We start from the raw sequence: 112,871 nt of genomic DNA, 5'->3' as shown, positions 1-112,871 counted from the left end.
CCAAGAACACCTGAGGACCCAAGTTTGAGAATCACTGATCGAAAGGAACAAAAAAGGAGTGAAATGCACATGCTAGTTGGCACAGAAATTCAGTTAATGCAACTTTCCCCTGTCACTGCATGGAAAAAAGGACTAGGCTCTGACCCTTATAAGCTCAACTCACCATGGAGCATCTTTTTCAAGGATCATCACTGGCAGTTAGTGGTGTGCATGGAACCAGCACCTGCCGGTCCGAAGGTGGGCAGGGGGATAACTTTAACGACTAGGGAGGGTGCACTTACACACACACCCTGTCACACACGCGTGCTGGGTACTTCCAGTCCCTTCCGGTCCGGGGAGGCACCTGGGCAGCAAGGAGGTATGCTGCCACCCCGCTGGACCATTGTTAAAGAGAGCACTGGTGGGGAAAACACGGCGGGGGGGGGGGTAACTGCACCTTCCCCAGTCCTTAAAGTTATGCCGCCCCCGCGTTCAAACCGGCTCAACCGCCAGTCTTTTGAACATGTTCAGAGGCCTGTAAAAGGGCCTTCAAACAGATTCGTTCACATCTCTGTTGACAGCAGGTGCTGCAGATGAAGAGGAGGAGTATTCTAGGAGCAGAGAAGTAACACCAACCTCCCTCCCAAGCAGAGGGGACATAGATGTTACCTCCCCTGAGGAGGAGGTAGATGTCCTGAGTCTGGAGGTAAATGTTATTTTCCCCTCCTGAGCAGAGTTTAGCAGACCCCCATCACTACCACACCTGGGACTGAGCTCTTGTTAAATGTATTGTTTGTTTTGTTTCATGCTTTTGGGAACCCCTTGAGGACAGTGACTATTTTAAAAATGGCCACTCCAACCCTATAGATCAAACGAACAAGCAAATTAGTTTTATTCTTTTTAAGGCTGCCTTTTTAAATGCCTGGCCGTTGTGCACAGACATTCTACCTGAAATGAAATGTGGCCAGTCTAAAGAAACACTTCCTGTGATCTGTTTCCCCTTTATCTGGGAGGTGGGATTGCCAGCAGGGCAAAGGTTTGGGAGCTGGGGTCTTTGCCAAGTTAAATATGAGGAAATAGACTAGAAAGCTGGCAAATATTTCCAGTGCCTCCTCACCAATTTAGCTCCCCGGATAAGGGGCACACCCCCAGAACAGAGACAGCCAGGCACAGCAAAACAGCTGAGCGACATTCCATTCTTCAGCCTCTGCCTACTACAAAATATGCTGCTCCCTAGAGACCTCCCTTTGCTCCTCTTCCTGGGCACTGTGAGTGGATTCCGCCCCAACCATGAATCAGGGGGCATTTCTCCAGATGACTTCACTGATAAAAGCATCACGGAAATGGGGGTGCTGCGGGCCGTTGCCTGGTACATGGAAAGGCACCCTATCCCTGGAAAACCTATGATGAGACCAGGAGAGCTAGAAAATATGAAGCCACTGACTGCAACCAAACTATTCAAGGGTTATTACAAAGGTACGGGACAGAAGACAAAAACTTGAGGTCGTTTCTTCCTCTATACAATTCATTTTCAAATGCATTTGTCTTTTAAGTTGTATTTGCTAGGGATGTCCGAAACATTTCGGGTACAGAACGATCTGTACCCGAATCTGCCTGTTTCGGGCAATGGATGCACAAAACAAATCGGCCCTCTGCAAGTCCCGAAAGATTTGGCTCCAAAACAAATTGCCTGAATTTCGGAGCCGAATGTTTTGTTGTTTCGGACCTCCATTTTGTGGCGATCTCCATGTAGTCTCCATTTTGTGTTTAATGTCTATTTTAATTTCCCGCCCTTCCAAGCTTCAGATCGGTGAACGAAAGCATGGGCTGATCTGCTGACAATTCCCTCTTGGTTCCAGATTGCCTCTTTTGGCTCTTGCCACTCTTGACTGACCCCACATTGGCCAGGGAAAGGGTTGAAGAAGGGGCAAGGGTGGGGGGAGTTCAAGGAGGGATTTTTAAAAACACAAACCTGTCCACAAGCCCTCTGTGCCCATAATATATCAGTATTAATATTCTTTGCCCAGCAGCCTAAAGGTTCTGAGTGGGCAGGAAGGCATGGCCTCTAGCCTCCTCCCTGAGCCCATTTACCTCCCACCCCACACCCCCAACTGCAGCATTCTGAGGCCATGGCATTTTGTTCATTTTCAGTGACAAACAATGAATCCACTCTCATTTGCTACCAGAGAATCTACACTCAGAACACCTCAGAAACAACAAAACTTAGTACCCCATGGGCTTGTGGGTATGGGGGTGGTTGGCACCCTATGTGCAGTACACCACCACTCGCTCTGGGCCACCCCAGTGCCCCCCAAGTGGAGTTATGGGGCTGCTGAAATCCCCATTATTCCCTTGGGGGGGGGAGCTTAAAGACACGTAAACTTCAAAAATTCTTTAAAAATCACCCCTTTCATCAATTCCTTTGAAATCTGGATGGTAGCAGGCACCCATTGGGGCACTACCACCTGACCCACTCTTATGCCCTCAAAACCCCCTTTCTGCCCCGAATATGCCCCAAAGACATGCCAACTTCAAAAATTCTTTAAAAATCAGCCCTTTGCCCAATTCCTTTGAAATATGGGTGGTAGCTTCCACCCATATGGGTGGTAGCTTCCTTGCACCCATTGGGCACTACCACCCACCACACCCCACTCTGGGCCACCCCAGTGCCCCCCACGTGGAGCTATAAGGTTGCTGGAATCCCCATTATTCCTTATGGGGAAAATCTTAAAGACGCTAGTCACAGGTCCAGCACCCGCAGTTTTGCGTATCCACAGTTGAGACACCTGACCTCAGTATACACAGGGCGAACGGGGGGGGGGGGTTTAAACCCACATATCTGAGATTCAGGGAGACCAGAAATGACCTTGGAGGTAATTTCTGGTCACCATTTTTTGTTTAGGGGCCATTTTATGGCTAATTTCCTTTTTAAAATGGCAGGCATGATTTTCAGGCAATTTTTGGTGCTGTTTTCGCTTGTGGGTGACTGTGGATCATGGCAAGGCTCTTTATTTGGCCCATTTACTGGTTTGGGGGTGACAGGGCAATTTTGGGCAGTCCAGGAACGCACACACCCCGATTCCCATAGCCCTTATACTCCATTATTCACTATCTTGGGGGGCAAAACAGAACCCCCATGAATAACAGGGTTCTCCTGTCATTTGAGTCAGTATAAAGCAGCTTCCTGTGTTCCTACATAAAGGCCACTTATCTTAGGGAGCAAGCAGACATCTTTCATTAACCCAGGAGAAGATTATGAGTACCTTTAAGCCCTCTGTTGAGCCCCTCATATCTTGTTTCCTCATCCCTCCTTTATCACTTCACCATCACATTTTAGAATGTACTGTAAACTCCTGGGACCAGATTTGATGACGGTGTGATCTGCATGTGCAGATTTGATGATGGTGTGATCATCATAATTTTACCTTTCCTTGCATAGAGGATGTATCTCCCGCTCGATTCCTCAAAGCCCTGCAGGAAATTATTGATGGAAATAATCAAGTGGAGGTCCACCATGCAGGAGACAGTAGCTACTTCTTCCACTGTGAAGAGATTACCAAAAGTAAGTGGCACTGTGCCTTTTTAAGGGGTATGGGGTGAACTCAGTTCTGAATGACGTGGATGATGGGTATTGCCAAAACTCTTTTAATGACATACCAACATTTTGATGGAATGCTAACATCGGAATACAAACTCTCCTGTTTTCGCAAGCTTTTAATTAAAATTAATTTTATTAATTTTAAAACTTGTTTTAATATCTATTTTATTCTATTGCTTTTATTATGTATTTTAATTTGTAACTTTTATATTTAAAATTTTGTACACCATCTAGAGATATACGTATCAGGCGGTATAGAAATATGATAAATACATACATACATAGCTTTTGAGACATGTGGGGCTAGACCAGACCTGCTCAACCTTGGCCCCCCAGATGTTTTTGGACTATAATTCCCATAATCCCCAGCCACAGTGGCCAATACCCAAGGATTATGGGAACTGTAGGCCAACATCTGCAGGAGGGCCGAAGCTGAGCAGGCCTGGGCTAGACTCTCATGTCCTGCCAAATGATCTTTGGAAAAGGCTGGCTAACCTGTACATAGGTGCATGTGTGTTACAAATGGGGGAGACAGGCTTTCAATGCAAACCATTTAGCATTCGTTAAAAAACAATCAAAATACACAACTATATTGTTTATTGTCAGTAAAATAAACCTCTGATTGCAGTACTAGTAAACCAAATCATAAAAACTAGCTCATCCCGTGCAGAGCATCTGTGCTCTAGGACTCTATTGCTCATTCATCCCTTCAGCCGGTCTGTCCCCCACCCCCTCAGTCAGTCTCCCCTCAACCAGACTCTCCCCCACCCCCTCACGTCTCCCCCCCCTCAATCAATCTCCCCTCAGAGAGTCTCCCCCACTCCCTCAACCAGACTCTCCCCCACCCCCTCACGTCTCCCCCCCCTCAATCAATCTCCCCTCAGAGAGTCTCCCCCACTCCCTCAGCCAGACTCCCCTCAGCCAGTCTCCCCCAACACCCTCAGGCAGTCTTCTCCTCAGCCAGCCAGAGCAGCATCACGGCAGCCTAGATCAGCTCCTACCACCAGCCTCCATTGTGCCGCCCTGTCAAGTCTCCTTGCAAGAACGACAGCCAAGCCAGGGCTTCCCTTCCAGCCTGCACGGATGGCCTTCAGTGTACTCTTCCACCCTGGCCCGGCCGTCCTCCTTGCAAGAAGCAATGGAGATGGATGCCATTGCTCAATGTCTCTCTTTCTTTCTTTCTTCGCCTCCTCCTTGACCTCCCTCCCTCCTCGGCAGCAGCTACCCTTCTGGCAACTCTCTCTCACCGGAACTCTCGGATGATATGCCACATACTACCTGAGATTAGCCATGGACCACCTTAGCATTTTATATATATAGATGAGGAATTGGCGAGACTAAACTTGCATGCATGAATATCAATGCAGAAAAGTAATGCAGTCAGTAATAACTACTGAAACGAATGGGGAAACCAGAGTTTTGGAAGGTATGGCTCCTAGCAGGCCTCCTTGTTAAACTAGCTGCTGGCAAGGCAATGCTAAGTGGAGAGGGTTCCTGAGACAGGGAGGGAGGTAATTGACACAGGGAACAACAAATCAGAGGAAGAGGCTGGTTAGAAAAGGAGGGGATAGGCAAAATAAGTTAATGCAATGCAGCTGCTTTGGAGGTAGGCCAGGTGGTTTAGATAGGCAGTAGCTTCATGCTGTTTGAAAAGCAAAAGGGGATGTTAGGTTTTGAGGGAAGACTGTGAGGAGGTAATTCTCCTGAGTTAGTCACTACAGGGGCATAACTATAATAGGGCAAGGGGAGACAGTTGTCTGGGGCCCCCCCAGAGGCAAGTCACATGACTGACTCCTCCAGCCACGCACCCGCCCGGGCTTCCTTCAATTGTATTCATCCTCCAAAATTGATGCCAGAACAGCATGTCTTTCTCTAGTACCATTAAATGACCTGCATCATCCACAATTTACGAAACCTTTTTAAAAATAATTTAGGATGATGTTCTATTGTGGCACATAGGTTATATATATATATATATATATAAAAATTTTACTATGCTTTTTGTTACCACTATTCAGCCGCATTTAAGATTTCTTTACTTCATGACCTGAGCTTCAGTGAGTGAGGGTGGCATTTTAATATCTTGTCTCTGGGCTCACTCCAACCTTGCTATGCCCCTGAGTCACTAATATACTAGTGAAAGAGAGAAATAGGAGAAGAGTTACTGTCCTAAAGTGGGCAGTTGTGGGGGAAGCTATATCTACCTGTCTTGCAGCCTGTCTGAGCTGGAATGATGAGGTTGGAGGGGCAAGGGGAACTCTGAGCAGCTAAGCTAAAGTTGTAATAGGAGATCATGAGACCCAAAAACAGTGGTTTCAGCTCAGAGATTCTTAGGCTTGGGAATCTCTAGGGCTCATCCACAAAGTGTGCACTCTGTCTAGCTTTCAGTGGCGTAGATCAGGGATCCTCAACGTTGAGCCCCCAGATGTTCTTGGACTTCAACACTCATAATCTCCAGGCCCAGTGGCCTTTGGCTGGGGATTATGGGAGTTGAAGTCCAAGAACATCTGGGGGCCCAACGTTGAGGATCCCTGGCGTAGATGACAAGAATCAGTGTGGACCCGATCCCCAGGAACAGTGACATGAAGATCAGTGAAACTGTTTAATCTGTAATACTGTTCTTGTGGGTGGAATTATTCAAAGCACTAACTAAGAGGGTTTTTTAATATCCTAAAGACCAAGTATTTTAGGACAAAGCTCAAAAGGACTTTTTTTGGTGCTGTGATATAGCAATCTATTATATCTGGGAGATTCAGATAAGCTGCATAGCCCAAAGGTAAATATCACTTTTGAGTGTGAGACTCGCCCTTCAAGGTTGACCTAACCATGAGCTTCTAATCTAGGCATCCCCAAACTGCGGCCTTCCAGATGTTGCTGAACTACAACTCCCAGCATCCCTAGACACAATTTTTTGTGGCTGGGTATGCTGGAAGTTGTAGTTCAGCAACATCTGGAAGGCCGTAGTTCGGGGATCCCTGTTCTAATCTTTGGGGCTAGTTTAATCAGTAGTGGGAAATGGTTTTTGCACTTGAGGTGAAAGAGGGCTCTTTTGGGGAATTTCTATGTTTATGGTTTTAACTTCCTGAGGGAAGCTCCTTAGTATATGCATGCAGAGGCGCTCTTCCCCCAGACCTTGGGGCCCTGGCCTGCAGCCTCCAAGGCCCAGGGGGCCTCCTTCCACCACTACAAGCCCTTCCTGCGGCCGCCATGAGGTCGAACCACCAATATCCTCTCTGCCATATGCATGGCTGAGGGTTGGGGGGTGAGGCAAGCAGGTCTCCCCCCGTGGTGGCAGCAGAGCAGGAGCGGCTCGAATATCAGCAGTTTGGTCTCATGATGGTGGTGAAGAGGAGGGCTTATAGTGGTAGGGGGGCTTTGTGGCAAGACAGTCTGGGTGCCCAGATTGCCCAATTCATTGATTTATTCAAAGACTTGTTCAGCCCTTTTGTTATTGGTATCTAGTATGGGAGAGGGGCACTGATGCCAAACCTTCTCTCACATTCCATTGCCAAGAGTCTTTTCTGATTGGCCTCTGCTACTAGTAAACCCCAATATGCGGAACTGCTATTCGCAGTTTCGCATATCCACGGGTGTCAAATAGACACCCAACCTTCTTATCTGCAGATATGAAAGGATTAAAATCCACATATCCACGGTCCCTAGAAGGCCAGAAATGACCAGAGGTCATTTCTGGCTGCCATTTTGTCCACAGGAGCCATTTTGTGGCTCATTGTGTCCAAAAAAATGGGGGGAAATCTGACTTTTGGGGACTTGGGGGGCATTGCTGGATGCCAGGAGACCCATGGAGCATGGTAGGGCATTTCATTTGGCCCATTTTCCCTTTTAAAAATGTTTTAACCATTCATCTACCTTAGACTAGAACAACAGCTTCCAGGGAGTAAGATGTGATTTCCAGAAATGCTTCAGCCAGCCAGCCCAGGCATTTCTCATATCTGTTTCTGAAAGAGCTGGAAATGTTATGATCCTTATGGATGCACAGCCAGAGAACCTGTGAGCAAGAGGGAGGTACCAGCAGATCTGAGGAAATCTACAGAGGTAATATGTTTTAGAAAACCCTGAAGGAAAAAAACTTAAGGAGGCAAAACAAAAAATTAAAAAAAACCCAACCCCAGACTGTCCCAACATAACTCAATGGAGCAGAATGTTTGCAGTGTCAGAGGGCAGTTAACAGACAACCAAGTGGGTGGAGCTAATTGAACTCATGATGATGAGGAGAGGGGAAAGAAAGGTTGAACAAAAAGAGCAGGCAATTTCTCAGCTCTGTAAATTTCTCACCTCTATAAGTGTGCCTCAGATTAATGGACTATGAAGGTGCTATATAAATCAGACAATATAAAAATGTTTATTCATTTTTATGTAAGTATTTTTTTTAAACTTTAGATGGCAAATACTAGTTTAAAAGAGGCATTCTTCTCTTCTCTTAAACGGGAAGTAATGCCTGTTCTGAGATTACGCATACTGTGACACATACAGGCATCATTCTGAAAAAGCGGGCTTTTTAAACTGCAAAACTTATTTTATTCAGACACAGATATACTCAGATTTACTTTTAAAGTGAACACATGTACAATCATTTACACACAAAAATGTACATGTGCTGACAGACAGCTGTGCAGAAGGATAGGATAGAGGTCCCATGTGGAAGGTCCTCTGTACTTTAAGCCCCTCTTCCCAACATAAAGCCACAGCCACATGGGAGCATTACCAGGTAACTTCAGTATGACTGATATATCAGGCTTTCACAATTTCTTTTAATGTTACCTTTACTGGTATGGGGGCTTCTGCAACTACTTGCTGGTGGTGGTAGTCCAAGGTCACTTGAAAGAAGTCTAGGGCAGGGTTTCTTAACATTGGGCCCCCAGATGTTGTTGGACTATAACTCCCAGAATCCCCAGACATGGCCTTTGTGGCTGGGGATTCTGGGAGTTGTAGTCCAACAACATCTGGGGGCCCAAGGTTAAGAAACCCTAGTCTAGGGCAGAGATTCTCAATGTTGCGTCCCCAGGTGCTATTGGACTTCAACTCCTATAATCCCAGCCCCAGTGGCCTTTGGTTGGGGATTATGGGAGTTGAAGTCCAATAACATCTGGGGACCCAACATTGAGAATCCCTGGTCTAGGGCATGCCTTCTTTCCGCACCAGTACCATTTCTCCGAGGTACTGCAGCAACACTGGCATGGGAAGAAGCTGTGGAATGGACTCCTGCTCCTTTATAACCTTGGACTTCCAAACTTATTGAGCACTATAGGAAGAAACTACAGGTGAAACTCGGAAAATTAGAATATCGTGCAAAAGTCCATTAATTTCAGTAATGCAAATTAAAAGGTGAAACTGATATATGAGACAGACGCATTACATGCAAAGCGAGATAAGTCAAGCCTTAATTTGTTATAATTGTGATGATCATGGTGTACAACTCATGAAAACCCCAAATCCACAAATCCCAGAAAATTAGAATATTACATGGAACCAAAAAGACAAGGATTGTAGAATAGAACAATATCGGACCTCTGAAAAGTATACAGTGTACTGTGCTTGACTGGCCAGCAAACTCGCCTGACCTGCCTCCATAGAGAATCTATGGGGCATTGCCAAGAGAAGGATGAGAGACATGAGACCAAACAATGCAGAAGAGCTGAAGGCCGCTAATGAAGCATCTTGATCTTCCATAACACCTCATCAGTGCCACCGGCTGATAGCATCCATGCCACGCCTCATTGAGGCAGTAATTGCTGCAAAAGGGGGCCAAACCAAGTACTGAATACATATGCATGCTTATACTTTTCAGAGGTCCGATATTGTTCTATTCTACAATCCTTGTCTTCTTGGTTCCATGTAATATTCTAATTTTCTGGGATTGTGGATTTGGGGTTTTCATGAGCTGTACGCCATGATCATCACAATTATAACAAATTAAGGCTTGACTTATCTCGCTTTGCATGTAATGCGTCTGTCTCATATATCAGTTTCACCTTTTAATTTGCATTACTGAAATTAATGGACTTTTGCACGATATTCTAATTTTCCGAGTTTCACCTGTATGTTGAAATAGTTCTTCCAGGCCTGTTTGTTCAAACCTGTCCCTGATCTTAACTTGTCCAAACTGAATATGGCCTAAGGACAAGGCAAGGAAGTACATAGGAACATAGGAAGCTGCCATGTACTGAGTCAGACCATAGGTCCATCTAGCTCAGTGTTGTCAACACAGACTGGGAGTGGCTTCTCCAAGGTTGCAGGCAGGAAGTAGAAATTGTGTCCACTGTCCAGCATGCATGTCTGAGCAAGCAACGGCCCACATTCTTTATTCTGAACCTGAATCTTGAAATGTTGGGGTAGGGTGGTGTCTCAGAAGACAAAGAAAAAGTATATTAAAAATGGGAGGGGGGGGGCACCAGAACAAAATTGGCCAAGGGCGCCACAACCCCTTGAGCTGCCTATGATTAGATTTTCCCCCATTTTTCAAGAGTAAGTTATTTTGTGGCATCATCAGGCTGTATCAAAGAAACCTCATATTTTTGGGTGCTGTAGTGATATGGTAGGGAAAGATCCCCTTGTGCAGGACCATTTCATCCCGTGGAAGGAAAGTTTAGTGTCTGTGTCAGGATCTCAGCCATGAAATGTAGTGTAATACATGTGCCAGTCCCTGTGTAGGAAGCACAGGACAGCCATCTTGCTGGAGAGTTACTAGCTTGTATAAAGCATTCTCTCTCTCTCTCTCTCTCTTTCATCTCTTCTTGAGCCTGTTGTAGGGATGTGCGAACCGGTTCGGATCCGAACCGGTTCGGGTCCGAACCGGTTCCGGTTCGGAGGTTCGGATCGAACCGAACCACCCCTGGTTCGGTTCGAATCCGAACCGAACTGGGGGTGGTTCGTTTCGAACCGGTTCGGACCGGTTCGGATCGGTTCGGAAAGCTGAAAATTGGTCAGATGGTAGCTGGCACCCAGGGGTACCTGTCACCCAAACCCCAAAGCAATCGGACACTCGTACGATTTTTTATGAATTTTTGAAAAATATTTTTATTTTTCTCTCATAGGATATAATGGGACCCGAACCAGGCCATTATTTCTTATTGTGGAGCACTCATGCGTGCCAACAACCATGCAAACCCTGAAGCAATCAGACACCCCTATGATTTTTTATGAATATTTGAAATATTTTTAATTATTTTTCTCATTGAGTATAATGGGACCCGAACCAGTCCATATCCCCTGTTGTGGAGGACCTAGGAGCACAAAAGCAGGGTGGGTGGTAGACAGGCATGGGTGCCTACCACCCAAAAAATCTCAAGGCAATTGGACACTCCTCTGATTATTGGTGAATTGTTAAGTGTTTTTGAATTCCTCATAGAGAATAATTAGGATTGCAGCAAATGTATAGCTTCACATCGGGGGGAAAGGGGTGTCATAGAGTGCAGTGTGGTGGGTGGTAGTTCCTAGGGTGGGCAAGGAAGCTATCAGAATTATTTGAAAGGAATTGGGCAAAGAGGTGATTTTTAAGTGATTTTTGAAGTTTACGCGTCTTTAAGGTTTTTCCTCATAATAAGTTATAATGGAGCTTTCAGCAGCCCTATAAGTGCACATGGGGGTGCTGGGGTGGCCCAGAGCAAGTGGTGGTGTAGTGCACATAGGGTGCCAACCACCCCCATGGGTTTCTAACCCATGGGGTACAGGGATCTCTGGTAGGGGCACCCCCATGGGTACAGGGTTCTCTTGTTTCTGAGGTATTGAGTGTGGATTCTATGATAGCAAATGAGATTTTCAATGAGACACCATCAATCCACTCTAATATGCTATCATAGAATCCACACTCCGCCTCCTGCTTCTTCTCTGTGTGTGTGCTTAGTAGGGGTGTGCAATTTGGGATTTCGGGTGATTTGGCTCGGACCCGAACCGAATCACCCCTGTTCTGTTTTGTGCCCAAATCTGGGTCACCCGAATCACCCTTGATTTGGTTCGGATTTGGATTTAATCCGAATCTGAATCCGAATCGATTCGGGGGGGTAAAAAGGGGCCCAGGGGCAAAATTTTGGGGTGGGGTGGTAGTGCCCAATGGGTAGAGTCTACAACCCCAATTTCAGGGGGATTGGGCAAAGGGCTGATTTTTGGTGAATTTTTAAAGTTTTAGTGACTTTGGGGCAGTTCGGGGGCAAAGCATGGGATCTGGGCAAAAGGAGTGGGGTGGGGTGGTAGTGCCTAATGGGTGCAGGCTACCACCCCAATTTCAGGGGGATTGGGCAAAGGGCTGATTTTTGGTAAATTTCTGAAAATTTCATATCTTTGGGGCATATTGGGGCATATTGGGGCAGAAAGTGGGGCCTGGGGCAGAATAGTGGGGTGTGATGGTAGTGCCTAATGGGTGGAGGCTACCACCCCAATTTCAGGGGGTTTGGACAAAGGGGTGATTTTTTGAGAATTTTTGAAGTTTTAGTGACTTTGGGGCAGTTTGGGGGCAGAAAGTGGATCTGCCCCAAAATAGTGGGGTGATTGGGTAAATCCCCAATTTAAGAGTGATTGGGCAGAGGGGTGAATTATGGTGAATTTATTTGTATGAGGTTTGTCTTCATAAGGTGAAGTGTGCTAAACTGATTACTTCCTCATATTATTCATAGTAAAGGAAAGTGTGAAAAAGTGAAAGTGGGGTCATGAGAGTTGTTTAATTGAAAAATATCTCATTTGCTATGATAGAATGAGAATTCACACCTTTTCTATTCACCATAATTCACCCCTCTGCCCAATCACTCTTAAATTGGGGATGGGTGGTAGCCTCCACCCATTAGGCACTATCTACCAGCCCACCCCACTCCTTTGGGGCAGATCGACTTTCTGCCCCCAATCTGCCCCAAAGACACCCAAACTTCAAAAATTCTCAAAAAATCAGCCCTCTGCCCAATCCCCCTGAAATTGGGGTGGTAGCCTCCACACATTAGGCACTACCACCCCACCCCACTATTTTGGGGCAGATCCACTTTCTGCCCCCAAACTGCCCCAAAGTCACTAAAACTTCAAAAATTCTCAAAAAATCACCCCTTTGTCCAAACCCCCTGAAATTGGGGTGGTAGCCTCCACCCATTAGGCACTACCACCACACCCCACTATTCTGCCCCAGCCCCCACTTTCTGCCCCAATATGCCCCAATCTGCCCCAAAGACATGAAATTTTCAGAAATTTACCAAAAATCAGCCCTTTGCCCAACCCCCCTGAAATTGGGGTGGTAGCCTGCACCCATTAGGCACTACCACCCCACCCCACTTCTTTTGCCCAGATCCCATGCTATGCCCCCGAACTGCCCCAAAGTCACTAAAACTTTAAAAAATCGCCAAAAATCAGAGGAAGGTCCAATCGACTTGAAATTTGGGTTTCAGGTAGAACACAAGGTCCCCTTTCAAACCAGCTATTTTTTGAGATCCGAACCGGTTCGGTTCGGATCCGAACCGGTTCGGATCCGAACCGAACCGGGGGGTGGTTCGGCAAAACCAAAACCGAACCACCCTGGTCCGGTTCGGACCCGGTTCGGATCCGAACCGAACCGGGAGAACCGGTTTTATGCACATCCCTAGCCTGTTGTTTTAGCTAGTGCTATAATTAGCTGCATCGCCTTATCAGTGTTCTGTGTGAGAACCTTGCTCATTATTTATTTATTTAATACATTTCTATACTGCCCAAAATGCAAGTTCTCTGGGCGGTTTACAAAACAATAAAAACAGCCATTTCAACAATTAAAATTAAAAAGTTAGAACTATCAAAACACAATTAAAACAGTATCTAATTAAAAGCCTGGGTGAACAAATGCGTCTTGACTGCCCTTTTAAAAGCTGTAAGAGATGGCAAGGCTCTTATTTCAGCAGGAAGTGTGTTCCAAAGCCTCGGGGCAGCAATGGAGAAGGTCCGTCCCCGAGTAGCTACCAGATGCGCCGGTGGCAACTGCAGACAAACCTCTCCAGATGCTCTCAATGGGCAGTGTGGTTCATAGCAAAGAAGACGTTCTCTTAAATACCCAGGGCCCAAGCTGTTTAGGGCTTTATAGGTTATAACCAAAACTTTGTACTCGGCCTGGAAACTTATTGGCAACCAGTGTAGTTCTTTCAACACAGGAATAATATGGTCTCTCCGAGTTGACACAGAGACCAATCTGGCCACCACATTCTGGACTAACTGCAGTTTCCGGACTACATACAAAGGCAGCCCCGCATAAAGCGCATTGCAGTAATCAATTCTGGAGGTGACCAGCAGATGTACTACTGTTCTAAGGTCATTTATCTCAAGAAATGGATGCAGCCGGAGTATCAGCCGAAGCTGATAGAAGGCACCTCTGGCCACTGCCTCAACCTGGGACACCAGGGAGGGTTTTGTGTCCACAAGCACCCTCAGACTGCATACCTGTTCCTTCTGGGGAAGTGTGACCCCCATCCAGAACTGGCAGATCATTATCGTCTTATACTGTCTCTCTGTGCACCTGTGGTGGCCATGCTTTTTTCATGCATGTCTATTTGCCAGCAAGTGAATCAACTATAAACGGCAGCCCTTTTACAGTGCTAATTGGATCTCACCAATGCACTAGCATGCAAGTGCCTCAGAATACCACCAAGAACCACATCCCCTACTCCAATGGGATCCCCAGTAGTGTGTTTTGAGAGATGTAAGTCTTTTATCCTTTAGCTTTCTCTGATTAAAATGACATCTGTTCACCTTCCATCTCTCTCTCTCTCCCTCTCTCTCTCTCTCTCTCTCTTACCCAAGCAAAGAACTGTGCTTGAATGGCACAACATATGCATCTGAGCTGGCAATCCTAGTAACTGGTATTTAAAAAGTTCTTCTATATTTTTGATTATCAGGTGTTGCCCAGCTTCGAGCCCTGCGGAAATCTATGCTCTCCAGCTTGAAAAAAAATGCTTTGGAAGCAGCACGGATTAGTGCCGGAAAAGCTCTCCATGTGCTCCAAAAATTCTACAGCAACACCAACTGGGTTGAACTAGGAGAAACCGAGCCTTATGAATTCCTGAGTACGTCACAACAAATGTGGAAAATGGAATAGGCTACACCTTTGCCTGGTTCACACGATCATTCGAATCTAGGTTAATGTGGGTTACCTACGTTAGCATGATTACCTAAACCCATGCCAAGGTGGGAATCTCAGATTCATCTTGGGCCATAAACCGCCCTGGTGTGGGTTCACACATAGGAACATAGGAAGCTGCCATATACTGAGTCAGAACGTAGGTCCATCTAGCTCAGTATTGTCTACATAGACTGGCAGCAGCTTCTCCAAGATTGCAAACAGGAGTCTCTCTCAGTCCTATCTTGGAGATACCAAGGAGAGAACTTGGAATATTCTGCTCTTTCCAGAGCAGCTCCATCCCCTAAGGGGAATATCTTACAGTGCTCACACATCAAGTCTCCCATTCATATGCAACCAGAGTGGACCCTGCTTAGCTAAGGGGACAAGTCATGCTTGCTAGCACAAGACCAGTTCTCCTCTCCACACAATCATGCTAATGTCAGTAACACACATTATATCTGATGTAGCGAATTGTGGGTAGTGGAAAATTCCTTTCCTGACTCAGGCCAGATTACCTGATAATCTCTCTGACTGGTCTAAACCAGTTCTGCAACAGAGGGAGACTTTAGTGCTGAGTCATCCCTGTCCTGTTCTCTGAGACGCAGACTGGCTGGTTTAAAAATCTGTAACTTTCAAGACCTGAAAGTTAAGAAAAAGGTTCTGGGAAAACCCAGAAGTTCTGGTAGGTTCCTGCTGCCACCAAGCACTCTAAGACTTGCCTAGAACTGGACCATTAGATTGAGTGCTTTAGTCCAAGGTCCCTCTATAGCTGGGTACTGGGCAAATGCAAAAATGTGCTCCCACTTTTTGCTAACAGGCAAGAGTAAAGGGGGGGGGAACCTTTCCCTCCCATGCATTTTGCCTGCACATGGAGCTAATTATTAATTTGGCCACGCTATCTTTGAGATGTGTTCCGCACCAAAGAAAATCCCCTTCCTCCTGCTGGGTCAATAATCAACCCTCTGAGGCTTGTAAAAAGAACAGAGAAAAACCTTTATTCAATTACTACAGACTAGTTCTGTCTGAGGTTTTTAGCTTTTTAGAAACACTTAAAAATACTTAATTGGTTACAAGAATACTTCAAAAGCACCTTGAATGATGCTGGGGCAGCATACTTTAAAATCTTAGTTACTCCATTGCAAAGAACAGATATTTAGGAAAACGCAAAGCACACACCAAAGAAACACAAATTCTAACACAAATTCTTACTAAAACACTTTCTCCAACCCTAAACTTCCAAAGCCCCTAGCCTTGGCTTCCTGTTCCCTTGAACTCACCAAGCTTCTGATGAGAATCAAGACTCCTGCCAATCTCTCACCCTGAGAGATTATCCTGCAGCTCCACTGTGAGACATCTGACCTCATGCTAGTCTGCATTCTCCACACAGACTTCCTTTCTTGTTCCCCAAAATCCCCACAACAGCTCTCTAGTCTGTCCTACCTGTTGGACTGATTGGGTGAGCCCTGGAGTTCACCAGCCGCTCAGTCAAGACAATGGTTCACTTCCTGTTAACTCTTTAGAGGGAGGGGAGACTGATCACTACACCTGGATTAAAATGATTGTGTGAACCAGGCCCTTGTTTTCTGTAGTTCTCCGACCATTCCTGTAAAGATAATCATCCCTTTGTTTAAAAAAAAAATAGTTTTTAGTATGTTTGTATTTGGTTTTCTGCCTTACAAACACGTACAAAAGTCTTACCTGCTCTTACACAGAAATAAAAGAGAAATGTGCTTGTCTTTATGTCACCAAGGTCGATGAATAATTGGAGGTGGTGTCCAAGGTACAGAGGCTGACATTCAGACTTACTGATTAGCACTACTCAGGAGTTACTCTAAAGGACTACTTAATTTCAGTACGACTAACCAGGAATAATTTAGTCTGGATGTCAGCCAGGGGTGGCCCAAGGAATTATGGCACCTGAGCCAAGGTGCCAAATCCTGCCTTGCCCCATACCCCTCATAGGGCCAATCCCACTTTTAAAATTGACCCTTGCGAGCTTTGAAAGTGGCATGAGAAGTGAGGAGTAGGAAAGAGTAAAGGTTGCCGGGAGCCTCCTTTTCACTCCTTGCAGACATTTCCTATTCAATGGCTGATGAACAAGAGCCAAAAAATTCAAAAGTAATACTTGCATTTTGATTTGTCTGTTTTCTAAATATATACTCCTTCCCATTTACACTCTTGATGCAGCTTACAGTGTAATAATAAAACTTACTGAGGCGGTTCCCACGATCAGTGGGAGCCACCTGGGGAGGGTTAGCAGGGAGAACGGGCTTAGCACTCTCTCCCAGCACATGAGCAGGCAGTCTGCTCTGGGAAGCTGCAGCCGAGCGGCCGCCCACACAACTGCCGGATCCATCATGGAGCCGGCGGGGGCTGGGAGGATCGGGGGCCGCGTGGCCCCCCGGAAGCGAGCGCACAGGGCATGCTGGAGACTCTCTTTTCAGCCTCCCAGTCGGGGGTCTACACATGAGTTGCCATGGTGTGGAGCCACACCACGGCAACACATGATTGGAAAAAACGGGTTTGCGGAGCACTCGCTCCACAAACCTGTTTTAAGCACCGGGTTAGTTTACCGGGTTACCCGCTGAAGAACCACCGGGCTCGCAGCCAAGACCGGTAGTTCTCACGATGGGAGAAAATCGAGCTAGCCTCCTCTAGCCCGATTTTCTCCCATCGTGTGAATAGCCTCACTGAGTTTCAGATTTAGATAGAATTCAGTGTGTCTAACATGAAATCTCTTCCCTCTTTGTTTTCCCTGACAGTAAATGAAGAGAGTGATGCCTACCCTATTGCATCTCCCTCTGAGGCAACCTGTGATGACTGCTTCACACAAATACTGTAAGACCACAACAGGTCTAATCTGAAAGTGCACTCGTAGGTGGTGGCAGTTGGGCAACTCCAGACATTCTTGGATGATGTTGATTATCTGGACCCATTCGTTTCTCCATGGGTAGAAAAAGTTAAACTAGAGTCAGGGACTATTGCTTTCTTCTCTGTCTTTTCTTCTCTGACTTGTTTTAAAAGAGGCACAATGAACTGTTCTTGAGGTTTCTTTGTTTAATTTTTGGTGTTTTTTGATCTCCCAAGTGTAGGCACTCTTTTTGTTTTAAAAACAAACTTGTATACCAGTTACTTTCCAGCCCTGTTTTGTTTTACAAACCTGCAGTTACCCGTTGCTGTAGAATGTAGTCCCATGAGTTTCTGCAGGCAACGTTGTAGTTTTAGTGAAGTGTTTCTGTTTTATAGCTGCTTCTCTCACAAACACAAAGTAATCTTATATAGATTTAACTAGTTTATTCAGAAACAACTCCATTTTCTCCTGCTTTCCCTCCCTTTTCCTTTCTGACTCTACCCTCCACACTCTCTACAGGATCCCCACTAGGACAAACTTCTAAACAACAAAACATAAAAGATACTGGATAGAATACAACGGGGCAATTCTCACGATCGCCGTGGGCAGGCGGGGAAGGCGCAGCGAGGAGGACGCGGAGGGAGGGCGTGGAGAGGATGTTCTTGTACCCTTAACCCGGCTACCGGGAATCATCGAGACAGACGCATAAAGCGCCAGTCTGAAGGGGGAATCCCCAGTGAGTGCCACGCACTAAATTGAGGGATGCCTGGAGAGCAGAACAACGTTCCGGCCCCAGATCCCTCCGCCCTGCGCCCTCCTTCACGGAGCTGCATGGAGCAGGGCTGTCCATGAGGACGCGCTTTGTTGACATCCAGATTGAACAACTGCAATGTGCTGTATGTGGCACTGTCCTTGAAGATGGTTCAGAAGCTTCAGTTGATCCTGAATGTAGCCACAAGGATGCTTATGAACGCCAGTCACTTCACGATTATTATACCCATCCTGCAGCTTCAGTGGTTACCCATTTGCTTCTGGACTAGATTCAAGGTGCTGGACCCTTGACCTTTGAAGTCCTACATGATTTGAGGCCGGGGTATCTGTCACACTGCATCTGCCCATATGATCCTGTCAGGGCCTTCTGTTAAACACCCTGAGCCTTTTAATGGCCCCACCAATTACAGAGATCTGATTGGTGAAAAGCAGAGACAGGGCCTTTTCAGTTGTGGCCCCTCAACTTTGAAATGCCCTCCCAGAAGAGCTTTGCCATGTTCCCTCTATCAGCATTTAAAAAAAAAAAAACCACCTACAGACATATATCTTTTTCGAGAGGTGTTTAAATATTTTATCAGCTGCTTATATCGGGTAGATCTTTTAGCTTTTAGATTTTTATCTATAACTTTTAATTTGTAACTCTTAAAATTTGTAGCTTTTATATGTAGTTTTAGTCTGGGTTTTGTTAACCTTCATTAATTTTTTATTTTTTATTGTAGTTATTTTATTAGTTTTGTGAGTCGCCCCAAGCAGTTGTATACTGGAGGGGTGGGGTATATGTATTTTTAATAAATTAGTGATCCTTAGCACGTTGGTTCAGTGTGGTTTGGGACCAGAGCTCTTGGCCCTAAAAACACTCACTTCCATATCCTGGGAATATTAATTCCAAAGCATTCATGTACAATTTCTCCATTTAATAGTGGCCGGTACTCATGCAGAGACAACATCCTAGTGCACAACCAGCTCACAAGCGGGTACAAGATAACAGCAACATGCAAGAGCAAGCCAAGAGGTAAGATCAGCTTTCACAGGAGCATTCATTACCATTTATGCTTTTTGTTATCTTTTAAGACAAGGGTTCCCAACAATCATAGGTCCCCAGATGTGGTTGGACTACAATTTCCCTCATCCCTAGCCACAACAGCTTGTGGCTGGGGTGATGGGAGTTGTAATTCAACCACATCTGGGGACCTACAGATGAGAACCTCTGTTTTAAGGGATGTGATCAATACCTGGAGACTAGAACAATCAATGGAGGCCAGACCTGAGAGGCAATCTCTCTGTTTATAGAGGGTCTGCCTCTGATTTCTAAATGCTGAAGGCTGGAGAGGTTAGAAGCTTGCTCCTCCTCTGTTTTCGCATCAGTACTAGTAGGAAGTTCCCACTGCCATTTATTCAACCTTTGGATGAACAGCTCCTCACTAAAGGGAAGAAGAGATTGGTGAGTTCTCTCCTACCCTGGCCAGTGACCACTTCTTCACTCTGGCAAGGAGCTTCCCTTTCTGAGGGTATGCTTGTGATCGCTTGGGCTCTTTCTTGACTGAAGTATAGGGAAAGGCAAGAGTCAGAGGAGCACTTGAAGGCCTCAATGGGGGTCTGAAGTAGGGGGCAATGAACCTCCTCCTGGGGGTTCAAATTGGTCTCAAAGTAGGGACTTTGACAGAACCACTTTATTTTCTGCACCACCACAGCAGCTCCCAGGCAGCAGGAGGCATTATCAGCCTGCTCTCTGGTGCAGGACAGTGCCACCCCTATAATGGCCAATGCAGGTACTGCAGCCCAGGTGGCCTGGCCCCTGATAGCAGTCGTGGTTTGGTTGCTCAGGCTGAGCAATGTAACCTAATGGAGCAACCGCATAGCCTTGCTTTGTCCTCCCTGCCCTGCCCTGCCTGCATAAACTATAGTGGTGTTGCGACCCTTGGACAAAGGGAACAAATGTCCCTGGGCAGCTAGGGACTGGAGGCTACAATGGTGCCAGCTCATCCCTTTCCCCGGGGCATCTTCCTGCCCCTCTCCCACACCCAGCTGGCAAACAAGTGCTTGCCAGCTGGGAGCATGAGGCACAGCCCTTCACCCCCTCCCAGCCAGCACTTTGTTCACCGGCTGGGTGCTTTCCTTCTCTCCCTTGCTCAGAGCAGAGGAAAAAACATAGCATTAAAAATATATATCCTAAGTGTTTTGTTTCTTAGAGCACTTATTATGTTTGGGTTTCATACTAGTCCCTGCTAACTGGGCAACGAGGCATCTTTTAACGTGGTGATTCTCTTTATTGAGCAGGGGGAGAGTAACTGGCCCTATCCACCCCCAGCACTGTACCTCCAGTGACTGTTGCTGGTGTCTATCTTATGTTTCTTTTTAGATTGTGAGCCCTTTGGGGATGGGGATCCATCTTATTTATTTGTTATTTCTCTGTGTAAAATGCCCTGAGCCATTTTTGGAAGGGCGGTATAGAAATCTAAATAAATAAATAAATAGTCTGGAAGTTCCACCCCTGTTTGTTCCATCATGATCCCCAGCCTGAACAGAGACCCTGAGAAGAGCAAGACGCCCTGAAGAGACCCTGAGAAGGCAAGCCGCTGGAGCTCCCGAGTCGAAGCCCCCGCCAATAGCACCCTCAGAGCCTGAACTCCCTGAGACAGCAACCTCAGAACCCGAGCTCCCTGCAGAGCTGGCCCCTCCCACAGCGTTATCTCCACATCTGCACTGTCTAGCAACCAGCTAGGCAGGATCAAAGGGAGCAGAGGAGGAGGAATGCCAGATCCCAGAAGGCTACCCCTTCAAGGCTTCCATTACCAAACAGGTAATGGAAGGGAGCCTAGGAAGGGTAGCTTGAGCTCAGAAGTATGTAGAGTTCAGTCTACCTCTGTTGGATCAACTTGTTCCAAGTCCCTGTGGGCTCTTGTCTGTGGGACAGGAAGGACGGCACCCCTCCTTCACTAAAGGCCAGTTTAGATGACCCCTTACTAGTCCATATGATAAGAAAGGGGACTCACCAGGAGCATGCCTGTTGTGACATGCTCTGTGGATGTCCCAACACCCTCCCAGCATGTCCCTTTATTGCATGGGGCGGGGCTGTCTATCCAAATGGCCCCTCTACACCCACTCCAAATGCTTGCATTTAAAGCATGGGTAGAGCGACCATTTGGCTGAACAGTCACCCGACATGATAAAGGGACATGCCAGGAGGTCATCGGATCATGACAACTTCCGAGGACATCACAACAGATGTGCTTTTATCTGAAAATGATCAGTAGTCCATTGAGACATCTTGCATTGTACACCCCAGTTTAGTTGACACTGGTCCAATCCAGCCCAGCAGTTCTCATGACTACGGCTCACTCTTCCCCCGTCTTCTCTCTTCAGGCAAATGTGGACACGGTGGGAAAGATGATGTGACCCAAAATCAGCCTCCCACTGGAGGCATCAACAAAGAGACCTCTAGTGCCCTGTTCTCCCCACACCATTACTTGCATCAGAAAGCAGCGGAACTCGCCATTCTAGCCACAAGGAATTTCTTTGTAAGTGATGGTAAGTCCATAACCTGGTGCTTTGCCATTTTGTTTTGTTTTTCTAATGTGCAATTAGATACAAAATGTGCCATTCAAAAAAAGGGGGGAGAGTGTGTAGTTCAAACGTTCAAGTCATGTAAAAGTTGCATAATGTTTGATAATGTAAAAAGTGACTGATAACGATGAGAAAAGAAAAGCAGCTAGTCCTGGCTCCTCAAGAGCCCAGACCCTGATCAAGTGTATCTCTTTCTCCTCTCCCTGCCAAAGATGCTTCCTGCAGACTCCACTGCTTCTTCCCGCAAGGTCTTCAGGCATTAATATAATATAATACTCTTCTCAGCAATAGCGCTGTCCGATCCTCAGTGCTAAGTAGGCTTCGAAATGTCATGGAATGTGACTCTAGGCAGCAAAGTGCACAGCCAAGGAAAATGCACAGGTGTGTGTTGTAGCGGTGCATGCTACATGCACCAATTACACTCACAAACCATTGAGCAGCTCTGAGTGTTCCTTTTAAAAGTCCTGGTGCTTAGAGAGATGACCTACGACAGAGAACATCTCTGGCCACTGCATATTAGGAATGGCTCTGTATAGGTGCATAGGAAGCTGCCTTATTCTGGATCCAGAGGCTCAGCTAGGTAAATTCAGGGTCTGGACCGAAGGGTATTATCCCTATCCTCCGTTACAGGGCCCTGGGCAGACTTAATGGTGTGCATGCTGCTTCCTCTGTTAAGAAGTCTTTGCACATGCTCAGAAGGCCTCTCATCCTTGGTATTTGTTCAAACCTTCCCTGTGATTGTGTCTCCAAACTGGAGAAAACTTAATCTGATTAACTTCACCAGATTAAATAGCCCCTGCAACAGTAATGTGCATGACTTCAATTGTGAAGTGCACAATGATATGTGTGTGCGCATGAGGTGGGGGCAGGGAAGAGGGAGAGAAGGATCTTCATGGTTCCTGAACAGTCACATATGAGTGTCCTTGGTGCGTGTAGTGTGGATATGAAGCAACTATGAAGTTGACTTGTATATATGCCTATTCAAGGTAAGACATATGCCTTACCTGATCATTTTCTTGGATCATCTTTCACCACTCTAAAAAAGGCAAGGAGCTCAATCACTAAGATCTTCTTAAATGTATGGCAAGAGAAAATTATGGGGGGAGTACTGCCCAATATAGGAAGATGCTGAAAGGCATCATCTCATACTGCGTGGGAGGAGGCAATGGAAAACCCCTCCTGTATTCTACCAAAGAAAACCACAGGGCTCTGTGAGTGCCAGGAATCGGAATTGACTCAATGACACACTTTACCTTACTGTTTTTATAAGAAACTGAAGATTAGTAATGCTCACACACACGACCAGCCACAGCTAAATACAATACACTTCATAAGACTAGGGGTGTGCACAAAATTGGAAAACCCGGTTCTATCGAGAGAAACTGAACCCAAACCAAACTGAGCCCGGTCCAGTTCTAGTCCGAACCAATTCGGGCCCAGCTCAAGGAGGGTTATTATTATTTTTAGAGGAGAAAGGCAGACTTACCATCATTGTTGAGGGCGCCATGGGTCTCCACACACAAAGATGGGCACCTAGAGCGCACATCTCATGGGGGGTATCTCCCAATGCACTGCGTTCATTGAACAGTGCATTGTGGGATATCTGGAGGTCTGGACACAGCATCCCGGCCTCCGGAGATCCATGCTGCTTACAGCAGCATGGACCGTGTGGGTGCACAGTTCACACACTGTAACACAAGCAATCGTCTGGGGAAAAGGTAGGTTGAACCCTGCCTTCCCCCTGCCCCAGTATTAGTCCATAAGAATGACCTTAAAGAAAACAATTAGTGCATCTAGGATGCAAGGAGGACAAGCCAGCAACTCTGTAAAATACTTGCAGGAAATAGGCAGCTGTCTATTGTGTGTGTTTTAATTGGGTTCTTTCATATTAATTAAACAATGGACTTTTACCCAAAGATCCTCTCTGAACAGCACCACTGACCGGACCAGACTGTTGGTCCATCTAGCTCAGTGTTGTTCACACTGTTGGGCAGTAGGCCTCCAAAATATCAGATGGTGATTTTCTTTCCCAGCCCTACCTGGGAAAGGTACCAGGGATTGAACCTGAGACCTTCTGCAAGTAAGGTATGTGCACTTCCACTGAGCTACAGATCCATCCCCTATAGAAGCCTGGTGGTTCACAAAATCATTTGAATCTTGATTTAATTTGGGTTGCTGTCATTAGCTTGATTGCAGGAACCCACACCAAGGTGGTTCATGGCCCAAGATTAATCTGAGATTCCCTTGGTGTGGATTCACACAATCACACTAATGTTGGTAACCCACATTAAACCTAGATTTGAACAATTGTGTGAATCAGGCCATAGTCTGTCTCTGGTGGAGAGCTATGCTAAAAATGGTTAGGCATTTGGGCAAAAACTATCACGGCCCCCACAGCTCATGCCAGTAAAAGCCATGCACCCTATCACCACACCAGTCTGAGACAAACTAAACTGTGCTAAAGATGTAACTTGATTTTACTCTGTCATTGCTCAGAAGCGAGTCTTCTGTACCAGTTGGAGGACCGCAAAATGTTTCAGAGGTTTTTCAGTTTGGAAGGCTATTCCCTCACCTTCTCAATCGACACAACTGGCAGTATGAATGATGATATCGAAGCTGTCAAAACCACTTGCCTCAACATCATCAAAAAACATGAGAGCACTCCTGACAAGCCTTTCAACTATATTCTTGTGCCCTTCAATGATCCAGGTAAGGAGGAAAGGGGAAATGTTGGAGTGCTCCCACGCTACACTACCCTCTTAGCCTGAAATTGTCTTCTTTAGTTCGCTTAGGAAAACCCACATGATATCATTGCCAGCTTACTGTATTCTAATGTTCTCTGTTTATCCGCTTGTCTTTTTTCAGAACTGATTTCTAGTGATGGTTTTGCCATAAAACACAAAGCACTAGCCTCTCTGGCAAAAGCACTATTTATGTTTTTTCAGGTTACTGCATCTTTAATTAAAAGCATATTCCCTGTGGCTTCTTCCTCTGTAATTGTTCCTGTTCAGCAGGGAGAGAATCACTCTTTAATTCTGTGCTAATGACTCCATTCCTGTTCTCTGTAGGGGCAAGGCTTTAATTACTGGTTTCATCTTTGCAGCCAGAGTAATCACACCTTAATATTTAATGCATTTTTATGGGCTCTGTTTTGCAATAGTGCCATTGCGATTATTTAAAAAGAATGAACATTTGTTCTTGTTGTAATTGCTCTGGAACCAAGTACTTAATCCCCCTTCACTGAAAGAACTGGCTGATTAAGGAACATTTCAGCAATGCCACGTCCCTGCTGAACAGGAAGGAAGCATTATGGGGAAGAAGCTGCAACAAGGAAGCTTCTAACTAAAGGTTGAGTTGCTGAAACCATATGCTGAATGGGACTTATTTCTGAATAAATGTTATGGTAGGCTCTTGACTATAGGGCATTGCTAGATAAAAGGGCTGTGCACTGAGCAAACTATTGATATAATCTGATACCAATTAATTTGCTTAGTGTTGCCAACATACAGGGTTTTATGCATCAAATCGAGCTGATATATTGGATCAGTTTGATGTATGGTGGGTAGTGGGGTGGAGGGTGTTGTATTCTACTCAGTAGCCTTTTGGAGGTTGTTTGTGTTGGGAATTCACTGTGGTAAGAGAATCCCTTTTTCATTATAGCAAAGTGCACAGAGGCACAACACAGCGGAATTTACTTAGGCATGCCTGTATGCTGAGAGTAAAGTAACTTGGAGCCAATACATAGTTTCAAATCAATATATAAGGCATTTATTAAGGAACTCCATTCTAGATAGGAAAGTGAGGAGTTAGGATCTCTAATCTATCTATCTAGCTGGATGCAGATGGATTCTGCATCTTTTCTGCACACATGGTGCCGGGAGAGGAGCTTGCCATATTGCAAGGTAGAAGGAACAGGTAGGGAAGAGAGAGAGGAAGTTAATCCCTAAGAGTACCAATCTACACTTCAAAAGGGATAGTGTCAGAGCAGTAGAGAAGGGATGACCAATGTCTTGACCCTCTAGCCCTCTGACTCACTAGTCTGTCCTCCACTGTCTGAGACAAGAGACAACGCAAAGTCCTTAACTTCCAACACCCCCTCTCGATGTCTCGTGACTCAGTTCACAAGATTCATTTTTTCTCTCAGCTTTTCAAAGCAGGGTCTTGGTAGTGGCTTAGTGAGTATGTCTGCAAGCATTTCATTTGTTGGGCAGTAGATCAGCTTGATTAGTCCATCTTTTTGCAGACTTCTCACTACATGGTACTTCACATCAATATGCTTGGTATCCCTCTTTACATCTTCTTGTTTGGAGAGTTGAATGCAGCTTTGGTTGTCTTCATACACTGGTATGGGCTGTGGTAGTTGACACAGCCATTGTATCTTGTGACAGCCCTGTGCAAGTGATACATATTCTGCTTCAGTGGTTGACGATGCCACTATGTCTTGCTTTGTGCTTGACCCGCTTATGGCTCCATCTCCATAGAAAATTATGTGAACAGGATTTCCTTTCTGTTAGGTGGATTTCCTTTCTGTTAGGTCTCCACCCCAGTCTGCATCTATGTTTGCTTCTGGTTTTGGTTGACTGTTAGCTGGCAGCTTGAGCTTAAAGTATGCAGTACCCTTTAGGTACCTAACAAGTATCTTAATTGCATTCCAGTCCTTGACTGTTGGTAATGCAGTCTTTCTGCAAAGTAAGCCAACTGCTGTACTAATATCTAGCCTAGTGAGTGTACTAATGTATAGAAGCTTACCCAATACTTCACGATATCTATGGTTGTCAGATAGTGACTCAGTTTTATCTTCTTGCTTTATGTAGTTCACTTCCATTGGAGAGCAGGTTTATCAAGTCTTTAATTTTCTGTTCTTGGTTGATGAGGAAACTTCCATCTTTCTCTCTTTGTACTTGAATGCCCAAGTAGTGTGCGATGTTGCCAAGTCACTTGACTTCCACATCTCTGTTCAGATGATGCACTATTTCTTTGTTGTCATCTGGATTTTCATAGGCAAGAATCAAATCATCATCATACACCAAAATGTAGGTCCATTTGCCATCTCTGCATTTGGTGTACAGGCAGGGATCAGCTTCACTTCTTTTGAAGTTTGCTTGAAGCAGCATATCATTTAGTTTTATGTTCCATGCTCTGGCAGCCTGTTTTAAACCATAAATGCTCTTTTGCAGTTTGCATACATAGGCAAAGAGGACTATGGCAAAGAGAACTAAGAAACCTGGTGGTTGTTGCATGTAAATGTCCTCTTCTAGTTCGCCATGCAAGAATGCAATTTTCACGTCTAGGTGTTCAACATGCATTCCTTTGCTAGAAGCAATACTTAACCAAGTCCTTACTGTGGTATGTTTAACCACTGGTGCAAAGGTTTCATCATAATCCTCTCCATATTTCATTGAATATCCTTTTGCTACTAATCTGGCTTCGTAGTGCTGAATCTCACCATCAGCATCATGTTTGAGTTTGAAAACCCATTTGCAGCCCATAACTTTCCTTCCTTGAGGTAACTTAGTAAGAGTCCAGGTTTTGTTTTTCTGTAGAGCCTCAAGCTCTTCAAATGCAGCTTGTTTCTACTTCTGGGCTTCTGGTTGTGGTAGCTGAGATATTTCCTCCCATGATGAAGGTTCTGGTTGTTCCACCATTCTTGCAAGGTAGGACAGTCTCGGGGCTGGAACACCTCTGTTTGAGCGCATTGATCACCCCACCCGTCGTCTCTCCCATTATCTCAGGTGTGTCTGGTAGATCTCTGGGGGTCTCTGTGTCAGGCGTGGTTGGTTCTGGATCTGCTGTCTCCTCCTCCTCAATTCCACTGAGATCAGGGAGCATAATCCAGTCATTGGGGTGTTTAGTCTGGTTGCTTGCTTCGGTGTAGGCCCCATCTGAAGACGTAGCTCTTTCATTCTCATCAAAATACACCAATCTGCTTATGGTTATCTTGTTAGTGTCAGGATCCAGAATTCTGTAGCCTTTGGATTGCGCTGAGTAACCTACAAAAATCCCTTTTGTGGCCCTAGCCCCTAACTTAGTCCTTTTTTCCTTTGGGATGTATGAGTAAGCCGTGCTTCCAAAGACATGCAAATGCGTCATGGACGGCTTATGACCATGCCAAAGTTCATATGGGGTTGTTCCTACAAGCTTTGTGTGCATTCTGTTTTGTATGTATGTAGCAGTCATGATGCCTTCTCCCCAGAGTTTCTGTGGGATGTGTGTGTCAGCAAGCATGCATCTTACCATGTCCAGGAGGCTTCTGTTCTCTGACACTTCATTCTGCGATTGGTTGGAAGCTACTTTGGTTTGATGCACGCTTCCACGTTCTCTCAGGAACTGCTATGTGGCACTGGACATATATTCTCCTCCATTGTCTGTGCACAGGATCTTCGGCTTCCGCTCATATTTGTTGCTTGCCATGGCCACGTAGTCTTGGAGTTTCTCAAGCATCTGTGATTTCCCCTTTAGTAGAAATACAACTGATTATTATGTTTAATTGTCAGTGATTGTTAAGAAATATTTGTGATTACCTATGGTAGCTGGCAGTGGTCCAGATATATCGCTGTAGATCAGCTCCAGGGGTCTTCTGGTCTTCCTTTCACTCTGCTTAGGAAATGGCTTGTTAACTGCTTTGGACTCAAGACAACAAACACAGTAAGTCAAAATGTCACATGGTACAAAATCAATGCCATCAGCTAATCCCTTTTCCTTTATGTTCTGGATTGACTCATAGCCCCTGTGTCCCATGCATCTATGCCACAGTTCCAAGCAGTTTTCATGTGAACATGACTGAGCAAGGTTCACTTCATTGGGCTGGTATGCTTCAGGTTTGGACCAGGCTGGTCTTTCTCTGTCTGTCTTTGATACAGGTTGCTCCTGCACGCTGTACAGGCCTTTGCATTTAGAGCCTACAAGGCAAACTTCTCCATTCTGGGTAACAACACATTGTCCATTTCTAATATACAGTTCACAGCCTTGTTTCTCTAGCTTGGATATTGAAAGCAAGGAGCTTGAGAAGTCAGGGATATACAAAACATCTCTCACAAAAAACTCATTAACTGATCCATCCAATAACTTGCAATATAAAATTCCTTCTCCTTTCTTCTTTGCTTTAATTGTAGTATTATTGCCCAAATGAACAATCTCTTCAGGAATACCAAACAGTTCAGTATAGAAACTTAAATTATTCAAGATATGAACTGTGGAACCTGTGTCCAGAATAAACTTTTCATTGCCTTGCATCAGGGAAACACTGAAATTCTTATTTGAATCATAAGCACGCTTAAGGTCCTTATTTAAATTTCTCTCAGTGAAATCAACTCTTTTTGTCTGATTCTTGAGACAGTTCACCACCTTGTGGCCAAATTGGTTACACAGAAAACATCTAAAGGCATTAGTCCCAGTTGGCCTCATTCCAGGAGCAGTCTCCCTGCTGGCAGACATGCGACCTCTCTCTCTGGACTGAGTTTCCTTGGCAACAAAGCCAGACCTCTTTGTATGCAAATGTGAGGGGCCCATGCAGTTTCCTCTTGCAACATTCTCTCCCCACCTTGGGTTTCCTCCTCTGGTATGGCCAATTGTTGCCTTAAGAGCATCATTATTTGCCAATTCACCTTCATAGCTAGAATTCAAAACTTTCCTTCTGCTTGCCTCAGAAGATATGGTTTCCACTGCTCTCTCAAAGGTTAGAGTGGTGTGGACTTCTAATTGGCCGATTATATTGCTATAGCTAGGCAGCATGCTTAGGAACAGAGCTTCCAATTTCTGACTCTCTGTAAATTCCTCCTCTGCAGCTTTAAATTGTGCAAAAAAGTCCCATAGTAGTCCAACATGTGTGGCAAAACAGCCCCCATCTTTATACTGGAAATTCTGCATTTTCTTTCTCAAGTAGTTGTTATTATTAATTCGATTTCTATACCACCCTTCCAAAAATGGCTCAGCAATAGCACTTACATTTATATACCGCTCTATAGCTGGAAGCTCTCTAAGCGGTTTACAATGATTTAGCATATTGCCCCCCAACATTCTGGGTACTCATTTTACCGACCTCGGAAGGATGGAAGGCTGAGTCAACCTTGAGCCCTTGGTCAGGATTGAACTTGCAACCTTCTGGTTACAGGGCGGCAGTTTTACCACTGCGCCACCAGGGGCTCAGGGCGGTTTACACAGAGAAATAAATAAATAGGATAGAACCCTGTCCCCAAAGGGCTCACAATCTAAGAAGAAACATAAGATAGACACCAGTAACAGTCACTGGAGGTACTGTGCTGGGGTTGGATAGCAATAGCAATAGCACTTACATTTATATACCGCTCTATAGCCGGAGCTCTCTAAGTGGTTTACAATGATTTAGCATATTGCCCCCAACATTCTGGGTAGGGATAGGGCCAGTTACTCTCCCCCTGCTAAATAAAGATAATCACCACATTAAAAGGTGCCTCTTTGCCAAGTTAGCAGGGGTTAAAGGTGTATGCCCACCCTTTCTTCATATGCAAGGAATCTGGCTTGCTTAGCATTTCCTTTGAGGTCTCAAGATCACATATAGTAGTAAGATAGTTTTTACTTACAGAAGCAGCTATTAGGACTTGAGCTTTCGCATCCTTGAGCAGCCATTTCTCTCTAGCAGTTTTCTCAGCAGCTGTAGTTCCATCTGCAGGGGGGTTCCTCTTCAGTTACTTTCTGGAGTCCTTCTGCTCTCAATGCAAGCCTCAGTTGGGTTTTCCATTCCAAGTAATTGTCTGGGTTCAGGAGTGTCAGCCTGAGCTTTCCCTCTAGGTAAGTAGCCATCCTCACTGAGCTCCAAGAAAGGGCAGCTGCTGTAGATTAGCAATTAAATGTGTCCACGGCTAGATCTCACTGGATCTCCTGGAACAAACTTAACTCTTCAGTTGCAGTACACGCAGCTCAAAATACTGGGCTCCCATAACCTATTGGGAATTCTCTCTGGTAAGAGAATCCCTTTTTCATTATAGGAGAGTGCACAGAGGCACAACACAGTGGATTTAGTTAGGCATGCCTTTATGCTGAGAGTAAAGTAACTTGGAGCCAGTTCATAGTTTCAAATCAATATATATAGCATTTATTAAAGAACTCCATTCTAGATAGGAAAGTGAGGAGTTGGGATCTCTAATCTGTCTATCTAGCTGGATGCAGATGGATTCTGCACACATGGTGCAGGGAAGAGGAGCTTGCATGTTGCAAGGTAGAAGGAACAGGAAGAGAAGGGAGAGAGAGGAAGTGGCTGGAAGGAAGTGTCCCTAAGAGGAGGAATCTACATTCCAAAGAGATAGTGTCAGAGCAGTAGAGAAGGAATGACCAATGTCTTGACCCTCTAGCCCTCTGACTCACTAGTCTGTGCTCCTATTGCACTGAGACAAGAGACAGCGCAAAGTCCTTAACTTCCAACACTAACAAAATCAAGACTTTAAATCTCTGCTGATTATCTGCACCATACCGTTCTTCCCATTCTCACAGCTCTGTCCATGCCATGTTTATCCCTGCAGATGTTGGCCCATCCCAATTAACCAACAATACGGATGAGTTCAAGTCCTACATCTCTGCCCTCAAAGTTAGTGGTGGTGACGACTGCCCAGAGATGTCTTTATCCGGTCTGAAATTGGCTGTGCAGGAGAGTTTACTAAGGTAATGGTCCCACTGGGACATAGGGAGCTCACTGGCAGATGCAAGACAAGCTCTTGCAGGCAGCTCCCTTCTTCCCATTGCTTGTCTTGTGCACACCCGTCAGAGTATGCTGGTCACACCCCTGCATATGATGTCATATGCAGGTGGCATGGCCACAGCAGGCAATAGAGGCTGTACTGCCCTTCTGCCCCCACCCCATTAGGCATTTCATTCCAGTGCTATTTGGGTGTCTTTTTATCGGAGTGAGGCAGAGAAAGATGCACCGAGCCAGCGTTTGAAGAAAGCCTTGGTTGGGGTCAGCAGAGGGGCCACGTGGCCACCCCTCCTGCTAGTGGCCACAGGTGGGGGTGGGGGGAGAGCAGATGAACAAGGCCAACAGCCCCCAGAGGAAGCATGGGGGGGTGAGAGCCTTTTACAGCCCCTGGAAGTGCCAGGGGAGTAGGGGGCCAAACTCTGGCAGCACCCAGAAGTGCTCAGGGCAGTGGGAGTCTGATGATGGCTGTCCTCGCCATGCTCCATAGTAGCCGTAGCCGCATTTGCAGCACAACCAGGAGTGTCTCTCCCCGTTTTCAAAAGCAAAGAGACGCGTTCCCAGCCAGGCTGTGAACCCAGAGCTGGATGAAGTGTTTAAAAAATGGAGTTGCATAGCTCAGTTTTTGAAAGCCTTCAGCCAGCCCTGGGTTCCTAGCCTGGCGGGGAACGCATCTCTCTGCTTTTTCAAGCAGGGTAAGACGCTCCTGACCGCGTTGCAAATGCAGAGATGGCCAAAGTTTACTTGCAAATGGGGAGCGCAGTCCCATTTGCTAACATGGCCCTGCCCCCTGCACCTGACATCAGATGCAGGGGGTATAGCTGGAGTGCAAGGTGCGGCCCATGATCATGGAGGGCCCAGGTTCTTTGAACCCCCTGCACAATATGACTCTGCCTCTGGTACCAAGTCCTCTATCTTACCTCATATCTCCAGAAAGACATCCTTGCCACACCCACATGGGATGTTGCTTGCTTTCAGCTCCTCGTTCAGTCTGTCTATCAAAGATTTCTAGACAAACTTCTAGACATGTTAAATGACTGTGCCTTAGAACCGTTAGTCGAGGAACCAACCAGAGAGATGGCAACTTTGGACTTAATCTTGAGTGGTACCCAGGACCTGATGCAAGATGTCAGAGTTGTGGAACCATTGGGGAACAGTGACCATAGTGTAATCCAATTCAGCTTCTATGCAATTAGAGCATTGCCAAAGAAGTCCAACACTGATACGATGGATTTAAGAAGAGGAAACTTCTCAAAAATGAGAGGACTAGTAAAAAGGAAGCTGAAAGGGAAGGCCAGGAGGGTCAAATTATAGGCTTGTGCCCGAAACGTTTTGAAGGCCATTGTAAAGGCCTCCAAAACGTTTCGGGTGTAGGGGCTGTTTCGGCGTTTTGGCGCCGGCAGGGGTAGAGCTTTAAGGGCAGGGGAGAGTGTACTCACCCCCCCGCCGCGTTTCCCCCACCGGCACTCTCCAAATTTAAAGCCCCTCGGGGCGGCAGCGTTCCTCCCTGCCACCCCGTGCCCCCCCGTTGGCCAGAAGTGGCCGGAAGTGGCAGGTGCACGTGCGCCCGTTGTGCATGCGTGCGCGCGTGCCCACCGTGTGCGCGGGCGCACGACGGGTGCACGCGCGCTCGCCACTTCCGGCCACTTCCGGCCGACGGGGGGAACGGGGCGGCAGGGAGGAACGCTGCCACCCCGAGGGGCTTTAAATTTGGAGAGCGCCAGCGGGGGAAACGCGGTGGGGGGGTGAGTACACTCTCCCCCGCCCTTAAAGCTCTACCCCTGCCGTGCCGAAGATTTTCCGTGCACATCCCTATCAAATTACTCCAGAAAGCATGGAACTTATTTAAAACCACAATAATAGAAGCTCAGTTGGAATGTATACCGAGAAGGAGGAAAGGTACCACCAAGTTCAGGAGAACGCAAGCGTGGCTAACAAGTAGAGTCAGGGAAGCTATAAAGGGGAAGAAGACTGCATTCAGAAAATGGATGTCCTGCCCAAATGAAGAGAATAGGAATGAACATGAACTCTGGCAAAAGAAATGCAAGGAGTCAATAAGGGATGCAAAAAGAGAGTTTGAGGCACATATAGCTAGAAGTGTCAAGGACATTAACAAAAACTTATTTAAATGTATAAACAGTAGAAAACCTGCCAGGGATGTGGTCAGACCCTTAGATGATGAGGGTGTGAAAAGGATTATTAAGGAGGATAATGAGATTGCTGAGAAGCTGAATGACTTCTTTGCGTCTGTCTTCACGGTGGAGGATACTGACCATATACCCTCTCCAGAACCGAGCTTCTCAGGCTTGGAGGCTGAAGAACTGGGCCAATTTGAGGTGATGAGAGAGGATGTTCTAAATTGTCTTGAAAAACTAAAAATTAACAAATCTCCAGGGCCAGATGGCATCTACTCAAGAGTTCTGAAGGAACTCAAATGTGAAAATACTGGTCTCCTAGCAAAAATATGTAATTTGTCCCTACAGTCAGGCTCTGTACCAGAGAACTGGAAAGCAGCTAATGTAACTCTGATTTTCAAAAAGGGATCCAGTGGGGGTCCAGGAAATTACAGGCCGATTAGTTTAACTTCTGTGCCATAAATTCTGTGCAATTTATGATGGAAAGCATTCTTAAGGACAAAATTGTTAAATAGAAGAATGGGCCTTGCTGAAGGAGAACCAGCATGGCTTCTGCAAGGGCAAGTCTTGCCTCACTAACCTTTTGGAGTTCTTTGAGAGCATCAACAGACATATGGATAAAAGTAATCCAGTTGACATAGTATACTTGAATTTCCAAAAAGCTTTTGACAAAGTTCCCCACCAAAGGCTCTTGAGTAAACGTAGCAATCATGGAATAAGGGGCAGGTTCATGTGTGGATTGGTAACTGGTTAAAGGATAGGAAACAGAGGGCAGGAATAAATGGAGGGAAGTAAGAAGTGGGGTGCACCAGGGATCTGTACTGAAACCAGTGCTATTTAACTTGTTCATAAATGAACAGATTGTGAGGAGCTCCAAAAGGATCTCTCCAAACTGGGTGAATAGGTGACAAAATGGCAAATGTGGTTCAATGTAACCAAGTGTGAAGTGATACATATTGGAGCAAAAAAACCCCAACTACACATATATGCTGATGGGAGCTGAATTATCGGAGAGTGACCAGGAGAGAGAGCTTGGGGTCATGGTGGACAGTTCATTGAAAGTGTTGACTCCATGCGTGGCAGCGGTGAGAAAGGCAAATTCCATGCTAGGGATCATTAGGAAGGGGATTGAAAATAAGAATGCTAGTATTATAATGCCCTTATGCAAATCTACAGTGCAACCACATTTGGAGTATTGCATACAGTTCTGGTCACCATATCTTAAGAGTATTATAATGCCCTTATGCAAATCTGCAGTGCAACCACATTTGGAGTATTGCGTACAGTTCTGGTCACCGTATCTTAAGAGGGATATTGTAGAACTCAAAAAGGTGCAGAAGAGGGCAACCAAGATGAGGTCTGGAACACCTTCCTTTATTTATTATTATTTATTTATTTATTTATTAGATTTATATACCGCCCTTCCAAAATGGCTCAGGGTGGTTTATGAGGCAAGTTACAGTATCTGGGGCTCTTTACCTTGGAAAACAGGCAACTAAAGGGAGACATGATACAGGTGTATAAAATTATGCATGGAGAGTGGACAGAGATAAATTTTTCTCCCTCTCTCACAACACTAGAACCAGGGGCCATCCTATGAAACTGAAGGTCAGGAAATTTAGGACCAACAAAAAGAAGTACTTTTCCACACAGCACATAATTAATCTATGGAATTCTCTGCCACGGGATGTGGTTATGGCCGCTAGAGCTTTGATGGCTTTAAAGGGGGCTTAGACAAATTCATGGAGGACAGGTGTGTCAATGGCTACTAGTCTGGTGGCTATAGGCTACCTCCAGCCTCAGAGGCAGGATGCCCCTAAATACCAGTTGCAAGGGAGCAACACCAAGAAAGAGGGTATGCCCTCTCCTCCTGCTTGTGGGCTTCCCAGGGATATCTGCTGGGCCACTGTGTGAAACATAATGCTGGATTGGATTCCCCTTTCGGGCTGACTCTGATGGACTTTCCAGAGAAATCTCCTGTTAAGGAAGCATCAGTGGATCATTAAGGAACGTTAGCTTTTTTGTCAACTCCCAGACTCTGACCAGGCATAATCTTAATGCCAGGCCCCATTCTCACTACCATCATGAATCCCACCCAACCCCAGTTCTCCATCACTCCGGCCATTACCAACCCCACACTCCTGTTTACCCTGCATATTGCCCTATTGAACCCTCCTGCATAAAATTGTTTCCAGTGGTGTAACTATAATAGGGCAAGAGGAGACAGTTGTCTGGGGCCCCACTGCCTTGGGGGGGCCCCCCAGAGGCAAGTCACATGACTGACTCCTCCAGCCGCACACCTGGTGGGGCTTCCTTCAGTGGTATTCATCCTCCAAAATTGATGTGAGTGTTAAGACCTGGAGCTACCAGAACAGCATGCCTTTCTCTAGTACCATTAAATGACTTGCATCATCCACAATTTACAAAACTTTAAAAAATAATTTAGGATGATGTTATATTGTGGGGGGTGTGTGTGTGTGTCTGTATTCTCTGCTTTTTGTTACCACTATTCAGCCTCATTTAACATTTCTTTACTTCATGAGCTGAGCTTCAGTGGCGGGGGGAGTAAATCTTGCTCCGGACCCACTCCAACCTTGCTATGCCTCTGATTGTTTCCATCTTCTCCAGATCCCAGATCTATATTTTTACGGACGCTAGTGCTAAGGATGAAAGCATAAAGAATGAAGTCATGCTCCTGCTGAAGGAGAAATCATCTGTGGCAAACTTCATCCTCACAGGAGAATGTTCCAGACGGAAACGCCGCAGTACGTATATCTCAACAGAATATCCAGTGAAAATAATATTGTGCAGGAAATTGGATGGACTGGGGCCTGATTCTCATGTCACTGAGAGGAATACAGTAGCCGCCAAAAGGCCTCTCCCTTTGTATTATGTCTCCTTGTTGTCTCTGTCATATTATTATTGTTTAGAATATTTATATACTGCTTTTCAACAAAGAGATCTCCAAGCAGATTATTTATTTGGGGGTTTGTTTGTTTGTTTATTTGATTTTTATACCGCCCTTCCAAAATGGCTCAGGACGGTTTACAATTAAAACAAACCATTAAAACAGTAAAGAGCTAAAACAAAAATTAAAAACAACATAACAATTAACAATTTAAAAACATTTTAAAACAACAATTAAACAATCGCAGTAATTAAAAACCCTGAAACCGGGTTAAAATATTAAAACCGAATTAAAAACCCTGGAAAGCTAGGCCAAACAGATATGTTTTAAGGCCTCTCCTGAAGGCTAATAGAGAATTCAAATTACGGATTTCCGCAGGGAGCACATTCCATAGGCCAGGAGCAGCCACAGAGAAGGCCCGCCTCTGAGTCGCCACCAGACAAGCTGGTGGTAACTGGAGTCAAACCTCCTCAGATGACCTTAATGTGCGATTACATAGCAAAAGGTATGAGAAAATTGTTCTGTATCCCAAAAGGGCTCACAATCTCTCTCTCTTCTTTTTTAATGGCTGACATGATAAGGAAAATTACCTCATCGATGGCCATTTTTTAAAAGATTGTGAGCAATACCTAGCTCGTCCTTTTAATTTCAGTGGGACTACTCTGAGTAATTTTCCTCATGTAGGCTGATGTAGTTTTGACATTTGTATCTCATGCTTCCTCCAAAAGGTTTATGGTAGTGTATTGTTCTTTATGTTTGGGTTAGGCTGAGAGAAAAAGAAAGAGAGACTGGCCTAAGGTCATTTAGTGAGTTTAATGGTTAAGCAGGAATCTGAACCTCCATTTTCCGAGTTCTAGTCCACTCTACTAACCACTACACCACATTGGCTCTTAATGCTTTTAATAATGTGGAGTCACAATGAACACATTCCTTCCATAACTGCAGCAGCAGCAACCAAATTGGGTGTAGGGAGCATTGTGATCATGACTGCCAGAGCTCCATTTATATTACTGAGGCAATATGTAACAGGAAGCTGAGCCATGGACAGCAATCACCAGGGGTTGCCATTCCAAAACCAGGGCTGGGGGAGCCAGGAACGTGCCAGTGATCAAGCCATAGGGTGTGTTTGGACATAGCGTGAAACCTCGGGTAGACAAACCTGTGGTTAATCTGTGAAGCTAGGAATCATCCCATAGACGATCATTCAACTGCGGTATGGCAAATTCCAGCATCTGGCAGAGGGACCCCTCCCTCTTCCTGGTCTGCCAAGGCTGCATACCAGCAGGCTCCATACCGCGTGTGTCACCACGCCACGGACAAGGCGTCAGGACATCAGTAAAGTGGCAACCATTGGCCATGATCTTCAAGGGGACGTGCCCAGTGCAATCATGCTTTTTCAGCATAGACTGCCCACCCTCAGCAGGGAAAAGACATTTCCTGGTTCACAGCAATCACCAGGGCTGGGGAAGGTGTTGCTGGGATACCCTTCCCCAGGGCTTGAATAGATCTAGCAACTGGGCTGGGCAGCAACAACCCTCCAGCCCATATGTGTGTCTCCATGGTCAACCAGACAGCACATGTAACACCTCTGAAAGGATGCCTTGCTGAGCAGCCATGCTAGATAAGGTTGTGTTATTTATGAAAAGGTTTCTTGTGTGTGTGCCCCCTCCCCTTCTCTGGATGTTAGCTGTCAAAATGTTTTTGACAGGTCCTGCATGCCTGGCAACGCACTAAGGTGTGTGTTACAGTTGCTCAAGACATCCAGTCCAATGGACAGAGACAGCCACCAGATTTGTGGGGCTACGTGTTGTCTCTTTCTTTATATGATTGGATCACATCAAGGTTCCCACAGCTGGGGTTTCTGTAGGCTTATGCACGGTGTCAGCACATTGGTATATCTGTTAAGTGCTGTTGTATCATGCCTCCAATGGCCTGGCTTGTGTGCCTTTGTGGGGAAATAACCTAGTTGTTCAGCTTCTGCTGTTACCAGGGGTTCATGTGTTTGTGTACATATCTCTGCAGCCCTGAATTGCTGGAGACTTCTCTTGCTCTGCCTGTCTTGTCATCCATCCTTTTTGTCCGGATGGACAAGGGAGCGCATAAGATGCAATGTAAAGCAGGCTTTCTCCAATGGGGTTCTTTCCCTTTAAATGGACAAATGCTAGGAATATGGCATCCTTGTTGCCAAGCAATGGCAGGAGGAGTGCGGAAATGGTGGAGGGAGGGTCAACAGCTACAAGAGGTGGCCAGAAAGAAGCAAGGCCAGCATACAGCTGACCCATTCCTGGGCTGCTCTGAGCCGCCCACTCTATGGTTTTGGGAGGAACCACAGCACAAAACCCAGGTTATGGTGGTGGCAGAAGGTTCAAATTCAGGTTTGGAGTCAAAAATCAAGGCACAGTTGGGTGATAAAATAATGGTTTCACACATTCGGATGACCACAAACCTGAACCTCTGGCACATTTGCCTCCGGTTTGGTGTTATGTCTGAATGTGGCCAGAGGGTCTAGACAGGAGTCAAGATGATCCACCTAGCATGACCCTTGGCTTGTTCTTGACTCCTGTCTAGACCCTCTGGCCACATTAATTAGCAAGCCACTACTTTCAGGGTGCCTCTTTGCCCAGTTAGCAGGGGTACATCCCTGTCCTGTCCAGGTAGGGCTAGGAGGGAAAGACTGAAACACAGAGAGTTGCCTGGGTATGAAAGAAGTAAGAATGCCTCTTCTAAGAAGGGACCTGCCACTTTGTAGTTACACTAAAAATGAGGGTTTCAAAAATCTGTTGTACAATTAATTCTCTGACAAGTTACTCCCAAATGGTGGGTGGCTAGGGAAGCGTGTAAGGAATTATGGGGAAATGCCACTCATGATGGTGTTTAGTAGGCCTAAATAGGTCTTTGGTAGTTCTTATACCCGAAGCTGAAAACTTTATTTATTTATTTATTTATCTATCTATCTATTTATCTATCTATTTATTTATTCGATTGATATACCGCCCTTCCAAAATGGCTCAGGGCAGTTTACAACAGGAGAAAAACAATTAAAACCAGTTAACAATTAAAATCAAAACTATAAAAACAGAATAAAACCAATTAAATATACAAACAGCGAAAAACCCTGGAAAACCAGGACAACCATTTAAAACCATTTAAAATAGTTTACAGCAATTTAAAAACCCTGGAAGGCCAGGCCAAACAGATAAGTCTTAAGGGCTATCTTGAAAGACAATAATGAACTCAGATTACGGATTTCTGCCAGGGGTGCATTCCACAGCCCACGAACAGCTACAGAGAAGGCCCGCCTCTGAGTCGCCACCAGACGAACTGGTGGTAACTGGAGACGGACCTCCTCAGATGACCTACTTTGATCCACCACACAGAGGTCATTCCCACCCCTCACTGCACAGTGCTGCATACTCCCCAGCACTAGTGGGGCCCCTTAAAGAGACACAGAACCCTGACAAGCTCCAGCACAGTCTGGGAAGGCTCACAGGGAATCCTGGGGAGTAGAATCCTTCCCAGCACTTTCCTCATGGAGCTTTTCCCGTAGACTCCTCTTCCAGTATTCCTCACGTGTCTTTCCAGATCGTGCTGGGGCTCAGCAGGGCCCCATGTCTCTTAAAAGGCCCCCACTGGTGTTGGCGATTGGGGAGCACATGCAGTGTTGCATGAGAACACTTGCCTCTGTGTGGTGCCAGGAGAGTGGTGCAAAGTATTCAGCTTTGGATATTTATTTATTTATTTGATTGATTGATTGATTGATTTCCAAAAATGGCTCAGGGCGGTTTACACAGAGAACTAGCAAATAAATAAGATGGATCCTTGTCCCCAAAGGGCTCACAATCTAAAAGAAACATAAGCTAGACACCAGCAACAGTCACTGGAGGTACTGTGCTGGGGGTGGATAGGGCCAGTTACTCTCCCCCTGCTAAATAAAGAGTCGCCACATTAAAAGGTGCCTCTTTACCAAGTTAGCAGGGGTTCCAAGGGGATAATCGGAGCTAAAGATCTGCACAGACCTAGTATTTACTTTCTTAGCTATTGCATCATGACTCCAGTGACCGCCATGGTCCTCTTTAGGGTAGCATAAGTGCAAGATGCTTCTGCTGCCCACTGCCATGAGAGCAGTCCTTTGCCAAGCGGTGCTGCCACGCTGCTCAGCAAAGTGACCGCTCTAAGATGTCCCTCCTCCTCTTCCTCTGCTCCCGCTCTGCGAAAAGGCAGAACTGGGAAGGAACAGAAGGAAGTGCACTGGGCCAGTAGAGTGCTGGCCTAGAGTGTCTCTGTGGAGACACTCTGGGTCTGCACTGTACCACTCACTGGCTGAAGAGATTTCCTTCTTCCCTGGCTTTTCAAAACTCAAGGTGGGAATGGAGGAGACAGATGAAGGAGAGAAGGTGGCTCTGGATCACATCCTGCTCTATGAAATAAGTGGGGATCCAACCAACTGTGTGTGTGCACGCACACACGCTGATACTGGTCATATGCTACAATGGGCTGGGCAGGGGGTGGAAGGAGAGTGGATGAGAGAGGGAAAGGGAGAGAGATGGAGGGGGTGCTTTGTCTGCATTTTTCGTGCCACTGGAGGAGGTCACATTCTAGTGATTTGATTTATATACTGCTCCCCTACCTCAGGTGCCTCTGGGGCTTGGGCTACTAATGGGTATGCAGCAGAAGAAAAGCACTTGGTTTCTGAACAAGACTTGCTGTTGAAATACCTAATATTGTTTTGCCTTTGCTCATGTGAACAGAGGAGGGATGCAAAGTAGATTTAAAGGGGAAATATATACTTCATCCCCACAGGTACTGCTTCCGGAAGAAGATACGCGAACGTCTATGAAGAACTAGCTGCTTATTCCGGTGGGCAATACGTAAAAACCACCAAAAACGAGCTCCACAAGGTCCTGGGCATACTGGAACTCTCCCTGAATGCTGCCCCTGTTAAGGTGGCCCGTGGTCGTCTGCATGGGACTCGGTTCACCTTCCCTGTGGATGAGACTCTGAAAGAAATAACTGTGTCAGTCAAGAGCTTGGGGTTCTACGGATTCAGAGTTACTGTGCTGCAGCCTTCAGGTAAGGAGTGCTGTGATAACAAGGATAAAGACAGGAACTGGACATCAAATGGATATTTGGGGAAAGATCCTTGTTCATTTGCCAGCTTGTCCCCTGTGGCTGCTGCGATTCACTCTAGTTTTGTGTCATCTCCTGGCAGGTGCACCACCAACATCTGCTTACAGTTTGGTCAACACGGTCAACCACAAGGTTGTGAAGGTGCCTTCTATTGAAGAGAGGGGCGAGTGGTCTGTGAGTCTCTCTCCCAGTGGCTCCTATGAGGTGGAAATTGGAGGCAAGAGCTTGCTGGACTTTTCCTACCAGATTATGCAGAAGCAGAAAGAGTACATGCTTCCGGTCCAGGGACAACCTGTAAAAGGTACGTTTTGGGGGTACAAAGAAGCCACACTGAGGGCAGAACTACACGGTATATGCGTACATGTGTAAGAAAAGCCCAAAGGCAACTTTTTGTAGAAAAAAGCAAGTTCAGGAGGGAGCCATTTTGAGCAGCAGAAAGGTGCTTAATTATAGGAACATAGGAAGCTGCCTTCTACCAAGTCAGACCATTGGTCTATCTAGCTCAGTATTGTCTACACACACTGGCAACGGCTTCTCCAAGGTTGCAGACAGGAGTCCCTCTCAGCCCTGTCTTGGAGATGCCAGGGAGGGGACTTGGAACCTTCTGCATGCAGATGCTCTTCCCAGAGCAGCCCCATCCCCTAAGGGGAATATCTTACAGTACCCACATTCATATGCGACCAGGGTGGGGACCCTGTATAGCAAAAAGGACAAGTCATGCTTGATACCACAAGACCAGCTCTCCTCCCTATCCTTTGCTGCTTTTACTACTCGGGTGTGCAACCTGTGCAATGTCCCCAATGCAGGGAACAAAAGAAAACACCTGTGTTTTCTTGGCCATGGGTTTAGTACCACAGGGGATGGTTGATGCCTCTTTAGAAGACTCTTATCCTGTATGAGATGGAAGTCTCAATAAGATGAAGATTGGGGTAGGGCCATAACAGAGTGCAGGGGCGGAGCCACCATTGGGCAAAAGGGTTCAAAGAACCCAGGCCACCAATGGGGAAAGGCCGTGGCTCGGGCTCCATAGGAGCCCAGAGCAAACTCCCCCCTCCCACGCTCGGGCCACCGACTGCCCGGGCAAACTCTTTGCCAGTTATTTCAGGCAGCTCTGACTGCCCAATAGAACGTTTTTCCCTTCCTCTCCCTCTCTGGAGAAAGAAAAAGGGGGAAACGTCCTATTAGGCAGCCGACCCTGCCTGAAATGAGGAGTTGAGAGCTCGTTCGGGCTCTCAGCAGCCCAGGCCATGCCCCCTTGTCATGTGCCTTGTCATGTGCAAGGGGGTGTAGCCTGGGCTGCCGAGAGCCAAAACGAGCTCTCAGCTCCTCATTTCAGGCAGGGCCGGCTGCCTAATAGGACGTTTTCCCCTTTCTCTTCCTCCAGAGAGGGAGAGGAAGGGGAAGAAGTTCTATCGGGCAGTCGGAGCTGTCTGAAATAACCGGCAAAGAGTTTGCCCGGGCTCTCAGCCAGGGGCGTAACGATAGGGGGGGCAGGCAGGGCACGTGCCCTGGGCACCACCCCGGCGAATCACGTAGGGGGGGCGCCAAAAAGTGGCATCCCCCCCGCCCTGCCCCTGGATGGCCCGCCGAGTGTGGCGGCGGGCGTGCAGCGGCGATTCGACGGTGGCAGGCGGCGGGTCGCCCGCCAAGTGCAGTGGTAGCTGGTGGCTGGCGGCGATGTAGCAGCCTGAGCAGCAGTGGATCGCCCGCCGAGGAGTGCAGGCAGAGCAGGCCAGATGGCAGGCCTCGGCGTCGCTCTGCCTGCACTCCTCAGCGGGCGATCCATCGCCGCTCGGGCCGCTACATCGCCGCCAGCCACCAGCCCCCGCCACCACCGCCAAATCGCTGCCACCGCTGGCAATCTGCCACCTGGGGCGCTGCCGCACCGCCGGCACAGGTATGGGGGGCGGGGGGGCGCCATTGCCTGGCCGCCGTTTCCCCCCGATACGCCACTGCTCTCGGCGGCCCGGGCATGGGAGGGGGGAGTTCGCTCTGGGCTCCTCTGGAGCCTGAGCCACACCCCCGTGTGCGTGACGTCACGTGCACAGGCATATTGGAGGGGGCCACCAAGCAGTGCTGGACGCAGGCCACCGCTCGGCTGGCTCCGCAGCTGACAGAGTGGCAGAGCATGCTGGTTGTCTGCCTTGCATGCCCATTGTCTCAGGTGCAATTCCTGGTAGCACGTCAATTAGAACTAGGAAAGACCCCTGTGAAATCCTGGAGAATCACAACTAGCCATGTAGGCAGTATTGACCTAGATGACTCTGTAGAAAGCAGCTGTATATGAGATGCTCAGCTGCAAAGAAATTTGCAGAAAGAAGCCCTAAGAGAGCTTTCTAAAAGCTATTTAGCTAAATGAAAATGGGGGAAACTCACTAAGTCAGCCTTGTTAAACATTAAAAGCTTGTGTGAGGCTGCCTGCCAATACATACAGACATATATAAGTGAGTGACTAAACACTGATCACTTTAAAATGTTTTTGGTCAGCCATTTCGGCTCCCACTTGCCTCAGTAAGATACATTCGTCGTGATGTAAATGAACACTGCAAGTCAAGATGATGGTTAAAGAATGCTGAAGGCAGTGGAATTCTCAGCAGACTGGCACATGCAAGAGAATTACACACCACACACACACATTATTATCTTCAAGACTGAGGCCATGGGGTGTTAGGGGCTTATGTTTACAGATCCAGAAGTTAATTCATTCTTCTAATATCCAAAATAATAGATTCCTCTACAGGAAATTTTATAGCTATTTTGAAAAGAGCTGGAAATGTTATGATCCTTATGGATATATATTCAGAGCACCTGCGAGTGAGAGGGAGGTATTGGCAGACTTGGGGTAACCCACAGATGCATCAGTTTAACAAATCTGAAGGGGGAAAACTAAGGGGACCCAACCCCCACCAAAACTGTTCCAATGTAACTCAATGAAGCAGAATGTTCGTGGACTCAAAGGGCAGTTAACAGACAGCCAGGTAGGTGGAGCTAATGGGACTCAGTGATGAATGTGGGGGGAAAGAGGGCTTGAACAAAAAGAGCAGGAAATTTCTCAGCTGAAATAATACTCTTTCAAGACAGTCACAAACCCCTCTGCTTCTGAGGGGGAAAGGTGCCTACAACTTTCACCATCCTCAGGCACAGGCTCAGGCAACACATGCACACCAGGGAGAGATTTATTTACTTACTTACTTAAAATATTTATACCCCGCCCCTCCAGTGCAATACTGCTCGGGGCGGCTTACAACAATAACATAGACACAGATACAAGTAATAAAATTATTATTTTTTTAAAGTCAGATTAAAAACAATTATTAGGTTCAAATTAAAACTGAAAATTATAAAAAGCTAAAGAGCCGGTACATATTTGTGTTTCAGAGTTAGAAAAGTTGTGGCCATCATCATTAAAATGTTTAGCAACATGTCGTTAGAGCTGCTTTGTTGTAATTGCTGATTTGCAGTGTCTAAATTGTGTGCAAAGGTCTGGTAGGGATTTGGAGAAATCTGAGGAAAATATCATTTTTCCCCTGAGGATAACCCTAAAATTTGAATTTCTCCTTGGGAAAACTCTGCAATTTGGAGAGAATTTCCACTTTGGATCAGTTTCTCCTGTTGTAGTTTTTCCAGTGCACTGAATAAGATATCCAGGGTGCTTGCATCCTATAACATAGATTACATTGTTAGACTTGCAAGTGATGGTCTATTATTTAATTGTTCTGCTTTTGAAAGTAACCACTTCCTTAAGGTAAGTACAGATGATAGAACAGCTGGATTCACAATGAAGTGAACCAGGACTGATGATGGGTGGTTTCATTTAAGCTCTCATAACTAACATACATAGATTAGGAGAAAATGACAGGATGCTTGCTGAATAGCTTTAGCAAGGTATGACTTTTATTAATTAATAGCCAGATAATAGTTGGGAGATGCAAGATGACCACAAAAGATCTGTTTTCTGAATTTTAACTGTTTTATATTGTTATTATATTTGTTATGTTTTCAACTTTGTTTACCGCCAAGAGATGTCTGTGTCAGGTGGTATAGAAATATGATAAATAAAATAAAATGGATACACTGGGCAACATCCAGACAGGTTAATCATGACTACCTTATCTCATTGATTTCATTTTTGCTTAGTCATGACTGACTAAAGTCCCATTGGTTTCAATGGAACTTAGTCATGACTGACTTAATCTGAATGTTGTCCAGAATTCTTTATTCTTTCTATATATATGCTGCCATTTGTGGCACCTCAGCTGCTTGAAAGACAAACAAAAAACAAAAACTCCATATGAAGTTCTATTTTCCTGAGTCAGGCCATTAATCCAACCAGATCAGTATGGTCTGCTCTGACAGGTGACCACAAAAGTGGCTACTCTACTCTAATGCCTTTATTGCGCCAGGAAGCTGAAACAATTCAGAGCCATTTAAAACCAATTTTAAAAACTTAAAACCAATTTTAAAACCTTAGAAGGCCAGACCAGACAAGTAAGTCTTTAGGGCTTTCTTGAAGGCCAACAATGAGCCCAAACTACAGATAACTTCCAGGAGAGCATTCCATAGGCCAGGTGCAGCTACAGAGAAGGCCTGGTTCTGAGTCGCTGGAGAGGGACCTCTTTCAGATATCCGGATTGTATCTGGAGCTGCCCATTGGGATCATATTACACCCATTCTGAAAGAGCTGCACCGGCTACCAATTTGTTTCCGGGTCCAATTCAGTGCTGGTGTTCACCTTTAAAGCCCTTAACGGTGTGGGCTCTGGATATTGCTTTCAGACAGACTCCAAAAAAACACTCCAAGGAAGCTCAGTATGTAGCTGTATGTCCGTTGCAGAGGCGCTCAAGGGATGCACATGGGAAAAGAAGGCAAGAGGATTATCAAGGAAGTGTTCTACTGACAACTGTATCTTTCCCAGGAACAAACTATACTGTCTCCATGAGGCTAATGGGAGATGCTGAAGGTGCCCAGATCCAGCGTCTAGTCTCTGTTTCTGGAACAGGGACCCCCATAGAATCCCTCTCTTTGAATCAAACATCTGATGCCATCGGAAATGTCTTAGCTGTTACCTCTGTTCCCTTTAGTGCTCCGGTACGTACCTTCATCTGTGGTTACATGCTAAAAAATGGTGACAGATGCAACTTACCAGTAACTGGAAATGATACTCCTGGGCATTTCCTCCAAGGGGCAGGTTTTTGTAGTTTCTTCTGTTCCAAAGTTCAGTTTGGGAGGCAGGGCAAATTAAAAGACATAGGAGGAACTGGCAAAACATTCTTGGAAACTCAAGGGAAAAAATTCAAGGGTGTTTTTTAGCCTAATTTCCACTAGGCTTATGAGATCACCTGGCATTCTGTGTGTGTGTCTGTCCCCCCATCAACTTCGTAATGCCTGGGCTAATATGAACCAAATTGGGTACATTTGTAGGGATACCTCAACGGCATAGTTTGTGATGATGTCATCTACCCAAATTCTGGAGATTGTAAGTGTTTGACGAACAAGTGAGCTAACCTGTGAACTGCTTAACTGATTTGGACCAAATTTATTCTAGCCGCAGGATAGTGAAAGGCCAGGATAGTGAAAGGCCATATCTCTCCACATAATCTAAGGGTTTGACTGTGTGGCACCATTATTTCTAGGTTACTCACAGTTCACTAGGCCGATTAGCTTAATGTCCATTCCAGGCAAATTGATAGAAAGCATCCTCAAGGATAAAACTGTAAAGCACATAGAAGGACAGGCCCTGTTGGGAGAGAACCAACATGGCTTCTGCAAAGGTAAATCTTGCCTCACAAACCTTTTGGAGTTCTTTGAGAGGGTCAACAAGTGTGTGGATCAAGGTGATCCAGTTGACATCGTATACCTGGACTTCCAAAAAGCTTTCGACAAAGTTCCTCATCAAAGACTCCTGAGAAAACTTAGCAGTCATGGGATAAGGGGATAAGTACATGTGTGGATTGCTAACTGACTGAAGGACAGGAAACAGATGTAGGTAAATGGAGAGTTTTTACAATGGAGGGAAGTAAGAAGTGGGGTCCCCCAGGGATCTGTACTAGGACCAGTGCTTTTTAATTTATTCATAAATGATCTAGAAGCAGGGTTAAGCAGCAAGGTGGCCAAATTTGCAGATGATACCAAACTCTTCCGGGTAGTGAAATCCAAAATGGATTGTGAGCAGCTCCAAAAGGATCTCTCCAGACTGGGTGAGTGGGTGACAAAATGGCAAATGCGGTTCAATGTTGACAAGTATAAAGTGATGCACATTGGGATGAAAAACCCCAACTTCAAGAATACGTTGATGGGATCTGAGCTGTCGGTGACTGAACAATAGAGGGATCTTGGGGTCATGGTGGACAGCTCACTGAAAGTGTCGACTCAATGTGCGGCAGCTGTGAAAAAGGCCAATTCCATGCTAGAGATCATTAGGAAGGGGATTGAAAATAAAACAGCTAATATTATAATGCCCTTATACAAAACTATGGTGCAGCCACACTTGGAGTACTGCGTACAATTCTGGTCACCACATCTAAAAAAGGACATTGTAGAACTGGAAAAGGTGCAGAAGAGGGCAACCAAGATGATCAGGGGCCTAGAGCACCTTTCATATGAGGCAAAGATACAACACCTGGGGTTATTTAGTTTAGAAAAAAGACAACTGTGGGGAGACATGATAGAGGTCTGTAAAACCATGCATGGGATGGAGAAAGTTGAGAAAGAGAAATTCTTCTCCCTCTCACATAACAGTAAAACCAGGTGTCATCCCATGAAATCGATTGCCAGGAAGTTTAGGACCAGCAAACAGAGGTACTTTTTCACACAATGCATAATCCACTTGTGGAATTCTCTGCCACAAGATGTGGTAACAGCCAACAACCTGGATGGCTTTAAGAAGGGTTTGGATAACTTCATGGAGGAGCGGTCTGTCATCGGCTACTAGTCGGTGCGCTATAGGCCACCTCCAGCCTCAAAAGCAGGATGCCTCTGAGTACCAGTTGCAGGGGAGTGACAGCAGGAGAGAGGGCACGCCCTCAACTCCTGCCTGTAGGCTCCCAGCGGCATCTGGTGAGCCACTGTGTGAAACAGGATGCTGGACTAGATGGGCCATGGGCCTGATCCAGCACAGCTATTCTTATGTTCTGTTCTGTTCTTCTTAATAATTGGTCCAGCTTCATTCATTATCAAAGCCCTTTCCCTTTCTTTAAAAAAAAGTTACTGACCCCTGGTATAACTGCTTTGTCAAATTAATTTCATAAACATATTTTGCCTCATAGAGGCGGTGTAAAAGATCCAGTCTTCACCCTTATTTATTTATTTCCATTCCAGACTACCCTGCTGAAGATGGAAGGCCTGTCTCCAGAAAATCTGCCCTTTTCACGGATCAGCTCAGATCCCATCAACACAGAGTCTGTACAGATTTTGTCTTTGCCAGACCAAAAGAGTGAGTCCCTGGTGATGTTGGATATTACCATAACAACCTGCCTTCCAGGCACTTCTTACGTGTGAGAGTTCTCCCTGCTTCAGGGTACTTTTGCTGCCACAACTTCCATCTGATTAGACAAGACCTAAGACAAACTCTCATTTCTCCCCCACTTGCTTGTGTAGTAGCGGGGGTGGGGCGGTCTCTTTTCAGGTGAGGTGAGAGAGGAAATAAAACCCATGATAAAACTGAATAACAGAACTGATTGTTCAACAAACTTTCTTTAAGCGTGATGGTTACAAGTTCTAGACGTGCATAAGCATAGTGGTTTCAAAGTGTTGTCATAGCTTACAGAGATGTTAACAGTCTTTCTCCACTCTGGGATTCAGATGTCTTGCTTGGTTACAGAGTTCCTGCTCAGCCCCCCTTGTGAGAATTTGTGGGTCTTTCCCTTGGCCCGAACATCCCTCTCTCATTCTAACTGCCTGGACCCTCCTGGATTCCAAGAAGGGTTTCTTTGTCCTTCCTGCAGGGGTCTCACTACTGCTGTCTCTGTCAATCAACCTCCTGCATATACTTACAACAGTTTATACACCATTCTATATATTAACATTTAAACACATATAAATAACACCTTTTTTTAAAGCACTAAAAAAAATGCAAACCGTCACAGCTGGATAGGCCAATTACAACCTGCCTTCCAGTCCCTTCTTCACACTCTAGTTCCCACCCTAACAGCCCCATGAACTCCACCAGTACAACTGCAGGGCTCCTTGATCTCTCTTCCAGAAATGATCTCTCTTCCAGAAAGAGTTAAAGTGGTGTAATACCTTTATGCAAATCAACTAAAAAATCACAAGTTATCCAGAACTCTTCTTTAGGCTGGATGCTAAGCAGCATAACAAGAGGTAGTGTTGGGTGCTGGGGGAGAGCAAAAATTGAGCATGACAGAAAAGCCCCAGATCTGCAGTTTGTTACAGTCCTGAGGTGGAGGGCCAGAGGTGTGAGGCAGATTTAATTAGATCTATTGTTTTTATTGATGTTTCTAAATTGCCTTCCAGTTAGATTCGTATGTTTACAGAGTATGCTGTTTACATACTGAAAAAGGAATAAGAAAATGGTTCCCTGTCCAAAGGGACTCATAATTTAAAAAGAAACGCAAGGTAGACAGCAACAACAGCTACTGGAGGGACAAATATGCTGGGCTGAATAGGGACAGTTGCTCTCTCTCTACAAAATATAGGAGAGCTGTTGGGAATTCTCTCTGGTAAGAGAAACCCTTTTTCGTTACAGCAGAGTGCACAGAGGCACAACACAGTGGAATTTGGTTAGGCATGCGTGTATGCTGAGAGTAAAATAACTTGGAGCCAGTTCATAGTTTCAAATCAATATGAGGAGTATTTATTATAGAACTCCATTCTAGATAGTAAAGTGAAGAGACAGGATCTCTAATCTAGCTAGCTAGCTGGACTCAGATGGATTCTGCATCTCTGCACACATGGTGCAGGGAGAGAGAAGCTTGCATGTTGCAAGGGAGAAGGAAGGGAAGAGAAGAGAAGGAAGTAGGAAGTGGCTGGAAGGAAGGAAGTCCCTAAGAATAGCAATCTACATATCAAGGGATAATGTCAGAGCAGTAGAGAAAGGATGACCAATGTCTTGACTCTCTAGCCCTCTGACTCACTAGTCTGTCCTCCTATGTCATTGAGACAAGAGACAGCATATAGTCCTTCACTTCCAACAAGAGCCACCACTTTAAAAGATGCTTCTTTACCAACTTAGCAGGTTTTAAACAGATTTCAGTTTGCTCTGAGGGCTACAGGGATGAAGGAAAAAAATAGTGATTTCCCCATTTTTTCTGAAAAAAATATAATGTAGCAGTTACTCTGTTCCGCCTCTAGCACTTATTTAAGCATGTGGATCCCTTGTAAGGCAGGGAACAGAAGGAAAGAGGAATGTGATAGTCTTTAAACTGGCTACCAGTAAAAGTTGGTAGTAGTAAAAACAACTCCTGTCTCTACATAAACAAGGAACTCCAGGGTGTTTTGGCCACACCATCTTGGGTAGTTATCTTGAAGTCATAGTTCTTTAAAATTAAAAAACAAAACAGAGATATCCAGCCATTGTCTTCATTGCCATCATGGTCCCTTCCGGGGTTGTGCATTTTGTTTGTTTGTTTTTTGGCCCGAATCCGAAATACCCCCGTTTTGTTCTATGTTCGAAACCAGCCAATCCGAAACACCCCAATTTTGTTCTTTTTTCGAAATTGCAAAATCCGAATCCGAAATGTTTTGGATTTTAAAAAATGGCCCCAGGGAAAAACTAGTGGGTGGGGGTGGTAGTGCCCAATGGGGGAAACTACCACCCAAATTTCAGAGGAATTGGGCAAAGGGCTGGGTTTTGGTGAATTTTTGAAGTATAGGATTTTTCCCTTAGGGAAGAATTGAGGTTTTAACAAAAGTATAGCTTCATGTTGGGGGGAAAGGGGTGGCCCAGAGCAGAGTAGGGTGGGTGGTAGTGCCCAGTGGGGGCAAGGAAGCCACCAGAATTATTTCAAAGGAATTGGGCAGAAGGCTGATTTTTAAAGATGTAATGGAGTTTGTGTGTCTGTAAAGTTCTTCCCCATAGGGAATCATGGACCTCCATAATTCCTGCCCCATAACTGTACTTGGGGGGGCACCAGGGTGGCCCAGAGCGAGTGGTGGTGTAGACCACATAGGGTGCCAACCACCCCCATGGGTTGCTAACCCATGGGGTACTGGGTTCTGTTGTTTCTGAGATGTTTTGAGTGTAGATTCAGATTCTCTGGTAGTATATGAGAGTGGATTCATGGTTTGTCATTGAAAATCTCATATGCTACCAGAGAATCTATACTCAGAACACCTCAGAAACAACAGAACCCAGCACCCCATGGGTTAGCAACCCATGGGGGCGGTTGGCACCCTATGTGCACTACACCACCACTCACTCCCGGCCACCCCAGTGCCCCCCAGGTGGAGTTATGGGTCTGCTGAAACCTCCATTATTCCCTTGGGGGGGGGACCTTAAAGAAGCGTAAACTTCCAACAATTCCTAAGAAATCAGCCCTTTGCCCTATTCCTTTGGAATCTGGGTTGTGGCAGGCAGCCCTTGGGGCACTGCCACCCAACCCACTGTTTTGCCCCTCAGGCCCCCTTTCTGCTCCGAATCTGCCCCAAAGACATGTCAACTTTAGAAATTCTTTAAAAATCAGCCCTTTTCCCAATTCCTTTGGAATCTGGGTGGCAGCAGGCACCCATTGGGGCACTACCACCTGAACCACTCTTCTGCCCCTAAAGCCCCCTTTCTGCCCCCAATCCACCCCAAATAACATCAACATCACACATCAACAACAGCAGAGCTTTGGAAAAAATCAGGAAGATTTCCAAAGGTCATGCACATCCATATCCCACCCGCCCAAAATGCAATTGAAACAACAACAATGAAATGCACACTACCCCACTGGCCAATGAGGGTAAAATTTACCCTTAAATTTGCTTAAAAGGAATAAGGAGGCAATTGCCAGCAGATCAGCTAATGCATTCGCTGGCCTATCTGCGGGCTGGAAGGGCTGGAAATTCAAACAGATGTCAAAACTCAAAATGGAGACTGAAGGAGAAAGACTTTCTGCGACTGCAAAATGGAGTTCCAAAACAGCCGAAACAACAAAACATTTTGTATCCAAAACAGGGACGTTTTGTTTTGGCTACAAAATTTTCTGTTTTGAGCATTGGGTGTTTTGCTTTGGCTACAAAATAGCCGAAATGGCCTGTTTTGTATCCGAAACGAAATGCACATCCCTAGTCCCTTCTCTCTACTGAATGGATAGGAGGTGGGAAATGGGGTAGACAGATAAGGCATGAGGAGCAGCATCAGCAGCTGCACGCACCCCCACACCAGGTATGGTTAGCAAGGAGTGAAGGTCAGGTATTGAGCTGGCGGCAAGGAGAGAAATTGCTCCTCAGCACACTTCTTGCACCAAGGAGAAGGCAATGATCAGCAGGGCATGGAGGGGAAGGGAGGAGAAAGGGGAAAGTTGGGAATTGGTCTGGGGGTGGTGGTGGGGAGATCAGCAGTGCTGGGGGGGGGGACTTGTGGATGAGAGGCTGATGGCTTGACTTGCTGCCTCAGGTGCCATTGGGGCTTAGACCCCTTGTGATTCTATCTTGATGACACTGACTATTAGTTTATATTGTATTGTCCTTGGGGTGGTGAAGCATCACACAAATAACATATCTGTCAGGAAAAAAGCAGGGAAAGACCGAGAGACAAGGATGTGCAAGAGAGATAGACGTGGGGGGAAGAGATGAGATTAGAAGACATGACGGGAGAGAGAGAAGGTTATGATGAAAGAGATAAGTGAAAAAGCAAGGGTGAAAAATAGAGCATGTGTCTGGGGTTGAGAAAAAGAAATTATCCTGTGGTTTGTTAACTGGGTAGTCACTAGATGGTGGCTTTAGAGGGAGGTTGTGTGCCCTGGAATAGACCAGCCAAAATATTGCCTGAAGGCATCTAATAACTATGTAAACTGCACCTTCAATATACATGAATGGAGCCCTCAGGGCTCCATTCTGTCACCAATGCTTTTTAACAACTACATGATACAGCTGGGTGATGTCATCAGGAGATTTGGTACAGGGTGTTAACAGTATGCTGATAACACCCAAATCCCTTTTCTTCTCCTCCTCCTCCTCCTCCTCCTCCTCATCATCATCATCATCATCATCATCAGAAAATGGTGTTCACACCCTAAATGCCTGTCTATGGGAGGTAATGGGCTGGTTGAGGGATAACAAACTGAAGCTGAATCCAAACAAGACGGAGGTGCTCATTGTGGGAGATCGGAATTTGAGGGATGAGTTAGATCTTCCTGTGCTGGATGGGGTTACAGTTCCCCAGAAGGAACAGGTACGCAGCTTCGGAGTGCTCTTAGATCCAGGCCTCATCCTAGTATCTCTTGGTGGAGGCTATGGCCAGGAGTACTTTCCATCAACTTTGACTGATCCAACAGCTGCGTCCATTCCTTGAAGAGAACGGTCTCCAAACAGTGGTGCATCAGTTGGTAATCAGTTGGTAATAGTCAGGCTTGACTATTGCAATGCGCTCTACATGGGGCTACCTTTGTACATAGTTCGGAAACGTCAGTTAGTTCAAAATGCAGCAGCCAGACTGGTCTCTGGGATAACATGGAGAGCCCATATTATGACTGTTTTAAAACAGTTGCACTGGCTGTCGATATGTTTCCGGGCAAAATACAAAGTGCTGGTTATTACCTTAAAGTCCTGAACAGCTTGGGTCTGGGCTACCTTAGAGAGCGCCTACTTCTGTATGATCCCCATAGCACACTGATGTCTAGGGATGTGCGAACTGGCTCGATGTCGAGCCAGTTCGACGTCGAAACGGTTCAGTTCAATGGTTTGGGGTCGAACCGAATCATCCCCTGTTCGGTCCAACCCTGGACCAAGCACTCCCGACTTTCCCCCCGGAGAAAATATTTTTAAGGCACTTATCCCCTCCGGGGGAGTTGTTGAAGGTGGCAGGGGGATCCACAGAGGTTTCCCCTCCTCCCACCGGACACAATGCAGCCCAAACTAGCCTATTCAGCCGGCTCTTCGGCCCATTCAGGCCTTCCCACTTGGCACGGCAGCCATTTTGGAGGCTGCCGCGCCTGCGCAATTGGCCTCTGAGCGGCCTGGCATGACCCAGGCCTCTCAGAGGCCAATTGTGCAGGTGCAGCAGCCTCCAAAATGGCCCCACGCTGAGGGGGAAGGCCCAAACAGGCCAGTTTGGGCTGCATTGAAGCCAGCACAGGGAGGGGGGACCACCGCAGACCCCCCCCCGCGCCCGCCACCTCCAATAACTCCCCCGGAGGGGGTAAGTGCCTTAAAAAAACTTTTTTCCGGAGGGGAGCTCACGAAACATCCCCCCCCCGATCAGACTGGGGGGGTTCGAGAGGGTGCCAGACTGAACTGGCCCGGTCTGGTTTGAGTCTGGTCCGGACTCGAACCGAACCAGGCCAGCCGGTTCCATGCACATCCCTACTGAGGTCATCTAGGGAAGTCCGTCTCCAGTTACCACTGGTATGTCTGGTGGCAACTTGGAACCTGACCTTCTCTGTTGCTGCTCCTGGCCAATGGAATGCACTCCCAGCAGATATCTGCAGTTTAGGCTCACTGTTGGCCTTTAAGATAGCCCTGAAAACATATTTGTTTGACCTGGCCTTCCAAGGTTTTAAAATTGTTTTGTGGTATTTTAACTGGTTTCAAATGGTTTTGAATTGTGTTAGAATTGTTTTTATATTGTTTTAAGTAGTGTGTGCTAGATGGTGTTAGTTTTATGTCTTTTTAAACTTGTTGTGCACCACCCAGGACCTTTGGATGGGGAGGTCTATAAATGTAGTAAGTAAGTAAGTAAGTAAGTAAATAAATAAATAAATAAATAAATAAATAAAAGATGATTTACATAGAAATAAGAGGGGTGGGGGGACCTACAGGTCTTTGGGCCGGAGATCTTATAATGTAAATTTTGACAGTGCTGGGAGGGAAAAAAAGAAGGGAGAGGGAAAAGAGCACATAGTGGGGTAAAGCTAGGGCAAAGCAGGAGCTGGAAGTCCCTGAAGTCCAGGTCTACCAGTCCTGGAATCTTGTGGGGAGATTTTTAACTGTCAGGTGACACTGAACATCAAAATGAGTGGAGGGGTGAGGGCAATGGTAACACAAGATGAATGAGAATAAATGTAAGGCTGTATACTCAGGCTGTGTTTTGGCTGGTATAAAGACTAAGGAGTTGGGCCAAAAGCTTCCCAGAAAAGTTGGTAGGGATCTGAAGGACAAGAGGAGGCAGCCCTTCAGTTGTATTGTTCAAGGGAGACAAAGAGAACCAGAAAATCTGTACTTGTATTATATTCCCAAATCACCTCCAACTGCAGGTCACTAACCAATTCTTTCCCCAACAATCACATGCCAATAACTGTCCACACAGTTCTTCCTGTTTTCTTCCTGTTTTCCTAGGCACAGTGTCACCCGGAGAGAACCTGGACCTCTCTGTTCTGGTGGTGAATGATGGGGCAGCTGCATCCTTCTCTTTTAATGTCTGGGATGACCTGGGTCTCCTGAGGGGTTTTACACCGACTAGGAGTTATCTAAATCCAGGTGGAAACATCACCCTCACGGCAACCTTTGTGGCAGCTGCAGATAATAGCAATTTTACCTCCAGGTAGGACAGCTTTACCAAAATGGTGAAAATCAAAGCTCTCGAGTGGTGTGGGGCAAGAGTGGTAGTTTGGAGCAGGAGGTCAATGCTGTGCCAAGATTTGGGGTTCCACAGGGCAGGAAGCCACAGTTTCAGGAGCTTGACAAGGGAGGACAGTGATGGTCCAAAACCAAGATCTGACTCAGGTTCAGGGAGGTCCAAGCAGGGTTAGGTATGGTCCAGTAGAAGAGTTCACTACAACCTTTTTTTGTAGGCTCTTGGGCAAAATATCTCCGCCAGGAAACAGACATTCCCTTCCCCCAGCAAGAGTGCTCCAATTGCTCTCTCTCCCATGAGCAAGGAGGGCAGGAGGAAGAGCAACTTGGGCTAGTTATAAGCAGTCCCTTTTTAAAAAAAAAATCTACATATACTGCTTTGGGAACATTTGTTGAAAAGTGGTATATAAATATTCATCGTATTCGTATTCTCTTCCTCACTTCCAGCCAAAACTGGCCCAATGTGTGCATAGTTTCTCCTGCCCCAACCCAACCCCCACATGTATGACTATTTGCCCCATGGGCAGAAGTCATGGGTGTGTGCTCGATGCAAGTTGCTGCTGGCTCTCAGGGAACAAATCCGTTCCCTTGAGACTAAGGGGGCGGATCTGGAGAACCTCAGTGAGACAGAGGGGCATGTGGACAAGACCTTCAGGGATGTGATAGAGGTATCCCACTCCAGGGCTGGTAGCTCCTCTGCTGTCAGGGAGAATGAAGGTCTTGGGCAAGGAAGACATCAGTCTGAGGAAGAGGGAAATGCTGCTTTAGAAGGGACCCCTTCCATGGATAATGAGCCCATATCCTCTCGCACAGGGGATACTCCTCTGGGGGTTGGGGGCCTCCTTGTAGTGGGTGATTCAATCATTAGAGGGACAGAGAGATGGGTTTGTGACTGCATGGTGACTTGCCTGCCTGGTGCGAAGGTTGTGGACACCATGCAGCATCTAGACAGGCTCCTAGGCAGTGCTGGGGAGGAGACAGCTGTCGTGGTGCACATCAGCACCAACAATGTGGGGAAATGCAGTTGGGAGGTCCTGGAAGCCAAATTTAGGCTGATAGGTAGCATTTTGAAGTCCAGGACCACCAAGGTAGCATTCTCAGAAATGCTACCTGTTCCATGCGCAAGTAAAGTGAGACAGGCAGAACTGAGGGGTTTCAATGCGTGGATGAGACGTTGGTGCCGGGAGGAGGGGTTTAGATTTGTTAGGCACTGGGACACATTTTGGGGCAAGCAAGGCCTGTACAAAAGGGACGGGCTGCACTTGAACCAAGATGGAACCAGACTGCTGGCACTTAAAAACAAAAAGGTTGCAGAGCAGCTTTTAAAATGACACCTGGGGAACAGCCGATGGGAGCTGGGCAGTATCCCATTTGGCAAAAGCCATCCTTTAAAGTGTGAGGGTGCAAAGAATTCAGATAAAACAGAAGGGGACAGAGCAGAACCACATAAAGAGCATACGGGAGCCTGTGCCAGCAGGTCAAAGAGTCAAAAGAATAGCATACATCAGGGGAGAGATTCAGCATATAGGTGCTTATATGCCAATGCCAGAAGCCTCCAAGCCAAGATGGGTGAGCTGGAGTGCTTGGTTGCTAATGCAGAAATAGATATAGTGGGCATAACAGAAACATGGTGGAACAATGAGAACCAGTGGGACACTGTTATCCCTGGGTATAAACTCTATAGAAAGGACAGGGAGGGGCGCCTTGGAGGAGGGGTAGCACTGTATGTTAAAAAAGGGATAGAATCTAACAAGCTAGAAAACCTAGGTGGACTGGAGTCCTCCACAGAAACCCTGTGGGTGACTATACAAGGCCGAAAAGGAAACGTGCTACTGGAGACGTGCTATTGCCCTCCGGATCAAAATGCCGACAGTGACTGGAAGTTGCAGCAGGAAATCAGGGAGGCGTCAAGGAGAGGCAGGGCTGTAATAATGGGTGATTTCAACTACCCACACATAGACTGGGTAAACTGGCATTCAGGTCAGGACAAAGAGGTCAAATTTCTAGATACGCTAAATGACTGTGCCTTAGAACAGTTGGTCATGGAACCAACCAGAGACAAGGGGACCTTGGACCTAATTCTGAGTGACACCCAGGACCTGGTGCATGATGTCAGGGTCATCAACTCTTTAGGGAACAGTGACCACAGTGCCATCAAATTCAGCATACATGTGGGGAGAGAATCACCAAGGATGTCTAACACAGACATTTTGAATTTCAGAAGAGGAAACTTCTCCAAAATGAGGAGTATGATGAAAAGAAAGCTGAAAGGGAAAATCAGGAGAGTCACTTCGCTCCAGAGTGCATGGAGTTTACTCAAAACCACAATACTAGAAGTCCAGTTAGATTGTATACCCAAAAGGAGGAAAGGTACCACTAAGTCCAGGAGGATGCCAGCATGGCTAACGGGTACCATCAAGGAAGCCATAAAAAGGAAGAAGACTTCCTTCCAAAATTGGAAGGCCTGTCCAAACGAAGAGAACAGAAAGGAACACAAACTCTGGCAAAAGAAATGCAAGGTGACCATACGGGAGGCAAAAAGAGAGTTTGAGGAATGTAATGTAATGTAATTTTATTTACAGTCATTGACCAAACAGAGAGTAAAAACCAGTAAACATTTTTATATACACACACACACACACACACACACAAAAACACACATATACAGTTTAAGATTGGGGTGATGTTTGAGGAACATTTAGCCAAAAGTATCAAGGGGAATAACAAAAACTTCTTTAAGTACATCAGAAGCAGGAAACCTGCCAGGGAGGCGGTTGGACCATTAGACAATGAGGCAGTGAAAGGGATTGTTAAGAAGGATATGGAGGTTGCAGAGAAGCTGAATGAATTCTTTGCGTCTGTCTTCATGGCAGAGGATACTGAGCATATACCTGTTCCTGAACCAGGCTTTTTAGGGATGGAGGCTAGAGAGCTGAGTCAGATAGAAGTGACAAGGGATGATGTTCTAAACTGTCTGGAAAAACTGAAAGCTAACAAATCACCAGGGCCAGATGGCATCCATCCAAGAGTCCTCAAAGAACTCAAAAGTGAAATTGCCGATCTCCTTGCTAAAATATTTAACTTATCCCTGAAATCAGGCTCTGTACCAGAGGACTGGAGAGTATCAAATGTAACACCGATTTTCAAAAAGGGATACAGGGGCGATCTGGGAAATTACAGGCCGGTTAGCCTAATGTCCATTCCAGGCAAATTGATGGAAAGCATCCTCAAGGATAAAATTGTAAAGCACCTAGAAGAACAGGCCCTGCTGGGAGTGAGCCAGCATGGCTTCCGCAAAGGTAAATCTTGCCTCAAAAACCTTTTGGACTTCTTTGAGAGTGTCAATGAGTGTGTGGATCAAGGTGATCCAGTTGACATCATATACCTAGACTTCAAAAAAGCTTTAGACAAAGTTCCTCATCAAAGACTCCTGAGAAAACTTAGCAGTCATGGGATAAGGGGACAAGTGCATGTGTGGATTGCTAACTGGTTGAAAGACAGGAAACAGAGGGTAGGTATAAATGGAGAGTTTTCACAATGGAGGGCAGTAAGAAGTGGGGTCCCACAGGGATCTGTACTGGGATCGGTGATTTTTAATTTATTCATAAATGATCTAGAAATAGAGGTAAGCAGCGATGTTGCCAGATTTGCAGATGATACCAAACTCTTCCGGGTAGTGAAATCCAAAATGGATTGTGAGCAGCTCCAAAAGGATGTCTCCAGACTGGAGGAGTGGGCGACAAAATGGCAAATGCGGTTCAATGTTAGCAAGTGTAAAATGATGCACATTGGGACGAAAAACCCCAACTTCAAGTATATGCTGATGGGATCCGAGCTGTCGGTGACAGACCAGGAGAGGGATCTTGGGGTTGTGGTTGACAGCTCGTTGAAAGTGTCGACTCAATGTGCGGCAGCTGTGAAAAAGGCCAATTCCATGCTAGAGATCATTAGGAAGGGGATTGAAAATAAAACGGCTAATATTATAATGCCCTTATACAAAACTATGGTGCAACCACACTTGGAGTACTACGTACAATTCTGGTCACCACATCTTAAAAAGGACATTGTTGAACTGGAAAAGGTGCAGAAGAGGGCAACCAAGATGATCAGGGGCCTTTCTTATGAGGCAAGACTACAACACCTGGGGCTTTTTAGTTTAGAAAAAAGACGACTGCGGGGAGACATGATAGAGGTCTATAAAATCATGCATGGTGTGGAGAAAGTTGAGAAAGAGAAATTCTTTTCCCTCTCACACAACACTAGAACCAGGGGTCACTCCATGAAATTGATTGCCAGGAGGTCTAGGACCAAAAAACAGAAGTACTTTTTCACACAACGCATGATCCACTTGTGGAACTCTCTGCCACAGGATGTGGTGAAAACCAACAACCTGGATGGCTTTAAGAGGGGTTTGGATGACTTCATGGAGGAGCGGTGTATCAATGGCTACTAGTCAGAGGGCTGTGGGCCACCCCCAGCCTCAAAGGCAGGATGTCTCTGAGTACCAGTTGCAGGGGAGTAATGGCAGGAGAGAGGGCACACCCTCAACTCCTGTCTGTGGCTTCCAGCGGCATCTGGTGGGCCACTGTGCGAAACAGGATGCTGTACTAGATGGGCCTTGGGCCTGATCCAACAGGGCTGTTCTTATGTTCAGCTGCCACCATTAGACGACAACCTAAAGCATCCATTAAGTTCCTTAGACAACCACCTAAAGCAGTGTTTCTCAACCACCGGTCCCTGGACCGCTGCCGGTCCCCGAAGGGTTGAGTGCCGGTCCCTGACTGGGAGTCAACCCCCCCCCCAACTGAAATCAAGGCACTCACTTCCTCAATTTTGCACATGGCACGGAAGAGGAAGAGTATCACGGAGGCATGGGACCCTTCTTGTGCCTTGCCTCCACTTGCTGCTGAGATCTTCCTACAGCTATCTTATTCCCTATCTTTACAGCTTCAAACTGTATGCGATGCGGGGGCATGGAGGAAAAAGTATGGCAGTGGGCACCACTTGAAGGGCTGCTGGTTCTTGCATGCTCATTGTTTGCAGCCAAAGATTGGTTGATTGAAACCCAGCTGCCTGTTGTGGTCGAGGCGCCTTGAGAGGGAACGCTGTTTCCCTCTTGCATCAGTGGGGCTTGCTTGTATGTTGTTTTCATTGGCCCCATGTAGCTTTTGAATTTTTCTAATGGCCCAACATCCCCTCTCCATTGAGTAATCACAAGCACCTCCACTGCAGACATACTGGAGACAAATTTGTTCACCCAGGCTTTTAGATTCAGGGGTTCTCAACCTTGGGTACCCAGACGTTGGTGGACTTCTACTCCCATAATCCCCAGCCATAATGGCCAAATGCCATTGTTGTTGGGGGTTATGGGAGTTTAACTGAGGGACCCAAGGTTAAGAACCCCTAATATTCCATGTTTGCAAAAGATTCCAAATTTAATTATTTCAATGCTTATATTATTTTCATTCTAAACTGCCCAGAGATGCAAGTTTTGGGCAGTATAGAAGTCTGATAGATAGATAGACAGACAGACTTGAAACCCCTTTACTAACTGCTGGTCCAGGAAACTGCGCATGAAGAATGTAGCGGTCCTTGAAACTCTGCACGAAGAATTTAGCGGTCCTTGACTCCAAAAAGTTTGAGAAACACTGACCTAAAGCATCAGTGGTAGGCAGCTTGACACTTCTCATGTTTCATGGAAGAATTAGGCAATATGGTGTGCCTGGAGCAAGGACCAAGAAATACCAAGGGCGCAGCTTAAATGTCTGACTAACTAGAGGGCTGATCACATCAGGTTTCAAAGCTATTCTGTGACAATGTGTGGCTTCCTTGACCTCTTTTGATGATTGTGAGGTGGAAACCAAAGTTTGCAAGCGGCTTATATGACTTGAGCCACCAGCCCACCAGCCTTATTCTTTGGCCTGCCAGAAGCTTGACCCCTTCTCTGGTTTGCACTGCAGTCTCAGGCAATAAAACCAGATGTATTTGATTGTTTCAGGTGGGCTGCATTTGGCTTAAGGGCAGATTCAGCGCCCAAAGCTGGCACGCTTCAGGGCATGGAGATACGCATTATGATCTGTTAACTTCTGTGGATCAACCTGCTGTTTCTGATCCACAGAAACCTGACAAACTGTTGGGAACCAAACTTGAGGGTAGAAAGTTAGGGCCACAAATTGTGTGGGCTTGAGCCCTCTCCAGACGTCCTTCTATTGGCGCTCTACAGCAGCAAAGTTGTGCCTTCGAGTCAGTGTCGACTCCTGGCGACCACACAGCCATGTGAGCGCCTAAAATGGGGCCAGAAGTCCCACACCAGTCCTGTCAGTCATCCCTGTGAGCATCCCACTCATGGCTAGAGCAGAGTTCGAAGAGGCTAGCGCCTCATCCATGATGGCGAGCACTTCTGTGATCTGGAGGGGTGAGCTCATGGAAGTGCCCCCCCCCAACTGATGAGGCGCTTGCCTCTTCAGATGAATGTGGCTGTAATCACGAGCAGGGTGCAGACAGGGATGACTGACGGAGCTGGGGCAGAACTTCCAGCCCCCGTTTTAGATGCTCTACTCATGTAGAGCGCCTTTAGCATCAAGTCTGATTAAGCTTTGATATACAAGCTGTGATTATTATTATTATCTATAATAAGGCTGCACGTGGAGGTTTTTGTGTACTTTCCCAGTAGCAAAGAGAAGGAGGGTCTCCCGGGACATTCACTCAAATCTGGCGGGGGGTGGGGGGGGCGTTGCATTTCAAACTCTAGTTATTACAAGCTAGGGTGTGGTGGCAGTGAACCAGCTACAGGGGATACAGAAAGTTTTAAAGGAACAGCCTTTGTGGATGAAAGCAAGAGAGCGGATGATTCAGTGGTTAGAGTGTTAGACTAGGGCCGGGGAGACCTGAGTTCAAATCCCCATTCAGCCATGAAACTCACTGGGTGACTCTGGGCCAGTCACTTCTCTCTCAGCTTAACCTACCTCACAGGGTTGTTGTAAGGACAAACATAACAGTGTACGCTCTGGGCTCCTTGAAGGAAGAGCGGGATAGAAATGTAATAAATAAATAGAATAAAATAAAAATAAATAATATATGTACATGTATACTTTTCAACAACAAAAACCATAACACAGTTTACCCCTGCTAACTGAGCAAAGAGACACCTTTTAAAGTGGTGATTCTCTTATATTTAGCAGAGGGAAGGCAACTGGCTCTATCCAAACCCTGCACAGCATCCCTCCCATGACTGCTGCTGCTATCTGCCTTATATTTCTTTTTACTTTGTGAGCACTTTGGGGACAGACACTTTTATGCACTATTTTTCTATGAGAACTTTGGTTGAAGAGCGGTAGTAGTATAGTACATAGCTAAATGAGCAAGAAGATGGTTCCCTGTCCCAAAGGGATTCACACATTCCAAAAAGAAACACAGGGGAGACTCCAGCAAACAGCCACTTGAGAGATGCTTTGCTCCGCCTGACAACCATAAGAGAGGTACCCCTTTAAAAGGTGCCCCTTTGTCCTAGGGATGGGTCCGGACCGGTCCAGAGGCCATTGTAAAGGCCTCCAGACCGTCTGGACCGGTTCAGTCCTGGCCAGTTCAGTCCGGGTGGAGGGGGTTCCTTTAAGGGCGGGGAGGGTTTACTTACCCCTCCCGCCACTTGTCCCCCTCCAGCGCTCGTATTTCTTGTAAGAATTGGGGCGGCAGGATACCTCCCTGCCGCCCCTTGCCCCTCCACAATGCTAAAGACTCTGGCAAGCTAAGCCTCGTCCCAGCGGAGGCCCGGTCTACCCGCCAGCAGGGGCTGAGGCCGGGTAGACCAGGCCTCCGGCGTCGGGGAGACGTGAAGCTCGCGCGCGACGTGCGCATGCGCAAAAGGCTTGCTGGAGCCTTTTGCATTGCGGAGGGGCAAGGGGAGGCAGGGAGGTATCCTGCCGCCCCAATTCTTACAATAAATACGAGCGCTGGAGGGGGACAAGTGGCGGGAGGGGTAAGTAAACCCTCCCCGCCCTTAAAGGAACCCACCCCGCAGTGCCGGACCGCAGCTGTGTGGTTCCGTGCACACCCCTACTTTGTCCAGTTTGCAGGGGTCCTGATGAGACCTGGGATTATTATGCTGGGTGTGGATATTTTAAAGAGGGGGAGGAAGTTTGTGTTAGGAATCCTGGATTCTCTGGGGAGGTAATTAGGGCTTAGTGGGTTAGAATAATGTATGGTACCGCACAGTTGTGTATGATTGCTGAGGGAAGCAGAATGGATGTACTGGCCTGTTGCACAGACATTTTCCCTTCACTATTCACACTCATTTCATAATCACTGCATGTCCTTTCAGCATTGCAACATTCACCGCTAAAAGCTCTGCAGCACAGAACTACCTGAAACTGCCCATCACCATGGTTCCTGAAACAGTGAGTCTGGACTCCACCTTGATTATTTATGGTTGCTGCTTCTATCTGGTCTTCTGCTAAGATGTGCTGCCTCGCAGTTTGAGAAATGTTTTTGATTACCTTTAATTAAATCTGGGTTTTTTAAAAGTTCCTTTCCAGGCCCAATTCAAATCGTTTTGATCATTTAATCCCTATGTGTCCTGCATCCAGTTTATCGGAGGGTCAGGGTCAGGGACCCTCAGGCACACATTTTCAAGAGGAATAATGGGAAGGGAAATTCAGAGGGTAGTTTACAGTTTAGAGGGAAGGGGAGATCAGTGAGAATCACCTCTCCCCTGTAATACCAGCTCTGTGTTAGCGTGGATGTCAGCCACTGTGTTTTAGAAGGCAGCTAAAAACGCTCCTGTTGACAATTATTTTTAAAAACAAAAATCTTCTGATGTCCATTGACCTGGTATGTTGTTTCATCTTACTAGTTCAAACTTGTTTTTATTGTTTGCTTTTGATATGGGGTGTGTGTGTGTGTGTGTGTGTGTGTGTGTGTGTGTGTGTGTGTGTAAACCACCTTGGGTCAAGGCTTGCCTGAAGAAAAGCAGTACTGTATATGTGTTTTGAAATCAGATAAAGACACTCCAGACTGATTCATGGAGGTGTCAACATTAAGTACTTCTCTGTGATCTAGAAAGCTGAAATGTGCTACCCATGGCGTTCAAGACACATTTGGAAAAGGTCAGTTGTGAGATAAGTTTGTAGGCTTATTCTCACGATCAGAACTTGGGTAAAAACATCCTACCCATGTTCAGGAGCTGTGCATGCTCCTGTCTCCTGATTGTGTGAGTTAAAAACAAGGGATGAGGTAGGGAAAGTGATCGTTTGCTAAGTCCCGGCAGCGTAGGACATTTTTTCCTAATACCAGCTTCTGAAGCTGGGGACAGAATCTGGGTAGGGCATGCTTGTCCTATCCAGCTGCGGCTTAGCAAACGGTCAAGCTCCCTGCCTCCTACTTTGTGTTTAACTCACACACAATCAGAAAATGGGAGCATGTGCAGATCCCAAACTTAGATAGGAGATTTCTCCTACCCAAGTTCTGATCATGAGAACCAGCTGTATCTCTGCTGTGAAACAAGAGAAATTAAGTTTCTCGATTAAAAAAATATTCACTTTTCTACCAAAAAAAAGTTCTCAAAGCAGTCTACATTGCAAAAGAAAAGAGCAGATGGTTGCTCCGTTCCCTGCCCGAAAAGAAATCCCAGAGGTCATACACACAACCAAAAAACTGGGTAGGACAAGTATCCTACCCAGGTCTGGGAGCTGTATGTGAATGACCTGACAATCTAAAGATAAACACAAAGGAGATACCAGCAAAAGCCACCAGAGGGATGCTATGCTAGAAATAACAGCTCCCCCTGTAGTGCTAAATATAAGAAAGCAACTACTTGAAAAGGTTAGGGATGTGCATGGAACTGGCTGGCCCGGTTCAGTTCAGGTCCAGACCAGACTCGAACCAGACTGGGCCAGTTTGTTCCGGTACCCCTTTGAACCCCCCCCTCCAGTTCAGTTAGGGGGGGCAGGTTCACGAGGTTGGTTTGGTTTGGTTTGGTTTTTTTACTGGAAAAAATTTTTATGGCACTTACCCCCTCTGGGGGAGTTGTTGGAGGGGACGGGGGGAGGGGTCCATGGAGGTCCCCCCTCCCCCCACTGGCCTCAATGCAGCCCAAACCGGCCCACTGGGGCCTTCCCCATCAGCTCAGAGGCCAATTGTGCAGGCGCAGTGGCCTTCAAAATGGCCACCATGACAAGGGTTTGGGCTGCATTGAGGCTGGGGGGGGGGAACATCTGTGGACCCCCCCCACCTCCAACAACTCCCCTGGAGGGGGTAAGTGCCTTTAAAGAAAATCAATTTGGGGGGAACTAGCAAACCTCCGAACAATCGGGGGGTGTTCGGTACGGGGTCGGATTGAATGAGATGGTTCGGTTCGACCCCAAACCAGCTCAACGTCGAACCAGCTCAACGTCAAGCTGGTTCGCACATCCCTAGAAAAGGTGCCTCTTTGCCTATTTAGCAGGGGATAGTATTGTTTTACACTACTTAGACAGCTGAAATTTTACAAGAATTCGTTAGTTTTGTACTTTACAAGTAGCCTAACATACCAGATGCTCAGGGCTGACTCAAGCAGCCTCTTGTAACTCCTGCTAACAGAATGAAGAGGCATCTTTTAAAAGTGTGATTCTCTTATATTTAGCAGGGGGAGAGCAACTGGCCCAATTCACTCTCAGATCAACATCCTGCCAGGGACTGTTGCTGATTTCTACCTTGTGTTTCTTTTAGATTGTGAGCCCTTTGGGGACAGGGAACCATCTATATATTTATTTTGTACCAGTGGCTAATCCCATGCGTGGCAGTTCTCATGGGAGTTAATGAGCAGCTGGTGATTAGCCATGGGGACGGGGGAGAAAATGGTGGCGGCGGCAGCCGGAGGAGAGGGCAGCGCACCCTCCCTCTCCAGCCCCCCTGCTGGCCAAAAGGCACAAGCACCAGGGGGAATGGCGGTAGGTGGGCGGGCGGTGGAGAGGGCGATGCAGCCTCTCTCTCCAGTCCGCCTGCCGGCCAAAAGGAACAGACTCCGGCGATGGAGATAAGATGATGGTGGCAGGCGGGCAGTGGAGAGGGCTCCTCAGCCTCCCTCTCCGGCCTGCCTTCGGTCATCATATCTTAAGAAGGATATTGTAGAACTGGAAAAGGTGAAGAAGAGGGCAACCAAAATGATAAGGGGCCCGGAGAACCTTCCATATGAGGCTATGCTACTGCATCTGGGGCTCTTTACCTTGGAAAAGAGGTGACTAAGGGGAGACATGATCGAGGTATATAAAATTATGCATGGAGTGGAGAGGGTGGACAGAAAGAAATTTTTCTCCTTCTCTCACAATACTAAAACCAGGGGGTCACCCCATGAAACTGAAGGTCGGGACATTTAGGACCAACAAGAGGAAGTACTGTACTTTTTCACACCGTGCACAATTAATCTATGGAATCATTGCCATGGGATGTGGTGATGGCCACCATCACCGGCTTTAAAAGTGGCTTAGACAGATTCATGGTGGACAGGTCTACTAGTGTGGTGGCTGTGGGCCATCTCCAGCCTCTCAATTCCAGTTGCAGGGGAGCAACAGCAGGAGAGAGGGCATGCACATACCTCTTGCCTGTGGGCTCCCCAGAGGCATCTGGTGGGCCACTGTGTGAAACAGGATGCCAGACTAGATGTGCCTTGGGCCTGATCCAGCAGAGCTGTTCATATGTTCTTAACATGATGGTGATGATGGGAGTTGTAGTTCAGCATAATTTGGGGACCCAAGTTTGAGAACCTTGGCCTGTGGGAGTTCCATTGCCTCTTCAACCCTTGAATAAGCTGTGGGGAGGATTTTCAGTAGCAACCAGGAATGCATATCAGTGCTTGCAGAATTCCAGCTAAATTGACTAGTATGTCAATAAATCTATATTTTCCCCTTTTGCTTTACTTGTATATTCATGTGATGATGGTGATATATACAGACGGCTTTTCAGTGGTATTATTAATCAATATGTGCTCCATCCTGCAGGCGACTGACAAAATCCCCCCCGTCTACACCATTATAGAATCACGTTGGCCTTGTATAGGTGACATTCTGAAGGAACCAAGTTGTTCTCGGTCTACTTGGCGCATGACATTTTCTGCTAAAGATGAACACAGTGCTGTCACTATCCAGACCAACACAAATCCCACTGGTCTGTCATGCACCCCACTGGAAGATGACGACAGGGAGGTCATCTGTGACTATAAGTGAGTATATCCATGCTTTCTAGAAATCTGTGTAACTTAGTGTAGAAAAGGATGAGTGATGTGGAAGTTCACAGGTAACATAGAATCCTGCTTTTAAAGAAGAAGCCAGAAAGTTACTAGTTCTAAGGAGTGCAGGCAGAAAAGCTTTAACAGTACGTTGGCAGCTTCATAAAGCTGTATATAAATATTTGTAGTAGTTTGTAGTAGTAGCAAAGGGGACCATTCATGCTTATTATCATAAGACTAGCTCTCCTTCCCCAACACTGGTATTTGAATGAAGAGTCCCACAAATCAACCCCTTGTTCTCTTTTCCTGTGCTACTAGGGCTCCTGGTTGGAAGGAGGAGGGGATTACACACAGCTGAATTTGAGATGCTGTCCCAGCAGCCCAGAATCCCCTTGGTCCTGGGAATCAGGTGATCCCAGGAATAACAACATGCTATGCAGCTTCTAGATCTGCTGAACTGTCTTGGCCTTCAGCAGTTTGTTGTTGAGGGAGGCTAGCAGTTCACCTGACTACTTGCCTGTCTGTGGCAATTTGCCTGTCTGCTAGCCATTGGACCAGAATGTTACAGAAGCCCCTATTAGTCACAGCTCCCCATCATTGGCCCATGCAACAAAATACATTTCTGTATGATCATCACACATGTCGATCTACGCACTGCTTAAATGTTTTTTATTAAAAACAAATGTTTTTAATAAATAAATAAAAGAAGTGCAATATATTTGAAGCAGTCCTCCTAACATAAACCAACAGCACCCTCTTGAGTTTTCCACTGGTCCAGCAAAACTGCACAGCAAAGATTAAGGACTTTTCCAGACAGCAGTTTACTACGGGTTTTTTTTTTTTTTTTAATCTTCTGCAGTAGTTTCTCATAGGCTCTTGCACATATTCTAAACATTGTTACAGTACTATCAAACTAGCACCAGTTAAAAGATATTATGACCATTTCCCTATCTTCAGGATATACTGATGATTTTACATTACAGCATAAAATGGCTAATGAGTCAAAGAATAGCTGATAACCCATAATGCTGGTAACAATCTACTGTCAAAATCCAGGCACTTATGGACAGAGACAAAAAAGATGAATTAAGTAAGCACATACATTTGCATATCTCCAGCACTGATCAACACATGCTGGATAAATATGAATTGCTCTTCTGAAGTCAGGTACCACTGCATTAATAATTTATAATAGCTCTCTTTTAAACTCATTCTTCATAGAAAATATGGGGCTTTCCACAACCAAACACATGTTGCCTCTAGTATAATACAACCTACTCACACACCAAAGCTGCCTTCTTCTTTTTCCTACCCCAGTCCTTGGTTTTGAGAAAATTAAACATGATATTCTAATGTTCCCACAAGCACCAAAACAGAAATATGCACCCAAATGTACAAATTTCCAAAAGCCCACAGGGCTATTTTCAAAGTGCAGAATTAAAGATGCCACTGTATGTATCTGGTTGTGCCAGCCTGTAAATTCCTCCCATGGCCTTCTGTCTGACATTCTGCCATACATCTAACAACACTAGGAGGATGCCAGCATGGCTAATAATTAAAGATAAGGAAACTATAAAGGGGAAGAAGACTTCCTTCAGAAATTGGAAGGCCTGCCCAAATGAAGAGAATAGAAAGGAACAATTGTGGGATAAGGGGACAGGTTCCTGTGTGGATTGGTAACTGGTTGAAGTATAAATGGGTAGGTATAGATGGACAGTTTTCACAATGGAGGAACTAAGAAGTGGGGTCCTCCAGGGATCTGTTCTAGGACCAGTGCTTTTTACTTTATCCTCTCAAATAAAACGCTTTGTGTCCGTCAGTGGACGGACACCAAGCGTGTGTCCGTGCCTCCCTGGCCTGTTCTGGGCATGCGCGGAGCGCATGCCCAGTTCGGCCAAGACAAAAACGGACACAGCCACCAGGCAGCCATCTTGGTGGCTTCGCCCGGCCGCGGAGAGGACAGAAGCGGCCGCCACGAAGCCGGGGAAGAGGAGGCGGGGAAAATTGGCCAAGGCGGCGGCAGAGCCGCCGCCTCAGCCACAGAAGAGACGGAGACCGAACCGGGGAGACGGGGACCAGGGACCGGGGGCCGAGCGGAGGCCATTAAAATCTTAAAAAGAAAATGCTGCCCCCGCCGTTGCCGCTGAACTCCCACCCTCCCTCCCAACTTCCGACACCACCTTACCCTGGCCCATGTCAGTTGGGGGAAAAAGTCCTTAATTGAAGAGGGAGAGAGGATCGCGCAAGCAGTGCTCCTCTCTGAGCAAAGGCTCTGCCTGAACTGGCGCTTTGGGCGGAAAGGACGCAAGAGACATCCTTTCCGCCCAAAGCGCCAGTTCAGGAAGAGGCTTTGCAAAGAGAGAAGCACTGCTTGCAAGCTTCTCTCTCCCTCTTCAATTAACGACTTCCCCCCGCAACTGACATGGGCCAGGGTAAGGTGGTGTCGGAAGTTGGGAGGGAGGGTGGGAGTTCGGCGGCAACGACAGGGGCAGCATTTCTATTTAAGATTTCCACAGCCTCCGCTTGGCCCCCATAAAGAGAGGAGGAAAAGGCTAGCGCCCGTTATTAACGGGCTAAAAAAAACTAGTTCATACATAATCTAGAAGTCGGAGTAAGCAGTGAGGTGGCCAAACTTCCAGATGACACTAAACTATTTAGGGTAGTTAAATCCAAAACAGATTTGAGGAACTCCAAGAGGATCTCTCCAAATTGGGGGTGTGGGCAACAAAACGGCAAATGCAGTTCAATGTTAGCAAGTGTAAAGTGATGCATATTGGGGCAAAAAAAAAACCCAATTTCACATATACGCTGATGGGTTCTGAGCTGCCAGTGACTGACCAGGAAAGGGACCTTGGGGTCATGGTGGACAGCTGGTTAAAAGTGTCAACTCAGTGTGTGGCACCTGTGAAAAAGGCCAATTCCATATTTGGTATAATTAGGAAGCGGGTTGAAAATAAAACTGCTAATATAATATCCTTATGCAAATCTATGGCACAGTCACATTTGGAGTAACTCTGTACAGTTCTGGTCACCATCCCCCCAAAAGGACATTATAGAACTGGAGACAGTGCAGAAGAGGGCAAGATGATCAGGGGCTAGAATACCTACCTTACAAGGCAAGGTACACCTACCTACAACACCTGGGGCTTTTTAGTTTAGAAAAAAGATGACTGAGGGGCAACATGATAGAGGCCTATAAAATTATGCATGGCGTGGAGAGAGTGGGTGGGGAGAAATCTTTACCCCTGGACTTCAGGGCCGAAGTCAAGGGCTTCCACACCCCCTAATCCTCTTTAGTCTGTCCTGAGTGGTGTGGTTTGTGCCTCAAGAACCTACATGTTAAAAAATGATGCTTAACTTGCAGTGGGGGGCAGGCTCCAAAGGCCTTTAGGTCCAGGCTCCAAAATTACTTAGGAGCACCTCTGGAAACAGTCATCTGAAGTGGCGCAGCAGGGAAATGCTTGACAAGGACATTGTAGAACTGGAAAAGGTGCAGGAAAGGGCAACCAAGATGATCAGGGGCCTAGAGCACCTTTCATATTGTCACACCCTCAATCTCAGATAGCGAGGAGGAAGGGGAAGCTGACAGCCTTTCAGCTGATGCAGGGGTGCCTGAGGGGCAGAGCCCAGCTGTCAGTTCCCAAGAGACGGCTGAGGAAGGTGCGTCTGATGTTTTAGAGCAGGCACAGCAGTCTGAGGCAGCAGAGACAGCGACAGACAGACTAGAAGATGAGTTGTGCAGGCAACCCCCACTGACTCCAAAGCAACGGCGTGTCACAAGGCGCAGAGTACAGCTGGAAACTATCAGGAGTAAACGCCTCTTGCAGAGGCCTGATAAGCCTTGAATCCCTGCCAGCTGAGAGTTATCAGCTTGGACTATAAAGCACGTCAGCAGCTTTCTTTTAGCTGCTGGAAGACAACATTTGTCAACCCTCGTGTCGACAGCTTTCAGCCCGAGCCTGATATAAATAACTATTCCGAGCCGTGTTTCATTTCTGCAGCCCAGTTGGTATTGTGGACTATCTTCCTGGACTTCCCTTCTGGGTGGCCAGATTGCTGACACATACTGTATGAGGCAAGGCTACAACACCTGGGGCTATTTAGTTTAGAAAAAGACAACTGCGAGGAGACATGATAGAGGTCTATAAAATCATGCATGGTGTGGAGAAAGTAGACAGAGAGAAATTCTTCTCCCTCTCACATAACACTAGAACCAGGGGTCATCCCATGAAATTGATGGCCAGGAAATTAAAGACCAACAAACGGAAGTACTTTTTCACACAATACATAATCAACATGAATACTCTGCCACAAGCTGTGGTGACAGCCCACAACCTGGATGGCTTTAACAGGGGGTTTGGATAACTTCATGGCAGAGAGGTCTATCAATGGCTACTAGTCGGAGGGCTGTGGACCACCTCCAGCCTCAAAGGCAGGATGCCTTTGAGTACCAGTTGCAGGGGAGTAACAGCAGGAGAGAGAGCTTCCCCTCTACTCCAGCCTGTAGGCTTCCAGCGGCATCTGGTGGGCCACTGTGTGAAACAAGATACTGGACTAGATGGGCCATGGGCCTGATCCAGCAGGGCTGTTCTTATGACTAACAAGCAGAAGGTTGCCGGTTCGAATCCCCGCTGGTACTATATCAGGCAGCAGCAATATAGGAAGATGCTGAAAGGCATCAGCTCATACTGTGCGGGTGGAGGCAATAGTAAACCCCTCCTGTATTCTACCAAAGAGAACCAAAGGGCTCTGTGGGCACCAGGAGTCGAAATCGACTTGACGGCACACTTTACCTTACCTCTGGAAACAAGAGACTGAACTAGATGGGCCTTGGGGCTGATCCAGCAGGGCTGTTCTTGTGTTCACTACCACAATTCCAACATAGAATTCTAGGCCCCTGTTTACTAATTCCCTGAAAATCTAGCACACAACAGATTTGGCTTTTAAAAAAGCAAGTCACTTTCTAGCTTTAAAAACCTTGGAGAACCAAAATCTGCCAAGAGTGCTGAGGCTTCTTCATTCTGCAGTCTTTCCACACAGAACCCAATTCTTGCCTGATTGCATTTGCCTCTGTCTATGTTCTAGAGCAGTGGTTCCCAGCCTGGGAGCCTCCAGATGTTGCTCAATTACAACTCTGAGCAACCCCAAGTAGTGAAGTATGCAAATAAAGTGATAACTTATCTTAATCAAATTTTCCATTGTAGAGTAAACCAAATGCTTTAACCCTGCACCCTCGTTCTGCTGATGCCCAGTATGCCTCTGAACTTTCCATTCTTGGCCTTTGCACTTATTCTTTTGTCCCTTTTTGCAGGTCAAACTGCTGTTCTCCTTCTGCAGAGTTCCTGATCAGTGATGAGAATGGAAACACAAACACTTTCACTATACCTCAACCAAGATGAAGTTCAACAGATACAAATGTAAAGTCCGATGTTTGGGTAAGAGAAACTGAATGCATAAGTACATGATGATGATGATTTATTTATTTAATGTATGTACCGCCTGACTTGAGAGGCTCTAGGCGGTTCTGGGGAGACATGATGGGGGTCCTGGCTTAGCAGCAGGCCATTTGCAAGTATTCTACATGTCTTAGTGGAAAAGTTGAACATGAATCAGCAGTGTGATGCAGCACCTAGAAAAGCTAATGCAGTCTTAGGCTGCATTAATGGGAGCATAGTGTCCAGATCATGAGAAAGAATTGTTCCCTACTATCTTGTGCTCATCAGACTTCATTTGGAATACAGTGTTCAGTTCTGTACCCCACATTTTTAAAAGGACATTGATAAACTGGAGAGGGTTCAGAGGAGGGCAACAAGGATGGTGTGGAGCAGGCTTCCCTCTAAGGTGCGTGCGTGCATGCACCAACCCCTGAGCCCCCGCACAGCCATTTCTGGCGGGCATGCAATCTTTGCTACATCCGCCACCACTGCCCAACTGCCCGGCACCCCATTTCCCTGGCCAGGAAGGGAAGCATTGCCCCATTTCCCCCTCTCCCCTGGCCACTGCTGCTGTGCCAACGCCGCTCCCCCCCCCCGGGTGTGTGTGTGTGATGTGTGCACACTGCCTTAATAGTGCCACCCAGAACAAAACTCTTTCTGCTCAATTGTGATAAAAATTAGAGGGAACACTGGTGTGGAGACTATAAACCAAGTCCTATGAAAAACACTTGAAGGAACTGAGTACTGAGAAGAGACGATTAAGGAGAGAGTTATCTGAAGGGCTGCTACATAGAAGGAGCAGTGGACTTGTTGTTCCTCAGGGCAGGACTAGAACCAATGCGTTGAAATTATAAGGAAGCAGATTAAGGTTAGACATTAGGAAGAATTTCCTAACTATAAGAGCCGTTTGACAGTGGAACAATCTGCCTCATTTTGGCGTTTTCCAGATTGCACGCTGCCACGTGTCCCATAAGTGCCCCTCCATATTGCCAGTGTTTTGACATAGCGCTCACTGCGCTGTCAGCAGGGTGCCGTCCATATTTCCGATGCCTTGTTTTGGATTGTAATGATGTGTTATGGCCCTATAATGTGGTAATAGCATTGCAGGAAAGTAGCTGTATTTTTCCATGGTAGGGAGGCTTGCAACGGAGTTTATGTGTTGCAGCATGTTGCAGTATGGACAGTTCTCCCCTACCCACGGTGCTTGCTTCCTCTGCCCCCTCGCCACAAGGGAGAGAAACAAGCAGGGAGAAATCTCAGCTTTCCCCTCCTTTCCTCCCCACAGATCCCAAACCCCACACCTCCCTTCTCCTCTGCTTGCTTCCAATATAACTTGAGCTTGTAAACACAGAAGGGGAGGGGATATGGAGGGGAAGAGAAGAGATTGGAGGGGTTTTATTATTATTTTTCCAGAGCATTCCCCTTTTAATTTGCTACTTTGGCCAGAGACTCATACTAGTGCAGCTGAGCAGATTTCTGAATCCAACCCTTTCTCGTGCACTTTTACTGAAGAGGAAGCCCATTGAACTAAATCATTTACTTCTGTGCAATCCCACTTGCTTACTACAAGGCAAAGGACAGGGAGAAAGAAGAGTCACTTACTTAAAAGGAAGCCCATTTAACTGAATCATGATTCATTTACTTCTGTGCAATCCCACAGCCCTCCCTGGAGGAGCGCTCACCTCCCCTCCACTTCTTCCCTCCCATTTATTTATTTATTTATTTATTTATTTATCTTGAGGAGCACCAGTTCCTGTCTTTCCCCCTCTCCTGGCTCACCACAGGATCCCTTTCAGTCCCCACCCCAATAAGCAGTTCCTTTGTTTTGTCACTCCAAAGGATTTCCTCACACACCACACTCCCTCTCTTTTTAAAAAATCCACCCACCCACCCCCGGTTATTGCTTGAGCAAAACAGAAATGATGCAAGACAAAGTTAGATTTTTGTTTTGGAACTGCGCTTCCCCCTGCTGGCGGATTTGCACAAGGCAGCCAAGAAGTTTCCAAAAACAATTTAAAAATTCACATCACCTTCCTACCGCAACTCCATTGGCCAAAATGGAGCAGGAGGAAGGGCAGATAAACATGTTTCAAGGACAATATGGACAGTCCTGCCTTGAAAACACATTGCAATGGATGGAAAATATGAATGGCCACCAGCCTACAATGAAGCATTGAATAACACTTTACTCTCAGTTTTAAACCATTGCACTGTCACACTTTGCAACACTTTACCTGTTGCAAATCTCGTAGTTTGGAAAACACTGTAGTGGTGAGCTCTCCTTCCCTAGAGGTTTTCAAACAGAGGCTGGATAGCCATCTCTCAAGGATGCTTAGCAGTTTCCTGCGATGAGCAGGGGGTTGGGCTAGAGCAAAGGTCCAAGCTATAGTTTATTGTGTCTGGGGAAGATGGAAATTGTAGTTCAGCAGCATCTGGAGGACCACAGGTTGGGAACCTCTGGACTAGAAGACCTCCAAGGTCCCATCCAACTCTAAAATTCAATTCTTCCAACTGCCCCTTTCCTTTTGTGGACTAGTGAGCTACAAGACACATAACATATTGTAGTGAGTTCAGAGTTGTTATTATGAATACTAGCTGGTTATCTCTTTGATATCCAAATTACTTTTCCAGATTACAGGAAAACACACTATAAAAAGAGCTTGTGCATAAATATAAGGCAAGAGGTTACAGAGCATCCAGACAGTCCCACAGATTCTCTTTGCCTTTTCTTCCGTGATCTGATGGGCAGGTCACATGAGAAGCAGACTCCTTGTGTGTTTTCTGCTGCGCTACCTGCTAGCCAGCTCTTGTTTTTCATGATTAATTCACATTCACCTGGGAGTTATTCACACTTGGCTTCAGGTAAATGTTGAGTGAAGCCACTTCGAACTACACTCGCGGCATTGAGGGAAGCAGCCCCTCCGCTCTGCTCTCGGTTTTCTTTTGAAATAAGTCCACATGCTGGTGTCAGTGTTTTCCTTCTCACCAATGGGAGGATGGGGAGAGAGAGCTCCATACAGAGATAGATCTGCATTTGTAAAGAGACCATGCCTCTTATCATGCTCATGATTCTATATAAGCGCCTCTCCATGTTTGCTCCGGTGTTTTCAGAAAAAGTAGCTTAAAACCAGCATTTTAAAAATCTGGAAATACCTCAAGATAAGCTAGAATTTGCAAGACAAAGCCCGACATGTGTGTGGAGTTGGTCCAAGAATCTCAACGGAACTTCAGGGTAAGTTTGGCTGGTGTGTGAACGCACCTACTCTTTCCCGAAGGAGATTTGGGGCAGAAGCCCTGTGTGTAAAGCCTCCAGGATGCTTCCCAGATTACCCGCTCAACAGCGGCAAAATGCTTTAGTTCAGGCACCAAACTGCATTCAAAACATAAGTACCAAGGCTACCAGCAGGGAGAGCAGTCTCACAAAAAGTAACAACCAGAAAATACAGCAACCTTTTTACACCAGACATACAATGTGATAGCAATACATCGCAGCAATTAAATCCGAAACAAGGCTTCCGAAATGTGAATGGCACCCTGCTGGCAGCGTAGGGACTGCGGTGTCACAACACAGGGAGTGTGGAAGCACATTTCGCTGGTACATCGTGACCCCATTGCAAGGTCTAATCTGGAAAGCGACTAGAAAAGTAGTTTGAAAAGTGGCGGGTAAATCACAGAAAGCAAGAGCTGGCCAGCAGGTGGTGCAGCTGAAATCATGCCAAGAGAGGAATCCTACCCAGTTCTTGTCTCACATAAGATCACTCCCCCACCATCCTACCTTGTTTGCTCACACGCCATCAAATTATTGGTGAAGTACATTTGAGATAGGAAAGACCTATTCTATCTATCAGCTACATTATGAGAGGAGAGCTGGTCTTGTGGTAGCAAGCACATGACTTATCCCGTTAGCTAAGCAGGGTCTGCCCTGGTTGCATGTGAATGGGAGATTTGATGTGTGAGCACTGTAAGATATTCCCCTTAGGGGATGGAGCCACTCTGGGAAGAGCAGAAAGTCCCAAGTTCCCTCCCTGGCATCTCCAAGATAGGGCTGAGATAGACTCCTGCCTGCAACCTTGGAGAAGCCACTGCCAGTCTGTGTAGACAATACTGAGCTATATGGACCTATGGTCTGACTCCGTATATGACAGCTTCCTATGTTCCTAAATATCAGGAATGTGCACAGCTCCTGAAGCTGAGTAGGACACCCTTGTCTTACCCACTTTTCAAATGTGTGAACTGCCATATACACTATCACTGAACTACAGTTCCATTCCCCCTAGAATCTAGACAACATCGCTGCCAACCCATTGCATTACAATATTCCCCAAGTTATCCTGCTGTTTTTTCTCAAAACTGATTTGTGGCAATTTCTTGATAGAAATGCAACTGCAGTGCCAGCCTGTCTAGTATGGAATGGCAAAGCGCCATTAAAGCTTTTTCCTACTACTTGACCATTAATTAATAATCTTTCTCATTGCCCCTGCTTTTAAAACCGCTGCTGCTTCTCAGCAACATGCCCTTTAGTTTGTTGTTTCCTTCATCCTGGCCACAGCCTTACTGAATTGACTTTTTAGCTAGTTGGTTCCTTCTTCCTGCTAGTGTTCAGAACCTATTGCAGTCAGAATAATTGCTCCTTCGTTTAAAAGAAAAATCACTATTGAATTGCATAGTTGTGATAACCATTTTTTTAAAAAGAAGGTGCAGATATGACTGCAAAGAAGAAATCAGCCATTAAAGGGTCTACTAGCAAGGAACAGGCAACTGACTAGCAATGCCATGGCCAGAATAAAGGAAATAATTACATGTATTTCAACAAATTGTTGTGCTTTTAATTATTGTAAATTGCTGTGGCCTTGTTGTGGGAAAGTGGATAGAAAGTAATTAATAAATCAATTAATCAAAGGGTCAATAGCCAAGAAGCAGAAGCCATGTTAGAAGAAAGACACAAAGAGGAAATGGCTAATTAAATACAATTACATTTGTAGCTACAAGAAGTGGGGCCTGTGTTGAGCAGGAATTACTTCTGAGCAAATATATTAAGAACTTGCTGATAAGGATGGGCTTTGTGGGACTGTTGAATATAGTGCTATAGTCAATGCTGTGTATAACTGGTGTTCTAATTCCACTTCCAGCAAGTTGCAGAAGAGCAATGGCTCAGGAGCCGGAAAAGGATTTCGGGTGGAAGTAGCCCCAAGGGAGAAACAGGGAGATTGGGAGGCAGGCAGGCAGAGTTGCTACCTTCCTTCTGGACAGAAGACTGTACATATATACATAACAGACAGAAATTCAACAGGTTTTCCCATAACTACTACTCCTTGCCAGAGTTTGAGCTACACCTGTTGAACTTCCATGTCAGTAGTATTCCTCGACTAAATAAACAAATAAAGACACAGGGGAAAATGTGCGACCTCAAAGCCCGGACTCCTGGCTTTTCTGGGAGGGAGGGAGTCTAGTGGATTCGTGGTAGGTATAGCCTGGCTAAAATAGCTTATGCTTTGATTCTACATGAAATCTTTCTCTCTCTCTCTCTCTCTCTCTCTCTCTCTCTCTTCCCAGTTGAGCTGCATCAAATCACATCTCTGGTTTTGTAATGCCATATGTACTAGCAAGAAGATATTATACAGAACCTGAACTGACAAATGGTAACCTGACCACATCTGCCTTCTCCATTACACTCAGAGCCAAATAAAACAAATTTTAGAAAGTGATTATTTTTGTTTTGTCTTATTAATTAATTACAACACTAGAAGCCAAAATAAAATACCAAAAAAAACACAGACTGCAAGATATTGCTATTGTTAATGACAATAGCTAATAATAATCAGATCATTACTAAGACAATTCCATGCCATTTCAATTAAAGAGAAAACTTCATAGAACTAGATATAGACCTGGTGAGATACGATCCTCCCCATCTCTGGCAATTTTCAAAAAACACCTGAAAACCCATCTTTTCACCCAAGCTTTCTCAGCTTCCTAAATTTTGGGGGTTTTAATATATGGTTTATTTTAAAATTAAAAACCCGATTTCGGGATTTTAATCACTGTAATTGTTTAATTGTTGTTTTAAGATGTTTTTAAATTGTTAATTGTTATATTGTTTTTAATTTGTTTTCGCTTTTTACTGTTTTAGTGTTTTATTTTAATTGTAAACCACCCTGAGCCATTTTGGAAGGGCGGTATACAAATCAAATCAATCAATCAATCAATAATAGATATTGTCATTGTGTCTATTATTCCAAAGGCTACAACCTTTATAAATGGATACACAATGCAAATTACATCTGTTTACAGTGCCTCTTCTAATAATTTATACTATTCTTTTTTAAACTAAAGAGTGCCCATCAGTTTGAAGTGCCAGAGAAGGGTACCCTAAACATTTCCTAGCAGAAACTGGGCAAAGCCCATCTTACATTGCAGAGGCTGGGCTGCACCACGAAGTGACAACAAAAAAAACAACTCAGTTAAAACAATCTACTGAATTACACAAACAGCAACAAAATTTAAAAGCAACAGCACAAAGGCTAAATATTAATTAAAATAGAATACTTATTAGAATTAGATTTCAAATGGCTCTTGAAAGAGAGGGTTTTTAAGCTTTTTTAAAAACTTGTCGGGGAGGGAGCATGGCAAAGCTCCTCTGGGAGGGCATTCCAAGGACAGGGGGTCACAACTGAGAAGACCCTCTGGCCAAAACTGTATTGGCAATGGTGCCAAGAGCAGAGCCCACGAAGAGGAATGAAAGACCCCAACAAGTAACATCGTGAGTCAAAGTAGTTGTAATGTTGAACATGTTTGAATCCCATGCTTGGGATTCTCCACATTTTGTTGTCAAGCAAATGCAGCTGCATTTGCTGCACCACAGACTGAAGGCCTTCTTTCCCCCCCTCTGCAGCCAAGCATGTCCCTTTGTAGCTATCCTGCCTTTGGAAAAGGCTGCAGGTGCAAAGGTCAACTGTTGCTGAGCCTCAGTATAGGCCCAACTGTGTTATGGGGCCGCTGCATCAAATAGCAGGTTTTTAGTGCCATTATGGACAGTAGAATCTATATATTTAATTCTCTTAAACGTACCCGTCACTAATCCCATGTGTGGCAGCTCTCGAAAGAGTTCGGAGAACTGCCGGATAGCAATGGGGACGGGCGGAGAAAAGAAAATGGTGGCAGCCAGCCAGTGGGCCAAGGAGTAAATGGTGGCAGCTGGCCAGGGAAATGATGGCTATGGTGGTCAGGTGGAAAAGGCAAGGGCGTTGGGCAACTGGCGGGTGGCCAGAGGGAGGGAGGGCGGCTGAGAAGCAGCTGGCAGGAAAGTCTAGTCGGCCGGCCGGGGGAGGGGAAAGAAGCAGGAAATGACAACGGCTCTGGCGGTCAGGTGGAGAAGGCAGAGTGGCGGGTGGGTCGGCGGGCAGCTGAGAAGCAGCTGTCCGGAAAGCCTGGTTGGCTGGGCTGGGGGGAGAAGAAGCAGGAAATGATGACAGGTCAGGCAGAGAAGGCAGGGGCGGGTGGCCAGATGGCGGGTGGCTAGAGGGAGGGTGGGCGGCTGAGAAGCAGCTGGCCAGAAAGCCCGGTCAGCCAGGCAGGGGGAAGAAGCCGGCCAGCCCACCAGCCAAAAAGTGCCAGGGGGGCCAAGAAGCAGGCGGGGGAAAGAAAAAGCGGCCCAGCGGGGGAGAAAAAGGCAGCGTTGGGTGGGTGGACCACCAGAGGCACAGACATTTTGCGCCCGGCCCAGCTAGTATCACTTATTTGATGTATCCTTTTTTTTAAACCGTAGAAGGGAAGATGTGAAGAAATTTGTTTTATATTGGTCAGAAGATCGCAGCTAAGGTGTTGTATTCTGTAGCAGGGATGGAGTGCCTGTAATTCACTGTCCCTGTCACTGTAATTCACGCAACCTTTTCCCCTTCAAATATCCAACTTTCTCCAGTGGTTTCATGTGATTAATATTGTTATTAAAAATATTTATATACTGCCTTCCAACAACAAAAAGTTCTCAACACAGTTTACATAGCAAAACAAATCATTTATTTATTTATTTATTTGACATATTTTTATACCGCCCAAAACTTGCATCTCTGGTCGGTTTACAACAAGATAAAAACAGAAAGTAAAACATTAGTTAAAAACAAAAGTAAGAAATTTAAAACACAACAATTTAAAATTTCTAAAACAATACTTTAAAACAGCATTAAAACAACCAAAACAATATTAATTAAAAGCCTGGGAGAACAGATGTGTCTTTAAAGACTTTTTTAAAGCTGTCAGCGATGGGGAGACTCTTATTTCACTAAGGAGTGCATTCCAAAGCCTCGGGGCAGCAACGGAGAAGGCCCGTCCCTGAGTAGCCACCAGACGAGCCGGTGGCAAATGCAGATGGACGTCTCCAGATGATCTCAGTGGGCGGTGGGGTTCATAATGAAGAAGACGTTCTCTTAAATACCCAGGGCCCAAGCTGTTTAGGGTTTTATAGGTTATAACCAACACCTTGTATTTTGCCTGGAAACATATCGGCAGCCAGTGTAGCTCCTTCAGTACACGGGTAATATGGTATCTCCTAGATGACTCAGAGACCAGCCTGGCTGCCGCATTCTTAACCAACTGTAGTTTCCGGACTACATACAAGGGTAGCCCCACATAGAGTGCATTGCAGTAATCCCGTGTGGAGGTTACCAGCAGATGTACCACTGTTTTGAGGTCGTTCACCTCAAGAAACGGACGCAGCTGGCATATCAGCTGAAGGTGATAAAAGGCACCTCTGGCCACTGCCTCAACCTGGGACACCAGGGAGAGGTTTGGATCCAGAAGCACCCCCAGACTGCGTACCTGTTCCTTCTGGTACACAGAGGAACTCTGAATCATGTTCAGTTCTCTGCCCCATGATTCTCTGCCCCAAATAGAGTTGCCATGCCCCTCAGAATTTCAGGTTTCACCCAGATTTTAAGCATCTCACCCAGACTGCTTAGCTCACCCAGATTTGCCCAGATTTCAGCCTCCTCCTCCTCCTCCTTCTAGCTAATCTCTAGCCCTCATAGAGCTTAGGAGCTTCATGTTTTTGTTGTTTTACATTTGGGATCATCAACACGTGATCCCACAACTACAGTCTGAAGTGACAAATCATTGCATCAATTTTTATTACAGCCACTGGCCAGCAGAAGAAGCGATAAATCTAGAAAAGACCATACCACATGCAATTACTGCATAACTGGCCCTGAATGTTCAACACAAGGGATACAGCCCCACCAGCCTCAAGATGGGCCTACTACAAGGCTCCTCCTCACAAACCACTTCCACTCTTCCATTGTGCTAGAAACTGGAAATGCTGTAGCATAATACAAATGGTTAAACTGCCAATTATTCTATGGACTATGGAACTGCCTGAGTTGGATCATTGGTCCATGTAGCTCACTACTCTCTACACTGACCAGCTACAGCTCCCCAGGGTTTCAGACAGGGGTATTTCCCAGACTCATCTGGAGATGCCGGGGACTAAACTGGAACCTTCTACATGTAGAATCGTGGAATATTAGAGTTGGAAGGTACCTCGGAGGTAGCCTCCTGCTCAGTGTTCCCTCTAACAAGGATTCCCAGATGTTGTTGACTACAACTCCCAGAATCCCCAGCTGCAATGGCTTTTGTTTGAGGATTATGGGAGTTGCACAAGTCCCCCAGAGTTTCCAGCCATGTACATTGCTGAGTGTGTGTTTTGTTCATGCACCCAACAATGGACACAGCTGGAGCTTGTGGGAGAGAGGGGTGAGGCCCCCAGGATTATGGGAGTTTGCTTGGGGAATCTGGGAATCGCTGTTATAGGGAGTACTGCTCCGGCTCAGTGCAGAAAGCTGTACAACATCCCTGACAGATGGTTACCCAGCCTCTGATGGAAAAACCTCCAGCAAAGGAAACCCCACAGACTGTTTCACTGTTAAACAGCTCTTACAGTTAGGAAATCCAACCTAATGTCTAGCCTAAATCTACTTCCTTGAAATTTTGACCCATTGTTCTAGTACTGCCCTCAAGAGCAGCAGAGTACAAGTCCGCTCCTTCTACGTGACAGCAGATCTTCAGATATTTGAAGACGACTATTATATACCTCATTAGTCTTCTCTTCTCCATGAAACATACTCAGCTCCTTCAACTGTTCGCCATAGGACAGTTTCCAGACAATCTTTGTTGCCCTCCTCTAAACCCATTCTATTGGACAGGATATTGGCCTAACCTACTTCACAGGGTTGTTGTGAGGAGAAACTCAAGTATGTAGTCCACTGCTCTGGGCTCCTTGGAGGAAGAGCGGGATAGAAATGTGAAAAATAAAATAAATGAATAAATAAATAAATATTCCGAGTGGAACTGACCAGCACAGAATAGAGTATAACAGTTACTTCTCGTCAGTGGCATAGCTAGGGGAACCAGGGGTCCATGTTTGTCCCCATTCCCCAGGGGCCCTGCTGGGATTTTTGAGGTGTGTTTGTGTAGCACAGGGGCCGACACCCCCTTGCCTGTGATGTGACAAGGGCTTGTGCAACCCTTCTGGGCTCTGGCCAGGGGCGTAGCTATAATTGAGCAAAAGGGTTCAAAGAACACAGGCCCCCAGCTCCTGAGGGCCCTCCAGCTCCATCCCTCCCTATTTTCTTCATTATCTCCCTCACTCTGGGGGGCCACCAGCGAGAGGGATGAACACGGCCCCCTCTCCCCTAGCTACGCCCCTGGCTCTGGCTACACCACCTTGCGTGTGGAGTCGCACACAAGGGGTCATGGCCAGAACCCCAGAGGGCCCGTGCAAGCTTCCCAGATCTCATTCCCAGCTGGTGTTTGCTTGCTGGAAGGTGTATTTTCCTTTCTCTTCCCTGAGCAAGGGAGAGAAAGGAAAATACATCCACCCGGCAAACAAACACCAGCTGGGAATGAGCTCTGGAGAGCTTGCACGCCCCTTCTGAGGCACTGACCACACCCCCTTGTGTGTGACTCCACACGCAAGGTGGTGTAGCCAGAGCCCAGAAGGGTTACACAAGACCCCCCAGAGCTCATTTCCCAGCCATGCACATTGCTGGGTGCGTGTTTTGTTCACACACCCAACAATGGACACAGCTGGAGCTTGGAGCAGGAGGGGTGTGTCAGGCGGCCCCCAGGAACTGGGTGGCTTGGGTTCTTTGAACCTGTCCACCCTATTATAACTCCGCCCCTGCTTCTCTTGATCTAGATGCTATGCCTCCAGTAATGCACAAGACTGCATTTGTTTTTTGTGTCTACTACTGAGTTATGTTCCCCTACCTTATATATCATATATGTAAGTAGCACTACATGTTAAGTCAGTAAAAATCTAAAAAGGTGCAAAGATAAATGTATACATCTTTCCCTTGATGTAGTCGCTAGAATCATTTTCCAGGCTGCCCTTTGGTCCGTCTTTCTGCACTGAGCTGTCACTTTGCTCCCTGCTGAAGGCAGGCCTCTTACTTCCTCCCACATGCTCTCTACCATGCAATGCCTCTGAAAACTTTCATCTTGTTCTGCACATATTATGTGTAAACGCCAATGAACTGTGGTTTCTCAGAGCAAAGGAGGAAGTGGCCACCTCATATATAGAGACCAGAACCCAGCTTAGGAGAGCAAGAAGCTGTCAGCAAGCCCAGCCAGAGTGCGGACGGTGCCTCGGAATCAGGGAAACCCCAGAAGGAAAGGCCAAAAGAGGACCAAGGAGCCACAACATGAATCCACAAGGTATCATTTATTTAGGCAGCCATCTTAGTAGCAGCAAGAAGGGGCTGTGAGAGACATGGAAAGGTCTGTGGTCTCTGCCCAGGCAACTTGCAATATATTCAAGGGAGAAGACAGCTGCAGGCAGCTGTTGGCATTGAAAAATTAGCAGCAGCAGTAAAGCAGAGGGCAGTAAATAGTAACAGAGGCAGAAGGAGGCATCGCTAGGAAAGGTTTTGTTGAGAAGTGGCTTAATAGAACACACAGAGATGGATGTGAGAGGAAACCCAGGGAGAGAACCCCTCTAGCGTCATAGAGTTGCCAAATAATCAGAGAAGAGCCTGGCCTGGCCTGCTGTTGGGCCCGTAGCAACTGCTTGACATGCAAGACCAGCTGGTTGCACTTTCCAAGGCATAGAGATAAGCATTACCATGAGCAGAATACAGTGGCCCATTGAAAAGCTGGTAACCCTACAGCATTGTCTTACCTGTGGTCTCTAGTCCCTTTCAGTAGTTTATTTGTTTAGCACAGGGTTCCACAATCTTGGGGCCCCAGAGGTTGATGGACTACAAATCCCATCACCCCCAGAGACCCCTGGTTTGTCATATTTGTATCCTACTCTTCCTCCGAGGGCCTCAGGGGAACACATTTGAATATTAGACTATTTTATCCTCACCACAACTGTATTAGGGAACTGAGAGAAAACAGCTTGTACAAAGGAAAGCTAACATAGCCAAGATATGTATGTGCTATTAAGCACGTTTATATTTCATCCTTCTTCCTAGGAACTCAGAGGAACAACCTGGGGTTTTGTACCATTTTAGTCTTATTAGGGAACATTATTAGAGAAGTTGACTCAGAGAGAAAGTGGCTTGTCCAACAGAAAATTGACACAGCTAAGATTTCATGGTGTGCTCTCTCTCGCTCACTCTCCCACCCCACTTCAGAACTAATCAAGAGAATGAGCTAATTTGAATATGCAATAAACCTTTCAATAAATTAATATGGGCATGGGAGCAACAGCCACTTTTAAACCACAGAACAACTAGCAACTCTAAGAAAATAAGAACAGCCCAGCTGGACCAGGCCCAAGGATGCCCATCTAGTCTAGCATCCTGTTTCACACAGTGGCCCACCAGATGCCCCTGGAAGTCTACAGCAGGAGTTGAGGGCAGGCCCTCTCTCCTGCTGTTACTCCCCAACTCTACCACATGCCTCTATGTATTTCCTATTGGGAGTGAGCAAAAAAGCTTGGTGTCAGGAAATTCTGGTGTCTGCCCAATTCTAGAATCAACTAAAGCAGGCCCATAGCCAGGGAGGATAGGGCAGGCCTCCCCACCATCCCCAGCCCAATGTTTTCTGCCCTCAATTGTTTACAAACAACTAATTTTAAAATAACTGTATGTTGCTTGTGCTTTGAACTGAAGGGCGTCAGATAAACTGCCCCCCCCTACTTTTTTGGTGCCCCGCCTAAACTTTTAGGCTGTCTATGGGCCTGCGTTAAAGCCCCATTACCCTAGATTCACAGCCAGAGGTCTATAACAGAGACGGGGACAAAGTCCCATCCGGCATAAGTTCACACTCTCTTCCTCCTGCCATAAAAATATGATCTGGGTGTCCTCCACACATGACCTAAGCAAGGGGTTTCAGGTGAGCAAGCTGGTTTTCCTCAGTGTATGATGAATTCCTAATCTCATTAGATCCATCCGTAGAGTCAACCCAGTTCCAGGCAGATTCCCATCCCAGGACGACTGCAAATAACTGGAGAAGTCCGTCTATCTGAATCTGTTTTAGATGTGAGGAAATGTTATCTCCAAACATTTACTATTTTCTTTCTGAATGGTTAAATAATTGCCACATTGAGAAAGTTCATAAGCATCTGTTTTACCTATCTGAGTTTAAAAAAACAACACTTGCATCTTTCAGTCAAGTGTGCAAATTTCTGAAGAGAAATACAGTTTTCCTCTTGTCGCAGACCAAGTCCACCCACCCCGCTACTACTATTACGTAGTTGTGCATTTTTAGTGTACCCTAACCCTGTTCTGTCACCCCCAGCTTTGCAAACATCACCTCAGTTCTCCGATCCCAGCTGTGATATCATTTCAGGATATCTCACATTTTTCTCAGATGAGTGCCTCTCTCACATTTCCTCTTTCCTATTGGGGGTGTGCAAAAAAAAAAAAAGCTCAGTCAGGAAATTCTATCTAGTTCCTCTTTGGTTGAACAAACAACACAGTAACCCAAAATAATGCCTTCAGCAGAAGTCAAAACACCTACTTCTCAGTCAGGAAATTGCATTTGAAAAGGGAAATGCAGAAACGGGGATCCTGGGAGCCTTTGGAGAAAAGCAGCCATGTGGAGGAGAGAGGAGGTTGGGGGGTGGGGGATGTCACACATGCCTGTTAACATTTTCTTCACCTTTTAGGAGGAAAGGCATTTGGGATGCTGAAAGCTCAGCAGGAAGAGTTCCTGGACTCCCTCAATAAGGTGAAACGATCTGTTTTTAACACTGTGGGTGAGGGCAAAGCATTGGCCAATCCTGGAGTCCTTGAAAGGCAGACAAAACATTGGTCAACAGGGGATTCCAGGGCGCATCCTGGTGAGCTACTCCTCCTCCCTCAGCTCCTCCCCTCTGTGCCTCAAATCATCAGGAAGAGGGTTCATGTACCACCTGGATCCTCCACCTTTGAGTTCTCGCTATTCCAGCTGAGCCCCTCCTCGGCAGTCCCAGCCATCATGGGAGCTACTTCTTTCTCCTCATAAGCAGAGAAGAACAGGCCTGCTGTATCAGGCCAAAGACCTATCCAGTCCAGACTCCTGTGTCACACAGCGGCCCTTCCTCTGGGAAGCCCACAGACAACAGATGAAGGCAGGGGCGTAGCAAGGTTGGAGTGGGCCCAGAGACAAGATTTTAAAATGCCCTCCCTCACTGAAGCTTTGTGAATTGTGGACGATGCAAGTCATTTAATGGTACTGGAGAAAGACATGCTGTTCTGCTAGCTCCAGGTCTTAACACTCACATCAATTTCGGAGGATGAATGCAACTGAAGGAAGTCCGGGCGGGTGTGCAGCTGGGGGAGTCAGTCATGTGACTTGCCTCTGGGGGGCCCTCCAAGGTAGTGGGCCCCCAGACGTCTCCCCTTGCCCTATTATAGTTACGCCCTGGATGAAGGCACTCTCTGCTGTTGCTCCCCTGCAACTGGTATTCAGAGGCATCTGCCTCTGAGTCTGTAGGTAGTCTGTAGCCATCAAGACTAGTAGCCATACTTGTGTCCTCCATGAATTTACCTAAGCCCCTTTTAAAGCCATCCAAGCTAGTGGCCATCACCATGTCCTTTGGCAGAGAGTTCCACAGTTTAATTATGCACTGTGCGGAAAAGTACTTCCTTTTGTTGATCCTGTATTTCTTGGCAATCAGTTTCATGGGATGGCGCCTGGTTCTAGTGTTGTGAGAGAGGGAGAAAAATCTCTATCTATTATTTCCAAACCGTGCATAATTTCATAGATCTCTATCATGCCTCCCTTTAATTGCCTTTTTTCTAAACTAAAAAGCCCCCGATGTTGTAGCCTTGCCTCATAGAGGGTGCTCTAGGCCCCCTGATCATCTTGGTTGCCCTCTTCTTCACCTTTTCCAGTTCTATAATGTCATTTTTAAGATGTGATTACCAGAACTGTACACAGTACTCCAAATGTGACCACACCATAGATCTGTATAAAGACATGATAATATTAACAGTTTTATTTTCATTCCCCTTCCTAATGATTCCTAGCACACTGAGTTGACACTTTCAACAAGCTGTCTACCATGACCCCAAGATCCCTCTCCTGGTCAGTTATCAACAGCTCAGTCCCCATCACTGTATACTGTATGTGAAGTTGGGGTTTTTTGCCCCAATGTGTATCATTTTACATTCACAATGAACTGCATTTGCCATTTTTTTACCCACTCCCCCAGTTTAGAGAGATCCTTTTGGAGCTCTTCGCCATCTCTTTTGGATTTCACTACCCTACATAGCTTAGTGTCATCTGTAGATCTTGCCACCTTACTGCTTCCCCCATCTTCTAGGACATTTATTAATAAATTAAAAAGCACTGGTCCCAGTACATATCCCTAGGCCACCCTGCTTCCTACTTCCCTCCATTGTGAAAACTGTCCACTTATTCCTACCCTCTGTTTTCTGTCCTTCAACCAGTTACCAATCCACACATGAACCTGTCCCATTATCCCATGACTGCTAGGTTTTCTCAAGAGGCTTTGATGAGGAACTTTGTCAAAAGTGTTTTGGAAGTCCAGGTATACAATGTCAACAGGGTCATCTTTTATCTACATGCCTATTGACACTCTCAAAGAACTCCAAGAGGTTAGTGAGTCAGGACCTGCCCTTGAAGAAGCCATGTTTGTTTGTTTGTTTATCATATTTTTATACCGCCTGACATGTCTAGGCAGTGTACAAAATTTAAAATAATATCTAAAAATCAGCACATATTAAAATACACGCAACAATTAAAACAGTAGCATAAAACAGAAATAAAAACAGTAGCATAAAAGAAATATTAAAACAAATTATAAAATTATTACATTGGTTCTCTTTCAGCAAGGCCTGTCATTCTATACGTTTAATAATTTTATCCTTAAGTATGCTTTCCATCAATTTACCTGGCAGAGATGTTAAGCTAAGTACTATAAGTTAATGTTTTAATTTAATACTAAAAATGAAACTATATATTTGAAAGCTATCCTAGCTACATAAATTATAGTTAAGCAAAGTCAATAAAATATATCAATATATCACGAGGTTCATGAAAAATGAACAATAAGACCTCATTATAGTGATCAATATATGTCTAATTAAGAGAATTAGATCCAATGATTCATTTCCAAAGTACCATACAGTGAATGGATTGGAGAAGTATAGACAAATATTCCCTTGTGATTGCAGTAGCATGTATTGATTGAGATTAAATATCCAGTCCATCTTGTAATATTGCCAAACGCGTTTCGACTAACCTCAGTCTTCTTCAGAGGAATTATCAAAGAATTCTCACTTCCACTAATAGTCTTCAGTCCCATGGGGATTAAAGTGGCAATAGCTTCTCCCTTCAGACAGGTGAAACGCACTTGGCAATATTACAAGACAGACTGTGACTGGATATTTCATCTCTCAGTCAGTACGTGATACTGCAATCACACGGGAATATTTGTCTATACTTCTCCCATTCATTGACAGTATGGTGCTTTGGAAATGAATCATCAGATCTAATTCTCTTAATTAGACATATAGTAATCATGAGGTTTTATTGTTCATTTTTCATGAACCTTGTGATATATTGATATATTTTATTGACGATGATTAACTATAGTTTATATAGCTCGGATAGTTTTCAAATATATAGTTTCATTATTAGTATTAAATTAACACATTAACATATAGTACTTGGATTCTCTGCTGATATTGCGATATATTGCTGAATCCAATAAGGTTTTGTGTTTTTCACTGTTCACAGACATTAAGCTAAAAGGTCTGTAATTTCCCAGATTCCACCTGGATCCCTTTTAAAAAATCAGAGTTACATTAGCTACTTTCCAGTCCTCTGGTACAGAGCCTGACTGCAGGGACAAGTTACATATGTTTTCTTGGAGATCAGCAATTTCACATTTGAGTTATTTAAGAGTGCTTGGGTAGATGGTGTCTGGCCCTGGTGATTTGTTCATTTTTAATTTTTCAAGACAGTTTAGAATGTCATCTCTCCTCACCTCTATTTGACTTCACCCCTAAGAAGCTCGGTTCAAGCATAGGTATATGCTCAGTATCCTCCACCGTGAAGACAGATGAAAAGAACTCATTCAACTTCTCTCCATATCTCCATATCCTCCTGAATATCCTCCTTTCACTCCCTCATCATCCAACCACCTCTCTGGCAGGTTTCCTGCTTCTGATGTATTTAAAGAAATTTTTATTATTCCCCTTGATACGTTCCTCAAACGTTTTGCATCCCTTATTATCTCCTTGCATTTCTTTTGCCAGAGTTTGTGTCCTTTCTGTTCTCTTCATTTGGGCAGAACTTCCATTTCCTGAAGGAGGTCTGCCTATTAAAGCTTCATTTACTCTACCTGTTAGCCATGCTGGCATCCTCCTGGACTTGGTGTTCCTTTCTTCCTTTCTAGTATACATTAGGACTGTGCATGTCAGTAAAGGGGGAATTTTGATATCGGAAATCCCTTCCCCCACCCCCACCAGGAGACATCAGATCCCAAGGCAAGTGCCCTGGGTAGTATACTGGTGGTGGTGGCCCTTTAACTGCATGCCCAGCACTGGTGCAGGGGCAGCTGGGCAGCACAGTGATTCTTGGGAGCTTGGGGGGGGGGGCAGGCATGGAGTGACACAGAGCATCCTGCAAAGCCCTCATGGCTTCTGGGAGGACACACAGACTTCTGGGGATTGTAGTCCCACTCAGAACTCCAATCTGAGAACTTCTGAGTGGGACTACAATCCCCAGAAGCCTGTGCAATCTCCCAGCAGCCATGCGGGCTTCCAAGGCTGCCCTGCATCACTCCCTCAGGATTAAGTCCAAGGTCACCTTCTCTCTGATTGGTTCCATGACCAACCAATCTAAGGCACAGTCTTTTATCATATCTAGAAATTTGACCTCTTTGTCATTACCTGAATGTGAATTTACCCAGACTATGTGAGGATAATTAAAGTCACCCATTATTACAGGTCTACCTCTCTTTGACACCTTCCTGATTTCCTTCTCCAACTCTAGGTCACTCTCAGCATTTTGATCAGTAGGATGATAGCATGTCCCTTCTAATACATTTCATTTCAGGCCCCATACTATCACACACAATGTTTCTGTGGAATACTCCCGTCTTCCTAAGTTTTCCATTTTGTTAGATTCTATTCCTTCTTTAACATACAGTGCTAAAGGTAAAGTTGTGCCATTGAGTCGGTGTCAACTCCTGGCAACCACAGAGCCGTGTGGTTTTCTTTGGTAGACTACAGAAGAGGTTTACCATTGCCATCTCCCGCGCAGTGAGATGATGCCTTTCAGCATCTTCCTATATCACTGCTGCCCTATAGAGATGTTTCCCATAGTCTGGGAAACATACCAGCAGGGATTCGAACCAGCAAACTCTTGCTCCCTAGGCAAGTTACTTCCCCACTGCACCATTACTCCACCCCAAATCTATCCCTCTCTGGCCTTTCTATAGAGTTTATATCCAGGTATAACCATGTCCCACTGGTTCTCACCATTCCCACCACATTCCCATTATGCCCACTATATCTATGTTTTCATTAGTAACCAAGCATTCCTACTCGCCCATCTTGGCTCAGAGGCTTCTAGCATTGGCATATAAACACCTATACATACTCTGATGTTGGTGTGTGCTATCTCCCTGATTGCCATTTGCCCTCTTTGACCAGCTATCATATCCTTCTGTCTGCTCTTCCTCTGGCTGTACTCTCTCCCCTTCTGGATTATCTGAAACATTTACACTCTTGCACCTTAAGGGATTTTTTTGCTGAAATGCATAATGTCCAGCTTCTGTGGGCTATTCCCCAGGCATCATTTTAGAAGCTGCTCTTTTTTATTTTTCGTGTGAGCACCCTGGTTCCATCCTGGTTCAAGTGAAGTCCGTCTCTTTTTGTATAGACTTGGCTTGTTCCAAAATGTATCCCAGTGCCTAACAAATGTAAACCCCTCCTCCCAGCACCACCGGCTCATCCACACATTGATACCCTTCAGCTCCACCTTTCTTGCTGGCCCTGCATGTGGAACAGGTAGCATTTTGAGGCTAGCTTGGAAGTCCTGGGTCTCAATATATTACCTAGCAGTCTAAATTTGACTTCCAGAACCTCCCACTACATTTCCCAACATTGTTGGCACCGACATGCACCGCGATAGCTGATTCCTCCTCAGGAAGGAACAGCCTATCTAGACACCACATGATGTCCACAACCTTCTCACCAGGAAGGCACTGCAGTCTACACGCAGGTCACAGACCCATCTCTCTATGCTCCTAATGATCGAATCACCCACAAGGAGACTCCTATCTCCCAGAGGGATATCCTCTGTGCAAAAGGATATGGGTTGATCATCCAAGGCAGGGGTCCCTCCTAAGGGAACCTCATGTGGTGCGGCCACACTTGGAGTACTGCGTACAATTCTGGTCACCACATCTAAAAAAGGACATTGTAGGACTGGAAAAGGTGCAGAAGAGGGCAACCAAGATAATCAGGGGCCTAGAACACCTTTCTTATGAGGCAAGGCTACAACACCTGGGGCTGTTTAGTTTAGAAAAAAGACAACTGTGGGGAGACATGATAGAGGTCTATAAAATCATGCATGAGGTGGAGAAAGTGGATAGAGAGAAATTCTTCTCCCTCTTCCATAACACTAGAACCAGGGGTCATCCCATGAAACTGATTGCCAAGAAATCTAGGACCAGCAAACGGAAGTACTTTTTCACACAACGCATAATCAACTTGTGGAATTCTCTGCCAGGAGAGGTGGTAACAGCCAACAACCTGGATGGCTTTAAGAGGGGTTTGTATAATTTCATGGAGGAGAGGTCTATTGACGGCTACTAGTCGGAGGGCTATAGGCCACCTCCAGCCTCAAAGGCAGGATGCCTCTGAATACCAGTTGCAGGGGAGTAACAGCAGGAGGGAGGGCATGCCCTCAACTCCTGCCTGTGGCTTCCAGCGGCATCTGGTGGGCCACTGTGCGAAACGGGATGCTGGACTAGATGGGCCTTGGGCCTGATCCAGCAGGGCGGTTCTTACGTTCTTATGTACCACATGGCAGTAAATGTGAGCATCCCACCCCCTGCTCCAGGCATTACCATACCTGCCTGCTGTCACTTCCCCCACCTCACCTCTGCCACTGCTGCCCTCCCTGTGGGCTTTCTCCCTTGCCAGTCCCAGACCCTGTGCCACCTCCCTTGCCCATGTGATGTTTCTGCCTTCCCACCTCACCGGCCTTGATGCCACCCTTCTCCCTGCTGTGCTTCTGGGTATGCCCACCACAATACTATTTAGAGGTCCCACTAGTGTCTCCAATTGCCTGTGGCCCTGGAGCAACAGCAGCAGCACAGAAGGCCAATGGGGCCTACAAACAGTGGCGTAGGCACACTTGGAAGTTGAGAGTGACACAGGGGGAAGTGTAGTGGCATCAAGGCTGGTGAGGTGAGAGTCAGAGTGGTGAAGGGAATGGGGTAGTGTCCGTCCTGGCTCTGAGGAAGGGGTAGGACCAGCAAGCAGCATGTTGCCTTCACCTCAAGTGGCAAAAGGAATGAACCAGCCCCGGTTGTTGCTCCCCTCTTCTCATCTCATATGTCACCAGTAAGTGCCCCCCTGCAGCTATCCCTCAGCCATCATCAGGGGTTCCCCTGGAACCCTTTGAGGGAGCTATAAGGAAGGGGGCAAGGGGCATCTTGAACAGGAATTCCCAGCAGCCCATCTCCAACACCTTACCTCCTGTGCCACCCATGCTCTGGCCCTTCAGCAAGCTAGATAGCTGGATGGGCACAGTCAGCTGACCCCTAACCTGGATGTGGTAAGCTCAAGCTGACCTTTCTGGGCCAATGGAAATGCCTCAGGTTCTATTAAACCCTCTCCTCCAAGCCAGCCTGGCAGTTCTACCAGCTTGTTGGGAGTAGCAACACAGACTCCCTCACCTCACCTACACCCACTCACCAGCCCAACATCATCTGTGTCTTCTGCTTCTGCTGCTCTCATCCAACTGTCTCATTTGGAATTCTACCCTATCCTGTCCTCAGGGGTGCATATCCTCCCCAAGCATGTGAGCGGATCCCCATCATTTTACTGAACTGTCCCTTGCCAAACATAATAAAAAGATTTTTCCCCACACACACAAAATTGTGAGGAGTTGCTCCTCAAACATCCCCTCTTTCTGCACCTCTGCCTGTCTTTAGTCATGCTTCTTGCCTCTGTTCCTCTGTTCCTTGTGACCTTGATCTGGTTCCCGACCTTGTCCTGTCCTTGATTGCATCTTCCGTCTCTGGCCTTCTGCTCCTTGCCTACCGACACCCAAAAGTAGCCCACTCCACTGTGGCCTGACTCAGCCCTTGACAAGACATGACAGAAGCACCCCCAACCAATGTACTCAATCCAATGTACCCTTTCTTCCCCCATGTTGAGCTTTATAACACTGTTCTGAAAACTTGCAGAAGAAATTATGTAGACAGCGCTGACTGGATAGTACCTGAGACATGATGCATATACACAGCAATCCCCAAAGACATTTTGCAACTGTTTTAAAAACACTTCTGCAATTTCATATGGTGAGTTAAAGGATAAATCTATAAACAGGTGTATATAAACATATATGTGGTAATTTCAAGTATCTTTTAAAAGGCAGGTAGCGCACCAAAACCATGGGGGCAGGGCAAAACTGACAGCTAACCCAATATTCAGTTTCATCAATTGCATGACTATTGTGCAAACTGAGAAGCTGTAAGGAAGTCACACTCCTACCATGGGTGAAGAACTCACTGTGATTTCGTTTTGAATATTACATCAGTTTGGAGATTAGTTCACACACTTGGGTGAAGAACTCACTAAGACTTTGTTTTGAATATTACATCAGTTTGGAAATTAGTTTACACACGTAGGTTATGATATCTCTTCTGGTCGTCAAGTCAAGATTACTATTTAACCAAAAGATTATAACATAATGAGGATATGCACATGACCTCCCAAAAGTGAGCTAAGGGAGCCCAACCCACTTTTGGGAGGTTGTGTGCTTCAATGGGAGGAACGCAGCTCCTGACAGCAAATCTCACAAAGTACCCCTCCCCTTAAGCGGAGCAAGTGCTAACCCCGTTTTGGTGAACATGAGTCGCCATGACGTGGCTCTGTGCCATGGTGGCTCACGAGGAGACCCCCAACCGGGAGGCTCCAACAAACCTCCTGGCCTCGGAGGTCTCCCCAGAATGTTCCACGCACTTGCACAGGGCATCCTAGGATGACTGCAGGCCGTGTGGAACCTGATCCCTGCTGCCCTTACCAGCTCTGTGACAGAGCCAGTAATCGTGTGGGCAGCCGATCCAGCCACTCCAGAACCCAGCCACCCTGCTCGCGTGCAGGGAGAGTGGGCTAAGGCCGCTCTCCCCTCAAACCACCTCAAGGCGCTTCACTTTGCTCGTGTGAAGCGCCTCAAAAATAGTAAACAGGGTAAATAAAGGTGAAGGCCTAATTCAAATGAAAATGTTTACAATCCATAACATGCAAATAGAGAAGTTTTTGCCTCTGTTTCTGAGAGGCCACCGCTTATAAGCTAAGAAAATTTTAGAAGACAAAGGAATAATTATTGTTGATTTATACGTGTGCATTTATCTAATATTTTCCTTTGTTTTATTGCTTTATTGTTTGTTGCTATATTGTTTTTTTATTTTATTACTGTTTTTATTGGCCACATTTATTTTATTTATTATTATTATTGGCCAAATTCTCACAACCATATTAATTCCCGTTAAATGGGATTGACCAACATTAGTGTGATTGTATGTGAACCCATGTGTGACTGGAATCCTGACTAAGTTCCATGCTGTTAACCAGAATATTTAATCTAGGATCAACTCTGGGCTAGTCATCTGGCCAGATGCCCTGACCAGGATCCACTTATCATGTGAACATGCACTCCATGCCAATCCTGGCTCCCTGCACACTGCCTGTAGATGCCTGTGTGCAGAGTGGACCACGTCCAGTGACGCTCTAGCCTCCCATCCTCTCTCTATGACTTTGCAGCCAAAACACCTACAGCTGCACTGCCTGGCAAAACACCATGGTCTTTGACACACAGCAGCTTTTACTGAAAGTTTATGGGTAGGCTTTACTGCAAACATGAAGTTGTCCCAAAAACCCAACAAAAATAGTGGGGGTGGGGGGTTGCCCCAGATATAGGGTTGCCATATTCTGGCTTTCCAAATTCAGGTGCCTAATTTGCATATTATGTAAATTGGCTTGAAAATATTTTTTGAGCAGAATAATGACTGCATGTTTTGCTCCAGAACTCTGCTTCTGCAAGGGCTAGAGCTTAGCTTTAAAAGAAGTACCAGTTGCATGGGAGTAATGGCAGGAGAGAGGGCACGCCCTCATCCAGCGGCATCTGGTGGGCCACTGTGCGAAACAGGATGCTGGACTAGATGGGCCTTGGGCCTGATCCAGCAGGGCTCTTCTTATGTTCTTAGAAAGAAAGAAAGAAAGAAGAAAGAAAGAAAGCTGATATCTGGGCAAGTCTGGGTGTGCTAAGCAATCTGGGTGAGAGGCTTAAAATCCTGGTGAAACCCAGAATTTCAGGTGGCATGGCAACTCTACCCAAATATAAATCGGGTTATAACCTAATGCACAGTGAAAAACCCAAATTGTGTGTGAACTGCTCCCCAATAACTCACAGAGACTTCGGGGCACATCTAGCTGATATGTGAACACACCCCCTCCATTCCAGAGGAGATGCAAGTTCAAAAGCCCCATGTGAAAAGCTTCCATGTCATCCATACCTGTCACACCCATCTACCCCTGCCCCAACACTCACATTCCCACACCTTCAAGCTACAGCACAGCACAGCATGCCATGGCCAGCAACACAGAGACAGAAGACCCACATTCCACTGACAGACGCTGGCAGGGAGATCTGGCCACTCATGCTGCTGCGCCCGTCCACTGCCTTTGGGACCAGTGGTGTGGGATGCCCACTCAGGAGGACAGGGGGAATCTGGGGGGGGGTAATTTTGTGATATGTGAACAAGGAGAGGCAGGGATCAGGAGGGTTGCACAAGTGGCCCTGGGTGCCCCTTCACCAAGGGTGCCCCTGATTGGAAGGGGCACATGGCACCAATCAGGTGGAAGACAATTGACTTTGCTGGCCAGAGAGGATATGCAATATTGAGGGGAGGGGGGCAACTGATGAGTGGGCATATGAACATAAAAACAGCCCTGCTGGATCAGGTCCAAGGCCCATCTAGTCCAGCATCCTGTTTCACACAGTGGCCCACCAGGTGCCACTGGAAGCCCACAGGCAGGAGTTGAGGGCGTGCCCGCTCTCTTGCTGTTACTCCTCTGCAACTGGTACTCAGAGACATCCTGCCTTTGAGGCCGGAGGTGGCCCACAGCCCTCACACTAGTAGCCAATGATAGACCTCTCCTCCATGAAGTTATCCAAACCCCTCTTAAAGCCATCCAGGTTGTTGGCTGTCACCACATCTTGTGGCAGAGAATTCCACAAGTTGATTATGCATTGTGTGAAAAAGTACTTCCCTTTGTTGGTCCTAAATTTCTTGGCAAATCAATTTCATGAGATGACCGCTGGTTCTAGTGTTATGGGAGAGGGAGAAAAAAATCTCTATCAACTTTCTCCACGCTTTGCATGATTTTATAGACCCCTATCATGTCTCCCCGCAGTCATCTTTTTTCGAAACTAAATAGCCCCAGGTGTTGTAGCCTTGCCTCATAAGGAAGGTGCTCTAGGACCCTGATCATCTTGGTCGCCCTCTGTTGACCTAGAGGAATGACTGTTTTCAGGTCATTCTCCTCAAGGAATGGGCAAGAAGTTTTTATTATTCCCCTTGATGCTTTTAGCTAAATGTTCCTCAAACGCTCTTTTCACTTCCCTTATTGTCACCTTGCATTTCTTTTGCTAGAGATTGTGTTCCTTTCTGTTCTTTTCATTTTTGCAGGACTTCCAATTTCTGAAGGAAGTCTTCTCCCCCTTTATAGATTCCTTGACCTTACCTGTTAGCCACACTGGCATCCTCCCGGTCTTGGTGGTACCTTTCCTTCTTTTTGGTATACATTCTAACTGGGCTTCTAGTATTGTGGTTTTAAGTAAACTCCATGCATTCTGGAGCGAAGTGACTCTCCTGATTTTCCCCTTCAGTTTTCTTTCCACCAGACTCATTTTAGAAAAGTTTCCTCTTATGAAATTCAAAGTGTCTGTGTTAGACTTCCTTGCTGCTTCTCTCCCCGCATGTATGCTGAATTTGATGGCACTATGGTCACTGTTCCCTAAAGGGTCCATGACACTGACATCACGCACCAGGTCCTGACACCACTCAGGATTAAGTGCAAGGTCGCCTTCTCTCTGGTTGATTCCATGACCAACTGCTCTAGGGCACAGTCACACAGTATTTCTAAAAATTTGACCTCTTTGTCATTACCTGACTGTGCATTTACTCAGTCTATATGTGGGTAATTGAAGTCACCCATTATTACTGCCCAGCCTCTCCTTGACACTTCTCTGATTTCCTTCTGCAGCTCCCAGTCACTGTCAGCGTTTTGATCCACACTCCTCCCTGCTAAGCCAGCCAGAGAGCAATGTGTCCCTGAGAAAGATGCCATCCCCTTGCCATGGCGCTTTCCAGATTACACCCTGCAATGGGGTCACGACAAATCTCTGAAGTGTGCTTCCACACTTCCTGTGTTGTGACACCGCAGTTCCTACGCCGACAGCAGGGTGCCGTTCATATTTCCAATGCCTTGTTTCGAATGTAATCGCTGTGATATAGTGCTATGACGTCATATACCCGACATTAAAAAGTTGCTGTTTTTTCAGGTTGTTCGTTTTTGTGAGACTGCTCCCCCTGCTGTTTACATTTTGAAAGTGGTTTGCCTGAACGGAAGCATTTTGCTGCTGTTGAGCAGCTAATCAGGGAAGTGCCCAGCTGTGGGGAATGGTCCCTCCCTGCCCTGCCCTCCCAGGTTGTACACCTGCCCAACCTAGGCACAGGCAGTGCACCTGGTTCAACAGCAGGCACCCTAGACAGTGCTGTTCAGGATACCCTGAGGCCCATGGATTTGCCTTCTCTAACCCTGGGATTCAGGCACGGCTGTGATTGCACAGCTCCCCTCTTTCTCTGGTCCATGATGACCAGTTTCTATGTGCCTGCCTTGCCCCTCTCCAGGAGTCATCTGGGCCATGACCTGGGTGTTTGCTCCATACCAGGGAGGGGATTACAGCAGCTGCCACCCACTTTGGTGGTTCTCCCACCTCCCTGTGCAGGCTGAGCAGCTTCAAAGCACTCCAGGGATTGCTAAGTACTGTCACACATACTCAGAGCTCTTGTGGCCACCCACTCTGGCACTGGGGCCAATGGGAGTGTGGCTGGTGATACAATTAAGGCTTTCCAAGGTGAGAGCAGCGCAAGGGCTCTGCCAGGGTTCCGCCTGGGTCCCTGGAGGCTAATAGCTCTCACAGTCAACTACCCTGGAGCCACTAACTGGGATTGTGTGGGTGGTGCACCACAGCAACCCAGCAGCAATATTGATCGTGCGCTGGACTCACCTGCCAATCCTGGCTAACTGCCGGGGCCAGAGAAGTGATTGTGATAACACGGCCATGGTATTACTTTTGGCCATTATGGCTGGGGATGATGGGAGTTGTACTCCAACAATATCTGGGGGTCCAGGTTTGAGGACCCGTCTAACAATTTCTTCTCTTGCCTTCTACAGGAATTCCTGGATGATCCCAAGTACAGTACAGAAGAAGACCTTGCCCCCAAACTGGAAATGTTTAAGAGTGAGCGAGGCTTGAAATTGTATTTAATAGAGCTAAATCCCATAATGCAATGCCATTCTCTCAAATGGGGAATTTGACTTTGTTTTCATTACTTAGGCTATAATAGCCTAGCAACCAGTGTCATATGGAATAGCAGCATCCAGGGGCGTATCTAGGGTAGGGCAGGCAGGGCATGTGCCCCGGGCACCACTTGAAGGGGGCACCATTTTGTAAAATTATTTTTTTAATGGCTGCCAAAAACAAAATGGCCACTGTGCATGCTCAAATGGCCTCTGTGAGGCCCTAGGTCATGCCAGGCCTTGCAGAGACCATTTGAATATGCACAGAGGGCATTTTGTTTTCAGCGGCCATTTTTTTAAAAAAAGATTATTTTAAAAATAATCTTAATAATTTTTTTTAAATGGCCACCGCACATGCTCAAATGGTCCTTGCAAGGCCCTAGAGGCCAGTGGGGGAGGAGAATCTTTGCAGACCCTCCCCCCAAAGCCTTTAGGAAGCCTCCAAAAGGGGCTACAGATATTCTACCAAAGACAACCACAGGGCTCTGTGGTCACCAGGAGTTGAAACCGACTTGACAGCACACTTTACCTTTAAGTTAAAGGAGGGTAGATTTGACTGATTGATTGATTGGATTGGATTGGATTGGATTTGTATACTGCCCTTCCCAAATGGCTCAGGGCAGTTTACAATTAAAACAAACCACTAAAACAATAAAGAGCTAAAACAAATTAAAAAACAATATAACAATTAACAATTTAAAACAACAATTAAACAATTACAGTGCGATTAAACAATTACAGTGTCACAGATTTTGGCAGAACATTAGAAGATATTAAACAGATTAGAGCTATTTAGCAATTGAACAAATTATCTAGGATTAGATGGCCTACAAGGCCTCCTCCAACTCCATGATTGACTAGACGGTCTACTAGATGGCCTAGTAAAGGGTCTGACTAGATGGCCTACAAGGCCTCCTCCAACTCTATGATTGTCCACATTTGCAACATACTTCTGAGCAATTGTTCTAAACGTTTGATGGAGTCATGTACTACATTGTTAAAAGTTCTCCCTCAATATAATATATTTTGTATAAATGCTTACAAAATATATTCTTCTGAGCATATATCCAACTTTCCAGAGGTATGGGACAGTCAGAAATATCTTCTCATTTTCTTATATAACCTAGTCCTTTATGTTCCTTTATATACCCAGGTCCTGTATCTTCTCCTAAATGCTTCAAAAATTGAGAAATCTTTAAAAGCAAACAAGTTGCCTTTACTGTTATCACTCATTCCAAATCTGTTGTCACTCTTGAACCTGCTAGCAGACTTTTAGATATATTAGCCAGGATCACTGTGATTGTGTGAATGCAGCCATTTTAACAGCAGAGTAATTATTTATTTAAAATATTTATATCACGCTCCTCCAGTCTAATACTACTCAGGCTGGCTCACAACAGCAAAACAACAAAGCAATAAAAACAGTATAAAATTAAACACAAAATGATAAGACAGATAAAATACAATATAAAATTAATACATCGAATAAGAATTGACTTGATTGTGGATGAAGGCTGATATGTCAGTTACGCCCATTTCTAGAGGTAAATTACATTAAAACAGTGGTACATATGCTGGTAACCTCCAGTCTAGACTTCTGCAATGCGCTCTGTGTGGGGCTGACTTTGTATGTAGTCCGGAAACTAAACTGGTGCAGAATGCGGCAGCCAGGCAAAGAGGGTAAAACAAAGAGTCCATATGACACCAATCTTAAAAGAACTGCACTGGCTGCCAATATGTTTTTGAGTAAAATACAAAGTGCTGGTTATTATCTATAAAGCCCGTAACAGCTTGGGTCCAGGGAATTTAAGAGAACTCTCTGTCATGAACCACACCATGTACTGAGATCAATGTGGGGAGGTCTGGTTACAGTTGCCACTGGCTCCTTTGATGGTGTGACACAAGACCAGGCCTTCTCTGTGGCTACCCCAGGGCTTTGGAATGCACTTCCTGTCAATATAAGAGCTTCTCCATCTCTGGCCGACTTGAAAAAAATCCTTTAAGATGCACCTGTTTTCTCAGGCTTTTTGTTAAAACTATTTTAAAATTGTTTTAAGTGTTTTTATTGTATTGTATTTTTGCTGTTGTACACCACTGTGAGATTTATATAACAGGTGGGTTATAAATAAACAGATCCAATTAAAAACCCATCAGAGTGTGCTGAAAAACATTTAAAAGGCTCTTTCTGCAAGGGGTGTTCCAGGTGTCTGTGTCAAATGATGCACTTAGGCTGGAGGCCAGTATGCCTAGGATTCAATCTAGAATGTGGATAGCAATATGTAATTATTGGTTTAAGCTAATATTTTTCCCAACTGGGCTAGTTTCCTTGGTCCTGATTGACAACTTTAATGCTACTTGGAAGTAAGCCCTGATTGTGAAACTGGTACATTTTTGGATTTCACTAGATTTCTTCCCCAGGACTGGGTTATGAACAGACTAAGGCATTTGTCAAGCAACAAATTTTAGATATGAACAGGCAAAACGATCTAGCCTTGGCACCTAAATTCAGATGAATCTTATTTAATCATTCTTATTTCTGATCAATGTCCAGGGGTCACATATAATGCTGCAAAATTTTCTGCTGTAGTATACAAAAGACAGTGCAAGCTAATTAAGGATAAATAAGGTTTCCGTTGGAATAAGACTGCATGCCACTTATTTGTAATTTTACTGTATTTTTGTGTGCAAGATAGTGAAACTGGTCAGAGACTGAAATAAAGATGATTGATTGATTTAAAGAAAGCCTCTCTAAACAAATGAATTTTAGAATCTTTAAAAAAAAAAAAAACACTGAGGGAGGTAGCATGGCAAAGCTCTTCTAGGAGGGCATTCCAGAGCTGAGGAGCCACAACTGAAAATGCCCTGTCTCTTGTCTCTGCCAACCAAATCTCGGTATTTCTGCTGTCCAAATATCCTGTGAACAGGGCCTGAGATGATGAGCAGAGAGCCCCAGATTTGTATGGGTGATTGCAGTCCAACCAGTACCCTGGCCCCAAGCCATGCAGGGCTTTAAAGTTCAAAACCAGCAGCACTTTGAATCCAGCCCAGAAGCACACAAGCAACCTGAATGAATCACAGTAAGAAATCTGCCCTGGTTATCACTTTCATGGAGGATGGGTACCTCCATCACACGTGCTTATTAGTTTCTCGGTGGCATTTAAAATGGCTATTACTGGAAACAGAAGATGGAACAGACAGAGCGGCTGATCTAATTATTGTGTTCTGATATTAATGTGCTCTTTTTTGTAGAGAAATACATGGAATTCGACCTTAATGCACAAGGTGATATAGGTGAGTTTTGTTCATGCTTGCATTCATAATAAGGGGTGGGCTTACAAAAGCCTTTTCTGCTGTTCATAATAGAGATAAGCCCTTTGCCTGAATGCTTGCATGGGAGAAAGTGGCTCAGGCAGGGGCGCCATTAGGCATGGACCTAGGGGCCTAAGTCCATGTGCCCACTCTCCTAGAGGACTTCACTATTTTCCCCAAAGAAAAAGAGGGCCTCTTTTATATTTCCAGAATGGTTTGGCCTAGAGTTCTGAAATTTGGCATAGATTTAGGACAGGTTAGCAGGACTTTGTGTATTAATTTTGAAGCAGATTGGTCAACCCATTGATTTAAAAAAAATAAAACAGAATAGAAAGGAACATAAACTTTGAAAAAAGAAATGCAAGAAGACAACAAGGTATGCAAAAAGAGAGTTTGAGAAGCATATAGCTAGAAGTGTCAAGGGGAATAACAACAATATATCAGAAGCAGGAAACCTGCTAGGGAAGCATAAAGCAGATTATTAAGGAGTATAAGTAGATTGTAGAGAAGCTGAAAGAGTTTTTTGCATCTGTCTTCACAGCAGAGGATACTGACCATATGCTTGCTCTGAAACTGAGCTTCTCAGGCATGGAGGCTGAAGAACTGGGCCAATTTGAGATGATGAGAGAGGATGTTCTAAACTATTTTCAAAAACTAAAAATTCACAAATTGCCAGGATTGGATGGCATCCACCCAAGAGTTCTGAAGGAACTCAAATGTGAAATTGCTGAGCTCCTAGCAAAAATATGTAACTTGTCGTTACAATCAGGCTCTGTACCATAGGACTGGAAAGGAGCTAATGTAACTCTGATATATGTAGTGTAAGAGTCCTATAAGTGGCTTGTTTTATGTCAGAAAATTACAAAAACTTCTGGAACTGAAGCACGCCCCCACCCTGTACCATCATTCCACCTCCATATCAAGGATTCTACCCTTTGCCATCATAAAATTGTGCATCATGCCCCCTCTCTTTTTGTCCAAACCTTTACATTTCCAGAATGGCTCAGCTTAGAGTTCTGAAATTGGGCACACATGTAGCCCAAGATGGCAGGACTGTGAAACTCAGTTAATCCTCTGATTTTTAATGAATTTTTTTCCTACTGCAGTGAGCTTTCCAAAAAGTATTATCTCTGTCTATAGAGTACTTCATACATAGTGAAAATGGAATGAACTGTTACATCTGAATAAACATAAACATTTATTTAATTTTACGAATGCACCACTAGCTCAGGTTGGTTTGTGATCCAAAAAGGTCTGCACGTGAACTGTGAAGCAAGGGACAGGTGTTGTGGTTTTAATTCCCACCCCCCTTATGAATACACCATATGACCAGGTTTGTTTTGTGTTTAAAATATGGAGCAAGGAACATGTGTTGTGTCCCAGTTAGTTTGTGAATGCTCAAGAAGCTGTGTGAATCCATTGGGGCTTTAGTAATCTTTTGGAGGGGATGGGAAATTTATTATTATTATTAATTCGATTTCTATACCATCCTTCCAAAAATGTCTCAGGGTGGTTTACACAGAGAAATAACAAATAAATAAATAAGATGGATCCCTGTCCTCAAAGGGCTCACAATCTAAAAAGAAACATAAGATAGACACCAGCAATAGTCACTGGAGGTACTGTGCTGGGGCTGGACAGGGCCAGTTGTTCTTCCCCTGCTAAATAAAGAGAATCATCACGTTAAAAGGTGCCTCTTTACCAAGTTAGCAGGGGTACCAAAATGCACTTTGGCTCAGATCTGTGGGTTTGTGGTGAATGATCAAGAAGATTATAGATCCTTTGGCGGTTGCATAGTCTTTTTCCCCCTTCCAAATGTACTCTGGCCCAGACCAGTGTTCCCTCTAACATGGATTCCCAGATGTTGACTACAGCTCCTAGAATCCCCGGCTGCAATGGCCTTTGCTTGGGGATTCTGGAATTGTAGTCAACAACATCTGGGAATCCCTCTTAGAGGGAACACTGGCCCAGACGTGTGGGTTTGTGGCAAAATGTGTGTGTGTGTACAGTTATCCTTCGCCAACCATGGTTTTACCAACCATGGTTTTAAGAATATGCGACTGAAATATTGTGAATGCTCTGGCCAACCGCAAACTGAGTATCCATGATTGGGGAGGTATTTTTGTGTGTTTGGAGGGTTTTTTAGTGATTTGGGGGAGTTCAGAGGTTCAATCTGCTCATTCCTCTTGGTGACCCTTTCTGATTTAAAGTGCATTTGAGTGTTTTGGTGAGTGGGGTTCAAAATATTTCCAGAGGTTCAGTCTGCTCATTCCTCTTGGCAATATTAAGGGATTTGAGGTGATTTGGGGGCATTTTTTCCTTTATTTTTCAGTGTTTTTGTGGTCACAGTTCCCCTAACCCTGTTTCCCATATACTTTAATGCCACACCAACTGCGAATTTTCCAACCGTGGGGTTTTGCCAGAACGGAACTCTCACAGTTGGTGAGGGATGACTATATTTATAGGGAGAAGATGCTTATTTTGCAGGGACACCCCTGTAAGCTCATTAGTTCCTGGGTCCAAAATTAACTAGCTGCACCCCTGGGTTCAGTTGCATATTGGGGGCTATGCTGGAGATGAGTTGGGAAGCTTCCGGGGGCCAGATTGAGCCCTAATTGCCATAAGGTCATAATTGCCTTGCCTCTCCCTAAACTAGGAGAAATGGCTACAGTTAGGCAAAAAGCCTCCTGCTCCTATTGTACAGTTATGAAGCTACTATTGCTAGATCAGGGCCAGAGCTGCAATAGTGGTAAGGGGAAAGCCATGTCTATCACTTTACAGGGGCTTGATAAACACTTTACTTATATTCCCTGGGCCTTGCTCGAGTACATAGGAAGGAGCTGCCTAATACAGAGGGCAGCTTCACATGACACTCAAAAAGCTGAACTGCCGGTTCCCAGAGAGAGCACGGACTTCTGGCATGAGCTGTTAGTTTGCCGCCTTCCATGTGATCCAACCCCACTAATGTCGGGTGGCCAAGTAGCACTTCCCTCCACCACCCAACATCTGCCACCCAACTTCCAATCCTGATTACAGGTGTCTGGTCTAGCTCTAACTCAGTATTGTCTGCTCTGACTGGCAGCATTTCTCCGGGGATTTAGGCAGAAGTCTTTCCCAGCCCTGCCCGGAGATGCCAGGGACTTAACCTGGGACCTTCTACGTGTCAAGCTGATGCGTTCTCACTGACCTACAGCCCCACCCACCAAAGAAGTAGCCACCTGGGACTTCTTTTTCTAACCTTATCCTGGCAGGCTCATATGACCATGCTTGTCCATGCTAGTTAGTCTGTATTCCCTTTCTCCACACAGATATCATGGCCTTGAAATGCATGTTGGAAAAGTTGGGTGCTGCCAAAACCCACCTGGAACTGAAGAAGATGATTACTGAGGTGACAGGGGGTGTGGGTGAAACCATCTGCTACCGAGACTTTGTCCTCATGATGCTGGGCAAGCGATCCGCTATCCTCAAAATGTAAGTGCTGTGCAGTCTTACTCCCACCACTTGGTGTTCAGCCGCAATCTCCACCCCTGTCCTTGTGAATTCATACATATTTCTTCTGTCTGCAGAATCCTGATGTTTGAAGACATGAAAAAAGAAGACGAGAAACCAGCTGGGCCCCCTCCAAAGAAAAACATTTCAGAGCTTCCTTAAATCCTCCCACTTCATAAGATTGCCTCCAGCTGGCTACTAGAGCTTTTTCTTTAATGTCCTGGGAAAGGGGTTAGTTCTGGGGTGCCCAACTTTGAATCTCCGGATGTTGCTGGACTATAATTCCCATAATCCCCAGCCACAGTAGCCAATAGTTAGTGGTGATGGGAGCTGTAGCCCAACAGCAGCTGGAGCGGGCCAAAGCTGGGCACCCCGGGATTGAAATAGCAAGTCCTCTCATGAAAGAACAATGCCCATTTAACTGGGAGCAGGAATAATTTTCCTAATAGGTAAAATTTCCATTTGTTCTACTTTCTCTCTCTCTTTCCTCAAAATGGCAGTTGCAGAAATGAAGAAACTCATCAGGGAAGATTTGGGGTAATGATTTAAGAGTCTGGGGGAATATACAGCAATGTTCAGGATCGCCCCCTCCCCAATCTTTCCCCTCCCTGCTAACATAAGGGGAAATTGGAAATTTTAGAAAAATGGAAACTATCTCCAGAACTATTATCTCTCATAATGAAGAGTAAAATAATGCAGAGGAATACCAAAACATGTTATTACTACTGCCCTTCAAACTTTCCTAATGCTTTCCAATAACAACTAATAAGGGTGTAATTCTGCTCTCTCCATGTGTGTGTAATTCTGCCCTCCAATGTGTGGAGAGAAGGATGCAGAACAGATCCTCACGGAAGCCACACAAAATCCTCCTCTTCCTCTCCATACCATAAGAACATATTAAAAGCCCTTCTGGATCAAACCAAAGGCCTGTCTAGCCCAGCCTCCCGTTTCTCCAAGTGGCCAGGCAGATGCCTCTGAGAAGCCTACAAGACGGAGATGAAGTTGCCTAACACTAATGATCCCCAGCAGTGGGTATCCTGCTGATATACTGCTGCTGAACGTGGAAATTCCATATAACCATAGCTCATTGCTACTGATAAACCTCTCCTTCACCTTGCATTTGTCTGATCTCCTTTCCAACCTAAGCAAGTGGCCTTCACCACATCTTGCAGCCACAAATTCCATATCTCAGGGGTTCCCAGACTTGTCGGATTACAACTCCCATCATCCCCAGCCAGGAGGGGACGTAGCAAATTTTTGTTTTCTTTCAGCAAGCAAGCAAGCAAGCAAATAAAATAAATTAATAAATCAGCAAGGAAAAAGGTGGGGGGGGGAGGACAAGATATGTTTGTTGCAGCTAGTCTTTTATAGGGTTTGACTTCTGGCTGGCTAGGGATTTGTTGTTGACAGAGTAGTTTCAGTTTCAGTTGTGCCTAGAGAGACAGTGTGTAAGGGTGGGCTGCAGGTGAGTCACACTGCTTGTGGGAGGGGCCACATTCCTGAAGTGGCTCAATCTGGAAGCAGCTCTTGAGAATACAAGGCTTAGACCAGGGCAACTTTTCTACCCAGAGCTTTGTGCACAAGAGTTTGCTAACAGATATCAAAGGAGTTTAGCAAGGAAAAGGTGCACTTTTGTATATTTTCTCAGAGGACAGAGCTTAAAACCTTTAATTAGCTGACAACTGCAGCTAAGACCTAGCTTTCAAGTAAACAAGCTCTATATATTCTAAATACCCAATAAAACCAGTTATGAAGGTAGAATGCCAGCAGGGGAGGGGGTGCTTCCGGGTGTACTGCACAGAGTGCTGCATGTATGACTGTCTGCCTGAGGGCAGAAGTTGTGGGTGTACACTTGGAGCAAAGAGCTCCTGGCTCTCAGGGAACAAGTTAGTTCCCTCAAAGCCAAGGTGGCTGACCTGGAGAAGCTCAGGGAAGAAGAGAGATATGTGGAGGAGACCCTCAGGGATGATAGAAGCATCCCACTCCCAGGCTGACAGATCCTCTGCTGTTGTGGAGAATGAAGGTCTCAGGGAAGGAGGACATCAGTCTGAGGAAAAGAGGGGAAGGCTCCCTTAGAAGGGATCCCTTGGGTGATGCGTCCATATGCTTTCGCACAGAGGATACACCTTCAGGGGTTGAAGGCCTACTAGTAGTGGGTGATTCAATCATTAGGGATACAGAGAGATGGGTTTGTGACCCACGTGAAGACCACACAGTGACTTGCCTGCCTAGTGCAAAAGTTGCAGATGTCATGCAGCATCTAGATAGGCTGTTAGGCAGTGCTGGGGAGGAGTCAGATGTGGTGTACGTCGGCATCAACGATGTGGGGGAATGCAGTTGGTAGTTCCTGGAAGCTAAATTTAGGCTGCTAGGTAGCATATTGAAGTCCAGGACCCCAGGGTAGTGTTCTCTGAAGGGCTAGCTGTTCCACATGCAGGGCCAGCGAGACAGACAGACTGAAGGGTCTCAATTCATGGACTAGATGCTGATGCCAGGAGGAGGAGTTTAGGTTTGTTAGGCACTGGAATACATTTTGGGGAAAGCAAAGCCTGTACAAAAGGGATGGGCTCCACTTGAACCAAGATGGAACCAGACATAGGAACATAAGAAAATGCCTTATACCAAGTCAGACCATTGACCCATCTAGCTCAGTGTTGTCTATACAGACTGGCAGTGGCTTCTCCAAGGTTTCAGCCAGGAGCCTCTCTCTTCCCCCCCCCCCCCAAATTCAATTTTTATTAATTTTTAACAGTAATAAACATAACAATCATAATAAACACAAATGGACTTCCCGTGCACCTCTCTTCGTGAAATTATAACTATAAAATTTACCCTTATTATTATAATAATAAAAAACACAAATTTAAACCTTTAAGGTTATAAGGAAAGAAAAAACCATTAATCTACCCACCCTGCATTTCAAATCAAATCCTGCTGTAAGATCAATAATAGGAAAATAATTCTTTAAATATAACAAGAGAAAAAATCAGAACAATAAAAAAACCAAAGGAAAAAACAAAAACAAAAACAAGACCTCTTTTCTTCTTCTTTTTAAGCTAATCTTCCCTTAACGGCAGTTCATTACTCTTCTATTTCTTTGCATATATCATTCTGTCCACCGTCAATGCATACATGAAGAAAGTCACGCCATCTGTAAAGATTACTCCTTATATTATTCCCAGCAGGAAGGATTCTGGCTTCTTGGGAAAAGTCACCTTCTTTAATTCATTATATATCATATCTCAATAGGCCTTAACCTTCCCACGGGTCCACCACCAAAAAAGCATATCTTCAGTATGCCCACACTTCGAACATTTGTTTAAAACATTTTTATACATTAATGCCAGTTTTTAATGTCAGATACCATATAAATCATTTTATAATACTTTTCCTTCAAAGCATAGCAAGCAGTAAGTTTTAAATCACTCTTCCATAACTTTTCCCAGGCTGCCCTTTCTATATTATGGCCAACATCTATACTAAAATCAATCTCTAACCAAATTTTATATTTCAGTTAAGCTTTTTAACTTACAATCCTTTCCATAAAAATACAACAAATCTCTGTAAATACCTCAACACATCTAGATGTTTGGTTCTTTACGCAATAGAGCTTCAATCAAGGATAACCATAAGAAAATTTTTGCTTCTAACCAATTTTTACATTTTAACCATACACTCGTTAAGCTCCTTCTTACATAATAATTCAAAAGATCTTTATGTATTTTACTTTTTTCATACCCTAAGTAGGCATGCCATCCAAACCTTCTATCAAAACCCTCCAGGTCAAAAACTCTGGAGTTTCTCAGTATTATCTATTCTCCAACCATATCTAGCCAGGAGCCTCTCTCAGGCCTATCTTGGAGATGCCAGGGAGGGAACTTGGAACCTTCTGCATGCAAGAATGCAGGTGCTCTTCCCATCCCCTAAAGGGAATTTCTTACTGTGCTCACACATGCCTCCCATTCAAATGCACACCAGGGCAGAACCTGCTTAGGAAAGGGAACAATTCATGCTTGCTACCACAAGAGCAGCTGGCTCCAGGTTGCAGAGCAGCATTTAAAATAGCACCTGGGGAAATTACGGCAGGAACTGGGTGGTATCTGGTTTGGCAAGCACAATCCCCTAAGGTGCAAGGGTGCAAACCTTTCAGATAAACCAGAAGGGTAGAACTAGGAGTAGAGCAGATGGAAACACATATGACAGCTGGTCAAAAAGGTCACATTACAGTAAGGGAGATAGCATATGTCAAAGCCAGGCAAGAGACTCTGTGTACAGGTGTTTATATAACAATCTCAGAAGCCTCCGAGCCAAGATGGGCAAGCCGGAGTGTCCGATTGCTAATGAAAACATAGATATAGTGCGCATAACAGGAACCTTGTGGAACAGTGAGAACCAGTAGGACACTGTTATTCCTGGATATCATTTCTACAGAAAGGACAGGGAGGGGCAGATTGGGGGTGGATAGCACTGTGTATTAAAGAAAGGATAGAATCCAACAAGCTAGAAAACCAAGGAGGACCAGAGTTCTCCACATAATCATTATGGGTGACACTATGAGGACTGAAAGGAAATGTGTTACTAGAGACTATGTGTTACTAGGGACTAGGGAGTGCTATCACCCTCCAGATCAAAACGCTGAGAGTGATCTGGATTTGGAGAAACAAATCAGAGAGGTGTCAAAGAGAGAGCTGTAATAATGGGTGACTTCAATTACCCTCCCATTGACTGGGCAAATTCACGTTCAGGTATTGAAAGAGTGGCCAAATTTATAGACATGCTAAATGGTTGTGCCTTAAAACAGTTGGTCATGGAAC

At 45.8% G+C, this 112,871-nt stretch overlaps 2 protein-coding genes across 2 annotated transcripts; both read left to right on the top strand.

The window, feature by feature from the left end:
* The first annotated feature begins 1,173 nt into the window (after window positions 1-1,173).
* LOC128348239 (von Willebrand factor A domain-containing protein 7-like) lies at window positions 1,174-79,683 on the top strand. Its single transcript, XM_053303995.1, has 18 exons — window positions 1,174-1,455; window positions 3,419-3,541; window positions 14,431-14,598; window positions 17,417-17,492; window positions 19,197-19,288; window positions 21,640-21,804; window positions 24,337-24,549; window positions 31,335-31,473; window positions 36,268-36,404; window positions 41,348-41,617; window positions 41,757-41,975; window positions 46,590-46,762; window positions 48,992-49,106; window positions 56,111-56,315; window positions 64,665-64,740; window positions 68,317-68,537; window positions 73,855-73,978; window positions 79,532-79,683. The coding sequence occupies exons 1-17, from the start codon at window positions 1,203-1,205 to the stop codon at window positions 73,940-73,942; spliced, it is 2,733 nt and encodes a 910-aa protein (XP_053159970.1). The 5' UTR covers window positions 1,174-1,202; the 3' UTR covers window positions 73,943-73,978; window positions 79,532-79,683.
* Window positions 79,684-85,533: 5,850 nt separating this feature from the next.
* Window positions 85,534-109,174, top strand: AIF1 (allograft inflammatory factor 1). Its single transcript, XM_053303605.1, has 6 exons — window positions 85,534-85,684; window positions 88,086-88,147; window positions 101,134-101,200; window positions 104,509-104,550; window positions 107,877-108,039; window positions 108,135-109,174. The coding sequence occupies exons 1-6, from the start codon at window positions 85,672-85,674 to the stop codon at window positions 108,217-108,219; spliced, it is 432 nt and encodes a 143-aa protein (XP_053159580.1). The 5' UTR covers window positions 85,534-85,671; the 3' UTR covers window positions 108,220-109,174.
* Window positions 109,175-112,871: the final 3,697 nt, after the last annotated feature.

The sequence above is a fragment of the Hemicordylus capensis genome, chromosome 2, assembly GCF_027244095.1.
Source record: "Hemicordylus capensis ecotype Gifberg chromosome 2, rHemCap1.1.pri, whole genome shotgun sequence".
Classification (NCBI taxonomy): Eukaryota; Metazoa; Chordata; class Lepidosauria; order Squamata; family Cordylidae; genus Hemicordylus; species Hemicordylus capensis.
Note: the sequence above shows the minus strand (reverse complement) of the source record. Positions and strands in the feature narration are given on the sequence as shown.

Bases quoted from the DNA above. Each gene is read 5' to 3' on its own strand.
- AIF1 (XM_053303605.1), top strand. The intron at 104,551-107,876 runs GTGAGTTTTGTT...TTCTCCACACAG, and splicing joins TAATGCACAAGGTGATATAG to ATATCATGGCCTTGAAATGC. The intron at 108,040-108,134 runs GTAAGTGCTGTG...TTCTGTCTGCAG, and splicing joins CGATCCGCTATCCTCAAAAT to AATCCTGATGTTTGAAGACA.
- LOC128348239 (XM_053303995.1), top strand. From the start codon at position 1,203: ATGCTGCTCCCTAGAGACCTCCCTTTGCTCCTCTTCCTGGGCACTGTG. The intron at 19,289-21,639 runs GTAAGATCAGCT...TTCTCTCTTCAG, and splicing joins ATGCAAGAGCAAGCCAAGAG to GCAAATGTGGACACGGTGGG. The intron at 31,474-36,267 runs GTAATGGTCCCA...CATCTTCTCCAG, and splicing joins GTGCAGGAGAGTTTACTAAG to ATCCCAGATCTATATTTTTA.